Below are 144,179 nucleotides of genomic sequence, written 5' to 3' on the forward strand. Positions count from 1 at the left end.
GTGTTTTCAAACCAGGGAGCCAGCTCACCTCAGGCCCTTGGGGTTTCAAGACACAGAACAAAGCACAGTTTTCTTCAAGCAGGGGGGCCCGAAGCCTCCAAGCACAGCCCCAACAGCCTCTTCCTTAGTTAGAACAGCAAACTGCAGACCAGCCCGAGATCATGAAGCATGGATTGGTCTATCCACAGCCGTCCCTTCAGATGCTCCTTCTTTAGCAGAGATTCCTCTTGACCACAGAATGGGTCCATGCCTTTTAAGTCTCAATCCATATCTGTTTCATTCCAACATTCAGTGGTTTCAGCTCTCATAGTTATACCCCTTAATGTCTTTGAAGTTTGTATGTGCTCAAGTGTCCCTGTCCCCTCCTAAATCAGTTCTGGGTGTCTCCCTCCCAGTGTCACCTCTCTCCCTTTGATACTGGGAGGGAGCTGAGCCTGAGCTCCGGACCACCACCTCCTCCCAGGCCTTCAAAAGGGACCTCAAAGTTCTCCTCCTCCAGAGACACCTCCAATAGTAATTCACGTCCTCTTGCTATTTGGAGGAAGGCTTCCCACTACTGATATTTACTACTTTCCATGACCATGGGAGTGCCTTCCCAGTGTTCTCCTGTGATGGGAGTGTCTGCCTTTTTGCAGTATTCTCCATGTACTTGTGTTCGGTGCCCTTTTGTAACATGCACACAACACTTTGCCCTTGTAACACACGGTTGCTACCTCTCACATGTTTTTACCTGTGATACTTGCACAAGTGCCACCTTGCCTACGTAACGCCTGTTCTTGTGCCGAGCACTTATTGCAGTATTATACCTCAAATTATACTCTGTTTTCTCTTCTAACTGCACACTTGTCACTTTTCCTCTTGTGCACTTTTGACTACCTCATGTATTTTTGGTTGTTCATCATTTTTTACTACCTCAAGTATTTTGTTTGCTCACAATTGTCACTATTACCTTTACTACCTCATGTATTTTTGGTTGCTCACAATGTTTACTACCTCAAGTATTTTGTTTGCTCACAATTGTCATTATTACCCTTACTACCTCATGTATTTTTGGTTGCTCACAATTTTTACTACCTCATGTTTTTTGTTTGCTCACAATTGTCACTATTACCTTATGTAAGTAACGTATGTTTTAGCAATCTGCTCTTTTGTAATGTTTCTCATTATGTTTCATTTCTGTTCCGAATGTGAAGCGCTCTGACGCCTTCGGGTAAAGTCCGCGCTATATAAAAATGCATAAATAAATAAATAAATAAATAAATAAATAAATAAAACTGGGGGTCTGGCTCCTTAATCACTCAGCAGGAGATGGGTCAATTGGTTTATTGCGCCGGCCCAGGCCTTTTCACTTCCCAGGCTGCTCCTCCCCCTACTCTCCAGATGCAGGGCTGCCATCTCAACCCCTCCCAGGGTCAAGACCTCTCCCAGCTCCTCTCACCTTTCAGTTCCAGACAGACAATCCACATTTCAGAGACACACAGAAATGCTCAGAGAAAAAAACTCAGCCACTTTCTAAAAGAGTGGGTTATAAACACCCAGTGACAAAACCACCTTCACAGAAAGATGCATTATGACACCGTGAGTCCATACATACTACACTTCACCTCTGCATTATAAACTGACAGGAAACTAGGCTAACAAACACAACACCCAGCCTCCTTCTTTCTGTCCTATGGGCAGAATGGTCTTTCAGCAGTGAAAACGAAATGGAGAGTTTTTCACTGTCAGAACATAACACACACACAGTTTATGTTCTGCCTTTTACCTACACTGCACCCTGCCCAGGGGTTACCTGGTATCTACCACAAGGGTGCACCATGTGTATATAAATGGCAAATTCAGGCCTAACAAGTGGTTGCACTTGTCGAGACTACATGCTAACTTAGCATTCTGTGCGCAGGCCCTACACTGAAGGCCTTAGTTCCCTTCTCTGCGTGCCCTTGTATTACTAGCCCTTGCACACACAGTGCACATAACTAGGGACTTTTACTAGTAAGGCAACATACCAATCATGGCCAACCAATCACCATTACATTTTACATAGGGAACTCCTGTACTTTGTCACTGATAAGCAGTGGCAAAGTACCCAAAGCATCTAAAAACGGTTTAAGGGGAAAGCAAAATGTTTAGGGAACTTTAACCAAAAGGCCAAGTCCTACACGCCCCCCACCCCTCTAGGAGCCCTCCATGGCCCTGGGGACCGTCACCCACCAGGGCCGGCTCCAGCAATGTACGAGGGTACCCCTGGGACAATGCAGTTTGCAATGGCATGGCGTGAGCACTGCTCCCGCCATGCCATAGCAAACACTGCTTCGCTTCATGGAAGCGAGAGCATTGAAAATGCTCTTGCTTCAATGAAGCGAAGCAGAATTGCTTTTGGGCAAGAATTTCTCCTGTTAAAAAGCAATGCCGGTTCACGCAGGAGGTGGGAAGCTGGCATGGACTACTGGGGCCTTGGGGCTCCCCCCCCGGTCCACGATGAAAGTCCAAGCCCCAGGGGATAGGGTTCTCCGGGTCCGAAAATGGCCCAGGAAGGGGCCCACTTGGCTCCCCTCAACTTTAAAAACATTTCTTTTTAACGTCTGGGCCCCGGGGACCCCAGGGCTGTAATCGATCTTGGGAGGGGGCATGCGGCCCCCCTCCTTTAAAATAAATGAAAGAAAAAATAAAAGGAAATGGCCAAGCCAACCCAGGGCAGAATATGGCCTGGGGGAGGTGGCCGCTTGGCTCCCTCCCTTAAAAACATAAATACATACTGGCCGGACCTCAGGGGATGGGGTCCCCAGGGGCAAAATCGGCCTTGTGAGGGGGGCTGCCATTTCCCCTCCCTTTTTAATTAAATAAAAATAAAAAAGTAGGTCAGGCCCTGGGGGTTGAGGTCCCCGGGGCCAAAAAGCACCAAGGGAAGGGGGGGGGGGCGCCACAAAGCTGCCTTTCCCAAAAGTAAAAAATATAAACAAATTGACAACTTGCCAGTGGCCTGCCCCCTTTCTCCACTACTCTGCGAATGCACCTCCTGGCATGCTCTTGGTTGGAGGATGAAATCCCCGTTCATGCAGAGGGTCCTTAGGGGCCAATTAGCCCACCAGGTAGCACCAGTAAGCCCCACACAGTGGGATTGTTGAGAGGTGGCACGTTTGCAGAGTTGCGTAAAAAGGGGGCATGGCCCCTGACCACCTCTCAGCAATCCAGCTGTGTGGGGCTTACTGGAGGTAACAGGAGGGCTAGTTGGCCCCCAGGGACCCTCAAGAGGCAATGGGACTTCATCCCCCAACCAGGAGTGCATCAAGAGGCGTGTTTGCAGAGTGGTGGAGAAAAAGGGTGTGGCCTGTGACCACCTCTCAGCAATCCCACTATGTGGGGCTTACTGCAGATTACAGGTAAGCTAGTTGGCCCCTAAGGATCCCCAGCATCGAATGGGACTTCAACCAAGAGCCCGCCAGAGATGCGTTTGTCAGGTGCAGCAGGCTTAGGCGCCTACCACATTGTCACGGACAAACTCAGAACTACAATTCCCTTGATGCCCGGCTGGGTGCATGGGTATGTCTGTCAGGAACTGCACGCATCCGGTGTGCGTAATTATTTCTGGTTCAGGATCCAGCACCCGACTCTGCTGTTACATGTATGCTGTTTTTTTCTCTGTTAGACGTCCAAGAGATCAATTCCCCCAGGTACCTCATCTGTTCTTTCCACGTGTGAGCAGGGCTGTGGGCGCGCACACAGGGTGAGGACAGGAGTCTTCCCGTTTATGCACCGTTTTGATCACCTCGAGGTCTTGGATGTGAGGTAATCGTTTTGCGGGTTCGTGACTTTTCCGTAGGCTGCTTGCTGCTGAGTTCTAATGCAGACTTCTTTTGTTTATAACATTTTGGAACTTCATAGGAAGGATTCTCCATATTTAATCTCCTGTAAGGTGATGTAACCTTAGTGGGGAGTTATTGCTTTAACGTTTGCCTTTGGCGTTGGTGACTTTCTCCCTGCCTTTCTTTTGTGAACCAAATTGGATTAGCGTTCAGTGCTATATTGGATCTAGGCAAAGGTCAAGTTGTGCGAGACATTGCTATTTATCAGCGCTGAACTCACCCTAGGATCTTGTTTTCTTCTAGTCGCTTCATTCCTGCTTGTGATATTTTAAATGGGTGTATATCTTTCCGGCTTGACAGTTGACGTTTTGGGTATGCATGTATGAGACAAAATAAAGAGTTGATCCTGTATGTTCTTGTTTTAGCAGAAACAACCAGGCAAAAACAGATGGATGATTTTTGTCCAGATGGATGCTGTTCTATATAGAAGGTGTTTATACATTTAAAGGTAAACAACAATCCTTGTTCTTAGCGAGACTAATGAGTGTAGACTGCTTTATATCTATGTAATAATGTGTTGTTTTCTTTCACAGCTTCCAATTCCCTGTAGTTCCCTTTCCTATTCCCTATCCTTCGCTTGACCACTTCACTACTCTATGTATATATAGATATCCATAGAGTTAGAGATGTCAGGCGGTGGACCATTTTCAGCAGAATTCTGGTTCTGGGTGTGCACATTCGCTATATCCTGACAGCGTTTGCAGTGGTGGACAAAGGGGGCATGACCGGGTATCAGAACTCAGCAATCCTGCTGTGTAAGACTTACTGGAGGTAATAGGCGGGGTAGTTGGCCCTCAAAGATGTCCTTGGGGGCCAACTACCTCTCCTGTTACCTCCAGAATGTCCCACACAGTGGGATTGCAAAGAGGTTTTCAGAGACCACGCCACTTTCTCCTCTACTCTGCAAACACGCCTCCTGGCACACTACTGGTTGGGGGATGTAGTTGACTTTACTCCTGAGGGACCTGGGGGACAAGAAGCCCTCATAGTACCTCCTGTAATTCCTACACAGTGTTATTCCTGAGAGCTGGATGGAGGCCCAACCCCCTTTCTCCACCACTCTGCAAATGTGATTGCGAGTAAAAAAAACATAGAAATTCACTGAAAAAAACACAGGTTTCCGGGACTTTATAGTTAGAAATTAGCATTTAAAAAACCTTACAAATTCAAGAGAAAAAAATATAGGTTAGATGGACGTTATAGTTAGTCTGACATTTCACTCGCACATAACCAGAGAAATTCAGCCTTTATAGTTATCTGAGGTAACTATAACTCCACTTCACAATGCACTGCTTATGAACTAAATGTAAAAAAAATGTAAATTGATACTTGTATAGCGCACTACTCACCCGCAAGGGTCTCAAGGCGCTTGTACGAATACCGCTGTGGAACCCATCCTGGCTTTCCCTGTGAGGCGTCCACTCCTGAGCACCCCCAAGGTGGAGGCCAGGCATCCTTAGCGTTGTGGGGGCCGTTGTGGAGATTAAGCAAGCTATTGCCCAGAGTTGCAGAGTGGGACTACATGATTGGAATAGGCACCGAGGCGAGGATTATCAGGTCCGTGGAATTTTGAGCCCAAGACCCGCCAAGGCGGGGAATTGAACCCTGGTCCCGGGCTAGACCTCTGCATCAGGGTCTGCCGCTCTAATCATTGAGCCACACTTCTCCACTTCTCACATATTACATCACTCTTGACATGGTCAGTGACATCACTGATGACATCTCAAATGACATAATCCACAGCATCTTTGAGGCATCCATTCACACCACTGTAGAATCTTTTATACACCCACTACCACTCCCACACAACCATTCACAAACCCATTCACAGAGCCATACAAGTACTTACACACCAACTCACTAATTCATTGATCTATGCACACATCCACTCGCTCACCCATACTGCCACCCATAGACGCACTCACTCACTAATACAGCCATTGACCTATCCGCTCATACAGGCATACAGGTGCTGATAAACTGAGTGAGTCACCCATGGAACTATTCACACACCTAAACACTCACCCATACAGTCAATCATATAGCCACCTATGCACCCAAACAGTTACACACCCACCGACTTACTTACTCATACAAATAAGAACACATATTCACTCAGCTATACAGTCACTGACGGAAGCATACACTCTTCTATATAACCACTCTCACATTCACTCACTCACGCGTACAGTCACTCATATACCCCGACTTTCACGTATATACTGCCTTTCAGATACTCAGTCACTCACCCATATTGACACATGCAGTCAATCACCGACACAGACATACAGATACTCACACACTCATACAACCTTTCACACACGCAGCAGTACACCATACAGCCACTGACTCACCCACTCACTGATTTATACAGGCAGTCACAGACCTCCTCACCCACAAACACAGACACCCAGACAACCATAGACGTAGTCAGACAACCAATCAATCACCCATATAGCCATTCACGTAACCACTAAAACACTCGTACACCCACTTAGACATTAACTGACAGACAGATACACACATTCACACAACCAGTCATTCACCCATAAATTCACTGAGACATCTAATCCCTCATTTACACAGTGAGTCAAGTACTCACTGAGTCATCTATACACTCACTCATAAACCCACTGATTCACCAATACACCATGGTGCAGATATATTTAACACTCATAAACTTTGAAAAAACACTCACAGTCACTGGATGATGTCATCAGTGATGTCATTTGAGATGTCAACAGTGATATCATCAGTGATGTCACTGACCATGTCATGAGTAATGTAATATGTGAAGTCAGAAGCAGGGCATTGCGGGGACGCGAGTTATAGTTACCTCAGTTAACTATAATAGCTGAATTTCTATGGTTCTGTAGGAGTGAAATATCAGAATAACTATAACATCCCTCTAACCTTTGGTTTTTCCATGTATATATATATTCCCTGCTAGCGGTCATCAGTTGGTAGTTATAGTTAGCACCATGTTTCCATAGGAAAACAGCTTTTTGACTTGCCTATATCTTTGCCACCGTTTGCGGAATCTCCTCGAAATTTTCTCAAAAAGTGGGCTGGTGATTCTAGTTGTTCGTGCAAAGTTTTGTGGTGAAACGTCGAGTGGGGGTTGAGAAAAAGGGAGAAAAAAAGAGTACATTTACCATGTTGATTACCATAGGGACTTTAAAGATGACTATAGCCTGAACTGCTAGACGGAATGACACCAAAATTGGCAGAAATCTAGCTCTTGGTCTAGAACAGAGGTCTTCAATCTGTGGGGGGGATTCAAGGAAAGGGAGTAGCACATTTCCAGGCCTCAGGTCTGCCTGAAATCCAAAATGTGCTTTTTATTTGGAAAAAGACAACCGTCTGGGACGCTTCTTTCTGATTGGTAAAATGCTTCTGCTGAAGTTAATTGCTGAAGTTAATTGAGTCTCCTGTGCTGTGAGAAAAAGAGGCTGGGCAAACAGGTAAAAGAATCCTTCGCACCAGGGTGGCTGCTGGGCTGAATGAAATGCAAATGCAGCTATGAGTTAATTCGCAAACATAACGGGTGCTTGGGAGCGGTAATCACTCCAAGCATTGTGAGTGCAAAGATTTGGTGTTTTTTCATTGGTAGTAGGAAGAGTTAATACATGGGTTGTAAAGTTGTGCTTTTCAGTGTAACTGTATTTACACAGCACTTAGAACCCCTGAGGAGGGTTGAAGGGACAGGTATGCAAAAATATAATTGCATTACTTATGTACTGGTATTACTAAAATCTACATTTTGGAAGCTCAATTTTATCCTAAAATATTATAAAATAATGACTTACGCATTCACAGTGCTTTCTGTCACAGGCTGTGATCTCGTAGCACAAAAAATTACACATGTCACTATTTTCCACTGCACCAATCAAATATAAATCTGTGGCTCTCTGGTTACAGACACAGACCTCTGCAGTGCATTATATAATAGAGGTTTCATATTGTACTACAGTGCATTTCCCACTGAGTAACATCTTTTTAAAATGTATTTTCAATTTAAGCTACCCAATATTTTATATTTAGCTACCTAATTGTGAAAGTTCTAAAAAACGAGCAAAATATTTTGGGGTTTATTTATGAGGTACTCGTGCCGCTGGAGCGTTCCTGTTTTCGAAGATCTAGCAGCGCAAGCGTCTCCATTATATGTATGTGGCGATGGAAAGTCATATGCGTGGCTTTACATGGGAGTAAGACAAAGCAGTGAAAGTCGCTGCGTTGCCTTACTCTGGGTCAAGTAGGCATTCCATGGGCATTGCGGTGGGTGTTCCCATGCAACGCCCATTGATTTTGTGCTGCCCCAGATTTACAAAACCATGTAGACCTGTGGCTGCGCCAAACCCTTACGCCTCCACACAGCAGCGAGAATGCAGCACACATAGAAAGAGGAAAACCCCTCTCTGGAATGTTTTTGTGCAGGAAGGTGCACCTTCCTGCACAAAACAATCCTGCCTATGTAGGCACTAGACAGCAGTTTGTGCGCTAACACAGGGGAAAAGGACAGGAATGTCCCATATTTCATAATTAAGGTGCATTCCTGCCCTTTCACATTGGAATAGGGCAGCGCAGCAAGAAGACTTGCAGCGCTGCCCTACGCCAATTCCTCATAAATGAGGCCCTTTGTTTTTAGCCACACCTTTGACCATGCCTCCACGATCACTGACCTTTGATTTGCTAAACACTGTTTAATATTATTTCCTCAATGTAAAAATTATTTTTTGGCGGGAATTGGGGGCATTTATGGTTGTAGATAGTTGTCATTGATGGGGAGTACCAAGTTCTAGAAATGTTTGTCAGGAGGGGGTCATTATGCCGAAAAGATTTTGACAGGGCGATCTTGGCATCAACAAGTTTGAAGACCTCTGGTCTAGAGTGATTTTTGATGTTAAAGAAAAAACTAATTTTGATATCTAGGGATGTGACATCCGATTGGCTGCCAGCACTTCACATATGAAGTTTCAACATCCATCTTGGTTAAACAGAAGAGAAAAGGATGCAGGGTAGGAATACCATGACCCCTTAGCTCTGGTGCTCGGGTCCCAGGATGTTTTTTAAAGATTTTTACTGAAAATCACAGCGGAACCCTGACTCCGACCTCTGCGCTTGTTTTGGAATAAGCCCCTGGGTGGGCCATGGCCCAAAAAAGGAAGGGGGGCACTCAAGGCCCCCTCCTGAGTCTCTTAGAGCCCCAGGAACCACCACCTCCCTGGCACCTTATTTTTTTAAAAAGGAGGGTGGTGCATTGGTGCCCTCCTCCAGGCCTGGGCGATGAACTCCGCTCCATTCATGGAGTTTGCGAAGTTTTCTACACTCCGTGGGGCATGTGGAGTTCCCAAAAACTCAGCTCCACAAAGCGGAGTAGATTTTTTTCCTCGCTTGCACTCGCCAACGTTAAGGGGTCGATTACGATGGCGTCTGTAAAGACTCCGAACAGGATTCCGATTTGGCGAATCCGTTTAGGAACCTATGTTTCCGACCGAATCAGACACCTTTCCAGATGACCAATTGCGATTCAAGGAAACCGTTTGGGCTGTCTATATCGTTTACGAACTGCATTCAGACAGCCCGAGTCATTTGGAGCCAATTCGTACCGCTCTATGGATACGGTTTCCAAAACAGCAATTATGATGACCAATTCAGACAGCCGTTCTGATTTTTGTCAGCCCGACATCTAACGTTGTCAGACTCTGACTTCGGGGACCCGTAGCAGGCCCCCTTCACCCATAGGCCTCCAAATGGGACCCCTCTTACAAAACATACACAGTGTGGAAGGCACCATGAGTGCAAGGTTTTCCCCAACCACTTCTTTTTTCAATGGGAGCCTGTGTTTATGTTCTGAACACATGCTTCCATTGAAGTCAATGCAAGCCTGACCAAACGATGTTGGGAGGCATTGTAATCGGTAGGTCGGACCCGCAGAACCAAGTCGGTCGGAAACAATTCTGAAACCGATGCGGTTGGAAGAGTTTCCGAACAACATCATAATCAACCCCTACGTTGGCAAGCATGAGTGAGGTAATTCCATGCTAGACCACCTTCCAGCGAGATTTCTCAATACAGGCGGTCACGGATGTTCCCGACCGCTCGCATTGAGAAACCATCCGTTTGTGTTGAGGAAGCTGCAGCTTGAGTAGAAAATCTACTCGAAGGCGGAATGAAGCAGCGCCCTCTTGCAACATACGGCTCTGGGGACCACGACCTCCCTGGGGCTGGCCCTGAAAAGTAATGAGGGGGGCCTGGAGCCATTAATGGCCCTGGGGACCACCACCCCCACATGGTTGGCCACTGCTACACATAGCTGTTTGCTTTTGCTTGGCAGGAAGCAAAAGCAAACACTCGTATTCCAGCAGGCGAAAGCTGTAAAAGTGCTCCTGCTTGCTGGAAGAGGAAGTTTCATCTCTTTCCCTCCCGCAGGAGGCGGACCCCACTGGGAGCACAGGGGCTTTGAGGCTCCCCCTGCAATCCCAGGACAAAAGAGCAGAAAGAGGCAAAAGAAAGGTCAGAAAGAGGCAGAATAAAGGTCAGAAATGAGCAGAAAGAGGTAGAATAAAGGACAGCAATGAGCAGATAGAAGCAAAATGAAGGTGAGAAATGGACAGGAAGAGGTGGAATAGAGGGTAGAAATAAGCGGAACAGACATAATAGACGTTGGAAATAAGCAGCAAGAAGCAGAATAAAGGATATAAATTTGTAGAAAGAGGCAGAAAAAAGGTTAGAAATAGGCACAACAAAGATGAGAAACAAGCAGACGAGGCAGAATAAAGGTCAGAAATTAGCAGAAAGAGGCAAAGTAGAGGTCAGAAACGAGCAGCAAGAGGCAGAATAAAGGGCAGACATGAGCAGAAAAAGGCAGAATAAAGGTCAGAAAAGAGCAGAAACAGGCAAAATAGAGGTGAGAAACGAGCAGAAACAAGCAAAATTGAGATCAGAAACCAGCAGGAAGCTGCAGAATAGAGGTCAGGAGCAAGCAGAAAAAGCTAAATAACAGGCAGAACAAGCTGAAACAGACAACAAAGGGGGCAGGAGCAAGCAGAGAAGAGGCATTAACAAATGAGCAGAAAATGAGCAGAGGAGGCACAAAACTGTAGGCAGCAGAGGACAGCGAACTGCAGGCAAGATGGGCAAGAGGACCATCACAGGGGTAGGCGGTACGAAGACCTGCTCCTGTATGCCCTATTTTTTTTTACCATGCATCCACTGGCACTGACTGACCCAATAATACACTCAGTCAGACATTCATAGACCTACTCACATACTCATGCACCCACTAACAGATCCACTCAGGGACTCTCCCACCCACTGACAGACACACTCACTCATGTACCCATTCATTCAAGCACTCATTCACCCTCTCACAAACCCTCTGAGAGACACACACCCACTCATATACCCACTCAGAGATGTATTCAGAGACTCACCTACTCACAGATCCACCCAGATACTTACTGAGCAACTCATAGATCCTCTATGAGACACACACCCACTGACCCTATCAGACATTAACACACCCACTCACTCACCCACTCAGAGACTCACCCACCCACTTCCCTACCTAGGCAGTCACTCGCATACCCACTCTCAAAGGTTACAGCTTACAGTTAGGAAATAAAATGTAAAAAACAATTGAAATTCACTGAAAAAACGAAGGTTACAGGGATGTTATAGTTAGGAAATCGAATTTAAAAAAACATAGAAGTACCCTAAAAAAAATCCAAAGGTTACAGAGATGTTATATTTAGGCTCCAATTTCACTGGTGCAAAACCAGTGAAATTCAACAGTTATAGTTACCTAAGCTAACTATAACTTACACCCCTGCTTATGACCTCACATATTGTACCAAAAGGGGATGGAATACTCTTACTAGAAATTTGTGTTTCTCTAATATCGACCCTGCCAAAAAGAGATGGTATGCTCTAACTCAAATGTATGTGCACTTAATTTTGGCCTTGGCAGAGCACACATGGTTGGATGCAAGTCTTGCATTTTCTTAATGTAGAAGAGAATCAGTTTCCTCTTACATATTTTACATATGTTCTTGTTGTAGGTATCTACATGATTAAAGACATACCATTTTATGAGGATTATACAACTAGGAAAATTATTTAAAAGTAAGTAGCATTATATGCACTTTAAAACAGCGATTCTCACTTTGAAAGGATATATGTCATGTATCTACAATTATTTTATTTTAGATGTGGCGTCCCCTCCACACCACCAACGAAAAATAAGTCGACCTTAGAGACAGTTATAAGCCCTCCTCTGCCGGGCTCTGTCCCTTTGTATACAGTTCAGGTAAAAAGGTTTTTTCTTTGGTAGGCATATAGTTTAATATGTGCTAGGATGTTATCAGGGTTGAACAGCAACTTTCGTTATTGTTATAGGTTCCTAAAAAAACAGCTGCCTTATCCATTAATAAAAAAGGAATATAAATCTGGCCTGGTGAACATCTACGTATCTCCAGGTAATTATGAGTGTCCATGCTTGTATAGTATACAGTAAAATGTAAGGTTCTGTATACAAGCTGAAAGATTAAAATAATTTCCATGCTTTCCCTGCATTAGATCGGGCTTAAGTGTTTGGAAACGAGTAGAAACACCCCTAAATGCCTGTACGTGTCCTAGAAAGGTACATACTGAAGAGGTTCCTTCTTTGTGCTAGATGATATGTATATCAACTGCATTATAAAAATAAAAATAAAAATAAATTGCTCTTTCGCTTGTGTTGTTGGATATCACACTGTGGCTTATGGGTTATAAGGTTACGTTTGTTAGTGTCAAGTTGGATGAACTTTTAAGTATGTACAATGGTCCATTCTGTTGTCTCAAATGTGATTTAAAACAGACTATGTATTGTAGGGCATATTAGTAAATTACTTCTTTCTTGTGCATATCGTTCCAGATCTGCACCCCAGGTTGAGAGATCCTATACCATACTGTCTGTTTGGTCCTGATGAAGGTGGTCCCTTATGCGGCATTTCCACCGAAACGCGTCGACCTTTCTTCTCCTGTTGAAATCTAAATGACTTTGGTCATTTACTGGACTACAGTCTCAATGTTATAGGAAATCTCCTTTTTTGCTGTCTTTGTGATGGAATGGATGTTTAGGAGGATGTCTGTGGTGTGTGCGTGGCTCTTTACCTGGTGTGCTTATTTAATTGATTTCATGTTTTGTATAAATTTGAAGAAATAAGGACAATTTGATTGTGTTGTAAAATGTTTTTTTGTAGCTATTGTGTAAAATGTATATATTTTTTATAACTGATGAATTTTGAAAAATATGATATAAAAAAGGAGTAATAAAAAAAAAAAAAAAAAAAAAAAAAAAAAAAAAAAAAGAGGAGAAAAAAAATGACTTTTTAAACTGCTAAAATGAAATAAAATGAAAAAAACTTTTCATCTTGTGTAGACATTGTTGGTATATGCCCTATGTTTGAGAGGTTACTCCTATAGTTTAAGTAGTTATAGGTCAAGAGGGAGTTCTTTTCTTGTTCTTGTTATTGCCTTCCCCTCTACTCCCTGACCTGAAAGCAATTCCCAGAGGGGGTCCCCTTTCCTTACTTATTATGACCTCACATATAACATCACTCATGACATGGTTAGTGACATCACTGATCTCAAATGACGTAACTGATGACGTCACTGACAACATCATTTAAAGAACTACTCACACACGCATTCATACCCCTGTACAACCTCACATACAGATACTCCCTCTCCCAAGCAGCAATTCACAAACCCATGTAGACTCATACAAGCACTCACATACCCACTCACTGATTCACAGTGTCGCTCACACATCCACTCACTCATACAGCCAGTCACATAAAAACAAACTCACCCATACAGTCACTCATGTACTCACTCACCAATATAGCCGCTCACACAATCAGCCATACAGACATACAGATGCTAACACACCCTCTCATACACCTATACAGCCATTCACATAATGAGTCTGTCACCTGTACAACTACTTACACAACAACTCATTCTCCAATACAGTCACTCATAATTCAACTCATTCAATCATACTGTTTCTCACAAACTCACACACATACTTATACAGATATTAACACATTACTCACTCACCTATACAGTCACTGACATAAGCACACACTCATCCATACAGAATGTCACATACCCACTTACTCACCCATATAACACTGACACACCCACTCACTTACCTATACTGCCTCTCACATACTAATTCACTCATGCAACACTGACACACCGACTCACTCAGCCACACACACTGGCACACCCATAGAGCAACTCAGGCATCTACTCACTCACACACGGACACACACAGTCACACAGCCACTCGCATAATGTGTGTTACAAATAGTATTACTATGCTTATTTAAGTTTTGTAGTATCCTAGTATATATCTTTAACATTCAAAAATGTTTTAGCACTCACACTCACTGGATGATGTCATATGTGATGTAATTTGAGATGTCATCAGTAATGTCATTAGTGATGTCACTGACCATGTTATGAGTGATGTTATATTTGATGTTATAAGCAGTACATTGTAAGACCATAAGTTATAGTTAGCTCAGGTAACTATAACTACTGAATTTCACTGCTTTTCTATGAGTGAAATGTGAGCCTACGTATAACATCCCTGTCACCTTTTTCAGTGAATTTCTATGGTTTGTTTAAATTATATTTCCTAACTAGAACATCCCTATAACCTTCGTTTTTTTCAGTGAATTTCTAAAGTTTTTTTAAATTCCATTGCCTAACTATAAAGTCCCTGTAACCTTTGTTTTTTCAGTGAATATATATGTACATATTTATGTATATTAGTATACTAGTGCTCAAATATTTAATACCCAATAGTACTCACACCTCTAGCACTCACAGCTCTAAGAATATTCTCACCAATAGCAGCACTCTTGACACACTGGGGATGAAAAGTGGTGACACTGACTGCCATTCGTCCAATACATCCATCAACTTTACACAAATGAGATGCTGAGAAGGGAGGCTTCTCCTGGGGTGCCCTCTGGAAGTGTGCATGCCAACTATCCACAGTCTCTTTCCACCTTCGATGCATATCATTGACCCTAACTGTTCCAGTCTCCCAAGAAGCACTTCTGATAACACCGACACAGACCCCCGTGGGAGTTGTGGTCCCTAGAAGAAGCACCTGTAATAGAAGCAGCTGCTGGCAAAGTGTTGCCTCTCGCAGAGCGCAAAAATTAGACTGGCACCAGTGGGAGCTTAAGGGAGGGACTAAACATGTGGCACCTATCCTGGGAGTGGAGACAGCGATACGCCATCTACCCTGAGGCACTTCACTGTCCACAGCGCCAAAGGCTTCTTTTAACAGCCCATCATTTATTCAGTCAAAGTATATTCAAAAACAAAACCCGAGAGTGATAGATTGTCATAATACTGAATTAAAGTGTCAGAGTTCTCTATCATATATATTATCAACAAAGACAAACCTATCTTATAAGAAAACGTGTTCTAATGCCAAATTGATTCATATTTAATTGAACTCACAGTTTTGAGATGCTCTGCTGCAGGTAACATTTGTTGATATTGTAGATATGTTTCTCATAAAATGTACAAATTATTATGCACTATCGGCAGATTTTATCACAGAATCCCTAGATATGCGGAACCTGTGGTATGCAAATTCTCACAAGGGTCTTCCAAATTTTCTCTTCAAAGATTCCAAGCCAAATGTTACCAACTTGTCTTTCTAAAATGTGCTGCAACTGCAGATGCATGTCATCCTGTTTGAGCATGGTTTGTGTTTTGTGGTTAATAGTCTTAGAGCAATTAAGCAAGATGGTTGGATTGAGTTCAAAGGATATGCCAAAAAACCTCCATGCACTCCTATTTTACTACAAGCTTGTGTCATCTGTGACAAACCCCTAACAGCCAAAAAGATTGAGAAGCATCTGTTCTTGTCAAACAAATACTGTTACGAAGAAATTAAAGCTGCCTTTGGAATTTTGTACTGTAGCACATTGCATAATTGTTTGTATGTACTGGCAGGTAAAAAATTCAATAAACATTTACAGATTTGGGAACTGAGGCCAATGGATTTGACTTAATTTACCAGGGCTCATGCAAGATAATCTAGCTGAGGTGAAGCAAAGAAGACCTAATTTTTAAGGGAGAGAGCATATTGGCCTGTATAGTTGTGTATGAGTGACATGCCTCCATTAACTAAGTAGGCATTGGCAAAGCCAATTGATCTCACATTTTTAAGATCTAGTGGCTTTGTCACGTTGTTTTTATACATGTTGTACAGCAGCTATAGATAGGAGAAGGGTGGTGATGGGTGTCATGGAGCAAACAAACACCAAAGGAGAGTGTGACAGAGGAAGGACAAGAATGTTATAAGCAACAGCGGGCAAACAACAAAGGGGTAACAAAGACGCAGGACGGGATGAATCAATACTTAGTGCATCCTCCATGGAAGGAGGAAACAAACAATGAGAAAGTGAAACAAGCATACACTGACCAGTCAGAAACAATCAAATAAGAGTTACAATTAAACCAACAAATGGTAAGGAGTGGGCGGACTCCAAGCCTCCTTTCAGTTAAGAGAATGTCATGCAAGGAAAGGCGCATACACTGTTTCAGGCTGACGTAAAGACCCAACTCCATTCCAAGTAGGCCGTAACTCCGTTTTTAAATATGCCTTGAGTCCGTTTTCTGTATTTCTGCAAAATCATCAACATGCCTGCTTTTAATGCAGATGTTGTCTGCCGCTATCTTTCCAAGATTCGTGAAAGTGTCAAGTCATTTAGATATAGATTTAAAAAAATAACAGATGAAACATCAGTCTGGAACAAATGCCTTGTTATCTAAATTTCAAGGTCAAACAAAGAACAATAACCAAAACAGTGTAGCCTTGAAATGTCATATGTTCACCTTATAACTATGAAGGAATGCGCCTAAAATAGCATTTTGATGTTTATTGATTACATCATGTAACAACCTCCTCATGCACACTCTGTGGATTAGTCGGGCTCACAGCGCTCATATTGTGTTACCCCTGTGGTGTTTAAATGCACGCTATGATACCATGACTGATTATTATTATTATTGGGAATTTATAGAGCACATGGCTGCCCTGAGGCTTCCCAGCGCCATACAATTAGTAACTGATTAAGTACCGGTAACTTAGAGATTTTGCTTAAACAGCTAGGTCTTGATTTGCTTTTTGAATTGTGGTTCACTGTATATCCTTCTACAAGGTATTCAACCATTACCACGCATCTTTTACCACGAAATACTGTTACAACGAAACTATTACAACGCAAGTGTATTTACAACGCATGTATTTACAACGCATTACACTACAACGCAGATACTATTACAACGCATACCATTACAATGTAACTATAGGTATGTTTATCTTTTTTTAAAAACATTTATTAGGGGTATTGGGTTATGGGGTACAGGGATATTTTAGGGTTCAGGGCTGGGTTTGGGTTATGGGGTACAGGGGTATTTTTAGGGTTCAGGGCTGGGTTTGGGTTATGGGGTACAAGGGTATTTTGAGGTTTCAGGGCTAGGTTTGGGTTATGGGGTACAGGGGTATTTTTAGGTTTCAGGGCTAGGTTTGGGTTATGGGGTACAGGGGTATTTTTAGGGTTCAGGGCTAGGTTTGGGTTATGGATACAGGGGTATTTTTAGGGTTCAGGGCTGGGTTTAGGTTATGGGGTAGGGGTATTTTTAGCATTTAGGGCTGGGTTTGGGTTATGGGGACAGGGGTATTTTTAGGGTTCAGGGCTAGGTTTGGGTTATGGGGTACAGGGGTGTTTTTAGGGTCCAGGGCTAGGTTTGGGTTAAGGGGTACAGGGGTATTTTTAGGGTTCAGGGCTGGGTTTGGGTTATGGGGTACAGGGGTATTTTTAGGGTTCAGGGCTGGGTTTGGGTTATGGGGTACAGGGGTATTTTTAGGGTTCAGGGCTAGGTTTGGGTTATGGGGTACAGGGGTATTTTTAGGGTTCAGGGCTAGGTTTGGGTTATGGGGTACAGGGGTATTTTTAGGGTTCAGGGCTGGGTTTGGGTTTTGGGTACAGGGGTATTTTTAGGGTTCAGGGCTGGGTTTGGGTTATGGGGTACAGGGTATTTTTAGGGTTCAGGGCTAGGTTTGGGTTTTGGGGTACAGGGGTATTTTTAGGGTTCAGGGCTGGGTTTGGGTTTTGGGGTACAGGGGTATTTTTAGGGTTCAGGGCTGGGTTTGGGTTTTGGGGTACAGGGGTATTTTTAGGGTTCAGGGCTGGGTGTGGGTTATGGGGTACATGGGTATTTTTAGGGTTCAGGGCTAGGTTTGGGATTTGGGGTATAGGGGTATTTGTAACATATATATTTACAAATTTTTAAATAAAAATTAATATAATTAATTAAAATATTTAAATAATTATGTGTTACATTATTTTAAAATATTATATACTTACCTATACTTACATTGTAATGGTATGCGTTGTTATAGTATCTGCATTGTAGTGGAATGCGTTGTAAAGGCATTCGTTGTAAAGGGTCCTGTGTTGTAAAAAATGCGTGGTAATGGTATGCGTGGTAAATGTATGCGTGCTAACGTCATACATCCCTTCTACAATCCACCAGGATACTGTTACACAGCTTAGGAGCCAAATGGGAAAAAGCTCTTCCACCCCATCTTTCCCTCCTGGCCTTTGTTTGTGTTAAACGACCTTCCTTATTGGACCATAGCCATCTGTTTGGAATGTAGGGGGATATTAACTATTAACTGATGCTCCCCAAAGCCTGTGATTCCATTGCACTTAAGTTCCTGCAAGTATCCCCAAGAACCTGAGAACCGATAGAGTACCTTTTCACATGCTGTTACTAGAGCTTTGGTGTGGATTTCCATTCAGTCTCTGCAAGCTTCTCCCAGAATCCAGTGAACCAATAGAGTACCTTGCACCCGCTGTTACTAGGGCCACTTGGTGTTGTTTTCCATTATGCACTTTAGAGCAAAAAGAATACATTTATTTCCTGGTTACAACGTCAAGTTGCACCTGCCCTTCCTTTACGGTCAAAGCAAGTGTACTAACACATGTTTCTTTTAATGGTCATTACAAATTTTCCAGACTGCCATGTGCTCCATGTGCCACACATGAACTAGCTACATCCGTTGAGCTTTCCAGAGGGTATATAAACTATGCCCAAGCATGAGTTATGGACTACAGACTTTTCCTCCATGCCCTCGCCATGCTTTCCTCCAGCGCTTCTTCTGTGTCCATGCTCTGGACCCTTCTTGCAACCTTTTCATGTGAACTGTGGTTGCGCAAGAACAAAAGTCTTTAGCTCTGTGTTTCTCTGATGAACAGTAGTGCTAGGAGGAAGCACTCTAGAGCATTTAATATATGAATGTACCTTGTACAGAGATCTGTCTTCTGAGTTGATCCTTTGGAGTGCCAGTAGCTCCAATTTGTATTCTGAGTTTAATTCTTGAAAGTATCTCAAACACCAATCTGTGATTTTGGAAATTCTACACTCACACCGTGCTGCTGATGAAACCTGTAAGTGTATGTCACTTATGTCAATATCTGGTGATTGTATATAGAAGCCTATTAGTGTACTGATGGTAACTGCCTTCTCTTGTTATTTCCAGTGTATTACATCATTGTAAAACCAGACGTTTGAGGCCGGTGCATTTCTGCCTTCCAGGCACAGAAGGCCAGGAGCAACAAATCCTGATATGCAGTGTTGCACAGCCACTGAGCAGATCCAGTGCCGCAAGTTTCTCTTTTCTTATTTTATCCCAACTTCCCTTCCTCCAAGGGCAGCACTTAGTTTAAGGAGTTTCTGAGGAGGAGAGGAGGTCCAGCATTGGCTCCAGTGTCATCTCTGTGGTTAGGACCAGGTGAGTGCATGACAGAAGGCTAAGCCTTGCATATTTCTACCACTCTGACAATATGGATGACCAAATACACATTCAGGACCTGGCCCAGGCCCTGTCCGAAGACATCCCAAGTGTTTTAAATCTAGCAATGGCTTTAGGGGATATACAACATAAAGTTGATTCCTTGCAAGGATGAACTGGTCCGATGTCACCTTCGCCACCGTCCTGTTTATCTGATGGGGTGGGGCGGTACCCAAGGGTATACATCCTATTCTGCAACATTCACAATTTGGTGATTTGGGAAATCAAACAAAGATCACAGGTACCACTCCAGCCCCAGTGCTGTTGGCCCCACCCGAACGATTTTGTAGGGATAGTCATACGTTTGATGCATTCTGGAGTCAGTGCTAGTTGCAGTTCTTTGCAACCCAGAGCCTTTCCCTCTTATCATATTCTATCTCGAAGGAACAGCTGCTAATTGTACTGTTCCACTCAATGAAAATAATGACTCAATTTTACATGATTTTGGAATGATTAGAGAGACTTTGCACCATCTGTTTCCTAAGCACACTTGTTCTGGCCAGGAATAATGAGTTGTTAAACCTACGTGAGGGCAATAGGTATCTCATTACCTACATTACGGCCTTCGAAAAACTAGTTATGGAAACCCAATATCCAGAGGAAAAAAGAACGTCCCTATTTTATAAAGGGTTAAGGGATGACTTAAAGGATCCCTGGTGCACATTGTAGGTTTACCATCAGAATGTTCGACTTTATTTACTTAGTTGTCAGGATTAACCATAGGCTAAATGAACAAAAGGGGGAATGCCTCAGAGGGGAAACCCAGACAGCTAGTTGTGCGGTCTGAGTGGAAAGAGACAGAGTGCCTGATTTAGATCTTGACGGGACTCCCATCGTACCATTGCGGCAGAGTTTCCAAATACTCCTCCAAGCTGACAGAATCCTGCTCACTGTATTTAGATGTGTGCTGGCTGGATCGCCGTCCGTGTTGATAGAGTGTTTTACAACTCGTAAACAGTTCACCACTGTCAACACAGCAGACTTCACCATTGGCTAACACTACTCCATAGTCATCAGAGTGGCGGGAATATGCGGAGCTTATTTAGATATTACTGTTGTGCTGGTGGTGTCCTGGCTTCGGATTGACGATGGAATGTTTCAGTCGCATGACACGGTTAACATTGAACTATTGCTGTGGCTGTAGGATGGATGCTTGTATCACACACCTGATGTGCTTTGGCTAATTGTGTTCATCTGCATACCACACTATCAACACACACCATTTCAGACTATGATATTTTGCCATTCCACTGCACCACAACATTTTCAAGCAGAACTGTTGCCAGTTAAGTCAGAATTTTTTTGGGGGGGTGTTAGAACTGGGGGTCTCTAGTTGGCAGAGGTAGGTACCACTGTCCAAATAGAGACCCTTGCTTCTAGTCAGGGCATGGAGATAACCCTCTGAGATAACCCCTGCTCACCCACTAGGTAGCTTGGTACGAGCAGTCTAGGCTAACAGAGGCAATGCGTAAAGTATTTGTACCAACACTCACAGCAACACAGTGAAAACACCACAAACTGACTCCACAACAGGTTAGAAAAATAAAGGTATTTAATCTAAACTATACAAGACCAAAACGACAAAAATCCAACATACACAGTTCAAGAATATGGTTTCAAAAGAGTTCTTAAGGTTTGCGATAAAATTCTTTAGGTTGCGATAGAATAATCCACAGATGTGTGAAAAGTTCACAGTTGCGTCACGTTTACTCACATTACCTTTTAGTTGCAACAAAGTTCCAAAAGCAGAAGCTGGTGCGGTGGAAAACAAGCGATGCGTTGCTCCTGAGACCCTGGGGAGGCGATGCGACAGCCCCGCTGCAGCAGCGGGCGTGTTGCGGCGAATCCGGTCTGTATGGGGAGGAAGGCCACTTGTATGGATTCCGGTGCGTAGGTTCCTTAGGAAGTTTGTTCTTGCAAAGGCACGATGCAACGATCTTTGGAGTTGCGACGATCTCCGGGGCGATGATGCGCGGACCAGCGGTGATCTCCTCTCTCGCAGCTCCTTGATGCGATGGTTTCTGCGACGACACTCACAGCGACGTGATGCGATCCGCAAGCAAGCAGTGCAGCGATCTCACCCAGCGACGACAGGCTCTGCGACGACACTCGCAGCGATGTTCGATTTTCCCGCACCGATCGGGTGCGTCCCGCAAACGAAGGATGCGACGGCTCTGACAGCGGCAACAGGCGCTGCAACGATCTCGACCTTCGTAGCGGCGGGAAACTTCTCGCACTGTCGGGGATGCGCTCCGCAGCGAGCGATGCAATACTTTTCAATTGCAAAAGTCTCTCAAGCTTAGATTCAAGCTTCCCAGCACAGGTACAACTTCCAGAGGCCCCACAACTGGATCAAGCACTCTAGGAAGGACAGAACTCTCTCAGCAGAGTTCAGGGAAGTTGGGGGTGAAGTCCTTTTGTTCCTGGGACTTCAGAACAGGGAGCCAGCTCTTCTCAGGCCCTTGGATATTCCTTCAAGACAGGGGACACAGTACAACAGCAAAGTCCTTCCCCTCTCCTTGGCAGCAAAGCAACAGGTCAGTCCAGCATAGCAACAGCAGGACAGTCTTCCTTCTTCAGATTCAGCTTCTCCTTGGCAGAGGTTCCTTCTTGATTCCAGGATGATCTAATTTTCTGTTGTCAGGGGTCCTGTTCTTATACCCCTAAAAGACTTTGTTCTCTTTGTGCAAGTGAGCCCTGAGCCCAGTCTGAACCAGTTCTGGGTGTCTCCTGAGTACTTTGTTTTCCTGGCTGCTCCGTTCCTTTCAGAGTGAGGGGCAGGGTCGTCAACCGCCCAGCAGGAGGTGGAGCCAGCATTGTGGAAGGCAGGCACAGCCCTATTCAGGCCCAGGTGCTAACTCCTCCCACCACTCCAGTTGCAAATGCAGTCATTCAGCCTAGGACTGACTCAGCCAGCCTCCTGTGGAATCCCCAGCTCCTGTCACTCTCAAACCAGACAGTCAATCCACAAACAGGCCAACGCACACAGAAGGGTCAGACAAGAGAACAGCAACTTTCTAAAAGTGCTGTTCTCAAACACATGATTTAAAAACATCCTTTCCTAAAAGATGTGTTATTAAATTCAGGGATACTAGATACTTATGTCCTATCTTGTTCCTATGAGATGAAATGCTGGAAGCCACTGTAGACAGCATCCCCCATGTTAATCTATGGAGCAAGATAGCCTTACAGTAGTGAAAAACGAAAATGGCTGTACTTCACTACCAGAGCTTGTCACCTGCACCAGTACATGCTTTACCTTTCACATACACTGCACCCTGCCCAGGGGGGTACCTTGGGCCTTCCATAGGAGTGACTGATGTGCACAAAAAGGGAAGGGTTAGGCCTGGTCAGTGGGGACACTTACCAGGAGGACATTGCAGTTTCTAAACTGTCCACAGGCACGGCAGTGGCAGGCCTGAGACACTATTTTAGAGCTACTCCTGTGGGTGGCACAACCAGTGCTGCAGGCCCACTAGTAGCATTTGTCATCACCAGCCCTGGCACACCCGGTGCACTTTACTAGGGACTTCATGGTGATACAAATATGCCAAACATGTATATACAATCAGAATAGCAATTTACATAGGGAGCACTTACACTCTGGCACTGATCAGCAGTGGCAGAGTGTCCAAAGCATCTAAACCAGCAAAAACGAAATCCAGCACAGCATGAAAAATACAGGAGACAGAGGCAAAAAAGATAGGGGAAAACCACGCCAAAGATGCCAGGTCTAACAGGGGGGTATTTTGTTTCTTGGCCCTTATTTCTCCTCACATTTTTTTTTTCAGTCATAACATTTATTTAATTTTTGTTTGTTTGATAATGGCAGGGAGGAGAAATCCCCATTTTACAGAGGGAGAATTGTCAGTCATGGTGGATGTAATTCTTGAAGTAGATCCACAATTGTTTGGAGCCCAAGTACAACTACAGCCATATCTCAGAAAAGGCAAATGTGGACAAGAATAGTTGACAGGGAGAATGCTGTAGTAAACAACCTGCTCACACAGGAGGAAATTAGGAAGAGGTGAAATGACCTGCAGGGAAGAGTGCATTCCCTAGTGTTTAAGAGTCCCCTGGAGGCTGAGAGGACTATTGGTGTTTCTCCCAGCCCCCCTTTCAACTATTTCCCTGGAAGGAGAAGGACTTGCAGCTCTTACATCCTGAAGGCATGACAAAAATCCCTGGTGGAGAGGAGACAGGTAAGTTAAACTTTTGAATGTGTCACTAAACCTAAATCTTGTTTTTGGTTTTCAGTTAGGTGTTTCTTATATGGTTTGTACCTTTTGAAAATATACAAACATACATATATTTGTATCACTTCTTTTGTTGTCTTATTTGTTTGTTTGTATTTTGTTGAATTTAAGGTGATTCTTGTTATGCTTATAACATTTCTGTTGGACTTGGCCCTTTTTGGCAGGTTCACCCCTGAACTTTTTGCCTTAAGCTCTGACATGGTGGTAGTGATTTCAGGCCTCTGGGCACTTTTTGAAGTTAGCAATTCTGTGTACTGTGTGTCTGCCTGCCTGCCTGCCTGCCTGCCTGATGTGAATTGCCTGTCTGGCTTGTTATTGACAGGAGCTGAGAAGTGTGGGTGGCTCCAGGTGCCAGGGAGAGTCAGCCCATTGGTGAATAGAGAGACCAGCATCAAGATGAGAGTAGTTGCACCTGGGACCTGAATAGGGCTGTGCCTTCCCTCTACAATGCTGGCTCCACCCCCTGTGGTGTGTCTGATCACTGAGCCCCCACCTGACGAAGGGGAGAGGAGCTGAGCAAAACAAAGTGCTCCAGATCCCCTCTAAACCAGTTTTGACTGGTATCCCCAAGCCCTGTGCTGTGACACAATGGGATTTTGTAGTATAAATATAGGGGCTGTGACCCATGAAAATGTTCACTCCTTGTTCCTGACGGAGGGGGCTTGCTGCTGCTGGGGCCCAGGAGGAACCGTCATGGGGGCAGCCTCCCTGCTGGAAGGCCCTGTGTGCTTGCCTCCCTGGGCCCAGCTATGCCCCTGCATCTCTATGACTTACTCTGTTTTTCCAGGCAGGATCTTAGCATCTAGCGCCTGGGAGCGCTTTATTTTACTTTCCCCCTGGAGAAAGAGCATGGGCTGCGCAACGCGGCCCGTCCCCAGAGGGGGAATCCCCCACCGGAGGGATTCCCCCAGCAATGCCAGAAATGGCAGGTGCCCACCCCGCATTCTTGTGGAGCTTTGCAGGTGCTCACCCCACTTATTTCTTTATTTAGAGGGTGGGTGCCCACCCTACATTCCTGTGGAGCTTTGCGAGTGCCCCCCCACTTATTTCTTTATTTAGAGAGCGGGTGCGCACTCCGCATTCCCCGTGAAGCCAAGAGGAGACCGGAGCAGCACAGCAGGAAGAGTCCGAAGTCCTGGGTCCCAGGAGGGGGCCCGGGTGAAGTACAAAGAGACCTGGAGCAGCGCCAGTGAGCCGGTGAGTGGGGCTCGAGTTATGTAGTGCCTGGGAGAAGCACACAGTCAGAGCGGCCCCGTCTGGCAGCGGGCCGCTTCAATGCTTGGCAGAAGTTTTTGCAATGGCTAGGAGAGCCCCCGTGGGCCCCAAAGTCTAGGGGGCAGATCTAGGTGCATTGTCGGCATCTGGGTGGTCCTGCAAGAGAGCGGGCCCCCCCAACGAAGAGGGCATGGTTTATTGTTCAAAAGCCCCCGAGCAGGGCTCAGGCCATTTTTCCCCGCTGCCCCGCCTGATAGAGGACAGCGGCCACGTTTGGCGCAGAATGATTCAGGAGTCCCTGAGAGGGGTGGAGAATCAAGATGCTGCCACGAAAACATCAAGATTAAGACCTGGACGCTGGCCATATAAAGCTGCACTATAATTCTACCGAACCCCCTTCATGACTTACCATTTGCAGCGAGACGATTTTGACCCCCTCGCGGTGGCCAAAGAGCTTTTGTCAGCTGTGCTGGTTGCAGCCCAAGCCGGGCTGAGAGAGCTTCAGAGCTTCATGCTGGAAACGAGACGGAGAGGAGGGGCTGGGGACGCCAAGGCCAAAAAGCCTGCTGAGGCCGAGCGGCTCGCAACGTTGCAGTGCACCAAATCAACAGGGGCAGTCAGAATGCCTCCAAAGGCGACTCGAGGCGGGCGGGTAAAGGCTCCCGAACTGAAGGTAACTGGAGAACATGGGGATAATGCTGAGACGGTACCATTGAAGGGAACTAGATCGGTGGCTCTTGGGGATCCGAGCAGCAATATTCAGAAAAAAGACACTGGGACTCACGACGTTACAAGAAAAGGTGAAAACACTGAGACGCTTAAGAGGGGCAAAGGTATAAACAATGCTATGCGGGGTAAAGGACCAAAATATGGTCTAATAGACCTGGTGAGATGCCAAACTATGGTAGACTATTTACGTACTGCACCACCAGTCTCTAAAATTGACTTGTCCACTCAAGGGAAAAATGATTCTTCTACAAAAATGAAAAGTGGGCAGAAGGAGAAACAGAAGCCTAAGCAAGGGCAAATACAGGATCACCCGATAGATCCAACTTGTGATGCACAGCCTTCAACTGTTCCCGGTATTGAGCCCCAAGATGACATTGTAGATAACGCTAGCCATAACAGCGAGAACTGTAGTAGAAAGCCTAGCTTTGAGCCAGGTACTGGTAGCAGGAGAGATACAGCAGGGTATAACCTCTGGCTTATCACCACCACTGGAAGAACCAAAAGGCACAGAGCAGCTGAACACTAGTATGTTAATACAGGGGGTTGTAGTTAACAGTTGCACAGAGGATACTCTAGATTTGGGGGACACATTTTTTGGGTGACAGATGGATCCAAATTTAGCCTTTCTGATGCAGAGGATAGTAGCAATATCCAGGCATCTAGCTCAACATCTAGCCCAGGTACACCACAGAAGGACACTGTTGTCAGAAAAAAGAAACTCTTGAGGAAGCAAAGAGATACCCATTCTTTGGAGAAAAGTGGAGAGGGGCATCGTAGAGGGAGCAGAGGTAACACAGACCCCACCCTAAAATGGGACTACTCAGCTACCAAGAGTGTATATCCTGATCATATTCGGCAGGAGGGTGCAGAGGAGGAGGAGGAGGCTGTACCCTCCTTAAAAATTATATTTGATTCAATCAAACAACTGATGGATGGGAAGAAGAACAGACCGGCTACAAAGAAACTCCAGGGTGCAGTCAGAAAAATGGCTAAGGCATATACAGATAGGAATGCTGGATTGACTCAGGTGGAAGACTGTACGAGTACTCTGGAAGATAACCAGGCAAGAGCCCACTACAGACGGAGACATTCGATAAACAGTTTACGGATCTACAATGGAAAATGGAGGATTTTGAAAATCGACAAAGGCGGAACAACCTCCGGATTCTTGGGATTGAAGAAGTCATAGAAGGGGAGGACGTGAGGGCATATATTCTGAGGTTGATGAAGGGAGCCTTCCTGGAGCTCCTCCACTGGAACTGGGAGGCAGAGATACAACACGTACAACGGTTTCCTATGATGCTAAGGAAGACCCCTCAATCGAGCAGAGACGGATCTGCAATGCCAAGAGCAATTTTAATTTATTTTGGAAACTTTTTGCTCCGCGAAGAGGTTTTTTCTAAGGCTCACCCGAATGCTAAACGGACTTTTGAGAATCAGGCCTTTTTTATGAAGCCAGACTACTGTCATGTCAATGTTGAAAGGCTCTGGCGTTTGATGGAGCTGATCCAGCCATGTCAAGCTATGGGCCTCCAAGCATACCTGATGAATCCAACGAGGCTAAAGATCATATATAAGAACACTCTTAGAGTCTTTACCTCAGAAATCCAGGCTAAGGGAAATATGGACTCCCTAAAATCTTAAAGAAAGGCATAATTTGGTGGTTTATATGTGTAGGCACAGGGAAGGACTAATAGATATTCACTGAGTCACTGATCTTTTTCTAAGAAAGGGGGGCTTATAGGTGGGTTTATAGGTGTTGAGGCATATAGTGATGAATAATGAAGCATCCAGTAAAATAGATGGGAAGGCAGCAAAGGGGGGTCGACTCTCAGGCTCCATCACAGAGACCTTAAGTCTGACAGCTTCACTTTATAGGTGGGGGGAGGAGGGCAGGGGGGTGTCGGGGACAGGGAGGGCAGGGGGGGAGCAAAAGGTGGGGGGGGAGGAAATGGGGGGAAAAAAATCTCCATCAGAAATAATGGAGGCTGGAATGAAGCAACAAGAGTTAGGCTACAAACATGATGATAATGTAGGCAAACCACACAAAGGATGTGGATAGCAACTATTAACATATGTGGGTTAAATGATGCTACCAAGCGAAGGATGGTGAAAGACTATCTTAAATCCCTGCGGGTGGATATTGTCTGCTTACAGGAGACGCATGTTGAGGGGTCTGGTAAGTTTCTCTTGGATCAGTTGGGGTTCCGATTAATAGCATGTACCTCACAAGGGACTAGGACCCGGGAAGTGGCGATACTTGCTCAAGGAAATACGATACTAGCGAAAAAATATCAATCGGATACTTATGGCCGATGGGTTATAGTGGAGTGCCAAGAACAAGGATTTCATTTTACGCTCTGCACAATTTATGGCCTGACGGTTGATGATCCGGAAATGCTTAAGTATGTAAACACGCAACTAGCTAAGTGGCCTCTTCCTATCATCATGTGTAGAGACTTTAATATTAATGGCCTAAATGGGCGGTGGAGGGGGGACCTGACCAAATTTGTAGGCCAGAAAAAGAAAAGTCATAGGGCTCTAACCCAAATGATGAACGATAATGGTCTCATAAATGTTTGGAGCAACAAAATCCACCGGGGTGGGCCGTACATATTACTCCGCACCTCATAGGGTTATAGCACGGCTAGATTATTTTTTTATTTCTTCATCTCTTCTTTCCACCTGCAAAATTAGAAAGCTTCCACAAGTGATCTCTGATCATAACCCCCTGGTGCTAGAGGTTCAAAACTTGGTTAATAAATCACAGGTAATGAGCTGGTCGTTTGAATGAGCACTACTGCTGGATGAAAAATATGTTGAACATATTAATAAATGGCTTGAAGATTTTCTTGAGACTAACAGGGGAAGCACTCAGTTTGGAGTAGTATGGGATGCCTTGAAGGCTGGTATTAGGGGAGAAACCATGAGCTACTCCATGAGACAGAATAAGCTGGAAAAATTGGAAATGGAGGCTATACAAAGATCAATTATGGATTCGGAGGAAGAACTGGTCCGAGCAATTGGCTTCAGCCCTAATATAGATGAGATTGTACAGAAACTCACACTAGCAAAAGCTGCGGCTGGGGACACCATGGCCGCCAAAGCACCAGGTAAATGTTTGGCCTGGAAACAAACTCAGCATGAGTTTAGTGAACAAGCAGGGCATATTCTAGCGGTAAAGACCAGACAGATTGCAAATAGGGGGGATACCTCAGAGGTTATATCAGACGCTGGGTTGGTTGCTACGGCTCCAAAAGATATCTGTAAAATATATCAAGGGTACTATCAAAACTTGTATAGAGAGGATAGTGTCAGGAATGCTTAAGAGATAGAGGATTACCTAGATTTGGCTACAGTCAAGAGATTCTCTCTAGATGATTCTACAGGTATGGAGGCTAGATTCTTGGATGATGAGATCCAGGGGGCAATTAAAGATCTGCCAGCCGGCAAGGCAGTTGGACCGGATTTAATCCTGGTAGAATTCTATAAGAATTTTTTTCTGCTTTTGAGGGAAGATCTGTGCTATGTAATGCGCCAAGTTCAGAGTGGACAAACTCCTCCACAGTCAGGGGGAGAAGCCACTATGATAATTTTTTTAAAGAAAGGAAAACCAACTAAAGACCCAGGCTCGTATAGGCCAATTAGCCTTATGAACAGTGATACAAAGATTTATTCTAAAATCCTAGCTAACAGCCTTAGTTCCATCAAAGGGAAGGTGATTTCGCCCAGACAACATGGGTTCATCCCGGGGAGGGGGACAGCAGAATACATCAGGAGAGGTTGTACTCTGTTCGATGGCATCTCAGTTACACGGGACCCTATGGCGCTTATACTGCTTGACGTGGAGAAAGGGTTCAATAGGGTCTCGTGGGGCTTTCTCTGGTCTGTGCTGGAAAATGTAAATATTGGCAAGGGGTGTTTAAAGGCAATACAGGCTTTGTATAGAAACACGAAGATTCGACTTTGGGCAATGTGAGAACAGAGCGGTCCAATAGATATTATGCAAGGAACTAGGCAGGGGTGCCCCTGTTCTCCTCTTCTCTTTGCCTTTTACATTGATCCCTTCATTAGGAAAATTGAGTTGAACAGAGGCATTCTTCCAACACGACTTAATGGCTTCGAAACGAATATCGTAGGCTATACAGATGATTTGGCAATTACATCTGCAAACCCTTCTATAGCTATCGATGAAATAGAACATGAGGCTGAACGCTTTGGGGCAGTCTCTGACTATAGGCTTAATTGCGGGAAAACACAAATTGTGGTTAATGATCATATTAATTTGGTAGATCCAAGGGTGACTGAAGCAGCCTTGTATTTAGGGGTTATTATTACCTCAGACTTAACTAAAATAGTCAAAAAGAATTTAGCCCCTGTAATCCAGAAATCAAAAAGAGATCTTGACAGGATGAATAACCTACATTTGACGATTGTGGGATGCTGAAATGTTATTAAAATGCCATTCCTCCCAAAAGTGCTATATTTGTTTAGGATGATTCCCCTGAAGGTTGGTAATAATTGGTTTAGAGAAATTGAGAAAGTTGTAAATCAGTTTATCTGGGCTCAAGGGAAGACGAGGAGGGCACTCAAATGTATGTCCATTCCTACGGACAGAGCGGGTTGGGCGGTACCAGACCTAAGGGCATATTACTGTGCTGCGGTCTTGCAATATATTCGCAGACTTTTGGGTGGAAAGATTACTGACCGATGGAGGGGCGGTGATGCTATACCAGATGTATATGAGCTACTTTTAAATTGTGAGGCCCATAACTGGCTTGTAAGGTTTAATGAGGCAAGTTATTACAAAAAAGTTAAATTTAAGACTCTGGGAGCTGCTATCACGGTCTGGTCTACTATACGGAAGAAGTTGAGATTAGGTAGAATGAACTATTACACACCTTTATTTAGGAATCCATCTTTACCTGAGGTTTTCCACGATGGAGTAATGAGGCTATGGGACAAGCTGGGAGTAAAAAAAAGTTGGGGATATTACGGATTCAGATGGTATAATTACCTTTGAAAGAGCACAACGTTTTTTAATTTGGAGCGCAGAGAATTTTTAAAATAATTACAGATCAGGTTGGCTTTGGTAAGGAAAAGAGGAAGGCTTAGAGCATTTGGGAGAGATGTGGTTATTGAGCGGCTGCAAGATCCGGAGGGGTGTTCAATCACACAGTTCTATGGTAAATTTACTCAATCCCAGAATGATGATTTGAAAAGGTTTTTTGAAAAGTGGCAAGGGAAGCTGAACATCGAAGGGAAAAGTTTCAAGCTTCGCTTAAGCTGGGGTGCACAATTCTAAAGGTGGCCAATCTTCAAGCCCAACATTTTAAAGCTATTTTTGAACTATATTTCACTCCAGCAAGAATAGCTCAGTAGGGCAAGACTAGTGGTATCTGCTGCCCGTGCTGCTACAATATAGAAGCTGACACGATACATATGTTTGCCTCGTGTCCTATGCTGAACCCTTTGAAGAAGGTGATAGAGCTTTTTATGGGACAGACTCTGGGGATCCAAATAAGTTTAACCAATGATTTAGTGGTTTTAGGGGTGGCCAGGGACGGAGTTCAAGTAGCCCATCGCGAGCTTATATTTCTTGCCATGGCCGTTGTTAGGATTTGTGTGGCATCCGCAAGGATTCTAATCCCTCCACTTTTCAACAATGGGTGTCACGTCTTTTAGCTATATATAGTTTGGAAAAGTTTGTATACGAGAAAAAATGATGGAAAGCAAGGAGGCTGGGGAAACTTATCTGGGCCCCAGTAACAGATTGGAAGATTAGATTAGAGGGATCCCAGCTATAATTATTGATCTTGAATCTAGCAGCTGCTTCAACTCGGCAGTACATATGCTATCTTCTCTATTTCCTACGAGTGGGAACCAGGATTAATAATATAAACTTAAGTGGACTGTTGGGTTTTTTTGTTTACTCCTTTTTTGTTTTTCTTTTTCTTCTCTTTTTTTTCTTCTTTTTCCTTCCCTTTTTCCTGCTCTCTCCCCTTAATGTTTAAGATGTATTTCGTATCTTTGCCAACTATATGTAATTAAGGAGACTTGTATGGAATTGTATGATTTTGTTTTTGTTTTTTCTCTTTTTTCTTTTCTGTGTAACGATGAGCTTTTTTTTAAAAGGAGTCCCTGAGAGGGACAGAAGCGGCACAGAGGTGCCAGGCCTTCACAATTCTTCACAGCTTCCCAGCAAGTAGTGGGCAGCTGCATCGCTTAGGCCACAGTGCTCCGGGTGGCATGTCTTTTGAAATTAGGAGTGAGATGCACTGCTTGGCCCCATATCTTTTTTCAGCTGCACAGCACTTAGTGACAGCTGCTACGTTTAGGCTTGCACAATGGCGCAATTGGATTCAGCTGCTAGGCAGCAGCCCTGACATTCTGGTCGTTGGAGCCCCATTGAGATTGCCAGGTGGCCAGGGGGACCGGGAGGTAAATAGGGCACCAGGCCCTAATGTAATTTATACCTCTACTATGGTCTTTTTAGGAGACTATGTGCTAATGTGATTTATGTGGTGCTAGGAAATGTGATTCATGTAGTATGATGTACGTACCCTGGTTTGATAACTCTAAATGTGGTTCTTTTGATTATGAGGTTGTTTTGCATATCCAGGTTTATGCTAGTGAGATTATGTTCCACTGTGAGATGTATGCTCCTAATGTGAGTTATGCTTAGGAGGTTAGGGTCAAATGCATTTATACTTGTGAGATGATTGCATAAGGAGTTTATGCTGGTGAGGTTGGCCCAGAATGTAATTCGCTCCTAATGTGATACTGTGCAAATTGTAGTTTATGTTACAGGCTGATGCTAAGTACAGTGATTACCAGTGGTTACTGGTTGTACGGTTATGGGATGTAATACTTCCACTAAGTGCGCTTTGTGATGGTTCTGACAGTGGTCCAGTGGGCCCTGTCAGGTGTAAATAATCCCTTGTAGATATGACCTAGTGCCAGGTGGCACCATGTATATTATGTGTTTACTATTCTAATGTGTTTTATGATAATACAAAGGCTATTTTTGATACAACCTTGTGTGGAGTTCCTTTTGTAGTGTGCCTGGGATGTTGTTGCTGTGTGGGTGCGCAAATGCTTAGCACATGGCCACCGGTATAAGCCTGACTGCTCGTGCCAAGCTACCAAGGGGGTGAGCAGGGGTTATCTTTGGTGTGTAACTCCCTTGCCCTGACTAGAGTGGTGGTCTCTGCCTGGCTTTGGCGCAAGCCTTAGCCAACCAGAGATCCCATTTCTAACAATTTCACATGATGTAATGTTGCTTTTAAGTGTTTTTACACCCAATAACAGATTGTATATATGTCTTTTAATATTGTTAGTGTCTCTAATTTTGAACAGTATATTTTCACTAGTTATGTTTAACTCACTGATCTGCAAGTTTTGTTAATGGGCCATCAGGAAATGATGGCCATAGCTGCCGAGCTGTACAGCTATCTTGTCATACTGCAGAAATTTCCCTTTCCCATGGACTATCCCCAGCTTGATGGGCAGTTGAGAGCCCAACAGTAGCATCACAAGGATAAGTTCTTTTTGGGTTTTTTCATGTTACATAACTATTTTTTTTTTACATCAGCTAATTATGGCATCAACATAAAGGTTGACACATGTCCAATGCACAAGAAGAGTTCTTGGGAGTGAAAGTTGTACACAAAGTGTGTGATGATGTGTTTTGTATACAAATTTGTGGAAGATGATGCTACTATATTTCTGTTCATTGCCAAAGGATTGTTATGAGCAGACTCATGCCTACCTGAACAACAAATACATGTGAGATTGTTATGTTTTATAAGGGACAGTTGTTCTAAACAGGCCACAAGTTATCATTGTATCAGGTGTGATGCTCCGTCAAATTTGTGAAGAATGTTACAGTAGCTCCATTACAGGTGACATCACATTAAATGCACTTATCCTACGGGGGAAGTTACAAACGTCACATTGGTGAGTTGTTATTATAAAAGTGAGCGTGTGAGTCAAAAAAACTAGAAACATTAGATAACATGCCTACATTTTTGTTTAAAAACATTTCACAAATGTTTACTATCAAAAAGACTATTTAGTTTATGTTAAAAGTGTCAGATTTGGTTGCTGTCTTACTCCTTCACAAATGTGCATGTAAGCCTGTCAATTTTTTGGAAAATATTTTTGATTGGCATACATTTTTTGAAAAAACAGACAAGAATATGTACACTTTGGTGAGTAAAACATATCCAAAAATGTGTTTTAAATGTCCTTTGTTATGTGCAGATGATGAATCTATGATGAACACAAAAGAGATATTTAATGGGACTTTTGCAGATGGAATGTTCCATCACATATATTTTGGGTTATCCCATCTTGAAAACTCAAAATTAGGCATAACTCATGACTCATTATGAGACTGTAGGAATGCATCAAAATTTAATAGGTTGCATATTGTGATTTGCATTTTACTTTTTGTATCAAAGATTGTATATGAGACAGAGTTATATTCCCGGGTTAGACCCATGTAAGGAAGCAACTTATTTCTTAAATTGTCCTCCCGAATGACATTTCCAAGCTGTGACCTTTTGCATATATTTGCATGCATGACAATGTTGGATTAGTTTCTCTGAAACTAAACTTATTTTTCATCTAGCTTCGCACAACATTATCGCAATGCCCTGTACATCATGTACAAGGTCTGGTTCCTTACTGTGTACAAATGTCATCAGTATCTTCATCCACGGGCGACAGGGCTATCTACATATCCACAACATCATTAATCTATGCATACATCGTAAGGCTGCTTTCTATTATAAAAGATGAGCATCACGAGGGTCCTTGCATGCTGAGAAATTGTCACGCAGCTACCTGATATCTCATGAGGGGTGTCCAGCTTGTGACCAAGATGGAGTCCTTTGCTCTTTCCCATGAGGTAATGGGGTTGGATCGTTCCTTTGGGGGATTCTTGGCTCTACACCTACACACTATAGGTACACTTAGAGTAGGGTTCGCATAGTTGGAGTACACTTGATTACTGCCTAATTTTATATGCCTACATTGTTTTAGCACCGTGATAGAACTCTGCCTACTATTTATGCTTTTGGTGCTTGTGGTCACATTTATCTGCTTTTGTTCTGCTTTTCCAGCACGCATATTTTGTGCAAGAATAATGCTGGTTCAATAAATGTTATTGAAAACATCCTACGGTGTATTCTCTGTATATTTCTTAGGAGAAATAAGTGAGCACAAGTGACTGAGCAAAAGGTTCTGTATGCTTTCCATGATCCCAGAGGGGATGGAGTTGTCATGTTCAGTGGTTGCCAGAAACCATTCAATCCCAGGTACAGTTACGGTGGCACTGTGAGCTAGCTGGTCTACAGGCCAACATATCCTGAGGTGGTGTCTGAAATCAGTCTTGAAATCAAGCCCCTAGTTTATGCTGTCCAAACAATGCACAGGTCTTACAGATGTATAGGAATTCCACAACATGGAGCCGCCAATGTTGGTTAGGCACTTATTTAATGGTCAAATCTGAGTAGTTCAGTCATGCTTTCTCAGAGACCCCATCTCACATGTTAACCGGAGACGTCCAAAGTGGGAATGGAAAAACAAATCCACCTTACCTTGGCTGTTGGTCAAATCAAGCTTGAAGGATTAGAAATTTCCAAAATTTTGTAAACTATCTCTATAAGCTTGTAACAAAATAATACCACTGTGACAATGACCGAACAAAATGATGACATTGGAGAACAGTTAGTTGGACTGAATATTTCAGAAACTGCAGACAAGCAGTTACTATGAAATTATTACAACATGGCCTCCCTGCGATGGCTGGAGAAGTTAGCTTCATGGTTAAAGCACACAAAGCATTTATAACAGAGGTATTTTATTCTTGGGTTAAATTCCCACCTTCAGATGCACACACAAGGTTATTTCATGAATATATTGAAGATGAACTTCCTGATGAATATTTTCTATACGTGGACTTAGAAGTCCCATTTAATTACCAAGAGCACCTTAATTGGTTTAAAGGTCTCCTACCCCACACCACAGAACACGTGAGACTCGGTGTGCTCAGCAGAGAAGGAGCAACAAGGCCAGTCTTAGCTTCGTACACACGGCATCCAGATGTTGCTGCCTTATCCTCAGCAGGAATACACAAAGTTTACTGAGATTTAGGGAAAAAATACAGAAATCTAACACAATATGTACACAATATGAGAACATTTACAGTACAACCTTTAGTGGCTGCTCAGGTTACATAGCCACACGTGACTACCACAGGTATTAGCCCACAAATACTGAATGCAATTATTGGAAAGGTTCCCTCCAGCCGGGAGAAAATCCTGTTCTGGATAGCTCAAAAATCAGCTTGAAGCAGATTTTTGCCCATACAGGCCTGCAGGACAAACACAGAATACTGTCAATTTCCGTGCCGATGGGGGTGGCTCCCCAGTTAGAAGATTGTGATACTTGGGGTACAGTCTTTGCAGCTGTTTACACCAGAATGCATGGTACCCCTAAATAGCAGTCATACCAGACATACTGAAACAGATTCAGAATGTTCAAAGTACATAGCCTACTTTAGATCTGGGAATGAAACTGATAGGCAATTTTGCCCAGGTATCAACGATTATGTTGAGTAACATAAAAGGGGAGGCAGCAGCGGTGGCTATATGCAAAAGCCTGAGGAAACTTAGGAGCGCAAATTACCTAAGATTATCGAAGAAACATATGCCTCTTTAGGCAGAGATGATCAATGAGCCAACCCTGGGAAACCAATAGTTAAGAGTAATTCTGAAAAGGATAACTCTGAGCAACTACCTGATTCTTCAAAGAAGAAATGGGATAATAAACTAAATCAAACAAAACAAAACACAGTCAAAAGGTGGGTCTCTTCAACAGGAACACACCAAACGAAAATATAATCTGAGAAACCGTGACAATATTAGAAAACCTACCAGGTATCAGGATACTGATACATGTTCACCTCGTTCTTTTTACCAAAACTTCTGAAAAGCATTTGGAGAGAGACGGGCGGTCAGAGTACAGATTGAAAGAGCGAGTCAAGCCGAAAAGGGAGACACATTGCACTATAGACTACATCATTAAACAAGAAGACAAAAACAAGACTTCAAAACCTCAGTTAAGAAGAAGGAGGTAGCTGGGAATAAAATTAGACAGGCCTAGGTTACTGAGGACTCTGCTTCTGAATGGGGAATGGACAGCGCTGCAGAATTCATCATAGCTCACCAGAACCTGAGGGACTTTCTAGCGGTAGTAGCACTGAGTGAGCATATCAAGGTGGAAACACCTGATTCAAGGGCATGTGTTTCACAGCATTTATCCAAAATAACGTTCCAAATGGAGGGGGACATACCCAGGAAAGTAAAGGGTCTCTTTTGGGAGAACCTGACCTATGGTTACAACATTCTTTTGGCCGAAAAGTATTGTCCACCTGAGTTCGTAATGGATTGCCTAATGGGAGAAGAAATTATTTTACCTGCTTTTTCCGACCCCGTACCAGAATCAGTTAAAAGTTCATACACGCAGGAGTGGGCTGCAGTACTTGCTCCTGCACTCTAACGCAATCCTGTTGGGTGGGATGATAGGTCACTTCATCATGAAATCCCATTAAAATCAATTCCTCAACACCAGAGACAATACCTGAATAAACATGAGGCTAAGAAACAAGTCAGGGAGATATTAGATCAACTTGAGTACCAAGCGGTGATTGAAAATTGCACCTCTCCTATGAATAATCCCAAGTTTCCCGCAATGAAACCTGATAATTTATATAATTTAGGCCTAGATTACAGACATTTCAATATATCCACAGGCACATTTGCAGTACAGAATGCACATAGTGCCGGCCTAATGAATAACATCATGCAGTAAAAATACAAAACAACACTAGGTATCTCCAATGGATTTTTTCCGCCAAAATATAGTACCTGGGAGCAGATATGTGTCAGCATTCCCGGTGCTATGCTCTCAACACCAATTTTGTTGATTACCCCGAGAATATCAGAACAGCCCAGGGTTGTTTTCAGCCAGGGTAACAGAATTAAATGAGTAGGCATTGTCCTATGTAGATGATATATATCTGAAGGACAATGAATTAATGGAACACCTGTCTAGGGTGAACAACATAATTCTTGGTGTCGCCCACCGAGGATATAAATGACATTTCAAGAAATCAAATATTGCCCACCTCAGTGTTCTATTTTAAGGATACAAATTGTCAAATGAAGGGAAAACCCTTGCGGCAGAATTTAAAAAGAAATGTGCTCTGGTCCAACCTCCAACGACTCTGAAAAAGTACAATTCATTTTAGGAGTTCTAAATTTTGACAGAACACATATTTTAGATTACGCAGAAAGGGTAAAAGCTTTCTATGACTTAATTTGACCTGATTTTTCAGTGCATCATTGGACAGAGGAACATACTGATATCTTACTTTCCGTACAAGCTAACATGATCGCTTTCCAATAGAAATAAGAAATCCATCCGCATCTCAACCAGCTCAGACGTCAATCTCGCCAACACTGAACACCTTCACTTCCAGATCCACATCGACCCCAAGACCACACTCAGAGGCACCCTCCTTTACAGGCCACCAGGACCCCGCGCACAATTTAGTGAGGACATCACGGACTTCATCACTCCACACGCGCTCCCCTCCGAGGACTACATCCTTTTGGGAGACCTCAACTTTCACCTTGATAGGAACAACGACCGCAACACTACCACCCTGTTGGATAACCTCGCAAACCTTGGACTTAAACAACTTGTCACTACCCCCACCCACATCGCAGGTCACACACTCGACCCTATCTTCACCTCCAACAAGCATGTCTCCTTCAGCCACACCACTGCTCTCCTTTGGACTGACCACAGCTGCGTTCACTTCACCTACAACAAGCCCACATCCAACAACCACCCCCAACCCACTCTGCAAAGAAACTGGAACAAAATCACCATCGACCAGATCTCCTCATCGCTTCTTCAAAAGCCCCCCTCCCACTCCTCAAACCCAGACCAAGCAGCCACCAACCTCACCCAATGGTTATCCAACAGCGCCGACATCCTAGCACCACTGAAAAAACGACAAATCAAACTAGGCAGCAAGAAGGCCTCCTGGTTCAACGATGATCTTAAGAAATCCAAGAAACTCTGTCGCTCCCTCGAGAAGGCCTGGAAAAAAGACCCAACCACCAGCATCAAGGACGCCTTCAAAAACGCCACCCGCATTCACCACCAACTAATCCGAAATGCCAAGAAAGCAGCCTTCAAGGACCATCTAGATAACAACGCCCACAACAGCAAGGAACTATTCAACATCGTCAAGGAATTTACCAACCCCTGAGCCAACTCCAACGACATCACCCCCTCTCAAGCCCTCTGCAACTCCCTAGCCTCATTCTTCCACAACAAAATTGCAGACATCCACAACAGCTTCGACAACCAACCAGAAGACCAAGCCTTCCTATCCCCTGCAGATCCCCCACCCCCCCGAACATCCTCAATGACTGGAAACCAATTTCCACTGAGGACACCATCCGTCTGATGAACTCTATCCACTCAGAATCCCCCACAGACCCCTGCCCTCACCACATCTTTAACAAAGCAGACTCCTTTATTGCACCGCACCTCCGAGACGTCATCAACTGCTCCCTCAACTCCGCAACCTTCCCGGAAAGCTGGAAACATGCCGAACTCAGTGCCCTCCTGAAGAAACCCACAGCTGACCCCACCGAACTCAAAAACTATCGCCCTATCTCACTCCTTCCATTCCCGGCCAAAGTCATCGAGAAAGCTGTCAACAACCAGCTCGCCGCCTTCCTCGAATCCAACAAATCCCTTGACTCCTCACAGTCCGGCTTCCGAGCCAAACACAGCACCGAAACCGCCCTCATCGCAGCAACAGACGACATTCGAACTCTACTGGACAATGGAGACACAGTCGCCCTCATCCTCCTCGACCTCTCCGCAGCCTTCGACACAGTCTGCCATAGCACCCTTCTACAGCGCCTCAAAAACATCGGAATCCAAGGAAAAGCACTGGAATGGATCACCTCGTTCCTCTCCGGAAGAACCCAGAGAGTCCACCTCCCACCATTCAAGTCAGAGGCCACTGAAGTCATCTGCGGCGTACCCCAAGGGTCCTCACTCAGTCCCACCCTCTTCAACACTTACATGAGCCCCCTCGCGGCCATCGCACGCCAACACAACCTCAACATCATCTCCTACGCCGACGACACTCAACTGATCCTATCACTCACCAGAGACCCTAACACGGCCAAAACCAACCTACACGAAGGAATGAAAGAAGTAGCCGAATGGATGAAGCACAGCCGTCTGAAACTGAACTCAGACAAAACAGAAGTCCTCATCTTAGGTACCTCCCCCTCCGCCTGGGACGACTCTTGGTGGCCAGAGGCCCTTGGAAAAGCACCCATCCCGACGGACCACGCACGGAATCTGGGCGTCATCCTTGATTCCTCACTCTCGATGAACAGACAAGTCAACGCCGTTTCTTCATCTTGCTTCAACATTCTTCGCATGCTCAAAAAAACATTTCGCTGGATCCCTACCGAAACTAGAAAAACAGTCACCCACGCTCTGGTCACGAGCCGACTGGACTACGGAAACACCCTCAAAAAACTACAACGCATCCAGAACGCCTCAGCCAGGCTCATACTAGACATCCCGCGTAAAGAACACATCTCTGATCACCTGAAAAACCTCCACTGGCTCCCCGTCAATAAGAGGATCACTTTCCGACTCCTAACCCACGCGCACAAAGCACTCTACGAAATCGGACCCGAATGCCTCAACACACGACTATCCTTCTACACCCCCTCCCACCAGGTACGATCCTCCAACCAAGCCCTTGCTAATGTACCTCGCATCAACAAAACCACCATGGGAGGTAGATCCTTCTCCTACCTAGCAGCTAAAACTTGGAACTCACTTCCCACTCACCTTCGCCTTACTCAGAACCACCTAGCATTCAGAAAGCAACTCAAAACGTGGATATTCGACAAGTAACTCCCCACCCTTCTACAAGCGCCTTGAGACCCTCTGGGTATGTAGCGCGCTATACAAATCTTTTGACTTGACTTGACTTGACTTCTAAACATTTACACATGTGTTAACACAGCTTGGTGCTCTACGTGGTCGCTGGACCTACCAGATACACATACATTACTTTCAATGAAGGTGATGCAGTACCTATTGCGTACAAATCACATTTGTACACAATTGCTGAAATGCAATTTGCACCAACAGAAAAAATACTCATGGCAGTACAGACTGCTGTAGTAAGAGAGTGAGAGAGAGCACTGGCTCAGGGGAAACACATAATTGTTGTAACCCCGGTACCAACCCTAGAGGCTGTTACAAAAGCAAGCATCCCAAATGCCAAAGAGTTGCATCCACAATGGATTCAATGGGCTAACGCTCTCACTGCAACAGATGTAGATTACAGATTTGATTCTACATTACAAACACAAGTATTTTTGCAGTACGAACAAGAATATACTAAACCAAATGAAAAAATGCCTCTAGATCAATATGAATGTTTCATTTATACCGATGTATCTGCCCAGCTAGCCGTAGGAATCAAACAGCAATATTCTTTGGCATGCACTTTTGTAAAAGGGCACATGCGGGATGGAAAGTTCCTTCCCAATAAAACACACACTCAGTCTCTAGGAGACTGTTCGGCACAGCTGGTGAAACTAAAAGTCCTGATACTGGCCCTACAGAATATGGATCGTGAATTCCCCACATTCATAGTGTGTGATTAATTCTATTGTGTCCAGTCCTACAATGAATATTTACATTTTTGGGGCCAGAATGGATTTAGGGATTCAAAAGTTTGCAAAGTAAAGGACAAGTTGCTTTGGGAACAAGTGCGAAGCTGAAAGAAGGCCTGCCACAGGCTCATGTTAGTCATACATTGAGTCATTAATGCGTTGGCATTCACATTGGAGGATATTCAATGGCAGATGATGCAGCCAAGGCAGCAGTACTCACTGCTGTCATTGCTGCAGTCACTCGCTCTAGCACGGGTATAGACAGCGCAAATATGATAGCTGTCAATGCCATGCGCAATAGCTCAGCCCTCCCGAAAGGCTTTTCACTCAAGTACTCCTTCAAGTTAGATGCACAAAATATTCTGTATGCTCAAATTCCAGGAGTAGGGGATAGAGTAATACCAAACACTGATCACAGATTGGGATTAATATAAGCTCTTACACGAGAGTCTGGGTTCAGCTCATGCAGGGATCCCTGCAACAGTCTCTTTACTGCAGCATCACTATTGGTGGCCAGGTCTTACTAAACAGACCAAGGACTTTGGCTGTAAATGTGATACCTTCCAGCAGAAGAAGGGCTCCACCGTAGTGATAGAATAGAAAAATATGCTTTTGAATTGCTTATGTAAAGTTAGCATTCACTGCACCATTTGGTGTACGCCCGCCATTTTGAATCGTAATCGTAACTAATACTTTACCATTTCTGAGAAACGGCCTTCTTTTTTTTTTTCATTTCAATCTTTATTTCGATCAATTTTAGATCATAAAAGATATACAAAAACATGTTCAGTTTAAAATAGCGATGGTATCCACCCAGCATTATTAAAAAACGCTTAAAAATAGTATAAAAAACATTTGCTGTATATTACAGTTGCCTATCATCAAGACATTTCATTTATACAGAGTCTTGCTCAAGTTTTAAAAAACGGTTGCGGATGTGCCATATCGCAGTTAGAAATTTTGCTACCCCAAAAACAATGATAGGTGAAAGGTCCGTTTTTAGAATCCTGTAAGCTGGGAGGTATCGAGTAAAGCCCAGTTTTTTAAGGAGGGGGACAAGCCAATATTTCCTCGGTCTTTGGTAGGCCTTGCAGAAAAATATATAAAATGTAGATCGTCTTCTAGATGGTGTAGGCAGGACGGGCAGTGCTCTCTTGATGGGGACTGGGCCCAGTGTTTCGTAAACGCCCTTATGGGAAGTGTGCCATATCTCCATTGCAAAAAAAAAATTCTTGTGATGACGGGGGAAATGTCATCTAGCACACGTTCAAGTAAGTACACTTCTTTAAACTTGAAAAAAAATTCTGTCAAAGACCCCTCCCGTAGATTCCCCATTGAGGCTGTGAGCTTCATCTGGCGAAAATCTCTCACTAGGAGTTTGCGTGGGATCCTAGAGCATGTGTTAGCTGGGTCTAGCCATAATTCTGGTCTACCTAATTTCTCACACGTATGTTTGATGTAATTTAACCATGGGATTTGTCTTGATTTGGGTAGACAGAGAATCTCTTGGAGCTGACTCCTATAGCTCATAAGTTCTGGCGTGCTCCAAATGCGGCGCCAGAAGATGATTGGTTTTAATCCCCGTTCCTCCACAATAGGTCTCAGACCTAGGTCTAATCTCAACGGGAGGAGCAGGGTACTAGCGGGTAGTGCCGCCAACTGCCTAATGAAATTGTTTTCAGTGATCTGAAGGTTTTTAGTGGGACAGTGGCCCCACAATTCCCCTCCATATAAAACTGCCCCTCTGGCCTGCATTTTGTAAATTTTGAGGGCAGCGCTAAAAGGTTTGTAGGTAGACCTACTTGTCATCCTGGAAATACCTCCCGTTAATTGGACCAATTTCATGTGAGCCTTTGCCCGGTGCTTGTCCCACGTCATATCCAGGTTAATGGTTACACCCAGGTATTCAAAGGTAAAAACCCTCTCTAATCTTGTTGAACCTATAGTGGGGTTAGGGCGTGTTGAAGGGGGGGGGTTGAGAATCATGAATTTGGTTTTTAACGCGTTGATCTCAAGCCCCCGCTCCGCGCAGAATGCTGAAAACCCATCAAGGACTCTTTGTATTCCCATTGGAGATTTGGACAGCAGCAGGGTGTCGTCCGCAAACATAATAGCGGGCACCCTGTTGCAGTTCAACTTAGGAGCATCAATGTCGTTGATCCTGGTCAGGTGGGTAATTAATCCGTTGACAAAGAGGCAGAACAGGGTCGGTGCGAGCACACAACCCTGTCTCATCCCCCTGTCAACGGAGAACCTATCTGAGAGTGCTCCATTTCTACCGCACCTGACACGTGCAAAATTTCCCTGGTGCAGCCTTATCAGGATAGTCAGGATGTCAACCGGGATGCCCAGCTCGGACAATACAGTCCAGAGTCTATCTCTGGGTACTAAGTCGAAGGCGGCTCGCAAGTCCACGAAAACCGTGTACAAGCTGCCAACCTCGCCGTGTACAAGCTGCCACCCTCGACCGTGTACAAGCTGCCACCCTCGTAACTGAAACGGCGTTCTATTAGTTATGTTTCTTTGGAGCTCAGTTTCATTACACTAATGAATGCACTGTTCTTATTAGCGCATACCTTGCTTGTGAGATGTAAGCCTTCTCCCACTTGTCTAGCGGTAGCCATAGGCAGAATGACCTTAAATAGCAGATAATGTGTGCCCGGCCTCAGAATCAAAACTTCGCCAACAATTCAAATCGGATTTTGTGCGAAATCTGATTCGAATTGTTGGCGAGCCGAAAGACTGGGCGTCCTATGGGGGCCGTCTGAGAAACACTTGTTTATATTAGAGTGTTGAATATCACAGCGTACACTCACACTTCCAGTGGAACGTCGGCAGTGGAATGACAATGTAAATATAAAAGAAATACTGTGCCGACTTTTGTGAATCATATTTTGTCTACTGCACGTCCCCCCCCCTGCTTTGGAAGTACTGGATACCTCTAGTAATAAGCCTATATCTTTGTTCATTTACTCCAGAAAAACACCGCTACCCCGGTCAGCCAGAGTATTTGCCTTGAGGAAGCCCAAATCGGGTGAAACGCATTGGCTGTCTGTTTGATCATCTCCTACCAAGAATACTCTAAAGGATACATTATAAAGGATTTTTTTACATCATTGAAGGACATTTGTTTTGTTTCGGTGTATTGCAGCACTGTACAACTACTCTTACTGTTGCCTCTCTATTTGCTTGTTGTTTGTTTGAATGTTCATGGTTCTGTGGCAGTGGATTAGAGAGGTGAGCAGGATTTGTAGAGTAACCCATTGTGATTTACGTGTATAGTGAGGTGGTGCAACTAGTAATTCCTTACTGCCATTTTGCTGTTTTTGTTAAATTTCAGTATTGTCGCTGCCGGTTTATATACTGAGGGTGATTGGTTGAGCGAGGGCACCTGGAGGATGGAAGGAATGGTGGAAAGACTTGAGTTTGCCGAGTCATGATCGCGCTCAGGTGAGTGCCGGTTGCTTCGCGTTGGTGCGCGGTGTAGTGGGCGATGTCTGCACATGCGCGGTGCGGTTGACTCATCCGGCGCATGCGCGGTGGATTAGGTGTGCCGCGCATGCCTGTAATTGGAGCGCTACCTATGGGGTCCTATCGGTATGCGCTGGCGTTTAGCGCATCTGTTATTTTTACACGCGTTAGGCTACTGGGCACGAGTGATTGGCGCATCAGTAAGTTGACTAACCATTTCATCACCCACTACCACACACCCAATGACTTTACCTGGACAGTCATTGAGCAAATCCCTGAAAGCCCCATCAATAATGACAAGAAACTACTTAGCAAAGAGCAGAGATGGATATACCGTCTCTCTACTGCTACACATGGTCTGAACGATGCCATCCCCTGGAACTCTTTGACCAACCTGTGAGTCCAGGGCTCCACTACCTGTCCCCTGTTAATTGAATAACCCCCTGAGCCTCTTAGTTCTAAATGTTGGGTCGCCTTGCCCATAAGGTTTATCATGAACTGTGTCCCCAAGGCACCATCAGCCTTCACGATAATGTCCGGCTTCCCCCTTTATACCACTTGCCTGGGTAGTGGGTAACTTTTGCCCTTTAGCGCAATTACCCCTATTAGACCACCCACCAGCACCATGTGCGCTTTACCCCAAGGGCTCATGCACAGGAGCCAGCACGTGCACATACAACTGAAGCGCCAATCACTCGTGCCCAGTAGCCTAACACGTGTAAAAATAACAGATGCGCTAAACGCCAGCGCATACCGATAGGATCCCATAGGTAGCGCTCCAATTACACGCATGCGCGGCAGACCTAATCCACCGCGCATGCGCCGGATGAGTCAACCACACCGCGCATGTGCAGACATCGCCCACTACACCACGCACCAACGCGAAGCAACCGGCACTCACCTGAGAGCGATCATGACTCGGCAAACTCGAGTCTTTCCACCATTCCTTCCATCCTCCAGGTGCCCTCGCTCAACCAATCAGCCTCAGTATATAAACCAGCAGCGCAGGCCATAACTTACCGGTTCTGCGAAGGAGGCACAACAGGTCCAAAGCCGGCGCTGGCCAGAAATCCTGTGAGTATGCTGAACTACCACCTCTACTATGGGTAAGCGCCACCACTCTTTTCTCCCTACAGGTCTCCTAACCCCAGTGGTCCTACCTTTGTCTTCCACATAGGGTCAACCCCTTGCCACTTCAATAACCTTGAAGAGAAAACAACTTAAAACTAGCGTAAGAAATAGCCCTTACGCCTCATTTTTTCACCTCTCTCACCACTGTTGTAAATATCGTTTTTTTAAACCACTTCACTAACGAAGTTCTAGTGCGATCTTTCACCATAATGGTACCACCAGTACCATTACACTTGAGCCGCTTATAGCCTGCACCCCACCGCTATTAAGCCGGCTGTCATAACTTATGATCAATATCTCCTAGTGACTCTTTTTCCTTTGTATGTTTTGTCCTTGTCCTTTATGTTATATGTACAGGTGATCTTGAGAAGGGAATCCCCCCTCTCACAGTTAGATACACTTTAGGGCGTGTAGACACATAGCCTGCACTACACACCCACTAGTTTTAATTACACACACCCTTTTTAACAGTCCTGAAGAAAGCCAGCATATTGATAAGGCACTGGCTGAAACATGTTGACACTCTAAAGGACGTGGGAGGTCGTAACTCGCCTCTAACGTCCCACAGCCTTATTTTTAACCGCTGACGGAGGCCCAGATAATAAAGCGTCTTTACCCTCCGGGTACTGTGACCCCCACCAAGCCGTTTTAAACTCACAATCTTATCACCCTTCACCACACACACAGTGACATACCTGCTCCGCTGTAATCAGGCGTCGTAGCACACCCGGGACACGCTAGGTGTCACTGGGTGGGCCCGATGATGAAGCATGCCACCAACTAGGTTGGTGGGTGAGGGCTTTCTAAAGACACCCAGCAGGTGCCACCACCAATTGACAAAACTAAACTGAGTCACCATGATCTTTATAATATAAATATCATACCAACCCCTTTCTTAGCTAGTCTCTTTTTGATTAATTGACATATAAACCGGGGATCTGGACTAGCTATCTGGTCCTCTCTCTCCCTCTTGATACACGTACTTCTTGTTTTAAATTACCAGATGGCACTACAACTGCTGAATATGCTATTACCAGGCTGCGTACAGTAGTTGAGACACCCCGAATCTCTTATCAGTCAGGCCAAGCTGCCAAGCTTGTTGCCTTGATACAAGCTTGTGAATTGAGTGAGGGACTGGTTGTCAATATTTATACTGACAGCCAGTACGCCTTCGGAGTTGCGCATAGGTTTGGGTGACTCTGGGCTGAGAGAGGGTTTCTTACTTTGCATGGCACAAAGATCCAGCATGGGCATCTTATATTGAGGCCGATGTCTGCTTTGACATTCCCTAAGCACTTGGCAATAGTGAAGTGTAATGCTCACCGAAAAGTTACTGATGACGTGGGTAGGGGTAATGTGTTTGCAGATCAGACAGCTAAGGAAACAGCCTGGACTAAAATGAAAAGAATGTTTGTAGCAGGTCCCGCTAGGTGGATGCCTGAAGTTACCATGTTTAAAGACACACTTCAGAATATGAAAGAGATACATAGAGAAGCCACAATGGAAGAGCTAGCAGTGTGGCAGGAAAGCACAGCACAATTGAACACTGAGGGATGTTGGATTTATAAGTCAGGAAAACAGAGATGGATGTTGCCAGATGCATATGTTCTTCATGTAGTCACAATGGCTCAATGCCCAGCCCATATTATTGCTAAGGGTATTTGCAAATTGTTACCCTCCATATGGCAGCATGATAACATTTAGAAAACGGCTGCGCATTTAGTGAAGTATTGCATGATATGCATGATGCACAATTCTGGTAAAGGTACCCCTACACCACCTGGCAATTTTGCACCACCCACTTTTCCTTTTGAGGTCCTCCAGATTGATTATATAAAACTGGATAGGTGCAATAATTTGAGGTATGTTTTGGTTGTTGTTTGTGCAATCAGTAAATGGATGGAGTCTTATCCTACCAAAGATAATAAAGCCATTACGACTGCAAAGGTACTCCTGAAGGAGTTTTTTCCTTGCTTCGGCTTGCCTCGTTTGATCTGGAGTGATAACGGAAGTCATTTCAATGCTAAGATGATTCAATTGGTTTGTGATGGGATATGCATTAAGCAGAAGTTTCATACTGCCAATCATCTGCAGTCAGCATGTTTGGTTGAGAAGTACAATGTTTTTGATGGACAATAGGAGCCTGTACCAGTTAGGCTCTGATGGATACTGGCCACTTATATAACACCTTGCTGGCATTTTCTTCCCCCTTGTCTCACCATTTTCCATGCACCCCTTTGGCAGAATGGTTTCTGATGAAGAGCAGTCAGTGATCCCCTCTCTTCACACACGTTTATTCTGGTCTACCAAGAAAAAAATATTATGTGTTCTTTTTGTAATTTTACTGCGATTGATTCTGTGTGGGATTCATGGATTTTGGAAAGTGATCAGTATGCACCATAATGTACTAAGAATAAGGTTGTTTCCAAAGTCCACACAAAAAGGACAGTACTGAGAAATGTGTTTTTAGACACACATAAAAGATTTTCTGGAGAAGGTACTTCTCGCAATGCTACTGAGTCTGTTGGTAGTTTATAGGCAGCATATCCATTATCAATTGTTAATTACACTTACACTCAACCCCTTGATTTTTTAGAAGTGCAAGGAGTATTTGGGTTTGGCTATCCAGGTCCTTGTCTGTATCATAGAAAGCCACGAGGCATGGGTTATCCAGGGTGTGATAATAACACCTATTGTAACATTTTCTAAATGGAACAGAAGAACAAAATATTGGTAGGATGGCATTATAGAGAATTGACTGTTCCTTGAGAAGCTGGTTTTACACTGCATGTTCGCCAATTGTCAATTTTACTGACCTAATGTTATATGTCAATTGTTCAAGAATAATATTGTCTATGGGCACACACTCCTTAGTACATACAATGGGACCAAAGTACCTTTTGGAGCAATTCTTGATATTCTGCTGTAGATTATGATAGACTGATTTATGCACACCCAGGGTTTTTTGTTGTGCAATAGAACATATTCAAATGTCCATAATGGTACACGTGATGTGGCCCTTGGGATGGTGTTACCTTTAGGTGTGCCTTGTAAACACGCTAAGCCCAAGGTAAGATGGGTTAAAAGAACGCTTACAAAGGAATTCTGCGAAGCAGTGACAGACCTGGAGGTCATCAATTATAGTAATGGTATCACATTTGGTTATATTCTTACCTCTATTATGACTTTTGGTGGTACTGCAATGGCCAGAGGTGAAAGAGCTAGAGAATATTTTGGATGTAAGTTGCAGATACTGTCTAATTCCACAGTAGCGGCTTTGCGTGATATCACCACACTATTGGAAAGTATGCAGATATATTCCGAGCAGACCACATATGCGGTTGATTTTATTTTAGCTAAAAGTGATGGTGTGTGCGTAGTAGTTGGAGACCAGTGTGTAGTTGGGATCACTAATATGGAAAGGAATATGACCCAACACATTTTAGATATCCTAGAAAATGTTAAAGGGATGGAAAATGGGAATTGGAGTTGGTCACCGTTTGGTAGTTGGGGTTGGATCCTCAAAAAGGTGATTTATTCATTGTGATTTTGGTCTCTTGCTGTGTTCTGGTCCAGTGGCTTACCTTTCTTATTGCACCATCCTTCTCACTCCTAAGAAGATATCAATTCATGATGCAACGATTTTGATACAAAAAGAAGTGGATGACCTCATGCACATAGATGAGGGTATTTTCGAGACTTCTTCCCTCCTTACTGTTTCTCTTCCTGAGGCTGAAGACATGAAGTGTTCTTAAAATGGTTCATTTATGTTTTTTTACGTTATATGCATTCTGCAATTTTACAAAAATGATTAGCTCATGCTAAAAGGAGGGTTCTGTTAGAATAAAAAAAATGCATTAGTATTGTTTATGAAAAGTTAACATTTGCTGCACCATTTTCTGTATGTCCGCCATTTTGAATCGTAATCGAAACTGATCCTTTGCCATTTCTGAGAAATGGCCTTCTCTTATTTATGTTTCTTTGGATCTGAGTTTTGTTACTCTAATGAATGCACTGTTCTTATTAGCTCATACATTTCTTGTTAGATGTAGGCCTTCTCCCACTTGTCTAGCAGTGGGCACAGGCAGAAAGACCTTGAATAGCAGATAATGTGTGCCTGGTCTCAGAATCAAAACTTACTCATTTGTAATTTACTGCCCAGCCACGCCTGCTTGGAAAATTCCAAGGTGGGCGTCCTTTCATTGGTTTCGAAGTATATATAATGTATTGTTAAGCTTACTGATGTCAGTCCCTATGCAGCACTTCTAAGTGACTGGACAGGCTGGGTTCTACTCTGCGTGCATCTGAATAAACAAGTATTGGTTTGTATTCTCTACTGTCTGACCGACTCTTCAATTCGTATAGAAGGCTGAGAGGTGGTCGTGAGTGACCCGGGTGACCTTATTTGGGCCATCTCCTTCAGTAGCATGTCCACCACAAACACAATTACTGATCGCAGACAAACCAGTTGCATGTGTCTATTTGGATCACTGTATCCCCTTACACTCAGACGGGGCTTACAAGTACATCTTGGTGGCAGTAGGTTCTTGAACTAGATTCCTGTGGGTTTGGCCCAAGCGTTCGGTTGACGCTTATAAAGGATTTGCGAGTCTTCATTGGGACATATGCAATTGGGACACTACTTTCCGACCAGGGCCTGGGGTTTCGCTCTTGGGCTTACAAAGAAGCCTTGGGAAGTTTGGTTGTGTGCTTGTGGTACTCCTCCCCTCTATCATCCTAAAAGAAATGTGGTGGTTGTGAGGAAAAACCATGACTTAAAGCAATTCTTAACAGCAAGGGTTTCTAGGCTTAGGAGGCAGTTGAATCAATCACCTATAAAGGTTCCAGAGGGCCCTTAACAACATCCCAAGAAAATCCCTAGGAGGCTGTACACCTTATGAGCCACTGATTGGGGTAAATATGTGGGTACCCGATCTCGGTAGTGTCAGAACAGTGGGAGCTGACACTCCATTTGAACTCAATGATCGTTTGGATCTTTTATAGGACCTTAAAGAATACCAAGCTTTACAAAGCAACATCCCCCCTGGGTCCCGAAGATTGGTCAGAGAGAAAGTTGCAGACAAGAAAGAATTTGGACCATCTTACAGTGCGCCTGTACCAGTCCTAGCTGTCAAAGGAACAAGAACTGTCCCTCTTCCGCCCCTTGCTGGCCATCAAGACAAAAGATTTGCCTCAATTGATTTGATCAAACCACACTATGTGGCCGATTCTCAACAGTAGGCCACGTGAGATCCTGGATAGCTATCACACTCCTCTCGCTGCTGTACAAGAAGTTCAGATGGAAGCTTTAATAACAAGTGAAAACGCCACTTTTCAAAGAGAACCCACAAACAACAATGAAATTATGCTTCTTCTAGTTGAGACTACAACAGTACAGTCAACAAGTACAGAATTTTCAATTCGGAAAATTGGCAAAGTTTATGTCAACATGCCATAGTCATCCACCAGTTCTACAAAATGTGCTGAGCTGCCAAGAATAGATCGGACTGGATATTTCTTGCATTATGATGACTTCTCATCAGATCCAAGTTAACCTGAGCTGTCAACTCTGCCTCATCCTTTCAAGCTTCGAGTTTACGCTTCCTATCTTTGGTTGAAAAAGACTTACTTTGTTGTTCCCTGGATACATCTGTGGATTATAATTGGATTACTTTTCCTGGTACTTTGGATTGGTATGGTAACTGTATTTTTCCTACTTCTGAATGGATACTTTCTCCCAGAACGCTCTGCAGTATCACTTGTGAACTTGGTCCTTAAACCTCATACATCATCACATTGTGTACTAAGAGACTTGTCCCTGATGAACATTACAACGGTTCCAGTACCTTAAGGAATTCTATGGTAATGGGTATCGTATGATGTAAATGGTCCTACTGAACTTTTGAAAATTCAATATTTGTTTAAAGGAAATCATCATCTCTAGTACTTTCTGATGATTGGGACATTGAAACTGTGCATAATTTGCTTTCACATTTAAAGCAATCAGCTGCATTTTCTAATGATTAATTGTATGATGGCGCTAGTAATTTTAAAAACATGTTCTGTTACCAGCACTATGGTCACCATTTTTTACACAAAGCAAGTATCCCACATGCTGTTTATAATTACACACAATGGGAACACTGTCCGAGACCACCGAAAGGCACTTCAAAGTTGTTTGCAGAAAAATTTGCTTATTTTTCAGCTTTTCAAACATCAGACACTGCCTCATATTACTATAGGCTTGCACCTACACCTGCAAATAAAAATAGGCTAATGAACACCAAGCTGATAAACTCTGCTTCTTGTAGTGCCCAACTGTCTATACAGGGTTTTTACTTTTGGTAAGACACCATACGTACAAAATGTATTTGGGGGATGTAAAATTGTCAGGGCCATGGAATGGAGGCCATATTTAGGGCATGCCTCATACCACATCAATCAAGGGCTTTTAAAGTGTGCTACTCACCTGTAAGTGTCCCAAGGTGCTAGGGGGTAGGGTGCAGCTCTGGGTCAGCCGAATAACCAGGTCTTGAGGCTCTGCCTGAAGGTGTGCAGGGTAAGGGAACGTCTGATGTTGACTGGGAGCTTGTTCCAGGCTTTTGGCTGCGATGTAGGAGAAGGCTTTTCTACCTGTTCTGGTTCTGCGGATGCGCGAGGTCTCTGTTAGGGCGAGGTCTGTGGAGCAGAGGTTTCTTTTGGGTACATGGAAAGAGATTCTTTTGTTGCGGTATTTGAGTCCGATGTTGTGGAGGGATTTGTAAGTGTGGGTGAGTAGCTTTTAGGTTACTCGCTTCTCGATGGGGAGCCAGTGGAGGACTTGCAGGTGTTAGGTCATGTACCTGTTTCATGGGGTGCTGAGGACAAATCTGGCTGTGGTGTTCTGGATGGTATGGAGTTTGTGCAGCAGGTGTATGTTGATTCCTGCGTAGAGGGTGTTTCCGTAGTCCAGTCTGCTAGTTATGTGTGCATGGGTAATGGTCGTTCTGGCTTTGGAGGGCTTAACTTAAAGGTCTTGCGGAGGATGCGGAGGTAGTTGAAACAGGTGCAGGCAGCTGCGTTGATTTGGCGAGTTATGGTAAGGGAGGAGTCTAGAATGATGCCAAGGTTCCAGCCGTGGTCCGTCGGGTTGGCTGTGTTTCTGAGGGCGGAGGGCCACCAGGAGTTGTCCTAATCCGTAGGGCTGGGTCCCAGGACTAGGACCTCAGTCTTCTCTAAGTTGAACTTTAGGCAGCTGTTCCTCATCCAGGCTGCGATGAGACTGAAATGATTTTCCTGAATAAGACAGAGCAGCAAACCTATTGTCGGGGTATAGCAAAGCAAATGATCTAAACACACTGCATATTCCTGTATTCTCACATTTTGAAAACTGGCAGCATTTTACACACTTTAGTGAGAATACATTAGACACCATAATACGTAATGGTTCTTTCAGAACCCCAATTGGAAGGGTTGGTTGGTTTGGCCTGTGGACGCAACCAGGTGTCAGTCTAGATGACTGGGTAAAACCAAAGTGTTTAGAATCAATAAGCCTGATCAACGATATGTACAAAAAAAGCACTCGGTGGTGATGCCATATAGTGTTGGGAAGTTATGCCTCGAATGGCTAAAGACCTCAACACTCTCCCAGGTGAAACAACACTTCTCCCTTCTTTCTGATGCCATGGATCGGAGGGCTTTTTTGCTAGGTCCCCGGAACTCACATCAAAAACACTTTTTGTATGGGCTAGACAACGAGTTCTGGAAGATTTCTCAACAGGAAGCTGCTGAGAGATTGTGCAAGATTGATAGGGTTAACCTAGAAAAGGCTTTGGCTGTGGTTGACCAATTTATAATGCAGTATTTATTCGCTGGTCAACATAGTGTCTTCCGCAACTGACATTATACAGCAAGACATGTCTATATTACAATATACAATTCCTCGTTCTGTGGTTTAGTAGGGTAATGGCGCTCCTAGGCAGGACGCATACCGTGCTGTACTGTTTCAACCCACTAATATTATCTAAAACTAGCATCTGGGACTATTATATACATTGCAAGACCTACAAATGAGGAACTGATTCATTACCACTATCTGAAGGGTGCATAGACACATGAATGAGGAGTGTCACAATTTAGGCACCAGGGACTTAATGCATAGTCCCTATGCCTTAGGACAATTTCTACTTCTGAATCCCTTTCGAGACGGAAGTACAACCGGAATTAAAGTTCAGCATGAAGAGAGTATAGCCCTGAAGAAGTCACACGCTCACATCAGTCGAATGCGACAAAACACATGCTGGCTAAGGCTTTGAATACGTTTGACCGCGAGGGGAACCATAAATTTTGCTTGAACAAGAAACGGATCAAGAATGTTTTTACATTATAACTAATGTGTTTTATATACTCCTAGTGTGTGTAGGGGTTTCTTGTGTTGTGCTGTCTATATTATAACTTGGATCGTCACAATTACGGTCAATAATAATATTGAGCTAGACGTTGTAAGCGTTACTTTCAGGTCACATACCATGGTGTTACATCAACAGTACAAATCTGTTTTCGGCATACAATCTCACTGAAAGACAGATGACAATGGCACATAGAGATGCGAAATATACCATGTTGCACATTAAAAAATTAGACCAATTAGCTTTTACCGTGGCTGAGACGCCATCCACTGACTGGATAATCCATGGTTACATTACCTTACCGTTCATGACCTTTCAATTCCAATATTGTCTCCAATACCAACAAGAAGGAAAATATAAAGCGTTTTGGAAGGATATGTGCACGAGTATTGGGAATTACTGTTCAGGTTTAGATGCAGGAATGGGGACATGGAAGTGCTTCTTAGTGGCTACGACTGTGAGGGTGCTTTAAGTGGCTCCTTGGTTTGCAAGGACATTTCTCACCATGGGATATGCAGTGCTTCAATGGTGAACTTGTCTTTTTATCTGAAGGATTATCCAGTTGCCATGATTCATCCTGTATTCAGGCTGCTCTCAAATGGGAGCTATTTGATTTTGAATGATCAAGCTTGCTGCAGAATGGAACCGGGCATCGCTTATCTGGTGACGGTTAATTCAATAGTCACTTGTTTCCACCTGCCTGCACAGTTAGGGGGGCAGAGCTATGCCCTTCAATAGATGTTTCCGACATTAAATGTAATTCCCTGAGCAAACTGAAAGCCATGCTTTTACAAAAGGATTTGACCTTAGCTTCAGCTAAATAGACATTTGATCTCCAGGTTGCAATGTCTTCCTCTGTGAAACAGACACTTCTCCATACTAACTTCCCACTGCATTTTGGGGAGATTGTCCTTCTTATCTTTAACATGTCTCATAGGAAGGGAATAGTGCACTTTTTTGAATGTACCATCTTTTTTGGAGTTCCGCCATCTTTTATGCACTGGGTGTTGGGAAGCATTTTTGGAGGGCTTCGGCTTGTCCTGCTACTTGCGGCGGGGACCCTGGTTTTATTTTTACTGCTCCGCAATGGACGTCCGAGTTCAACCCGGGATGGAGACAGCACTGCTAGTGCCCCCCCACATCATCCAAACTTACGATCTCCTGTGATTCCAGGTTTCCACGGGAAACCTGTCCTCCTGCTTCACAGTTGATCGATACATGGGATCCGCTTAACATCACGACTCTTTCTGATATTATCAGCAAAATTAAATCCGGTTCCCCACTAGACCCTCTTCCCCCCTAAATACTAAAAAGGTTGGACAATTCTTCCCTTGCACTCATAATGGATCTTTTCAATGCCTCCCTTAGAGAAGCTACAGTACCCTCTGCATGGAAACATGCAATGATAGTGCCTCTGCTAAAAAAGGCAAATGCTGACCCTAGCATCCCATCTAATTTCCGCCCAATTTCACTTCTTCCGGTTTTCTAAAAAATCATGGAAAAGCACATCAATTCCCAACTGTCAACCCATGTTGAAGCGAGTGGAATTTTACATCCATCTCAATCCGGTTTTAGATCTGGTTTCTCGACAGAATCTACACTGTTAGGGGTCTCTGAAAACATCCGATGCCGAGTAGATAGGCGGGAAACCGTGGCACTCATTTTGCTTGATTTGAGTGCCGCATTTGATACGGTTTCCCACCCCATTCTTATCAATGCCCATAGATCATCTGGCATCACCGGCACAGCTCTCAACTGGTTTGTTAGCTTTCTTTCAGATCGCACCTTTCAGGTTTTCTCTTCTTCATCCGCTTCTCAAACATTTACATCGGCGTACAGTGTTCTGCAGGGTTCCATCTTGAGCCCCTTGCTCTTCAATTTGTATGTCAGACCTTTGGCTACTATTGCGGAGCAAGCTGGGCTCACTATTTACTCGTACACCGATGATACCGAGGTAATCTACTCTCTTTCCTCTGATTCTCACTCTCCTTCCTCTTCCCTCTGTACAGGACTGAGCAACATCGCAGCTTGGATGTTATACAACAAACTGAAACTGAACGGGGGTAAAACAGAACTTCTTCTGTTTGGTCATAACACCACCCTATGGGGACCCCAACACTGGCCCCCTCAAATGGGCACTTTACCCACCCCGTCTAAAACAGCACGCAAACTCTGCGTCATTTTGATGACCAACTATCCATGAAGAACCACATGGTCAAAACTTCCTCCACTTGCATCACTATCATTAAGTGGTTGCGTAAGATCATATGGATGCTTCCCCTGGACACTCAGAAAACCATGGTCCAGGCCTTAATCACCTCTAGACTGCACTACAGGGACATCCTTCTCCTGGGAGCCTGTAAAGAGGTGATTCGTAAATTGCAGACAGTCCAGAACATGGCAGCTCGACTACTCTGCAAATTACCCAATACATCCCCTAACTCCAACTCCCTACGCACTCTGCATTGGCTTCGTATTGAAAACCAGACAAAATTCAAGGCCCTCTGTATCATGCACAGAATAAATACTGGCCTAGCTCCACCTTACCTTAATTCCTTGGTACAACAATACTGTCCCCCTCGCAATCTGCGATCATCTAGCCAACACTTATTTTCAGTTCCCAGAATTAAAAAAGCCAGAATGGGTGGCCGCTCTTTCGCCTGGCTTCCCCCCTCACTCTGGAATTCTCTCCCCCTCCAGTTACGAACTGAACCCAACTACCTTAGGTTTCCCAGACAGGTAAAAACTTGGTTATTCAACATCTAACAGTTTTCTTCTGACTCTCCCCTCTCATCTTTTTGGTTTTAGCGCCCGGAAACCTACGGGTAGCTGACCACTTTACAAACTTAACTATAATAATAATAACTATAATAATAATTGCCATAAGCGCATGATACACTATGTTGGCACACCTCGGCTTCAAGAACTGAATGAGGACTTTTTCTTGTTGTTCAGGCCAGTCTGGCTTGACTGTATATAACATGTCTTCTGCTGGCTGCTATGCAGCCAAGAATGCATCCTGGATATTTTTCTCGGATCTGAATTAGTTGCACCACCGGACATTGATTATACTGATGGACCGCTTGTAGGAATTAGAACATGTAGCAAGCTATTATTACCTGTTTGAGTGGAGTCAATATTAAACTTACTTATTGTTTTGTTAAATTTATCATTATTGTAGAGAATAAACTAAAAGTAGTAGAACGGGTAAATAACTGTATTGCGATATAAAATACTTAAGAAACATAAGTTAGGATTCATTGGAGGAAATGTGTTAAGCTAGCTTAAGGGACTATGAGTATAATTTAATATAGGCGCGCACATTGCACTTTATTACCGCTTGTAAATGAAAAACAGCTGAAAATTTGTATTTGTTATTCCAACTGTTAACATAAGTCACTTTAGGTAAATGCTGCTATAATAGTTCTTGGTGCAAATTATAAGGCATTTTAGTAAGTTTTATGTAGTTTAATTATCGTGAAATGTTTTAATGTTTTTTATGGAATGGTCATCTATTATCGCATTATTGGTGGATCATTTTAAGATGTTAATAACTTTGTGTCTAGTATATGCTTGTTTTTCTTGGTGGCTCTTATTTTTTTCTTGCTTGTAATGATTTTAATTAATCAACAAATAAAATGTTTACTTACATACTTACTGATGGACCCCTTGATGGCCCATGTGTAAGGCTGTCCTCAGCATATTCCATGTGGGAATGATTTGGTCTCTTTTTTAATAAAATGTACCAAAACAGCTTTTTTTAGGCACCATGGCTTTCCGAGTGCTTTGGATCTCAAATAATATATTGACTTATGAAACATTTTATATATTTAATTGGGAAATCCACTTTTAGATGCTTTTAAACAACAGTTTTTAAAGTTTAAAAAATAAATGTCAGCTGGCTTTTTAGACAGCTTTTTAGATATCAACCCTTATTATGAAGAGTGGGTGCTATATTCACGGGTTAGGCCCATGTAGTAAAGCAACTAATTTCTTACATTGTCCTCACAAATAACATTTCCAAGCTGCAACCTTTTGCATACATTTGCACGCACTACAATGTTGAATTAGTTTCTCTGAAACTAACGTTATTTTACATCTAGCTTCGCACATTATCGCAAAGCCCTGAACAGCATGTACAAAGTCTAATTTCTTATATCTCACAAATGTCATCACTATCTTCATCCACAGGGCGACAGGGCTATCTACATATCCACAACATCGCTATTATATGTGTACAATGCAAGGCTGCTTATAAATGACGAGCATCCTGATAGATTAGTAGAGGAGGTACTTCCGCTGACACAGAGAGTCCTTGCATGCTGAGAAATCACCATGCAGCTACCTGACATCTCGTGAGTGGTATCCAGCTCGTGAATAAGATTGGCTTCTTTACTCTTTCCCATCAGATAGATGGGTTGGATCGTCCCTTGTGGGGATTCTTTGCTCTACACCTACACACACTCTAGGTAGACTTAGAGTAGGGTTCGCATAGTAGGAGTATGCTTGATTGCTGCCTTATTTTATATACCTACATATATTCATTGTTTAGCACGATGGTAGACCTCTACCTACTATTTACACTTTTGCTTCTGTCTCCTAATCATTGCAGCACACGTATTTTATGCAATGTTAGACTTGGCATCTTTTGGCGTGTTTCCTCAGAGTTTTTGCTTTCTGACCTCCCGGTTTTAACTCTGTTTTTGCTGGAGTAATGTTTCTGCACACTAATCTCACTGCTGATCAGTAGTACAGTGCAAGTGCTCTTGTGGCAAATTGTGTTATGGATTGATGTTTCCATGATTGGATATTTGATTTACCTTTTAGTCCCTAGTAAAGTGCACTAAGTGTGCCAGGGCCTGTGAATCAAATGCTACTAGTGGGTTTGTAGCACTGATTGTGCCACCCACTTGAGTAGCCCTGAATAGGTAACTCATACCTCGGGGATGGCTTAGCTATCTGCAAGATGGCCGCATTCTAAGTGGGCTCTGCTGGCCAAGCCCATCATCCACCAGAATCCTGCAGACTGCCTCTCTAAAACCGCCTGGCTCCTGGTCATCTGGACTCACCTCGTCCCGGGGCACCGCTTGATACCACTTTTGGCCCCCCACGCTGCTCCTGGACTGAGTTTCGTCTCTGTGCCTGCTCCTCGTTACCGGGCCTCTCTGCTGATGCGGCCCGGCCTTCCTAGCTCTCCTCTTCTGCAGCATACCGTTCCCGGAGCGCCAACCTGTGGTCTGCCTTCCTCTGCTGCCTGTAGGTGCCGATGAGTGTTGCGGCTGGCTTCTCGCTGCGTGACTGGAGGCATGCAAGCCACACCATCTGGCCTGGACCGCACGGGCACTGCTTTCCCGCGACAGCCACGGCGGCCCACTTCCATCGGGTTGGGTGACGTGGGTGGCAGGCCCCCATGACTTCTTTGCTGCTTGTCCCCTCCTGGTACTGTGGTCCCCGGCTCCCGGCCTTCCCGACAGGCCCCTGGCGTGCACTTGACCAAGCCTTTATGCTACCAGCATGCTTTCGCCGCTCTGCGGCCGGCCCTCCAAGGCTGCTCGTCGGCCTTAAATGCTGCCTCCACTCCAGCATTGCGATGCTGGTCCCCCCTTACCTCCTCGTACTTGGGGACCGCATCAGGACATTGTTTCAGCCCTCTGCAAGTGGACTTGACCCCACACTGGAGGCTGCATGCCCTCTGTGCCTTCCAGCTGCCCCACCCTGCGTCCTGTGCTCTCCTTCGCACCACCTCACCTTGACTAACACTGCTGCAGCTGCCTCCCGCTTGGTTACACCAGGATTTGCGGACCTCCTGCTATCCTTTGTTCGGATTTGAGCTGCTCTCCTCGACACTCTCCTGATTGACCCCAAGGTCCTCACTGGAACCCGAAGTGGCAAGCTGTTGGTTGAGGCGCGGCCCACTATTCCTCTCTGGCACTCTGTGACTTACCTGGCCGCCGCCACTGCCCCGCAGGCATCCGCCACAGCCTCATTGCACTGCCTGCTTGCTCCATCCATCTACAACCTGGGATGCCCCCATCATGCCCACTGGCACTGCTACCTTGCCTCCAAGCTGCGTTTTTCTCCCGCTCCTTTGGCCATTCTTCTCTACTGGCTTCGCCCACCATTGGTAAGACTGACCCCAAAAAACCTAAAACCACATTTGACTAGCATCGACAGATGCACCAGGATGGCGCGGTCACGGACAGGGGAGACTCAGCTACCCCCACAGAGATGGCTTCCTCTCGGGAGGACAATCTCAAGTTCATCATGCTGGAGGTCCAGTCTACGTTTTCGGGCATAGCAGCCCAGCTTGAAAAGTTGTTGTCTCGTCTGGACGTGGCCAAATCTCGGGTGGACTCGCATTATATTCGCTTGCTGCACGTCAAGACAATGGTTTCTGATGGCTAGGACGCCACCACTCAGGATCGACAAAAACTTCTTCAAATGGACAAAATACCAGACTTGATACGCAACAAAAATGAGGATTTGGAGGCGTGTTCCAGCAGGAGCAACCTCCGCATCGGGTTTGCCCGAATTCAGCAAAATCTCGCAACGGAGGACTTGGTGGAACAACTTGTACGTAAACTATTTGGCAACATCCTTTCTTTAGTCTTCATTGTTGAGCGGGCCCAGCGCTCCCTCGGTCATCGCCTTGGCCCCAGACTGCCAGCTCACACCATCATCACCAAAATCCTTAATTTCAGGAACTGTGATGCAATACTCCGAGCGGCCAGGGAGAAAGGTGAGATCTGCCACCAGGGGAACTACTTGTCATTCTACCCGTATTACACCATGGTGGTAGAGGCTGCCCACCACGTGTTTCTGCCTGTGGAACGACTCCTCCAGAAACATGAGGTCTCATACTCCCTGGCATATCCGGCCAAGCTATGAGTCAGGCAAGGCTCCAAAACACTCATCTTCCCGGATCCCAAGGACGCCCTGGCCTTTGCCAAGAAATTAGATCGCTTGCATCGATCCACTCCTGTGAACTCTCAAAAATCTGTCAACTGAAACTTGAGTGACAATGACTGACCACGCAGCATTCCATAACATCACTAGTTGGTTCTCTTTCTAGCTGCTCGCTCACCGGATTAGACTTGGCCCACCTTGTACCTTCCAACTCCATGGTGGCTCATCCTCTCACAGCAAAACTCAGGGACTAGGCAACTTTGAATCTCTGTCACTCTCCCTCCTGCTGCCTGCCATGGCACCAGGCTTGGCCACCCTACCTCTTCGGCAGGGGTGTATGCCAAGCAACGCCATGTCTCCACAGGCCAATTTTTTCTGTCCTACATCAAATTAACCCTGCACTTCCTGCAGTGGCCGCTCTGCTTGACGACACCAAAACTTTCGACACCTTGGAGTGGCCCTTCCTTTTTTATCTTCTTCCTCGTTTGGGCTTCAGCACGGTCTTCATCCGCAAAATATGACTTCTTTACACCCTCCCCACTGCTCGTCTCTGGATTAATGGTCAAATATCTGAGTCTATCTCCTTCGGGCGAGGCACCCGGCAGGGGTGACCTGTATCACCCAAGCTTTTTGCCATCACTATGGAACCCCTTGCAGCCAGACTTCAACAACACCAACCCCACGAGGCATCGGTTCCGCCGCTCGCGTGCTATTAGTCTCGATGTACGCGGACGATGTTACTCTTTAGGCCCGTAATCCCCAGGAAAATCTCAGCCCTCTAGTCAATGAGGTGATACGGTTCGGGGGCTACTCTGGAATCCAAGTGAACTGGAATAAATCTGTGCTGTTCCCCCTCACTGATGCCACAGCACCTTTCACTTCAGATTACCCCTTCGTGTGGGCATCGGGCCCTACTAAGTATTTAGGCATCTGGCTGAGCAGGGACTGGGACGAACTTTGGAGAGCTAACTTTGGCTGCGCCATGGACTGGTTTGAATCTCTGGAACTATCTACCTTTATCTTTGGCCGGTCGCATAGCCATCACTAACATGGTGGTGCTCCCTAAGATTTTGTATTTGTTCTTGACCATCCCCATTCCTTTCACTGCTCACTTTTTCCACAAAATCTGCTCGTTGCTCATCACCTTGGTTTGGGCTGGACGACAGCCTAGGATTGCATATAACATCCTTACCCTCCCGATGTCGCCTTGGCACCCCTGATTTAAAACTCTACACCCATAGTGCCGAAGCCTGTTTTCTTCATTTTTGGCTCCATTTAAATCCCTTTCAGCCGCATGTGGCCATGGAGGCCGACCTTGCTGCCCTGTGGCCACTCTCGACCGCCTTGTTTGCCCCCGCAAAACTCTCACACACTGAGATTGATTCGGTCAAGACTCTGCGCTGGGCCTGGGAGGGACTCCGCAAATTTTCAGGCTCCAATGCGCTCTCAGGGCATAAGGTGCCAATCGCTCATCATCCAGCTTTCACCCCCTCTTCAAACTTCTGGGATGGTTAAGCACACCAATCGCTTAGGGCTCTCTACAGTGTCGGATCTCTACCCTGGGGGCACTTTTTCTCTCTTGCTGCTGACTCCGGTCCCATGGACATTCTACTCTACTACCAACTCAGAGCCCTCTGCAGGGAACTTCACACCTCGTTCCCTCAGTCCTCTCCCTCAATGGCCGCTCTTGACTTCCTCTATAAGTCCCCTTCCCTTCGAAAATTTATGCCCTCATGCTGGCAGCGTCCTCCATTTCAACTGACCGAGCTCGTGTGGCGTGGGGTGAGGCTTTGGGTATCAATATCTCTCAAGCTTACTGGCTCTACTGCTGTAACAAGATTAAACACCTGTCCCAGAATTATACCAGACTCCTGCTCAGCTGCACAAGATGGGACCCATTCCTAACGACAGATGCTTGCGTTGCTCTCCTCCTGCGGCTGACTTTTCACTCCTCGCCTGGCTGTGCCCTCAGGTGTCCTCGTATTGGCGCAAGGTCTGCGCTGCCATTTCTGAGATCACCTCGTCACTGGTCTAGCCCGATCCTCCACTTTGCCTTCTAGGCTTTATCAAATACTGCCCGAATGCCTCCCGCCGCTTGATTGCCATGCTACTTGTCTTTGCGCGGCACAGGGTTTCCATGTGTTGGTGCTGTAAGCCCACACCTAAGGCTGTAGGACCTAACGCTGCCAGACTCTCTCGTCTGAATTCTGGGACCTCATGCCTGCTAGATCCCGCCCAATTGACAGATGGGGCCCACTTACATCCTACCTCCTTAGTCGCGATTCCCAGTGCTCGGTGACCTCTTCTGCGCTCCCCGCCGGTGACCTTCCCGCGGCGGCCGCCGGTGATGGTCAATAAGTTGCTTGCTTCCTGCTTTCCCTCCCCTTTGTTCAACGACCCTCTCTCTCTCACCTAAGGTGCTCTTTCTGTGGTCCACCCCATTGCATTGGTGCTCCTATTGATATTGCCTCTCTGTATTGTTTTCACTCGTTTGGTACTTGAGGTATTCTTCGCTGAAATACATTGCATGTCTGGAGAAGTGTGAAGAAGTGTGGCTCATCGGTTAGAGGCGGCAGACCCAGAAGCAGAGGTCGGCCCGGGACCAGGGTTCAATTCCCGACACGGCAGGGTTCGGATCCAATGTCAGCGGGCTCAATAAATCTCGCCTCGGTGCCTCTCTAACCATGGGTCCCACGCTGCAACTCTGGGCAATAGCTTGCTTAATCTCCACAACGGCCCCCTCGCTGCCGGGGATGCCTGGCTTCAACTTGGGGATGCCCAATAGGGACCATCTCACAGGGAAAGCCAGGACCGGTTCCCCAGTGGTACACAGTGCCAAGAAACCCCAGGGTGAACGTGCGCTCTACAAATTCATAGTAACATAACATAACATTATACGATGCTTTGATATGGTGTAATCATGTAACTTTGCAATGCAATTTGGTTCAATAAAGATTTTTGAAAAATCAAAAAAAGAAAAGGTAACTCATACCCACCATTGCGGAGTCTGCGCACAGTTGTAATTGCCATGTTGACTAGGGCAGAGCACACACTTGCCAGTCCATCACCTTCCCTTTTCTTACATGCCTGCCACCCCTAAGGTAGGCCAGAGGTACCCCTGTGGACCGGGTGCAGTGTATGTGAAAGGTAGGACATGCCCTGGTGTGTGTGGCATGTCCTGATAGCGAAATACGGTCAATTTTGTTTTTTCACTATTGCAAGGATACCTGTTCCCCATAGGACAGAATGGGGCTTTTGTTTATAAGATCTTATAAACATAAGTGGTCCGGGGAATTAGGTAGGAAAATAAAGTTTAGTGTGCCTGAACTCAGAATCTAAAGATGCATCTTTGAGTGAAGGTGATTTTTACATTCTGAGTTTGAAAATACCACTTTTAGAAAGTAGGTATTTTCTTGCTCAGTCTTCCTGTGTGCCTCTGCTGGAATGAGGTTTGCCTGTCTGGGTTTTGGATGACAGAAGGCTAGGGAGCAGGAGTGGCTCAATTTAGTCTAGCTGGGTCAGGAAAGCGCTGAATAGACCTGTGCTGCAATTGGGGAAGGGGGTGGAGATTTCCTTGCACCTCAAAGCGCCTGGTCTGCCTCTGTCCATGCCGTCTCCACCTTCTGCCAGAAAGTCACACCAGAGAATGCAGAACTGGTTCTGGCTGGGCACAGACACTCTCTGCCTAAGAGATCAAAGGATTTTGGGATATAAATATTGGGGTCCAGACCCCTGAACTTTAGAGATCTTTTGGATCAAGAAGACTGCCAAGAAGAAGAGTTGGAGAAGCTGTGAGGAGGAACTACCATTTTTTATGTGTGCTTTCTGTCTTGGGAAGTGAAAGGACTGGACTGAACTTTCTGTGATCTACTTTTGTGAGTTTCTCCAAGGGCTTGAGGTAGAGCTAGGCCCCTGTTCAAGAAGTCTCGGGAACAGCAAATACTCCAAGCTCTTCTGACCTCAGCACTGGGAACTGTGTGCTTTGTGCTGCAACAGAGGAAAAAGCAACCCGACACCGGCTACGACACCGCTGCCAACTCCCTGTCCTGAAGGCACCACAGAGGGCACTGCCGCAATGCTGCACCATGACCCTGGTCTCACCAACAACGCCTGCTGATGCTGCCACTGAGCCGCTGCTCCCACCAAAACCTGTGGGCACCGCACTCTGCACCACCTCGCTTCAAGTTGATGCCTTGGCCTTCCCGACAACGCCGCTCCACGCCAAAATCAACACCACTACTTGCACCGTGGTTCAAGGGCACCGCTCATAAAGTTACATGATGCACAGCATTCATCCCGCCCCACAGCCTTGGCCTACTGACGCCGGCGCCATCGGCTCCAGACGACAGCGCTCCAGCAATGACGGCGACGCTGCTTGCACCGCAACCTGCCAGCACCGTGACGAGCACCGCATTCACTTCGCACCATGACCCTGGTCTCACCAATGACGCCCTCTGATGCCCCCACCAAGCCGCTACTTGCACCGCGACCTAAGGGCACCGCACACCGCACTGCTGCACTTTGCCCTGCAGCACCAACAACTGCCGACAACTGCAGACACCAGCGCTCCTGACTTCAACAGAGAGGAGTTCAATCTGCAACGCGTGTGACTTTGAGGGCCCCGACGACTATTGCAACGACCTCTGGAAATGATGCCTGCGGACGCATGCTATCGGAAGCTCAACAAGAGGTCGTTGATGCCCTGTTTTTCTAAAAGGTACTGTTTGCAGATCTTCCCGACGCCGTAGCTGGCCTATGACTCCTCGGTCAGCCAGAACTGTTTGGATTTGTTTGTTCACGACGCAGTGATAGCCCCTGACAGAGCTATCGACTTCAAGGAACTGTTTTTCAAGATTATTTTATAACTTTATCATTTTTGGTCTTGTCTTAAGTATGTAAAAATATTAGATATTTTTCTAAACTGGGGTCTTTTTTTAGTGCTTACACTGTATTACTATGTGCAAATGCTTTACACACTGTGTCTAAGATAAGCCTGACATGCTCGTGCCAAGCTACCAAGGGGGTGAGCAGGGGTTCTTTTAAGAGGGTAATTCCCTTATCCTGACTAGAGTGGTGGTTTCTGCCTGGCTTTGGCACATGCCCTAGCCTACCAAAACTCCCATTTCTAACATGCAACAATAACGTTGGTTCAATAAATATTGTTGAAAACATCCCACTGTGTATTCTCTGTATATTTCTCTGAGAAATAAGTGAGCATGAGCGACTAATCGAAAGGTTCTGTACTGTTTCCACGATACCTGCAGGGACGGTGTTGTCATGTTCAGTGGTTGCCAGAAACCATTCACTCCCTGGTACAGTTAGGTGTGGCTTACGTGGCACTGTGAGCTGGCTGGTCTATAGGCCAACATATCCTGCGGTGGTGTCTGGAATCGGTCTTGGCACCAGGCTCCTAGTTTATGTTGTCCAAACAATGCAAAGGTCCCACGGATTGGTAGGAACTACACAACATCAGTGTATGAAATATTTACTATGATGTTGTGACAATTTTTCTTTGAATATTTTCACAATGGTAAAACAAACTGGAAATACTGTAAGATATTTTAGATTCAAATATAAAAATCTCTTTGCTCTGTACTAAAGTGGATTAGAAATGTATCAAGCACTATGTATTTACTTATGCTGAAGAAGGCATTTGTAAATCCCCAAAATGTATTTCTTAATTTCTTCTACAGCATAAGTAAATAGATAGTGTGTGATACATTAATAAGCAACTTCATTGCTGAATCCATTCAATATTTTAAACATTTGAAAAATACTTAAGTTACTTGCAGTAAGCGTTCCCATTGTGAAATGCCCAAACAACAGGGAATAGGCATTTTAGATTCTATAAATATTGGTACAACATTGCTGTAATTGTTAACACACATTGATTCATATTTGACATTCATTCTTTAAAATACATATTTTCAATTTTTCTAGCCTTGTACACATACTGTGCAAAGGACCTTTTCATTTATATAATTTTTTGTGACATAAGTTCACTATTCTAAACAACTAATCAGAGGTGTTAAACAGTTGCTGGAGTGTATTTACAATGTTTAAGAGGCAAGACCATAAATGATATAGGAGCAATAATGGGAATTTACAAACATTTGACCAAATGGTTTCTGAAGATGGTCCCTACATGCATGAGATAATGTTGATAATGCACCAAAGTTAGAAAGTTTAGAAGCAGGTGAAATCTGAAAATGTGGGAAATGTTTTGAGAACATAGTTTATCAATTCTATTGACACAGATGCAATAAAACTATTCTATATGTCTTTTCAGCCTCTTCAGGAGCAGGCGTAGGGGACAGTGGCCATGAAGGCAGGGAAGCAGCTGGCCATTGTGTTTTGGGTGATGAGACTATGGACACCAATTGATACAGGGGTACAGCGGTGAAGTGATTGGAACAGAGGCCACCAGCTGATGAACATCTTCGGAGGCCTTCTCAAGTAACCAGTCCATAGGGCTGGCGGACCCTACAGGAACTGTACCACCTGCATCCGTGTCTGTTACCCACATTACCGTCTTCACCGTCCCTCTTGCTACACCTCCAGTTGGCCTAACCACCTCTCTAAAAGGGCTGGGGTCTACTTCCCGACTCACCCTCGTCCCATGTCTTCCCAGATAACCTGAGTGAGGATGCTATTGACCTCTAACGCAGCATCTCTGTAGGCCAGAATGCCTTCCTGAATGCCATCCAGGGCCTTAGTTGCCAAATGCAATACATCGCAGCATACCTGGAAGCCATTCATAGTGCTATGTCTGGCCTGCAGGGATCTTTTGCAGCACTAGCCTACTCCCTGACCACAGTCTTACAGCCAGCCCATCCTTGTGCTCCAACTCAGCTCCTCTTCCTCATCCCTTTGCAAAGTCCCAGGCCTATCCCAAGCACACTCACTTCTTTGCAGTACCTACTCCAACACACACAAGCAGCACACACACACATAAACACAAACGCAAGCAAACACACAAACAGCATACATAATCAATTGATACAATACCCACAAGCACCACAACCACCACCACACCCACAACCACCAACACACTCACAAGGAAAACTACCACCACCTTACCCACAAGCACCACAACTAACAGTACACCCACAAACACCACAACCACCAGCAGACCCACAACCACACCCACAAGCACCACAACAGCCACCTCAATGGCAAACTCATCCAAACACACACCTACACCCAAACCAACACCAACCTAACACAAATGCACACCCTCACCCTAATACAAAACACCAGAGAATCCACACACATCCAAACATGCACCAGACCCACATGCAACTGCAATGTATACACCCACAGGCACCACAACCACATCAACCACCTCAACAGTAGACTCATCCAAATACACACCTACATGCAAAGCATCACCCACCAAACACAAATGCACACACTCATCCAAAGACAAAACATCAGAGAAACCACACATATCCAAACACACAAGACCCACACGCAACGGAAAAACATACACCCACAGATACTGCAACCACACCAACCATCTCAACATCACACTCATCCCAACCCACTACTTCACACACAGCAACACCCCTACATGCAAACCAACATCCACCAAACACAAATGCAGACACTCACCTGAACAACATACACCTGCCAAGAAACATAAATGCAACATATACAACATACAACAAACCCACATGCAACTCCAAAACCAACAGACACACGCACATCACACCCTCCAGCCCCCTCCATTTCCCAAACCCAGTCTTCTCCCACTGCTCCCACAAGTACTCCTCCTCCTGAAATCATGTCTTACCGGGCCATAACTCCTGTCAAAACACAAACCTAACTCCCCTAGAAATATTCTTCAGTTGCCTGCTCTATGCCCACTAGATGCCCCTTCCTGAGGCGGTTCCCCTTTGTCAATCTGTTTAGGAGGCATGTTTGGGCAGCACTCCATTATGTCTTGGTGACATTTACTCTGTTTTATTGTTTTATGTTTTTAAATAAATCCAGGGATTTGAGAGAATTTCTTTCTGAAACATATTTTAATTTCACCAAGTTTGTCATGACATTATTTTTCATTTACTATTCTTTGAATCCTAAAATTGTTAATGATTAACTGGCAGATGCATCAAAGTAATGTTTTGCGAGTCCTTAATAGCGAATTTTAAGGAATCGCTATTAAAGACTCGCAAAACGGGATGCATGTAGGAATCGCAATGTTATTAGCGATTCCTTAAGATTCCTTATTAGCGATTCGGTAATAGCTAATCGCTAATAAGGAATGGCTTCCCCATTCATTCCTATGGGCCTAAAGGCCCATAGGAATGAATGGGAAAGCCATTCCTTATTAGCGATTAGCTATTACCGAATCGCTAATGTTCCGCTATTTCAAGGGTGCCAGGGTGTCCAAAGGACACCCTGTTGCACCCCTGAAATGGACTTGTGCACAAATATTACACACACACATGCCCTAAGGGCATGTGTGCGTGCAACATGTAACTTTGAAAAATGCACAAAAGTGCATCTTTCAAAGTTTTAGCAAATTACCACGAAGTTCAACTTCATGGTAATTTGCTCCCCCTATTAGCGAAATCGCTATTTTTTGGGGTTTCATGCATTGCATTTAAGGAATCTCATTTTGGGATTCCTTAAATGCAAGAGCAATTTAAGGAATCTCTATTTAGAGATTCCTTAAATTGCGATTTCTGCATTTGGGATGATGCATCCCAAATGCAAAAATACCGGTAGCAAACGGGCAGATTCTGAGAATCTGCCCATTTGCTCCCGGTATTTTCTTTGATGCATCTGCCTGAGAATGATTAAAATATGAATGACATGTTTTAACGTAAAAGTATGACAGAAAATGCAACAGTTTTTTTGATTGTCTAATTTGTTAGGTCCATACACTAGCAACAGTATTATGTGATGGACATTTTAAATTTAGTGCTGGCATTCATCATGATGAAGGACACTTACTGGCTTTGTCATATTTGTTAAGTTTTAATACAGATATTTTTATTTGTACTTGATAAGTGATGAAAATAAACACATATGCATTGCACCTTAAAATAATAATGACACAAATAACATTTAGTAAAATATAGATAATGCACTAGACAAAGGTAAATGCTAAATTGATAAATATTTTAATTTATACAGGTTTGGAGCTAATATTGATTTTACAGTTATTTTAAACAAATGTTTCACCTTGTCAAGTGCAATTTCTACATTATAATACTTTTCAATCATTCCAATAATGCGTAATGCATATGTTTACGAGTTCATAATTTTAGAATATTAAATTAACACACCTGTATGCTCAGTTTTTGATTCTTGGATTGATATCTATTTTTATGTAAGTGTCCATTATCATGAAGGCTCATTTAAAATTACAATAAAATGATACAGGTGTGTTTCTTTACATTTCTTAAATGACAACATTACACACATATGCCTTACACATTTTCATCTTATTGTTTGTAAGAGAGATTTCAACATGCCTGAGTCCAGATCAAATGTCAACAGACAAGTCAAAAGATAACAAGTTACAATAGAAGCTTACCTTCAATCCCAGTGATGACGGTCTTGATTTGCCATGTGGTCAAGTAACAGCAGCAAAAACAGTACTTGGATGATTAGTAGGTAATTTTTGACCTTGTAACCTTATAACCGTTCTAATTCACCAACTCAGTTGTGGAGATTTCCCCTTCCACAGTTAAGTTGATGACAAGGCACAACAAGGCAAGGTTGGTCTGGCGTACAAACTGGCTGTACTCCCTCAGACAGCCGCTTTTGCCTATGTCACCGTTGACGCGGGTTAAAAAATCTGGCAGAGACGGCTGCACTCTGACAGTATATCGTACATTGACACACAGCATCTAAATAGAGCGGGTAGACTGCCTAGTAGACGGGCGGGGAATCTGACGGAAAAATGACTGTCAGCCCGATTTCCCCAATTTCTAAATCAGGCCCAGAGTCTAAGAATCAGGACATTTCAGAACCCATGCAGATTGGGGGGTTGTACGGTACTCTGACCCCCCGGGAAAAGAAGAGAAGAAAAAAATTAAACTTGTGTTTATATTGCGGTAAAGTAGGGCATTTTGCACAGGAATGCTCTGCCAAACTGAAGGGAATTCATAAGGCTAGCGCCTTGACATCTGACCAGGTGCAGGTAAACTAGAGAGCACAGCTAGCATAAGGGTCAATCACTAAGGTGTGGTTCTTGAACCGACCCCCTATTACCTCTCTAATACTTCATATAAGGTTGCACAACATTTAATGATACTGGTCATCCCTATATTTTCCCCCCAACAGAGCCAGGTTCTGGAAAAGCTGCTCCAGGAAACTTCTTAGATCTAGCCTTGGCCAGTTCTTTACATATCCCACAGGTTAGGAAAGATGAGTCAGAGCATGTTAGAGCAGTGAATGTCTCTGAGTTCTCATCTGGGATGATTGTATATCAAACAATTCCATTATCTTTAGTATGTGGGAATGGGCATAATGAGACTTTGACCTCATAGACACACCTACCTTTGGTGCTATTTTTCAACTCCACAACCCTGTCATTGACTGGTCACTTCAGCTTGTCACGTTGGGATCCCATTACTGTCAAACACATTGCTATAACACACAGGGAGCTCGGTCTCCTTGACTTGTATAGCCTTAAAATTTGAACCAGCTTTCAGTAGAATACCAGGACTATCAAGACATTTTTGATGACCAGAGAGCTAAGCAACTACCTCCACAAAGGGAATTTGATTACTGTATAGACTTAATTCCAGGTGCTGCACTACCCTGTAGTGATGTTTATGCTCTCGTGTAGCCAGAGATGGAACATTTAAAAAAAAAATTAGATTACATCCTAGCCCTAGGGTTTATATGGCATTCACCTCTCCTGCATCATCAGCATTCATCTTCATTTTGAAGAGGGACAGAGATTTGCTGACGTGCGTAAACTTCAGAGCATTGAACAAAATTACCATAAAGAAAAGATATCCATTGCCATTAATCCCAGACTTGTTAGATCAGGTTTGGAAATCCACTGTGTATACCAAACTGTACTTGCGTTGTGCAAACCACCTTGTTCGTGTAAAAGAGGGTGACTAATGAAAGGCCCCCTTTCCAACTAAGTTTGGACTTTTTGAAGACACACTTATGACATTTGTGTTGTATAATGCCCCAGTGGCATTCCAGTACTTCATCAATGAGGTTCTACAAGATTTGCTGGACATTTGCGTTATTGTATTCATCAACAACATCCTGATCTATTCACAAAACATGAATGAACACAGAGTCCATAATACAGAGGCAATGTCAGGATTGTCTTGCAACGACTCCGAGAACATGACTTTTTGCCAAGTTGCAGGGGGGTGGATGTCGTGACCCTCCCATGCACCCTCCATGTAGTGAGGCCAGCCTGCAGGGCTCATATTGTATTAGCCCTGTGGCAATTAAATGAATGCTATTATACGATGACTGATGATCCCAAAAGCCCATGATTCCATTGCTCTTGAGTCTCTGCAAGCATCTCCCAGAACTTGTGAAACAATAGAATACCTTGCACCCGCTGTTACTAGAGCCTTGGTGTGGTTTTCCATTCAGTCTCTGCATGCTTTCCTCAGAATCCCGCAAACCAATAGAGTACCTTACATCCGCTGTTACTAGAGCCATGATGTTGTTTTCTATTATGCACGTTTGAGCAAAAACGATATATGTGTTTCCTGGTTAATTGGTTCTAACCGTCAAGGTGCTCCTGCCCTTCTTGTAAGGTCCAAGCAAGTGTACTAACGTGTTCCCTTGTTGAAACCTTCCAGACTGCCATGTGCCACACGTGCCACACATGAACTAGCTACATCTGTGGACCGTTCAAGAGGGTATTTACACCACGCCCAACCCTGAGGCTTAGCTTATCCTTGATCCTTGCAGAACAAGCTTCACCCTTCCCACTCACCTGAAGAATACAGCTGGAACCGAGAACCGCTCTAATCTCCTTCAAGTCCAAGTCGAACCGGTAGTTCCTGTGGCTCCTGTGGCTCCAGGTCCCTTGACGCCTCCTTCATCTTTCCTCCTACACAGCCTTTCCTGTTCCCCCGTGACTTCCTGAGTCAAAGCATTGAGATCTTCTTTAAACGTCAGACAAATGGAAGAACAAGGCTAAGCACTTGATATCAGGTTAGTACACACTAATCCTTCTATAGTAGTAAGCAGGACAGAGTATCTCCATTTTCAAAGGTATAGACTTTTTCTCCATGCCCTCTCCATGATTTCCTTCAGCGGTTCTTGTGTGCTCATGCTCCATACCCTTTTGCAACCATGGCGCTTCAACTGTGATTGCACAAGAACTATAGACTTTAGCTCCATGTTTCTCTGATGAACAGTAGTGCCAAGAGAAAGCACTTCTGAGCCTTTGATATATAGGTATGAACCTCATACCAAAATCTGTATTCTGAGTAAATCCTTGGGAGTTGCAGTAACTCCAATCTGTATTCTGAGTTTAATTCTTGGGAGTGTCCCACACTACAATCTGTGATTTTGGTTATTCTGCTCTCATGCACTGCTGCTGATGAAACCTGTAAGTGTATGTCACTGAGGTCCATGCATGGTCATTGTATATAGAGGCCTGTTGGTGTACTGATGATAATTGCCTCCTCTTGTTATTTCCAGTGTATTGCATCAATTCAAATCCAGAGGTTCTGTTCCAGTGCATTTCTACTTTGCAGACACAAATGGTCTCAGGAGTGACAAATCCTGTTATCAGTGACGTACAGCCACTTAGCAGATCCTGTAACGCAAGTTTCGCTTATCTTATTTTATCCCAACCTTTCTACCCCTGAGCGCAGCGCTTGGTTTGAGCAGTTTCTTTTCCTTGAACGGGCTCGGCCCTGAGGGGGATAGGCACCAGCATCAGTGCCAGTATTCTCTCTGTGGTTGGGACCAGGTGAGTGCATGACACATCAAAGATTTCAAAAGTAACATTGCAAATTTCATCTCAGATAAGGTACAGTATATAAGGACTGGTGCTTAACTACCTGTCAGGAGAGGTCCTTCTCCCATGTTACTGCCAGACCAGAAGACGATCTTGCCTACCAGAAATGTTACCGCTGCATCATAATTTTTACTGCAAGCTGATATAGAGCCACATTGTCTTGGCAGAGAACATGGCCTTCCTGACTCCCAATAATTACAGAGTTTGGTGAAAATAAGTTTTGCAGTTCCTTCATCCTTCCTAAGAAAATCTAGTTACAAGTTAATCAACTTTTCATGTTCTCCTAGCATAGCGCAAAGAAGTAGGTTTTTGGGTTTTGTTGTTTAGATGACATTTTAAATCATGTTAGAAATTTTTATTCTATTCTCTGTGGTAATTTTAGATCTGTTGAGCAACAGGATCTAACTGTTGAAATAAAGACACTCTTTATGGAAAGTGTCTTTTTCGTAGAGCATCTTGTGTGTGTATGTTTTAGAAGAATGGAAAAGGTTTGTTTCTGATCAACACAGTGCCCAAAAACATTGATCCCACTTCAACTATGTATTGAGTGGAGTTCGGTGCGGCTACAAAAACCTGTCTTTCACACTCAGCATTGGTGATTTGAAATAAGATCACATGTGTCACCCATGGATTGGAAAGCAAACCTTATATAGCTTAGCCAGAGACTCAGTTTATGTAACAAGATAAGACCTAAAAGCTAAAGCAACAGTAACAGAACAGAAGTTACCAGGCCCATCAGCATTATACATTGCTGTTTCTCACATAGCAGTTATGGTTCCTCAAAGCAGCCGAAACCTCTGTGTGAAGGACTAGTAGAAAACATAGGTGAATAGGCAAACAAAGTTTCAAAATATTCCCAAATATCTTGTAATCATGTCATTTTCTTAACCCTAAAATTACTGTGACTTACTGTAACAGTATTTCCAGGGTGGGATAATAATGGTGCTCATTCTAAAGTACTCGAAACAGAGGCCAAAGATGAGAAAACTATAGATTAGTTTGTATCCCGAGCCAATACTATCTTCTCTTTTTAGTATCGTTTTGTCCAACCCTCAACCTTTGCATATCAGTCAAGAAGAATATTTATTGCAATTCTTGCTGGAGCTAGTATTAAACCTCAACTGTCTTGCCCCCAATGGGGTAAAACTAATGTCATTATAATGCATTACCTGTCCCTTAGATTAACTCTTACTCTGTAGTAAATAAGAACTCGTAGAAAGTTCTTGGGTGGTGGTAGGCGGGTTAACTGGTGTGAAACTGGCCTTTTTGTTTCTGTGAGTTATTTGTAAAGCACAGGCGGTGAAATATCAGTAACACTGCTATTTTACAACTAGATCATCAGTTGTGCCCCGTATTGCTTCTGTAAATGTATGTGGTGAGAGATGTTGGCTTCGTTCAATAAAGGCTGTTTAAATAAAACATTTGGCATGTTTTTATCATCATTGTCAGTTTATGTTCTTGTCAGGCGCTTGGGGGCATATTAGCAAGAACCTTGTTAAAATTATTGCCGTTTTAGCGGCAGGAAACTGCCGCTAAAACGGCGATAATGGGCTTGCTAATATGCATTATAGAATTCCAATAGAAGCTCAGCTTAGATGTCCTGCCCTTCTAGCGGCAGTTTCATGCCGCTAAAACGGCGATAATTTTAACAAGGTTCTTGCTAATATGCCCCTTGGTCTTTTGTACTGAGTAATTGCAGGCATGATTCTCCAGTAATTTGTGTCCATAACTGTGTGAAGTACAATTGAGTACTTTTTATGTAATAATAGTCCTAAATCTGAACTATAGCTGTAAATCTCAAAGCAAATCTACGTTTGGAAAATGATGCACAAGCATGTGTAACCACGTTGCACACATTTCTGAGCAATGTTAACAAATAATAAGCCTATAACCATCTACATTTCAGCTTATGTGTGATCAATGCAAATAAGGAAGAGTGTAGGCCAGCTGCATTCCGTGCTGGTAAGAGCGGTGGGGGTGGTGGGGCCGGGTAGAGGGGGATTCCGATGGATGATAACAAGATAAAATTAATTATTTATTTAATTTTCCCTCTCCATCGTTCGTCGGAATCCCTCTCAACCTGACTTTACCGCCCCACTGCTGTTACCTACATGGACCGCAACTGGTGGAGGCACGTGCCTAAAATTACGAATTTGAAGCTGGTGCTTACCTCCACCTACGTCTGTAAAATTAATGATATGCAGTCTAAACATATGCTTTATATCAATTGTGAAGGGAAAACGAGTACATTCGCTACACCATACACCAGGCAGCAATAACATTCTGAAGCACATAAATGCAGACTATATTCAGAGACCTGCCCTCTTCCCTTTGTGCTGTGTATCATTTTGGAGCCAGGCTTAATGAACATCACTGGAGGTGTCATTCATATCACTCAAGAGGAATAGGAACTTCGCTTAGGAGGAGGCAAGCATTGGGGTCTACCTATAAATAATCTCAGTTGAGCTGAGTAGGCCAAAGTGATAGGACATTGCTTCGAGTGGGGTTTACATGGGTGGAGCATGGGCATTCCCATGTGTCCACACATTTAATTTAATTTAATTTAATTTAATTGTTGGTTTATATAGCGCTAGAATCGACTCCCGGAGGAGTATCTCCGCGCTTCGACCGCTGGGGAACCCGTCCTGGCTCACCCTGAGAGATGGTCCCTAATGGGTATCTCTAAGGTGCGACCAAGCATCCCCGGCCGTCTGGGGGGGCCGTTGTGAAGATGAGGCAAGCTAATGCCCAGAGTTGCCTAGTGTGGTCCCTGACTGGAGTAGGCACCGAGGCGAGAATTATCGAGCCCGCTGACCCTGGTCTACGACCCTGCCGCGTTGGGAATCGAACCCTGGTCCCGGGCCGTCCTCTGCTTACGGGTCTGCCTCCTCTAACCAGTGAGCCACACCACACATGCAGTTGTGGATCCTCTGTGGGAGCGGAGGAGCGTCATCCCCCAACATTGCTTGGCAAAAAGTGGCAAAAAGGAAATGGTAATAAAATGATTTTATTACCATTTTATTTTTGACACTCTGCTAGCAAACGGAGTACCAGGGGAGGGCGGGCCAGTGCGTCACTGCTGCCAATGATTGGCAGAAGTGAGGAGTGGCCACTTAAGTTTGCATGGCGCATGTTGGATTGACCGGCTACTTTGCTACAGCCAAAGTGATATGCGCAATTCATACTTTTCCAACCCGGCTGCATTGGACAGCTAGTTGGAGAGCAGGCACAGGCCTAGAGTGCCTTATGGAGGTGGGTCCAACCCACTCCAGCCAATCAAGACGCTTTAGAACAGCGCCTTGATTGGATGAGAGTTGGCTGTGGGCTTTGCGCTCAGAGAACGTGCTGCCTACAGAACAACCAGGAAGTAATGCAGAACATGCAGCAGTGTAAGGTAAGTGGTTGATTTTTTTAACTTCTATATTTATGTTAATGTGGATATTATTGTGTATTTGGTATGTATATTATGTGTATTTGCTATGTATATATGTGTATGTGTATATATGTGAATATATTCTATGTGTATGTCTTTGCGCACCTCCAGTGTGATTTGCCACCAACCGCCCATGCACTCATGTATATTGGTGTGTAAGGAGGACGGAGTGGGGTCGGACTGGAAGTGGAGTAAGGCTGCGACGCCGCAACCTGGACCGGAAGACAGCAGTGGTCTAGCAGCGGCCCAGGAGACCAGGGAGTAGACTGTGATGAAGGCGGAAGTAGGCGGCACAAAAGACGCAGAGGAACAGGAGTCGGAGAGAGTCACCGGACAAAAGGAGATGGAGAGAGTGGAGGACGGCGACAGAAGAGTGGAGTTTATAACGCAACCATATCCAGTGGGCTACAGGAAGAAGAAGACACCCCGGGTCCAGCCGCCACGGTCCTAGGGACGGGCCGTGGCCCAAGGCAAGTATCCCTACAGGGATCATTCTGGTGGTGAAGGTGGGGAGGTATGGGGAGGTAGGGTACTGGAGTAGTGGTAATCTCTTTTGATAAAAACCCACACAATCTTTCCCTGCACAGACATATTGGTGACGGTAGCACAAGGACAACCCTATCTGGGAGTACAATTACTGACCCTCGACCTGTATTTTCTTTTCTTTCCCGCCCCACCGAATGTGTCCAAGCAGGAGTGCATGAAACAGGAGGACCCCGGCATACCTTACCACAACTTCCTGGAGCCAAGAACTAAGAAAAGAGAAGCTGTCTCATACCTCCTTTTTGTGGGGAAACACCCTTTCCAACGCAACTTTTACCATGCAGTGCCTTAATGACGCAACTTTTACAACGCAAACCATTGCAACGCATTGCGCTGGGGGGCGCTCTAGGATAGGGAATAGGTTTAATTTACTGTCCAACACCTTCCCTACTATCCACAGGGACTGGAGTTGGAATAGTAAATTAAACTATTCACTATCCAGCGCCCCAAAGCACTATGTGTTGTAATGGTATGCATTGTAAAAACCGCGTTGTAAAAGCATGCAATGTAAAAGCATGCATTGTAATGTCATACATCCCTTTTTGTGTTGTTCTTTTGACTGACCAGTATGCCCACAACTCCTTGCAATCCCGACCCACCTATACCTGAGAAAGGAAAATAAAAGAAGAGTTACGCAAAGCATAATACGGTGTCCTGTGATCCATCCCAACTCGGTAACAGTAGCGACCCGTTACATTGTGCAAAAGCAGATTTACAAAGACTTGTAAATCTGGGTTTGCACCAAAATGGTTTTCCATTCTGACAGAGGCTTAATGAGAAGAAATATGTTTATTCATCTTGTTACTTCCTCTTTCCATGTGTGCTACATCATGCCACACATATAGAAAGGAGAACATGCCTCTTTGGATTGTTTCTGTGCAGGGAGGTGTATCTTACTGCAGAACAACAACCCTGCCAGTAATGCAGGCACCCTTAAAGTATAGCTCAAACGTACCTGCATTGTCCCTTGGCAGCAGACAATACGCCAGTGCAAGGAGAGGACATAAATGCTCAATATTGTTGTAAATATAGAGCATTTCTGCTCTATCACTTTGCTGCAAAGCAGCACAGAAAGTCTCTTGCCGCGCCATGCGTTGGCTAAAGACAAAAGGGGCATGTGCAGGATAGGTTTCACAAGACAGACACATAAGCTATTGCCTTTGGTACCCAACCCACGTTAGTCCTCTGACTCACCACACTAGAGTACCTGACTCACCTCTACACTCTACTTCTCCACCAGCTGCATGCCCTACCAGTCAGGAGACCAAAATGGTCAGTCTAACTATGGTCACTCACAAGCCAGGTACCAACATATATCACACCCGGCAAATGCATCCATGCCCACAATCATCATGTATGTCTATCACACACACAGGCTCAAGTGCCACACATAAAGCACAACACAAACATACTAAAGCCAAAGTTGTAGCACACCTGACTTATAGCCCACATCTTCACACAGAGGGAGGAAATTTACCTGTCAGTAATTTTCTTCTTTTTGACTTCCTAGACTCAGTGCCATTCAGATCAATTCAACCTCCATGTTTTGTTTTTTTGAAGTGCACCATTATAAGGACCAGTAGCAGCAGTTACCCGCTGTGTGACAAGGGCAGAGTCTTGCCCCACAGCTTAAACATATGTGCCATAAGACTGCTTGCTTGGCAACATAGCATGCATAATAATATTTATTCGGCATTGGTCGCAGCCATAAAAGAGACAACGTTATAATGAAATAAGACATTAGCAACAGGATCCTTTGTTCACAGCATAACACCATGTGCAAAATTCGCAAATTAACAATCTAAACCTTAATCACTTCCACCATAAATTAAGAACCCAGATACAATACAGGAACACAAGCCGCTCTGGTTGTTGGCACAAAAAAGAACACATGGTTAAAATTCTGGACATATTCATCAGAGCCAGCTTGTCACATAGAGTGTGCAAAATCAGTCACCCTACATATATATAGTCACCTCTAGAATGTCTAGACTTTAGTGCAGCTCTTAAAAAGTTAAAAATACAAGAAAGCATATGAGCATTAGTCAGAAGCTGTAGATACAGTAAAGCTACACGGGCATGCCGAAAACTCATTTCCTTTCCAAGTCATTTAAGAAACAGTCGTCTTGGGTGCGTAAAATATTTAAATAGAAAAACAAAGTGTAGGGTATCTTGTGGAGACCTATTGTCACAGCCACAGGGACCTCTGTCTTCAACATGCACAACAAAGCCAGGAGGTGAGGCCAATAAATGATGCAACAGGTTCAATCTAAAACGGGTAATTAAAAATCTATCATAAGCATTTTTTTAAATCAATAAGGGCCCGATGTAGGTGAAATAGATTTACCGATTTTCAATTACCGAATTTTACCGATTCGGTAATTAAAAATCGGTAAATCTATGGGGTGGACATGTAGGTATTCCAGATGTGCTGGAATACCGAATCGGTTGATTTCGGTATTTACCGATTCGGTAAATACCGAATCGGTAATGCCCATTCATTCCTATGGGCTCTGAAGCCCATAGGAATGAATGGCCATTACCGATTCGGTATTTACCGAATCGGTAAATACCGATTTTGACAAGGGTGCAGGGGGTGTCACTTTGACACCCTCTAGCACCCCCAAAAAAGATTCGGGGGCCATGTGGCAGGCATACCTGCCCTAAGGGCAGGTCTGCCTGTCATATGGCACAGGTGTGCGTGCACACATGTGCATGCACACCGGAATCGGTATTTTACCATGAAGTTGGATTTCATGGTAAAATACCGATTCTGTAAGGCTTGTGGGACTCAGAAGAGTCCCACCTACATCTCATTGTTACCGAATCGGTAAAAATACTGATTCGGTATTTTACAGATTCGGTAAATTTACCGATCGGTAAATTTACTGAATCTGTAAAATATGTGGCCCTACATACCATTTTGTGAATCTCGGTCGGTAACGGCCGAAAATACCGATTTTCGGCCGTTACCGACCGACCTACATCCGGCCCTAAATGTCTCCATTACCAACACTGATTTTACTATGGGATTTCTAAGCTTCTTTTCCTCCCTGGAAGCCATAGCAAACTCGAAAATTAATTATTTCACTATGTGCTTATCCTGTGATTTCCCTGTGTCATGTCTGTGAAGACATCTGCTCTGCCTAGAGCCATAAGGGTATCCTGAACATATCTTAGCTATGGGATTTTTAAACCCTGATCGAGTGAGAGACAATCCTCACTCACTAATTGATTAAAACCCACCTCCTGGCTAGTCCAAATCTTCACCCAACATAACAGCGGTTTTACAGCCGCCCAGTCTAGTATATACTTTATTCCTAATTCTTCGTGTACTGTGTACGCGTCAATACCCTTGGGCACTTTCAAAATTCTTCTGAGATGTTTATTTTCTATGGTTTGAAGCATGTTAGTCACTACATAACCCCATACCTTATTTCAATATAGCGCCTTAGAAATGCAGAAAGAAATGTACAATTTTACTATTACCCCTGGTGACCATCCCCTAGATGCATCAACGTTGTCATTTGCGATTCCTTAATTGCGAAAAATAAGGAATCGCAATTAAGGATTCGCAAATGGCAATGCATCATTAAATTCGCAATTTTATTGGAATTCGGTAAAAATCGCAATTTTTACCGAATTCCAATAAAATTGCGAGTTCCAAATAGCGAATCCGATATTCCCATTCATTCCTATGGGCTGAAATGCCCATAGGAATGAATGGGAATTGCGAATTCGCAATTTCAATTCGGAATGCATCAAAGCCTTTCAAGGGTGGAGAGGGGGGTCCAAAGGACCCCCCCCTGCACTCATGAAATGGACATTTACATGTGAGTTACATACACACATGTCCTAAGGACATGTGTGCCTGTAACGTACACGTTTAAAAAATGCATTTTCATGCGTTTTTAAACATTTTTACAAATTACCACGAAGTTCAACTTCGTGGTAATTTGCATTTGCAATTTTGGAAATCGCAAATGTTTTGGGGATGATGCATTGCTGTTAAGGAATCGCAAATGTGTGATTCCTTAACAGCAATCGCATTTTTTGGAACTCGCAAAAAAAGCGATTTCCAAAAAATGCTTGATGCATCCCAGTAACCAATTTAGGAAGTGCAAAAGGCCGATTTATGCGAATCGCACCGTTTGCACTTCCTAAAAAGGTTGATGCATCTGGGCAAAAGTGCCTAGTCTATGTGCATAATTTACGATTGCTCCCACTGATTTTCTCATCTCAATTGTCTTCCCCTCCAGCAAAAGTTTAAAATTAATGCTCATCATCAAATAAAATACCTAAATATGAGAAGGAAGGGACCTTCACTACCCTATGAGTACCTACTTTATGGGTATTATTTCTAGTGGTCTGCCTACCGAATTCCATTATATACGATTTTGACAAATTCGGTGAGAGGTCCATCCCACTCATGAAGTCCATGAATCCATCCAATAAAACCTGCAAGCCTCTAGGAGTTTGTGCTGACAATAACACTTCATCTGCATACAACATAGCCTGTATATATGTCCACTGTCAAGACTAGGACTCCCAACCAGTCATATCTGTCTTTGGAGACCTTACACTGTCACACTATTGAACAAGCGCCAAAAAGACATCTGCACATAGAATTCCATAATATATGTTTATTTCACAAATGCAGCATGTGTTTTGCCAGTTCCTCAGCAACATGCCACTCAGACTAAACGGTTGACAGAGCCTGAAAAGTGCCTTTCTGCATGTACAATAATATTGCACTGTATTTCTAATGTGGTACACAGTTATCTACATGTACACCTAAATACTGTTTTATAAACCCTTCTCATATGCAAAGTATTTTATGTTCTCTCAACTTTAATGTTTACATGTTCCTTTCTCCCCCACAATCTTGCTATGACCACCACTGGTGTTACTATCCCATAGCAGTGCAAATAGCAAATCTGGGTGTATGTCAAGATATTAGCAAAGTGTTACTAGCAACACTAAAAACTAGTGTTAGGTCGATTGATGTCCATTTTATACCACATGCATTGTTCTGTGAATATATGTTGGCTATAAATGATCAACAAGTGTGTGTCTGCCATGGCATGTGATGTTACTGCACTTGTTATTGTACTCCAGAGTGTCATGTCAACATAAGTGCCCCTGTGATAGCAAGCTAACAAATACAAGAAATGGCCTTATTGCCACATTATAATTCAGGCAGTACATCATATTGTAAAGGTGTATGGCCTAGCTACTTGAACAGATTTTGCTTTCATCTGCAGCATCTTCCAGTTATCGTTCACATGTCCCAGTATCTCCTGGTCACACCCCTTCTACATACCTAGCAGGTTATGTTAAGGGCCTTCTGGAAGCAGGGCATCATCCTTATATAATCAGTCAGGTAAGTATATCTGTAGCCACAAGGCTTCAACAGCACTATAAGAGTTCATTTGTAAACTGACCACAACACATGTATCCTTCTCATATTTACTGGGAAATACTTTGGCAATAACATCATCCCTGTTGCAGGACCCATTCATCTGCAGCTAATGTGGTCTTGAGGTATCAAGAAGCTTCTTGAGCAACCCTTATCAACTTGGATTTTGTTTTCTCCTTCATCAATATTGTGATTGGGATAGCCACATGAAAATAGTTCTAATTAATCTGAGACACTTCTTTAACTTTGCATGTCTTGATCACAGGCCAAGTTGGGCCAATTGTTTTTTAGCTTCTGTCTTCAATCTTCAAGAAGATATTTTACAAGACAATGGAATCCCTACAGAGAAGAAAAGGTGTGTGGTGTTCAGTTCAGACAGACTCACGGAAACCACAATGTGTTTGGAAGTGCTAACAATGCATTAAGACACTTGTTTTTTTCTACATTTTTAGCAGTAGAATTACAGTATACATTTGATCAAACTATGAAGGATGGTTATCCAGCCCTGGAAGTGTTGTCACTTCCGTAGCTGGGACTTCTGAGGCCATGCTCTGGAGGAGACATCACTTCTGGGTCCCATTGCAATATTGGTCATGGGACTGTCTGGGGGCCATGTGACTAGAATTGTGATGCCATTGACAAACTTTGACCCCAGAGGAACTTTTGAACAGGGTTGTGATGTCACCCAGAACTCTAACCTCTGAAGATCATGTGAACAGTATGTGATGTATAAGAGTACACTCCATTTTGGTGTAGTGACTAAATTCTTCAGAGCTGGCACCAAAGCCCAGAGCTCCAACTGGAAAGAGATCCTAATATTGTTATGAATAGATACAACTACATCGCCATAAAAACATTCTGGTGATTTGAAAAGGTACGATTGAAGAACTTAAGCAATACCATAAATACCTTAACACAATGATTACAATGTTACCTTAAACCTTTAATACAGTAAAGAGCCCATCTGTGTTTTATACTCTATGCTCTAGTTCTATGTCGCTGGAAACACTTTGGCTTCAAAGATCTTCAGGAAGCCAACAGCAGTGAATTCAGTTCTGCAAGCTAGATCTGGACATTCAAACAGGCAAAAATAAAAATATTCCCTTTTGTGAGGTTGTATATAAAAATAAAAATTGAAGTATGGCCACTGAATATCAGAAAGAAGAAATTAACATAACAAAAACATTTTTGCAAAGAGTTAATGACTCTCAGATTCTTGATACTGCAAATGAAAGAGTTAAGAAAATCAACAGAGAAGTATTAATGAAAGACAAATTTATAAGAAATTTATAAATGTGGTTATGTAACAATATGAAACGTGAAGATGAGAAGTATACATGTGAGAAGACTGAGTCTTATGATACACCTCTTTCTGTTATATATAATATGAATCTCCTTAGATCTACATTTGGGGAGACAAATAATTCTTTGGTGACTGATCTTATTGACGGTTGAGATTATATGCAAATTATAAAAGTGTTTTTGTAACCACTATGTTTTATCTGGACTTTAAGTTGTTACAACATACTAAGGCAATCTTTATGGACATAAAAAACAACAATGTCTTAAATATTTATTGTTCCAGCCTTGAAAAAGTCTGCGGGTAGACGAAACACATGTTGGCATATTGGCAGATTTCATGCTGGATATATGAAGTAAAAGAATAAAATCACCAAATTAAAGAATTTTTTACTCTTGTGGACTCTGTATGCTGTCGGATTGTTATAACTAACATAATTTGCTGAAGAAGTATACATGTGACATTGGACATTAATAATCATTTGACTTATCTAGTACCCTAGTGGATTGTTAACATTTAAGGGTGTGGTCATAGTGCTCTATGGTTTCAGATAAAAAATTTGTGTTGCCGCAAGTGAGATTGGGCATGCTTACTGTTAGGAGAGCACAAGCACTTTAAATTAGTGAAGACACTTAGTAGGAACAGACAGAACGTGGGGGAGTCCATTTTAGGACAGTTTCCTGGTGTAGAGGTATTAGAAATAATTATACAGTAGAAAAGATGAGGGAAAAACCAAAATGCATTTAAGCATGGACTCAATCACTTACAAAGAAATTGTCTTTTAATATGTTATGGCATTTCTGAAAACAATTTTTAAATAATGAATATTTATGTATTTATTTATTCACATTATTTAAATTTACAATATGAGATCTATATTCTTTATGGTATTGTATCTTTAATACTGTTCAAATATTTCATGATCTATTTATTTATTTATCTATATATTCATATGGGTACAAGAACATTGGTTCTTACTGAAATGCTATATGTATTTAACATTTAATATATATTATTTGATATTGAAAGCATTTGTAATGAAAGTGTGAAAAAAACCTTACTGTATTATATCCAAATATCACCAGAAAGTATGTCTTTTATGTCAATTACCTACTACCAATCGCATTACGCATGAGTCACTTTCAAAGTGGTGTAAAAAAGCATTGGCGTTGCCATGTGATCAATGCCCGGCTAGACCGAAACGCGTTATGGCCGATAGAAATAAAGAATAACTGAAGCACTTACTTTGTGGTGTGCGCCTGCATTAGCTGACGAAAGCTGACAAAGAAAGAGGTAAACTTGGAAGGGGATCCTTTTGTTAACCCGCGCTCACCTGTGTGGGATATCTGCTGGTTGAACGCTGTGCCTTTCCCAACTTCTCGCGGCACCTGCTATGCGGGTGCCGCTTCGTAGCGCTAAGTTTCCTGGAGCTGCTGGGAGCCGTTGTCGCTTGCTGCTCTGGACGCCTGGGGGCCGTGGTGGCTGTTTGTGGACGTTGAGGAGGCCCTTTGGTGTGGCACTGCAGGGACTTGCTCTACCAGGAGTCCCTGTTCGGCAGTCTACCTGGTCCGCGCTGCCTGCCTGCCCCGCCCACAAGTCGCATATTGAACGGTAACCCCACTGTGCGGGAGCACGCGCGGGTGCGCCGGGCTAAGCCTGGACAAAGGGCGGGCCCTCTGTGGCCCTCAGAGGCTAGAGGAGGCCGGGCTGGGCCTATACTCTGACACCCCGGCCAGGGCAGCTTGTGCTATATTCTAGTAAGTTGACATACATCACTGTCTGGTCAAAAGCATTCTATAAACACTGTCTGCCCTCGTTCATGGTTGACATTACTCCTATGCTTATGTTTAAGTGTGTTTCACATTGCCCTCTGGAACCATGGCCTCGAGTCTTATTAAAGGAACATCTATGTTGGCAGGAGGAGTAAATAGAGGAACACTTGACAATTATCTTATTAGGGGCTCTGTGGAAAAGGATAGGGAAAGTATACTTGCTGAGCGACGGGCTGAGCGACGTCGCTCAATTGAGTTTATGAAAAACAATCGCTCGTCCTTGGGCCTGTTACAGCAAGTTACCTCTCCACACACGAGTCTTCACATTGAAAATGAGGACATTGAGATAACTTGTAATGACAGCATCCCAATGCTCCTCCGAGACACAACTCCCTCATCCGATATGACTAATGAACTGCTTATAAATGTTTCAGACTCCCTTAGTAACACAATACCAGAGGTTGAAGTACTAGCTGAGTCGTCCTCTCCAGTTGTAGAGGTTATCCAAAAAAAGGCTAAAAAATCAAAGCCACCTCGAGTACAAGCTTCACCACCAAGAAAAAGGAGAAAGAGGGGGAGTGGATTACAGAGAAATAAGACTAGTCATACCGACTTTGGTAAATCCCCTAAAGCCCCCTCATCTACTGCAGTTACAACACCAGACTCAGTTACCTTACCACATTGTCCGTTACAAGAAACATCGAGTACCGAATTAATCGGAAGTATGGAACAACTATTTAGATCCCTTATATTACCGTTAATAGAGAGACTAAAAAGAATAGAGCATCGGCTGGGGAATCTAGAGCAGGCAATTGGTACAAATACAGGGCTAATCAAGGACCTAGCAAAGCCTGTACTGGCGCCCCCAGCCATCGTACCACCTGTAAATCTTATTGGCCATAAGGAAGCAAAAATGAATAAGCTTACAAACTCAAAATCCCTGAGGCCTACATCTCCCAAATTAACACAGCAATTGGTACAAAATATTGATAGAGAGGCACAGGTAGGAGAGAAATTACTTCCCCCAGGAAATGCACGAAACAATAAGGGCAGTAAAAGTCCTGTTAGGGTAATGAAGCCGAAGAGACATCAGGATAGAGGGTCAATTGATAGCACCCACAAAACAAATCCACCCTCTAAATTAAAATCCAATATTGCAAATTCGGATAGAGTCAGCCCTCTTGAGAAAAATAGCAACAAAACCCACCAACACATAGATTTACCCCCCGATTCAGCCCCTTTTGTAATCGTCCTCATGGGGGTCCCTAAACTCATGGAAGGTAAGAGGGAAGGCAGTCTAGACTGAAAGAATAAGGTAGTCTATTGGCTTAGAAACAAGAGGCCACTGCTCCCTCACCTAGATGGAGAGATAGTGAACGTGAGAAGGTTTGACCTGGGTGGGACAGAGGCCTAAAGATCTACCTGGGGATGTAGTTGTTATCAATTTTAGAGACCACAGGGTGGTTACCCATATCTCTGACTGGTATGAGGCCCGGGGATCAAACGGCATCTCAACGAGAGATCTGAGTTCTTTCTACCCTCAGCCACTGGTTTCTTCTTGGAGCGGTGGAGATACATTTAATAATTCCTTACACCGTGCCCGCGTCCCTTGTTTATTCAATATAAACCCAATTATTAGGAGACCTACGTGGCACAATCCTAGTCCCACTAACAGGCTACCCAGGTTTTGGGGGGGGAACGCAGATCCTGTTCCTCTCCCCCCATATGCACCATTCTGGAAAATTCCTTTAAATAATAGATATAATGTTTTGTCGGGCCTCGAAGATTTGGATTGACAGGCAAAACCCTCTGTGGGCAAGGGTACATTTGCTCCAATAAAGACGCTAACTATAGAGCACCATGATACTCCACAGGTAGAGATGCTGGTTAACATTAATAGCACCGCGGACCAATCTAACCTAAATTCATACGTATTGATTAAGCCTAATGATGGCCCGCTTGCTGACCCCCCAGAAGAACTAGGCTCCTGTAACCGGAACACTTTCCCTAGTGTAATATCCCCAATGTTAATTGCTACGCAGGTCATCCCTGATTGCACTCTCCCAATAACTACAAATATAAATATCAGTGATGGCCCCCTCCCAAAGAACACTAGTGAGATACTCCATACCCTGCTTTCTTGGAACGTAGCGGGGTTAGCCAATAAGGTTTCCCTGCAAACTTGGCTAGACGTTGTCAAGAAACATAGTATAATATGTTTACAAGAAACATGGTTGATGGAGGAACAGCACATTAGTGGATATCAAACATTTCATTCACCTGCCCTCCCTAGTACCCAGGGTCGAAACAAAGTAGGCCTTTGCATATACGTAGCAACGACAGGGGATGTTAAAGTACGTAAGTTTCTTTCCACTTTGCATTACCAAATTTTGGTGTTTAGATGGGGCCTTACACACAATATTATCTTAGTTAACTTTTATAACAACGTGTCCAGTAACATGATAGAGCCCACTCTTTGTACTCTCATGACTAGCCTAATCTCGCTCGAAGAAGAAAAGAAGAAATAGCAGGTGAAAAGGTGATCATTTGGGTTTGTGACTTCAATTGTACCATCTGTCCCCACCATGCAACAGGTTTGTGCGGCCTAGCAGAATATGGGGTAGACAGTCCCACACATCTTACCCACACAAAGATAGGTAATCTATTTAACAATATTGCCTTTCACTTTGATTTGTCTTTTGCAAATGAGTTATGCTCACCGCCTGTCCCTTTTCAACCATCCTTTAACGGTCGTGGCAGTAACTCTATCATAGATTTTGTCCTAATGGCCTCCATGCCCGCAAGGTTCGTAAACAACTGGGAAATAGGAAAAGTGTTACTTTAGTGATCATTATCCTATAACACTTACTGTAAAATTCAGGGGGACATCAAGTAGAGAATCGGGCACTTGTTCCTATAATCCAAAGATCAATTTGACGGCAAGAAATGGTTATGTCATTAAATGGGAAAGGGTTGAACCCGCTGGGTTTCTGAAAAATGTAATATCATCTTCTTTTGGCGACATTTTGCAGTGCTTGGGAGATAACGAGGACCCTGATGTTGTATTGACCGCATTCTCGAAAATCCAACTAGCGATAAAGAACCTTCTGTTTAGAGCACCTAGACGCGGTCCTAACAAATCGCAAGGGTGGTTTGATAGCGACTGTACGAACGCTTTAAAAATCCATAAAAAGGCCCTGCTGGGTACACCTAAAAACCGAGACACAATCCGCCAAGCTAGAAGGTCATATAAATTGTCCATTAAGGCGAGAAAATCTGCTTTGAAAAAAGAGGCCTGGGCGTCCTTGATTGAGGCTTCTCACCTAAGAGACAATACCGCTTTCTGGAAAGTGGTCAAGTCCCCATTTCTGCAAAACACGGGCGAAAATACCATAGATGTTGCAATAACAGGTGATACATGGGTCACTCATTTCAGACAACTATACACAAATCCGATAGCTGGGGCGAACTTATCTACATCAAGTGTACCCACTGTCACCTCAAGTGATTCTATTTATTGCAATCCATTTCCCATGGATATAACATTCAGTCGTCATGAGGTACTCGTGGCCATTAAAGAAAGTGCATCAGGCAAGGCACCAGGCCCTGATTGCATCCCGATCGATGTTTATAAGGCAGAGTTGGATCTGTGGGCCCCTTTGCTTACGAACGTTTTAAATAAGGCTAACCAGCGAGGGTTCATTTCTACTTGGCCTGATGCCATCGTGATCCCAGTTTTCAAGAAAGGCAATAGAAATGACCCCACCTGTTACAGGCCAATCCCTCTTTTGGATGCCTTTATGAAAGTGGCCGGCAGCAAAATTCTGAACAGAATCCAATCCTGGGAGGAGGATCACCATGTTATTTCCAAGTTGCAATATGGGTTTAGAACAGGGAAAGGGACGATTGAACAATGTCTAAACCTGTCTCTACTCATCTCCAAATATATCCAGGCCAAATGCGGAAAACTTTATATCACTTTTGTTGATTTAGGTTCCGCATTTGACTGTGTCGACCACAGGCTCCTCTGGATAACACTTCGTGATATTGGCATCGATGATCAAATCATCACCTTTATAAAAAGAACTATATAAGGATGCAGGTGCAAGAGTGAGGTTCGGTCAACAAGGAGAATGCTCAGATACATTTTCCATACTGAGAGGGGTTAGACATGGTTGTATATTAGCACCGCTGTTATTTACCCTATATATCAATTCTATTGGGCAATATTTAACAGACTCATTATATGACTACCCCTCTGTAAACGGGTCCCCGGTGCCTATCCTACTATACGCCGACGATGCGGCATTAATGTCACAAACGAGGCTCGGATTACAGCGGGCAGTGAAAAAATTTACGAGCTTCATGAGGGACAGAGGCCTAAGGGTGAACATTTCTAAAACTTACACCATGCCCTGTGCATCAAAGTTAAGGAGGGTCCCCTGCACCATATTCTTAGAAGACCAAAGAATTGAAACAGCCGACAGTTTTTGTTATCTGGAAGTAATGTTCGATAGGCGGGGTGGCTGGCAGGCCGCATTAGCAGCTAGGAAATTGGCTTTTACCCGGACCATAGGTGCCCTAAGAAATTTTTCTGTAAAAATTGGCGCTAAACCCGTCAAAGAATTAATACACATATACAAGGCAAAGTGTGTATCTAAGGCCACGTATGGTGCAGGGTTATGGGGAATCGAGAGTGCCCAGACTTTACAATGTTGTGAAAACCAGTTTATTTGTTACTTACTGGGTGTATCAAAAACTACATCAGCTTACATGACACACATTGAAGTGGGCGTCACCTACATTAGTGATATCATCAGGATGTCCCCTATCCTGCTATGGCATAAGGTTTGGGTTACGAAAGAAACCACGCTGAATAGAGACCTAATCAGCGACTGTCTGGCATTGGAAGGGGTAGCTAACATCAGATGGCTATTTTACGTGAGAAACTTGTTCATTGAATTAGGCCATCCAGAGTTCTTTGACAAGCCTACCACCTTAGAAGGGATTACTAGATCCTCACTGAAAAAGATGGTGGCCACTCACCTCGATACCATCAGATGGAATGATGAAAAATCTAAAAACACTGTGCTCAGATTTCAGGAAATTACACCTTGCGAGGGATTACAACTTTACCTCGTCCTGGTCCAGAGCCCTTACTCCTGCATGATGTTGACACGCTTTAGATTGGGTACCTTTTTCCATATGGTCACTCTACCAACTTGTAACGATTGGTCTGCTGCCAAACTAATTTGCCCTTGTGATAACAGTTCACCCCAATCGAACATGCGTTATTTTGTAAATTTTATATGAATCCCAGAAAGCTGTTTTTGCTACCAATCCTTAAATCCTGGGGGATTTGTACATGTAGATCAGCAGTCGTGAAACTTCTACAACTAGGAGATGAACATGTTATTTATGCTGTGTCATGTTTTTTAAAAGCTGCCATAAAAGTCAGAAGTTCCCTGTAATTGGCTCTGCTTGATAATACATTATTAATGTAATTTCCTTGTTTTTAATGTTTTTTTATTAGATGATTAAAGATGTTTTTTTAGATATCAATCAAGCCTATTCTGTATAGTATGGATTGTATTCTGTCTATTTTTAAAATTTGTAAAAATGTGATTTTATGCTTTTATGATTTTATATCAAAAATCGAATAAAGCTTGTTTTGATTTGATTGATATATATATATATATATATATATATATATATATATATATATATATATATATATATATATATATATATATATATATATATATATATATATATATATATATATATATATATATATTACCTACTGGCGGTCGCCAGTAGGTAGTTATAGTTAGGATTTTTTTTAAATGCAAAATCTCAAAATTCTATTTGGAATAACTTTGGCGCCGGTTGACGAATCTGCCTGAAAATTTCCTCAAATTTGCCTCGCGGAGCTCCGGTCCTTCCTTGAAAGTTTGGGGGGGATTCGGCAAGCGGGGGCCGAGATAAAAGGGGGGTCCCAAAACGTGTTTTCCCCATGTTAATTTCCATAGGGCGGTCGAACTCACTTTTAGCCCGAACGGCTGAATGGATTTCCACCAAACTTGGTAAAATTGTAGGGACTGGTAGCCAGATGTGCCTTTGCTATGTCTCAAGATATGTGCTCCAGTGGATTTTGAGTAATTTAGGTTCAAAAAAAATATATATCTATAGGGCGCCCCGTTACGCACACCGGGGCGCGTACCGGGCGCGACACGCGACTTGCGCACGGACAGCTGATTGGCTCTCGGGTGTCTGTAAACATTCCAAACAGTCCGGAGCGGCCGCCATCTTGTGTCTCAGTAGGATCGAGACACAAGAGGTGGCAAAAACAAAGGGGGAATTGACCATAAGGGGGCAGAGTAGACCCCCCCCCTGACCCCCTAGGTTTGATGTGGGGGCCGTAAAAGGGCCCTGCGGGCCAAAAAAAAAAGTATTTTTTTTCCGATTTTCGCGGGGGGAGCGCCCGGTACGCGCACCGGTGAGCGCACCGGTGAGCGTACCATGGGGAAAAAGAATGACAGTTTTTAAAAAAAGTAGCTGTTTCAAAAAAAAATGTTCTTTTTGTTGTTTTTTTTAAATTTTATTTAAGTACCTACATGTAGGTACCAATCCAGAGTCTTAAATTTAATGTACACCGTCTCCTCTGTAGATATCTTGCATGTTGTTCTAGAAGTTATTGTGGTATATGGAATTCATACCATAGTGTGTCAGGAAGGCAGAAACAGATATTTTAAGCAATCCCTGAGAAGTCCTAGGGGATCATGGGTAATCTGTCCTGTTCCCTTATGATGAAAAAGAGATGTCAAATACACATTGGAGATAATATAGTGGGAGAAAGGAAGTAACTATGAGCAAACTTATTATGCAACACAAAAAAATTGCACAGTATACTATATGTCTCACTTTATATTATAATCATTTTGGTACTATTTCATGAATTACATATAATAATGAATAATGTCTCAAACAATTTTTAATTATTAAATATAAATGTATTGTTGTGATTTTTCAAAATTTAAAAGAACTTCTAACATTAGATCATCTGGAATGTCCTCATTTTGATTCAATGATTCTATTGTTTCAACACTGTCAAGTAATTTTTGGGCCAGAGACTGATCCATAAAGTCCAAGTCCTCCATATCTTCCTCAGGGTTGTTTTCAACAACAACTTCGAAAGAAATATTAATTTTGTCTTGTTTTCCTTCCATTTTCTTGCTGTAAATTGCATAAAAAATAACTATATCAGTAGAGTTAGGGCACTGTTGGGTTTAAGTTCAGACAGGTACTTTTGAGTTTTTAACAGTGAAGTTATCTTTGGGCAGTGTATGGTTTCAGGCAGGAAGTAGAATTATTAAAAAGTGCATGTGATGAAGCCTAAGTAAATTCATAATTATACCAGAGAAGCCTAACTCAATCCATAACTATAACAGAGAAGCCTATCTCAATCTATAACTATTACAGAGGGACAGTATATAACTATCAGAAAACGTTTTCCCAAATTAACTTAAAGTGCACAACATAGTTCCCCTTCCAAATTAACAACTTACCTTTGTGAAAGCAGTTGACGTTTTCACTGAAAATCCTTTTCAAATGTACCTCAGGTGGTACTAGTCAAAATGGCTATGTTTCCCTCTAATTTTTCATATATATTCAGGTACTTAACCAATCAAATGTCAGCACATAAAAGTACAAAATGTAAGTAACATTTTAATTGGTTGAAAATTCTAACAGTTTCATATGTGTTTTTGTCATGTAATTTACCTCAGAATATTTAGACAGGGCTACAGCCCAAATGGCTCAATGGAATTCCACCAAATTTGGGTGAATGGTAGGGACTGCTATGTAGTAGGGCCTATTCTATATTTGGTGTAAGTGTCTCCAGTGGTTTTTAAGAAAATTACTTCCCCACATTTTTTTAGGGAGCGCCTACCGGTGCGCGCCCCGGTACACGTACCGGGAGCGCTACGGGAGTTCGCCATTTTGTGTTTCGGTCGAATTGAGACACAAGATGGAGGACAAACAACATTGGGAATGGGTAAAAAGGGGCACAGTAGACACCCCTGACCCTCTAGGTTTTCTGAGGGGAGTTTAGGAGGGGCATTTATGCCCAAAAAAATTGTAAAATTTTGCGGGGGGAGCGCCCGTTACGCGCACCGGGGAGCGTACCGGGGAGCGTACTCTGGTGAAAAATAGTGAAAAAAGTTAGAGAAAGATAATCATTTTGAGTGATCAGAGGTAGGGTAGCTCTGAAAAGAGCTTTTGGGTTCTGTGGCTGATTTAGTTACCTACAAGTAGGTTCCAATGCACAGTCTTAAATTCAGGAGGAATATTCTATTCCCCGCATCTGAGAAGTGCACACCATCTCCTCTGTAGATATCTTGCATGTTGAAACGCAAGTTATTGTTGTATATTGAACCCATTCCATAGTCTCTCGTGTAAGCAGAAACAGATTTATTCACATGTTTCCGTGCTTTCTCAAATTGTGGACAAAATTGGTTGGACCAGTTCCATTTCTGTCTTTGGCATATATTGGAATATACCAAGGCAGTTTTTGGAAAAAGTGTCATCAATTGATCAAAGGTGTCCTTTAAAAGCATTTCCAGACCAACCCCAGTCAAAGTGCCCAAGTCATTTCCACCACAGTGCACTATTAAGAGGTCAGGGTTTGGCAGATGCAAAAAGGTTTTCACCAATGGTATCAATTGGTGACATCTCAATCCTCTCTGGCCAATCCACTTGATTTCCACATTTGATAAATCAAGGTTGTGAAAATTTCTGCTAGCTGCATACCTTTGAGCCCAGTGGATGTAGCTATATCCAATAATCCACACAGAATACATGATGAGAGAAGGTTCTGGTGCAGTCAGATGAAGTGTGGGAATGAAATGGCAGTTGGAACAGTAGGAGTTTACAAAAAAATAATTGTGGAGTTTCCCTGCTCTTGAATCACAAGCAATGATTGGTGGATTCAGATAGTTAAAAACTGAAAGTTAGGGTGCATATCTTACCCTTATTCACTTTTATCCACTCTCTTTCACTTCTCTTTACTTACACTCACTGCTCTTTTCTTTCCCTCCATTACCGCTGTTCCTTTTCTCTGGTTCCGTCACTACCCGTCATTCCCCATCCTTTACTTTCCTTCCTTTTACTTTCATCACCCATTCACATTCTCCCAGAACCTCTGCTTTAGTCTTCTTCTTCCTTCTTCTCTTCTTTTGCTCCCTTATTCATTTTCCTTTTCTCAGTTACTTCCACTTATACCTTTTCTCTGTTTTACCATCTATTACACAGTCCCTCTGTGTTCTTCCTTCTAGCTCTCTTTCTCCTTACACCACTATCTCTGTCCCCTTTGCTCATGCTGACTCCTTCATTACTTTTTTTTTCTTTTTTTTTTTTGGTACGCTCCCGGGACGCGCCCCGGTACGCGCCCCGGTACGCGCACCGGGCCACGCACCGGGAGCGCTCCAGGATGAAACATTAAAAAAAATGAATATACTTTAAAAAAAAGGTATTATATTAATATACATATATATTCACTGAAAAAAACATAGGTTTCACACTAGTTATAGTTAGGGATTAGCATTTAAAAAACCTTTGAAGTTCACTGAAAAAACCATAGGTTTCACACCAGTTATAGGTAGGAATTAGCATTTAAAAAACCTATTAAATTCACTGAAAAAACCATAGGTTTCACACCAGTTATAGTTAGCTGGAAATTTTACTGACATAAAACCATTGAAACTCCACGTTATAGTTAGTTGGACTCACTATAACTTGCGCGTGTAATGCACTGCTGATGAAGTCACATATTACATCACTCATGACATGGTCAGTGACATCACTCATGACATCACTGATGACACCATCCAGTGAATGTGTGCCTTTCTGAAAAATAAATATGTTTTATATATGTATATGTAAAATTCGATGGAAGAATAAATGTTTAAATAAGTGTCTTAATGGATGTTTTTTAGAGGGTTCGGCAGGATTTCTTTGAGTCTTTGAGGGTGTCGGTGAACCATGTGGTTTTCCTGTTGCTGGTCTTGCCTGGGGGTTCTTCAGTGGAGCGAGGTTGTCGGCGCAGTTGGTGATCCACTGTGTGAGATTTCGAGCTGCGTCGTTGGTGTCGGTGGTGTAGGCTGGTGGGTTGTGGCTCAGTGATGTGGTAAGCTGGTCTGTGGTGACTTTGCTCCAGCATCTGCGTAGGATCTGTAGCGTGCAGTGGTGTGGTGTAGTCTTCTTGTAGGTGAAGTGGATGCAGCTGTGGTCGGTCCAGTGTAGTCCGGTGGAGTGGCTGAAGGAGACGTGGTTGCTGGAGGAGAAGATGGGGTCCAGCATGTGGCCGGCATAGTGGGTGGGGGTGTTCACCAGTTGCTTGAGTCTGAGGTTGGCGAGGTTGGCGAGCAGGGTGGTGGTGTTGTTGTCGTTGTTGTTCTCCAGGTGGAAGTTCAGGTCCCCTAGGAGGATGTATTCTGGCGAGGTTAGTGCATGCGGGCTGAAGTCGGCGATGGTTTCGCTGAATTGTTTGTGTGGGCCCGGGGGTCTGTAGTCGAGGGTTCCTCTGAGTGTGGTTTTGGGGACGGTGCGGATCTGGAAGTGTAGGTGTTCAGCGGTGGAGAGTGTGTCTTTGGCGTTGGTTGTGACACTGAAGGTGTTCCTGTAGACGACAGCGATTCCTCATCCGGTTTGGTTGACGCGGTCCTTCCGGGTGATCTTGTAGCCATCCAGGATGGCTATGGCGGGGGCCGAGGAGGAGTTCATCCAGGTTTCCGTGAGGAAAGCGACGTCCGGTGCTGTTGTGTTGAGGAGGTCCCAGAGTTCGATGGCGTGTTTGTGGACGGAGCGGGTGTTGAGGAGGATGCACTTGAGGTTGTTGTTGTTGTTGCTGGGTTCGATGGGCAGGGTGTAGGTTGGGAGGCAGGTGAATTTGCAGGCTTGGCAGGTGAAGGGTCCGTGGGTTCGTTTCGGGGTGACTTGGTAGCAGGCGGTTGGTCGTCCGGTGTTGAGTGCGTGGTGGTGGTATTGTATCTCAGTCGGGCGCCCTGGCTCCGGTGTGGGCCAGGGATTCTGGCGCTGGGCGCGTCCCAGGCGAGGACGGGGCGCAGACGGGCTTGCCTTTGGCGCGCCGAAGGCGCGCCAGCGTTGCGGCTGCTGCGCGGCCTCCATATGAGGGCCTGTGGGAGGGAAGAGCAGCTGGGAGGTGTGAGCGGGGCGGCAAATGGGACAGTGGGGGCGGGACTGCAGGGATGCAGCGGCGGGAAGGGACACAGAATGCAAAACGGGGCAAGGGGGCACAGAGGGCACAACAGTGGGGGTAAAAACAGTACAAAAAAAGGGCAAACAAGTGCAAACAGGGAAAGGAAACCAGAGGAGGCAAGGGCTCATGCAAGAGTCACAGGCAGAGGCAAGAGCGAGGCGACAGAATCAACGGGGGCAGGCATCACAGGAGGATCGTGTGGCGGCTGTGGGGGCAACCTGCCTGAGGACAGGGTCAACGGTCGCTGTATTTATACTCAATTCCAGTGTATTCCATCGGCTTTTTTGCCATAAGGTCTACACTGTAAATGTTACAAGGTCTCTTTAACAATTGTTTTTATAGGCTTTGGGCTTGGTGGAAAAGTACCTGTACACATTCTATAGTCTTCTCGAGTGTTTGTTTTTAAATCTACCAGTAACTTGGGCTTTCCTGTAACATAGTTAAAGGCCTCAACTAAAACCTTTGTGTTGCCAGGTGACAATTATTTCACTATAAGTGCTACCTGCTGTTCGTTATGTGGGTTTTTAAACAGCACGAGGCAAGAGGTATTGAGAGCTATAGAGCGGATGCTCTTACCTCTGTGAAACACGTTCTGTATAATGTGACATGTGCTTAAATTGCGTGGAGAACATTGCACTAAGGCTTTCTCTATCCCTATGTGTGATCCTCTCTTTTGCTCACAAGATAGTCTACAATCACCATGTTATACTGCCTGGGGATAGCTAAAACATGTCGGTGACAGTAGCTGATATTCCTTCTATATATTTTATGTGTATGAACTTTAGGGATAGTTCTGTATTAAGCTCTTGACAGCACATATAAAGCCAAACAATGCTGGTTGGTGGTTGTGTTAGAATATTAAGAACATTTTCTAAAGTTTCTTCGTATAATAGCTTTTACCTCAGTTTGAAGAAAGGCTGCAATGCATGAAAACGGGTGCTGCAGTTTGGTATCCATAGCTAGGTCAAGGCGTGTATTCCCATCAATATCGGCATAGCAGCGTTTTGTGGTCTTAAACCAACACCTTTTTAACAGGCACGACAAACCTGTTTTAATGCAAAGGGTGGTTCCAATTTCCCACCGCTTTTCAGACCTGAAAATGCTAGGCTTTCCTACCATATTAATTTTTGCATTTTCACTGTCAATTGCATCAAAATATTTGTTTGCCAGATCATTTAGGCTTTAAAAAGTGATGTTGATGCTGCTGTTAACATTCAAGGTGATACCTTTGACTTTCATACTGATTACATTTTTGGATATTGGTACCAGGTAAGTTTTTGGACCAGCTGACACACATCGGTCTATGTGTTAATCGTGAATTAGCTCACTGGTCAATTCGCCCATATAACCCTCATGCTGAGAGTCTTCGTGACATGACCCATCAGGACCTGTGATGATTGTAGTGTTTGACAAGTGAGTTATTTACCCCATAGAGAATTGAAGCAAAGTTTAGTTAGCTGGTATCTGAACGGTTTAACTTCAATGCACTCAGGTCTCAATTGATTACCCTCATGTGTGTCATTTATATACTATTTTGGAAACCAAAATGCTTATCTCTCAGAAATTAGTGAATACACTCAGAAAACGATCAAGCTTAGCCCACCTAAAGTACCATATTTCCTGTATTTTTCAAAGCATGCAATCTTTCTCCATGACATCTTTCATCTCAGTGCTACATCATGTACCTTTGACTGACCGTTCCTCATTAGAGTGTCTGCCCTCTGTAGTTTGTTTGGTTTCTGTCAAAATGTGACACAAAGGGCTTTAACTTACCCTCGACTCTATGGGACATAACAGAGATATAGAGCAGCTTGGGAGAGTAGACTGGACATTTAATAGGACCAAAGTATTTGTTGAGGGCTTTAAAGACTTTATTTATGATGTGTGGGTGCCCTAGGAGGTATGGTTTCATCTTGTTTACATACGGATACAAAATTGCAAAATGATAGTAATGCAACCAGTACGCCCCCCAAATATTGGATTATAGAGTTTGAAATGTTTTGAATATGCCCTAGTCTTAATGAAGGAGCTACATACCTCATTTGGCTTTAACAGTGCTTTTAAAGGGATCACATAACAAACACCCAAGGTCTTAATATTTTGTCCCTCTACTACGATTCGCTGGTGTAGGTGCTCAAATTTGGTACCAAGCAGAATGTTAAACTCATGGCCCTTGTAGACTTGAGGATAACTGTGGTGAAATCAAATGTTGTATTCAAGGACTGTTGGCACACCATTAATTACAGCCTACCCGTGTAGTAAATATAGTCCCACTTAGTATTCACCAGCTTGCAAGGCTTGTTGAATAAATATGCTTTACTTGTCACAGATGTAAATTAGCAATTGAATAGAAGGTGTAGAATAATGCTTTTGTTTACCTTTATAGAGATATGGGACCGCCAGCGCTACGCTTTCAGACTGCAAATCCTGTGCTTGTAGATAGCCTACATATGGAAGCCAGCGTCACATATTGAAAAGGCTTGATGTACATGATATATTTAACCTTCTCATGGGTGTTGAGGTATAGAACCATTTCTTGTTTTGTTATCTGTATGATGGTGTCTCTCAATAGGATGCAAGCTTTTCGTAGGATAAATATACTTTTCTACAAGTAAGCTTTCTATTCGGCTTGAAAATCAAACATCTTTTTGGAGTTTTCACAATACCATTTTTAGAAAATCTCTTTTTTCATTGGGCATCATATACTCAACATCAGACCTGTCGGGCAGAGGAACAAGTCCAACATAATTTTGTATTGCCCAGATGTTAAAAAAATGTGAAAAAGTAATCCAACTTACTAAATTTCATGGGTAGAAAATGTATAGTGTCTATGAAACTTATATGTACAGGAACAGTGGTGGGCAGTATCAGGTTGGAACCCTGAGTGATGAGTCCTACAAGCACATTTTCACTAATCCTTTTTTGCTGAATGAAGACTGAGTGATATGGTTTGCAGTTGTTAGTCATCAGCTTAACACCTTGAGTTTTTTGCAGGAAGTTGTACGGAAATCATTCAGGCAGGAAGGTCCTGAAAACTCACAGGGGCTGATTCACAAAGGTATCTTACTCCTTTGGCTAATTTACACTTTGGGGTATGTATCCTACTATTTAACATTCACAAACCCGAGTGTATATTTATTAGAACAGTGTAAGTTGCATGTCTCTTCCCCTGGATTACAACAATTGGCTTACTGTTGTGTTGCGCGTGGTTTCACTCCCGAAACACTCCTCACCCTTTCCTTAAACCATGTTACTCCTTCATAATCCAATCCCCTTTTGGATAAAGTCTGACTCATTTCCTACCTACTCCCCCTAGTCCCACCCGCATTTGCTACTAAAATGTATACTTGTGTGTACAGATATAATGCAGTCAGGGTAAAGAACTCCACATACATATGTATGAATAGAAATTTGTAGCCCTTTTTTAACACTCAAAACATACTGTACAGTTTGTGAATCAGGCCACCAATTTTTATAAGCTCATGGGCTCATGTACAATATTTACTTCAGTACATTCTGTATCAAACATATTATAGTTTTCTGTTTTAGGTCTTAATTCATGTAGCACGTGTTCTTTTCCTGGAAGAAAATTCATTTTACATCTGAGACATTTCATACCTTCTCAGTCGTGGTCAATGGCGGTGTAGGGCTGCCTTCCAAGCAATCTAATTTCGGGGGCACTGAATCAGACCCTAGCCTTCCATTTGTTGGTGTATTATTAAGTAGTTGTATGAGCAATAGAATAGATTGAAGCACCAACATTTCACTTTCTGGCCCGGATATATAATGCACACGTCCCTCTCACACATTTTTCAAAGCATTTTGCACTGATAAATCGACTTTGTGTTCTAGGCATCTTTAAGCACGTACTCCGCAAAATCTACTCCTGAAGTGGGGCTAGTTGGCGAATACGTGTGTGGAGGTGTGGGAGGGAGGAAACATATGACTGCTGTTCAATATGGGAGGTTTTCAAATATTCAAAATCTATAGCGAGTTCTGAATCATAGGGATTGAGAGTTGCAGGTGGGTGCTACATGGAAATTCAAAATTTCATGGGGTGATGCTGAAAGGAAAGGCTCAGAAATTCAGATTTTTAGGGGGATGATGCTATAGGGAGTGGCTCAGAAAGCTGTTGCACCCCAATTGGATCACTGAGGAAACCTGTGTCTATAGACAAACACTCTGCTGCCTCAGGTTGTTTATAAACATTTGCTTTAGCTCCCTAGGCCAGGGGACACATTCAGGCGTGGTTTTGGGCACCCTTTGGCTTGTACAGCAGAACTTAGGTTCTCAGTTATGGAGTGATATTAAAGAGGATCAATTTTCTTAGATTTGATGCGTGAACATCTTCTTCTTGGTTTAAGATTGTGCATACCGCCTCAACCGCTGCGTCAAAGAACAGATTGATCTGGTATCCTGTAAAAATATGGAAACAAAAGAACGCTTTTAAACGCCTGTGATGTGCTAACAAAGTGGCTTCTAAACTCAACTTTTCTAGTCATATTTACTTAATAATTTATGTTAAAATATGTTCCATACACACTCTTGTACACATGCAAGCAACTAGATGACGAGAAAAAACAGGAGTAAAGCAGTGATAAAGGGAGAAAGCAAGATTGAACTGTAACATTCAAGAGTGAGATAAAGAGCAGCGAGTCCAAGATGGTGTAAGAATGAGGCATGCACTGGAATCAAAACTAGGCATCCTTGATATATGGAGTAACCCAGGACCTTGTAACTAAGCAGCAACTTCCTGATCGTCCCATGAGTTGTGCGTTGTATGCTGCACACGCAAACAATAAACAGATCTGGTTAAAAGATATTAGACTTATATGTACCATGCTGCAGTTTTTTTAAAACCTTTTCAAAAGGTGATTTGGCAAGTGCATTTGAATCTATGCAACGCATAACAGAAGCTTATTGTTGCAAAACTCCACGGTATTCATTTATCGACCTCTGTGGAATGAAGAAGCTGATTGGCTCACCTGGGCTTTGAACCCGAGAATTCGAGGTCAAGCAAAGACGCAATTGTCTGATGTGTTAGGCCTCATTACCAGCACAGATTCCCTCAACATATCAATTTGCATTTGTAACCTACATTTTCAACAGTAGTCGGGCTGTGTTTAGCATCTGTATTTACCTCCAAATTGTGAAGCCTCAGCGTAAAAGTGGCCTGCAGGCCCTTTTCATCAACTAGATATGAGTAGATTCCTTCCCCCAATTAAAGAAGCTCCACTAATACAAAGACACAGTGATAAAGTAACCCCTCTCCCTCTCCCCCCCTCCTCCACCAACCCCCTGTAGCTCACACAGTGCGAAAATCCTATTAACTAATATTTTGCATTTCTTTATGAATATGACAAACTCCGACACAGGAATAGTTAAGATGCACTATAGAGCTACTAGTTCCTATTGTTTAAAACCATTTCAGCAGAGGCATCATGTGTGCCAAATGTCAGAATCGTAAACTCACAATTGAAATTAAACAGCTTTGCATAAAATGTACAACGGAAGTGACGCAATGGCGGCGCAAAAGTTGCGTACGGGGCTTGTAAATCTGCCCCAGAGCATTTTGAACTTTTTTTTAAATTTCTTCACCACATTTGCGGTTTATAAACAAGCGTCTTATTTAAGCTATGCTACTAAGAAGGTATATTTAAAGCAAGCTAAGTGCATTAAAACCAAAAGCAAACACCTTGAGATGAAGTAATCTTTTAAAAACTGCCACATTCCCTAACAAGCGTCTCTAACAAAGAAATAGTCAAACAAAACAGGTCTTAACAGTTTCTAAATATGCACCTGACGGTATATGTGCATTCCAATTTCATAAAGTCACACATCAAACATCTAGCTTGTAACAGTATATTAACATGAAATTTGTAGCGTACATTCCATCATAAAGGTGTTAAATCATTATATTTTACTGAAAATCCCTTAAACCAGTATAACACAATAGCCCCAGAGGCATCTGACTCTTTACATTCTTTTCAGAACTATGCAGTTTGAAGATAGCAACAGTCTAAGCCTCTCTAGAGTCAGACTATCAATAATGGGATCCTTCGCCTCATAAGAAATCCCCTCCCAATCAAAGAAAACAAACAATCCAAGCACATTAAAAGCATATTGATGGCGCCTAGAAACACAATAATCTTTTCAAAACTGCAGCATTTCTTTAGAAGCATAAACTCTAATACAGAAATAGTCAAACAAAACAGACCTTGAAATCTTGCGTGCAGCATCAAACAATGCTTTCCCTAAGAACAAAAGCTTCTTAGAATACATTATCAGCACTCCATCATGTCCCCTCAATGAACTAAAACATATTGATCTCTCAAGGAAAAATAAAAAAACAGATTATTTTACAATACGCAATGAACACCTTATTGCAATGTTTTTTTAGGTCTAACCTTGAGTCAGCGTGCATGCACTGCTCTGCCGGGCATGCTGTATTCGGTATGAGCAGTATGGCCATGACCATCACTTTTAATTGGTTCCTTCCTGTACCTTCCCAAAAGCTTTTATTTTCTGTGGTGAATAGTGTCATTTGTCCCTCCTTTGGGTGTATTTGTCACGCCCATGGCGACTGGCCCCCTTACTTGGGTCATTTCGCTTCAGGCCATTTCCTACTCACGGCGCACTCTTATTTAACATGTGTTTTTATGAGGGAACACTAGCGCTCTTGTTTGGAGTCATTGCGCGCCTGTTTGCTGTAGGAAAACACCCTCCAGCAGAACTGCGAGCAGCCAAGCATGAGCACCTCGGCAGCTCCAGCCCTCGCAGGGGCGGCTCTAGGCTCATGGTGGCCCTGGGCAGGGAGCGTAGGTAGGGGGCCCCGGAAGAGGGGGTCCGGTGGGGCAGGAGCTCAGGAAGGTGTTTGGAAGTGGAACAGAACATGTGCAAGCTGTGCACCTGCACAGGGCCACCAAATCCCTGCCAGGGGCCACCACGCAAATATGTATCCATCCTCAGAGGATTATTATACTAAGGATATATATTGGTGTGGTGGCCCCTGGGGTTTGGTGGCCCTGTGCAGGTGCACAGCTTGCACATGCCTAAGGCCGGCCCTGGCCCTCGGGAACATCCAGCTCATAAATATGGTAACATTTCCCCAAGACCACACTGTCTCCGCAAGGCAGTGCAGAACAGAAACGGTTCACAGCAGCGGTGAACAACAGGGTGTGAACACCGCCCGCAACACTCCAACTGCCGTCGACCTGGCAATAATATGAAATGCGTTTTGTGCTTTTTAAACACTTATTTTAACCGAGCACAGGAAAGCTCAGGCTCTGTCCACATGTCTCCTCTCCCTGTGCACTCCCTCCCCATGTCCAGGCTCTCGCATTCGTGCTCCAAGACCTCCACACCCCTATCTCATCTCTCCTCCCCCTGCGTGCCGCGTGCCCACTTGGCAGCAGGGTTACCAAATTATGCTACATTGCGCACAATTTGACAATATTTTGTCCAATTGTGCAAGGAAAAATCAATTAGTGTGGGCAAATTTTGGCTAGAATCCTCGCAGTGTGCAGCGGATTCACATAATATTGTGTCTCAGCCATATACCAGCCTGGGGTTGCTTTGCCATCCCCCTCTTGCAGTGCCCGGAGATCCTGCAGAGTCCAATTGGTTTAGTGACCTACATGAACACAACAAAATGTGACAAAAAAGGAATGTTCTTTTTTGTTCGGAAAAGGAGATTGTGTCCGGAAACTGAAATTGTGTCCAAGGGAGTGGAGTAATTGAGCATGGGGTCAGGGAAACACTTTCTCTTTCTGCCACTTTGGGCTGGATTTGTTTATCTACTGCCTACCTTCACCTAATTCCATTAGCCAAGTGCTGGCTTTCTGTAGAATAATGCAGTGGTTTTATTTACTTTGCCAGCCATATTTTGTAAGATCTCTCCATGCTGAGATTAATGCGTCTGATTTGAAAATACAGCTTTGATTGCTTTTAAAAACGTATTTCATGAGTTTAAGTGCTAGGCCTTCTTACACAGCCCCACCCCATCAGTGATTCAATAAAAGATGTATTTCATTACAAGACCGGTGGCTACATTATGCATTATACTTTTAATACAGTCCCAAGCACCCGCATACATCACAGGTTCCAGAATAGAATAGAGGCAACACATAAAAGGCATGAGCCAACAACAATCTGCCTCTTTTAAATGCTGCTCCAAGCGGATAGGTTGACTTTCACTTATTTCTTATAACTGTTTTATTATTTGATATTAATCCCTTGTTTTTACAGGGTGTTGGTGGCGTGGCATAACTGCACCCCCATGCCCTCCTACCCCACCTCTACAAATCTCCAATTTATGGAGATTTCCTCCTCTCCTCTCCCCACTTTAACACTGTGTGGGTATAACTCTTCCTCCCTTTCAATCTCACCTGAATGCCCGAAATTTATTATAATGAATGCCTTTTCATTTTCGTTCCTACGCTGCTATTCGCAGAGTTGTACTCCATTCTGTGACCCTTGATTGTGCGCCACTAACCACCACCTGATTGCGCTGTGTTTACGTCTCAACCAGAGTGCTTGTCTCTCGGCCGAAACACATCTTGTGTCCTCATAATTATCCCGCTTACAGCTCGTTTTGTTGCTGGCTCCAACGCGGCTCTAGGCCAAGCGAGGGAGCCGAGAAAAGTACCATGGCAAACGGAGTGTGAGTCCTCCCATTGCCAAGTATCACTCCTATTCTTTCCCCTCTGGCTTCCAGATGATCGTAGAGCTGATCACACTCGAGGCCGGTGGTTGTCATGGCAGCAGCTGGCGTGTAATCACAGCTGATCGCTCAAGCACGTTTTATTGTTGCTTGAGGTCGGCTGTAGCTACGATTACCGGAAGTCTCCTGATTTAACAAAATCTGATATTCCTGCATAAAAAAAGGGGAAAACAGGAAAGGGTTTGGTATCATCTTTTTTACGTCAACTTGAAGTTGAAGTTGAAGTTGAAAGTATTTGTAAAGCGCACTGTGGCCAAGCGGCTTCCTGGCGCTGGGTGATTGACAGTGGCAGATGGAGGGAGCACCAGGGGATCACTGAGTAGAGAAGGCTTGAGCGAACAGGTGAGTTTTGAGCGCCTTATGGAAGTGCAGATAGACAGTGATGGACCTGATGGACAAAGGGAGGCTGTTCCAGAAGCGGGGGCGAGGGTGGAGAACCTAGTGCCACCTGCTCTGGACTTGCGGAAACGGGGAACACTGAGAAGTGCCTGGCTAGAGGAACGGAGATTGCGGCAGGGAAGGTAATGGGTGATCATAGAATTTATGAAAATAGGAGCTGTACGGGCGCGGGCCATGAAGACTATGCATCCCATCTTGAAGAGGGTTCTTTGCAGGATGGGAAGCCAATGGAGGGTCTTGAGTAGAGGGGTGATGTGGTGAAACTTAGAAAGCCGGTGGATAAGGCGAGCGGCCTGATTCTGGATGGTCTGGAGGTGCCGCAGCTCGTAGGCAGGAATGCCCACGTACAAGCAAAGGTCCTGGCTGATTTTGATTCCCAGGGTGCTAACTGAGGCAGAGGGAACCGGGGGAGGACCAAAGATGGAAGGCCAGAAGGCAGAATTCCAAGGGCTGGTGGAACCACCAGTCAGGACCAACTCCGTTTTGTCCAGGTTGAGCTTGAGGTGGTTTTGGTTCATCCAATCAGAAATAAAAATAAGTGTGGTTTGAAATTTAAGAAGAGAGTCAGGAGAGGGGGAGAGATCAAAAACAAGCTGAAGGTCATCAGCGTAATTGTACACGGAGACCTCCATGTTGAGCAGAGAAATAATAAGAGGATAGATATAAAGATTAAAAAGAAGAGGGGAGAGGGAAGAACCTTGGGGAACCCCGCAGGACACCGAACGGGGGGGGGGGCAGAAAAGCCGGAGAGACGTACAGCCTGCGTCCGGCCTTGGAGAAATGAAGCGAGCCAGGAAAGAGTGGTGCCCTGGATGCCCGCTGCCCTGACACGGTCGAGAAGGATGGAGTGGTCAACCGTGTCAAAGGCAGCAGACAAATCAAGAAGCACCAAGGCTTGAGGAGAGTTGGAGTGCGCCTTGCTCTTCAGCTCATCCAGGACGGAGAGGACCACAGATTCGGTCGAGTGGACCGGGCGAAAGCCCGCTGATGAGAGGCCAAAAGATGGTTGTCCTCAATATAGGCCGACAGGCAGGAAGTAATATGGCTCTCCAGGATCTTGCCTAAGTAAGGAAGCAGGGAAATGGGCCTGAAATTAGCAGGAAGAGTAGGGTCAGAGCCAGGTTTTTTTAAAATAGGAATGACTATGGCCGATTTAAAGGGGGACGAAACTATGCCCTGAGAGATGGATGCATTAAGAAGGAATAGGGGGGGTCGGGGCAACCTGAAAACAACTCCCTTAAGATGTGAGCCAGTCCACAGTTAGCAGGGGAGCCTGACTTGACTTTCCTGAGCAGGGCAAGAAAGGATTCCTTCGAGATGGGTGAAAAGTGATTAAGCGAGGAGGACAGAGGGGGGAGGGAAGGGGAGGGGAGAGGAGAAGATCGCAAGGAGATGTTCCGTTTGATGTTAGCAATCTTCTCAAGAAAAAATCATTCAAGGACAGGCAGAGGGCTTGGGAAGGGACAGGCTTGGGATTGACTCTGTCAGATGCGGCTAGATTGTGAACGATGGAGAAGATCTCCTTGGATTTGTTAGCCGCTAGTAAAATTTTACCAGAGAAGTAGTCTAATTTGGCTGAGAGAATAGCTCTCTTGTAGTTGTTTAGGAGAGACCTATATCGATCCCTCAGGAGGGGGCAGTAATTGCGCCTCCACTGACGCTCTGACTGTCTGAGAGCCAATTTAAGGGCTTTAAGATACTAGAAAACCATTTGTTGGCTTCGTGGGGGCGACAAGCCTTGACCCTCCTGCGGGGAGCGACCAGGTCAGAGGAAGTGAACAGCCAGGTGTTAACGGCATTGACTTGAAGGTCAAGGGGAAGATCAGATAAGTTGGGGAGGGAGGTCGCCAAGGAAGAACTGAGAATGTTAAGGTCCACCCGGTTCCAATTCCGTGCTAGGACGTTCTTGGGCAGGGGAGGTTTGTCAGTGACTGCAAGATCAATGGAAAAGGAGATGAGCGAGTGGTCCAACCAAGTACAAGGAAGGATGGTGATGGGAGAAATAGCCCGACTGGCTGACCATATCTGGTCAAGAGTGTGACCATGAACGTGGGTGGGGTCATGAATGTGAGAAGTGAATTTGAAGCAGCGAAGAGTGTCGGAGAAGTCTTTAGAGGTCTGATCTTCCCTGGGGTCACCAGGCCAATAGTTGAAGTCACCCAGTAAAAGAACTGACGAATTGTTGATCACAAGGGTGGCCAGCAGTTCTTGTAGGGCAGGCACAAAGTGAGACATGGTTTGGGGAGGGCGGTATAAAAGAACTACAGTAAGGGGAACCAAAAGGTTCACCGAGCGGGCGACTAAGAGGTCTACATTATGTGAAAGTTGAAGAAATTGATGTACATAGACAGCATTCATTCCCCTTCTTCTCCCACTCCTCTCCCTGTGAGCACCATGAATACCGTAAACTATTGACCGTATCACTCTGCCAGTAAAAGCCCCTACCCCTGTGCATATGTACAGCCAGTTTAGGCACCATGGCCTTTTTACCCATTAGGATCTCTGGTTTCCCTCCTGCGCGTATCTTAACCCCCCCCCCTCTCTCATGCATAGACCATGAAGCCCTCTCCCTCTGCGCGACCCCGCTGTGAAAGGCAACTCTCCCACTTGACTCGCACAAAACCCCCCATCCCTTCTTGGAGAGGCATCCTTCGCCTTAGCTGACGTTGCCCTCCCCAGCTGCACCTGACTGCCCCCGCTCTCTCATGTACGGATCATAAGATCTCTCTCTCTCTCTCTGTGTGACCCTGTCCCTGTGTCCACCCTGGCTACCCCTCCCTTCTCCTCACGTGGGCAAGTCATAAACCTTTTTCTCTTGCAAGACCCTGTCCTTGAGAGTCACGGCCGCGCCTGACCAACGCCTCCTTCCCTTCCATGAATGCCCCTCTGTTGACAAACCTTCCCTCCGCGCTCGACTGTCCACGCGGCATGAATACCACTCCTTTGATAACCCCTTCCCCCGAGTCCGGCTGACCACACATGTCCGAGGCCATCGCCTGAGTCAGGAGATACCATTTACTGCCCTTATTGTATGCCACTATTGATCCTAGCCACCCCACCCCCTGGGCTATGATCAGGCGTACACATCCTAAACAGTTGACGGAACACTCAGCTGCGTGATTGCCCTCCCCTCTTATCAGCAGGTCAAGGGTCCCCATTGTGAATGTATATGGGTAGGATCACCACGAGGATTATAGGATCACCACGAGGATTATAGGGATGTCTTTCTTATGCGTCATACAGTCCTGATTGTGTTCTCGAGTGTTCTGTAAGGTATAAAACCAAGAGTCTCAGCTCACTTGTTAGAGCACCTCCCGAAAGACACTGTGTTTCGTGTCCGAAATGACTGGCTCTCCTCATGAGTAATAAAACTCTGTTCTTGATTCCTGCTCCCAACGCCCGTCTCTTTATTTTGGTAACTATTCAACATGGGAACTAAGAGGCGGTTTGCGCCAGCGGCCTGGGCATCGATAGGATTCTGGGCTCGTTTTCTACAATTGGCGTCCCAACGCGGGGTCCATCAGTGACATGGGGTACGGTAAGAGAGATCCAGACGAAGAAGTGAACATCTAAATGATCGGAGCATGCCTGCCTTGAGAGGGCCCTCGCCCGGCTGCCGATCGACAGAACTTCACCAATTCTGAACTGACCTCTCTTGAGTGACCTATTGTCCTGACTGGAATCCCACAGGAATGCTACATGGAGTAAGAGAACGATCGGGCGCTGGAGGAGGAAGTCAAAGAACTGTCCGTATGGTCCGGTCCGGGTAAGATTAAGTAGGGTGTTTTTACGCCTGATTGGTAGGGTGGTTCTATCCACCTGATTGATTGATTGTTTGTATTGAAAATCGGTATTTGTATACCGAAATTGTTGGTATTGGTTCATTTAGCTTTGAGGGCTACTTGATATATTGGTTCTCTTCTGAGAACGAGACATTCTCTGTTTTCAAACAGCGGCGAATAGGAACGTCGTCCCTCTTTGCAGATAGAGAAGGGTAGGTAATACAGACTTTTGTCCCCGGTATTAATCCGTCATGCCTACTTTTCTCCCCACTGGATTGTTTGAAATCGATTAATAATCGATTGTTGCTCTTTGAGATCTTCCCTGTCTACAAACTGAGACGAGTAGAAATATTCTGTCTTCCTTTCTGGATAGCGAAGGGCAGGTAATGCAGACGTTTGTCCCCGTTGTAATCCGTCATGCCTGTTTTTCTCCCCACTGATTGGTTGGTTGCCTGGACATTGTTGTTCCAGGAATTGTTTCGTTTGAGGTATTTTCTGCCTGCAAACAACGTGGAGTTGAAATATTCTATCTAGTCTTTGCAAGCAGTAAAGGGTAGGTTATGCCCCTTTGTGAATTCGTCAGTCCTACCCACTCCCCACTGTTTGGGGGGTAGCTCGCATGGTCCGCCCAGGAGACTACCCTTATGGAGGACATATGCTCCCCGCTCATGGGCCATTTAATGGAAGTAGACCATCTGGTCCGTCCAGGAGGCTACCCTAGTAAGTGGAAGTACATCGCTCGGTCTGTCCAGGATGATACCCTAATGAAGGAATATATGTTCCCCTTTTGATCGATAATCTCGTTCCACCCCGGACCATTTATTGGAGGGAACTCGTCTGGTCCGTCCAGAAGTACCCCCTAGTGAAAAGGACACATAAAAATATGAAGTGATCACCGTTCCCTACTAACAGAAAGCTTTAGCTCGAAACACGCTAAGGAAGAGAAAGAAAAATAGAAAAAGAAATCAGGCTAAGTCAGTAACCCCCTGATGAGCTTTTGACTTCACTAAAAATAAGAAACATTAGAAATAGTTCGTAACAAGAAATATAAGATGGTGAAAAGTTTGAAGGAATAGCCACGAGGTAGCTAGGCTTCACTACCTGTTCCTGCTCCCAACATGCCTGCCTCATTGCCCGCCACGCCCAAATAACGGTCACATGAAATAGAAACAATCCAATAGGTACCTACCCCCATTCCGGAAGCTCCCAAAGTGCAACAGGTCCGCGGTTACGCCCATCCGGAAGGTGAGGCCTCGAGGCACGAGGGACTCGCCTGACCACGGTCGGGAGGAGATGATGTTGGGCAGGCGGTCCAAAGAATGGCAGAGTCCTCTCCTTCTCTCCTCTTCCGCTGCCCTGCAGGCCACGGGGGGGGGGCTGTCTTGCCTCAGCCACCGACCACCCCCCCCCCTTCTGTCTCTCGCCTGGTCCGACCCACGAAGAAGGCCGAAGCCGAAGGCGAGAATGGCGGCAAATCAAGTAGTCCCGCCACATGTCAAATTCCTGGATAGTTACAGGTAGTGCCGCCACATGTCGACGCCTGGACAGTTCCAGGTAGTCCCGCCACATGTCAAGAGAAAAGGGGGGGCTGTCTTGCCTCAGCCGCCGACCACCCCCCCCATCTTCAATAGCCAGCACGGCCAATATCGAAGCGACGGAGCCGAGTAACGGCGCGGGGTCGCTGGAAGGGGGAGGTGACGCGAACGAGCCTCCCCCACCTCCCTCCAGGTGGAGGCTTCCAGCGGCACCCCAATGCTCTTCCTTAAAGAGGGTCAACATCAAAAAGCGGTCTTCTGCCCCGGACGGGCACACGCCCCATGTCTGTTCTTCTCCTCAACCTTGAAGATTCTATAAGAGCCGGGGGGCACCCCGATCCCTCCGCATGGGCGCCCCCGCCCCCTTCACTGGGAACCACGACACCGGTGCAACTCCTGCCGGCACCAGCCTCGGATTAGAAATGGCTAAAATGAAGCCGCGGCACGGACTTGTTCAGTTCCGGAGGAACGCCAGGATGACCCGGTAGGAAAATTGTTGCCGCCCTTCCCACTCTTTTGACTTATGGTCCATATTTGCTAAACTGTTAACCACATAGCACAAAACTTTTTGAACTACCAACGGAAAGTTCTGGGCCAACCACGCGAGACTAGAGACTTTCTGACTGTGCTGGAACTTGCCTGACCCCACCTAAAATGGCGCCGCCACAAAATGAAACGTATTTAAATAAACTTTGTTGCACCCTGACTGCGCAGCTTGTTGCCCCGAGATCTATGTGCGGTTTTTGGATAATGAAAGTAGATATGAAGGGCGTTGAGTATGTGCTTGAATAATGAATTGACTTAGGGTGGGTACTGATTATGATTTGGAAAATGAATTGGTGTAACTTAGATAGCGAATGAGTATTGGATAAATGAATTTCTGAATTAATTAAAAATGGATTCTTGACATGCATCATGCTTGCTCTGTAAGGAAATTTTAATACGATTTTATTTGCACTGCTGCACTTTATGCCATGAACTGCCACCAATTTTGTTTATTAAAAGTATTTTGAAGAAGAAAGCATGGTCGTAGCAGTTGCATTAATGAGTTTTGGATGCCTTACTACTGTGAGCGAAGAGTAAGTATGATGAAGGATGTAGATCAAAAGGGATAAGATATTTAGCAGCTACCTTATGTGCCACAAGCAGCCGGAAAAGTGTTTCAGATACCCTTAAAATGACACCACAGAAAATGCCACCTGACCGTCACCCTTGCACCCGATAAAAAGGGTTACGACCAAGTAGCTCATGTAGATACTCAGATCGTCAATGATTATCTATCTGACACCACTGGTCCCTCTGGGCTGAAATGCCGAGATGGCAAGGGAATGCAGTACGAGGAGATAGGGCGAGTATATGGTAGGTAAAAAATTTTTCGAACTACTGCATGATGATGTGCTTTGAATGCTGCCCCCCACCCCTTCTTTTCCTCCCTTCTGCAGGTCACGTCAGAACGTCGACTGAAGTATGGAAGAGCGACGGTTGGACCACCGACGAAAAAGGGAAAGGGGGAATATGTGTTTAGTCGTTATAACGATAAGTTTTTAAAAGACGTAGGCTTAACATGACTGTTCCTCCTTAGGACATAGCGACTGAGAGGATAGACTGACATAGAAACTGGACAGGTACTGAATGACGAAAAATTGACTAGAAATGACGTGTTAAATAATGTAACTGGACGTTTGACTAGGTAGGGAAAGGACAAGGAAAAATTATACGGGTAAGGGTTGCCACGGCACCACCCGTCTAGGAAGTTAGAAATGTTGCTGATGTTCAAAATACACTGCCCCCTTTCTCACACTCTTATAGATATGGCCAAGCTGTCCGACTGTTCTCCCGATCAATACTTGCCGTTGCCTCAGCTTGGAGAACTTCCCACCAAAGGAGGGAACAGAAAAATGGCTTAAGATCCAACCATGGGTAACTAGCACAACCAGGTTAATTACTGATCGACCAGCCGAGGTGTGAGTATTGGTAATTGGGAACGCTCGCAGGCGTGACAAGCGAGAAGGGAAGGGGGGGAGGGTAGAAGGAGCTAAGCACGTAGATAAAACAGGATAGTAAAGATACGTAGGATATACATATAAAAGCAGATCTTGTAGGCTAGCAATTGTTTCCTGTCTTGTCATGAATGTCTTGTATATGTGTAATACATGTGCCGTCTTCCCTGTCTGAGTTTGTGTGTGTGTAATGTACGAATTTATGTCTTCCATCTGTCTGTATCTGTGTGTTACCTGACCTTTGCTGTTCCGTGTCGTGAGCGCACTAAATGATCTATTTTTGTACACGTCTCTCTCTCTCTCTTTCTCTCTCTCTCTCTCTCTCTCTCTCTCTCTCCCTCTTTCTCCCTACATGTCATACGTGTACTGAATGGCTCGTTTAGATTGCGGACGACTCTCACTCTCTATGAGAGTCTCCCTATTCTCTCTCCCTCATTGGTAAAATTGTGCCCCACCGGCACCAGTCTGATTTGATACATATTGAACGCGAAGGTGTTCAGCGAAATTGACCGAAACTAAAATGATCGTATCTCGCCATATTACTGCCTCTCCTTTCTGCAAAATGAATGAACTTGAATTGGCTGAGAAGGAAAGGACAGGTAAGACGACTAAAGTCCCCCAAATCTGGCCATTTATAGGGGAACTGTATGTCAATGGCACCTTATGTCTGTTCTTCAGAGACGAACGCCAACGTCCAGATTGAACCCCAACGCCCGGATTGCCCCGCCCCCTTTTGCACCCAAGCGCAAGCGCCCGAAGCATCCCCGCCCCATTTTTGATAAACCCCAATTGCTGTCCCGAATATAAACATGATGCCCATGAGTAGCTGTTGACCCCCGAGAAGACCCTGTTTTGCCTGACTCTCGATAATGGCACCCCCGCCCTGTTCGAAAAGGTTAGCCAGTCCTGATGGGAAATGCTCTGTAATGCTGAATATGATGTAATGCACAGTTGATGGGAACCTTATTTACCTCACTTGATTTATAAATAAGACGATGAATAGACCTGCCATGAACCCAGTAGGAATACTGACACATGCACTGCTTGGTAATGGACCTCTGACTGTGACCAATGAGCGTATCTCCCAAATGCGTAGAATTGAGGGAGGAATTCACATGCGTAGATATCTTCTTTTGCCATTTCACTGAAACCTTGTCTTGTACCTATTCAAAGATTCTCGATCACCGAAGGAGATGGGTCAGAAGTGACGTACAGCCTGGCTGCGGATCTTGGGACTCGTGTGACCTCGACCAAAGGTGGAGCCGCAGAGCAACAGGATACGGGACGAGACCGCAATTTCAACGTGGAAAATGAAAAACGGTGGGCCGCCTCGAAGCCCCCGCCTGCTAACCCACGTGTGCCTGGAGTCTCCGCCCCCCTTCCTTGAGCCCGATGGATGGGCCTGCCTGCTTGTTATCCTTTGCTCCCTTGGTCCCTTTTGTGTGTCCCAGGAACTCTGACCCAACTCCGCCCTCTCCCCTATCGACTATTTGGACCACACTCACCCTCTTTTCCACGTGACTTTTTGCCAAGGGAAAGAACAGCATCCCACTGGGAATAGGGTGCTGCCATAGAACTGTGGGTGCCGAGCATAAGGCGCCACCAACCGGATTGTTTAGGGAACAGGACTGTGGTCTGACAGCAGAGGACTGACCGCACCCTGCAACGCGTAAAGATAAGAACCGAGCTGGACCTATAGCTCCACCGCCGGTGCTCAACAGCGCCAACGAAAGTACTCGGACTAGAGCCTACCAGTGATGGCTCACTGACAAAAAGACACTGGGACGAAGAAATATTGTGTATTGAACTGAATTCCGCTCTCAATTACCTGGTCAAAACTGTTCATTGGTCACATTTTTTAAGTCAGAAAGATTTTTGCTATGTAGTGCGTTTAAATTGTTAGGAACTCAATGAAATGTAATTTTCTATGTACTGCATTCTGCCCATCACCTTAACTGTCTATGATTGTACGCCAAATGTTAGTATCGACAAAATGCTAATTCATCAACGATGCCTGTCTACCTGTAAACTCATCAATTGCAAATATGACTGCTGCTATGTAAAAAGGGGCGACTGTGAAAGTTGAAGAAATTGATGTACATAGACAGCATTCATTCCCCTTCTTCTCCCACTCCTCTCCCTGTGAGCACCATGAATACCGTAAACTATTGACCGTATCACTCTGCCAGTAAAAGCCCCTACCCCTGTGCATATGTACAGCCAGTTTAGGCACCATGGCCTTTTTACCCATTAGGATCTCTGGTTTCCCTCCTGCGCGTATCTTAACCCCCCCCCCTCTCTCATGCATAGACCATGAAGCCCTCTCCCTCTGTGCGACCCCGCTGTGAAAGGCAACTCTCCCACTTGACTCGCACAAAACCCCCCATCCCTTCTTGGAGAGGCATCCTTCGCCTTAGCTGACGTTGCCCTCCCCAGCTGCACCTGACTGCCCCCGCTCTCTCATGTACGGATCATAAGATCTCTCTCTCTCTCTCTGTGTGACCCTGTCCCTGTGTCCACCCTGGCTACCCCTCCCTTCTCCTCACGTGGGCAAGTCATAAACCTTTTTCTCTTGCAAGACCCTGTCCTTGAGAGTCACGGCCGCGCCTGACCAACGCCTCCTTCCCTTCCATGAATGCCCCTCTGTTGACAAACCTTCCCTCCGCGCTCGACTGTCCACGCGGCATGAATACCACTCCTTTGATAACCCCTTCCCCCGAGTCCGGCTGACCACACATGTCCGAGGCCATCGCCTGAGTCAGGAGATACCATTTACTGCCCTTATTGTATGCCACTATTGATCCTAGCCACCCCACCCCCTGGGCTATGATCAGGCGTACACATCCTAAACAGTTGACGGAACACTCAGCTGCGTGATTGCCCTCCCCTCTTATCAGCAGGTCAAGGGTCCCCATTGTGAATGTATATGGGTAGGATCACCACGAGGATTATAGGATCACCACGAGGATTATAGGGATGTCTTTCTTATGCGTCATACAGTCCTGATTGTGTTCTCGAGTGTTCTGTAAGGTATAAAACCAAGAGTCTCAGCTCACTTGTTAGAGCACCTCCCGAAAGACACTGTGTTTCGTGTCCGAAATGACTGGCTCTCCTCATGAGTAATAAAACTCTGTTCTTGATTCCTGCTCCCAGCGCCCGTCTCTTTATTTTGGTAACTATTCATCATGGGAACTAAGAGGCGGTTTGCGCCAGCGGCCTGGGCATCGATAGGATTCTGGGCTCGTTTTCTACAATTAGGTATTAGAGGATAGGACAGGGGTTGGAACTGAAGATTGGACCGGATGATCATGGCCACGCCCCCACCGACTTTCCTGTCTGGACGATCGGCCCGAAGGGCATAGTTGGAATCGGGAAGCGCAGATAAGATATCGGGCAGAGAATCTGCAGAAAACCAGGTTTCCGTCAGAAACAGGAGATCAGGAGACTCAGTGTCCAGAAGATTAAAAAGTTCCAACTGGTGCCTGCCCACCGAACGGGTATTAAGGAGTTAGGCGGAAGCCACAGTAGGTGGGCAGGAGGAGGAAAGGGGAGAGCACACTGGAAGGGCGGCAGACTGGGGCCTAAGCAAGGGAACAGCAGGGGAGGGGGGGAAAAGAGGAGCAAATGCAGAGGGCAAGAATTAGTTCGAACGTAAGAGGGCAATTGCCTTGATGGGCAAGGAGGTACACAGAAGTGTACATTAAAAAAGGAGCAGGGTTTGTGGCCCCGGGTCCCGGCTGGTCGCGGACGAGCGCAGACGGGCTCGCCTTTGGCAAGCCTTCGGCACGCCATCGGCGCGCCCGCTGCGCTTCCGAACCAGGAGAGCCATTTTATGCCTGTGGGGGCAGGAGGGGCCGAGCACTAGACCGCTCGCCTGCTCCTCACCTCACTCAAGATGGCGCCTGAAGTGATGGACCCCAAGCAGCACCTAATCGTCTGCAATGGGGGAGATCACCCTTCAAGGGGAGCAGTTAAGGTTTCAAGCAGGTAAATGCAAGGACGGGGAGCGCGATAGTCCAATTTTAAAATTTTAGCAAAGTAAAGCTAAAACAAACGCATGTGCAAGTGCAAATTAAAATCTCAGTGAAAAAGTCACCGTCTCAACACACGCTCACATACGGTCCCGGCTTCCGCCTCAGGACATTCACATTCAGCTGTCAATCCTTAGATGTTGGCTTTTTAAAAAAAATATATCAAGGAGGATATATTCTCTTGGCACCCCTTTATATAAATCTTCTTACCTCCTTTCACTAAGGGCCATATTCTATCATAAGTTAATTTTCTATATAAACTAACTCTTCAAACACCATGTTTGACTCCGACTCTGATGAGGCTTCTGCTCCTTCCCCTAACTTAGACAACAAAACCCTAAAGAAAATGCTTCATAAGGAAATGAAGTCATGCATGATGGAGAGCTGAAGTCAGATAATGTCCTCTAAAAGATCACTCCCCGAAGAGGGCGAATTTACAGAATTTTAAAACCCTATTCTCAAGACGCCTCAGGATTAGGGGGCAAAAGACTAAGGAAAAATAAAAACATTGATAAGAGCAATATGGGAGGTCCTAGCACCTCATCAAATCGGGGAGGTCCTAGCACCTCAACAAATAATGGAGGTCCCGCACCTCAAACTAACTAGGTGTCCCTAGCGGCACAACTCATCTGGGTGTCCCTGGCAGTACAAAACATCTGGGTGTCCTTGGCGGCACAAAATATCACACAGCTCTTTACAACATGGGAGATGACGAATCTATTGAATCTTCAGACATACCTTATGAGTATGTCCTCGACCTTAATGATGATGACCAAGAATTTGACAACTTGGAAGAGGAACTCCCTTCATCCTCTAAGGATATTATCATTAACACCTTGGGTGAGGAAATGTTCTCCCCATTAAATCTTAAACATTCAAGAAGTTCAGAGTGGTACCCTCAGGACCACGTTGCGAAGTTTATAAAAAAGTGGGTAAGAAACCTCTTAGAGAGAGAAACCCGTAATATACTTAGAGCTGAATGCTCTAGACCCTCTATTGAAGACAAGACTTGCTATACCCCTAATCTGGACCCAAAGCTAACTAAGTTCCTTTTCAAACTTGGGCGCGACCCAAGAAAAGGGATGAAAAGATCCCTTAATGGGTGCCCAGTTCATTTTCTGGACGTACTGGGTCCACTAGCAAGAATTCTGGACTCCACCAAAGATAGCCACATCAACGGCAATGGTACTCCCCTCAATACCGATCTGATCAGGGGTTAGAGCCAAAGGGCAATCATCCTTCTAGGCAACACCAATGCAAGCATGAACGTAGAAAGACATAGAATCGTCCTAACAAAAATAAACCCAAAATTAAGCGATATGGCAGATAAAGAACCCTCACAGAGCCCCAAAGGGTTGCTCTTTGGCGAAGACCTCACCAAATCTCTGAGGAAATATATATCCACGTTTACCGCCTTAGATAAAGCACAACAAAGCATGCGCAAGATGTTTAACCCCAACCTTTTTGGACGGACCGGAAGACGGGGCCTCTCTTCCGGCTGCTTTAGTCAAAGGCCCAACTCAAGAGGCTGTGGTTACGGGAGAGGATACTAACAATACAATGTACCAAGTTCTACCCTCAACGAGGTAGAGGACAATACAGCGGAGGATTTATATCCAGCGGAACTCCTAACTCCAACATCCCTACAAGCGAGTACTCTCCCTTCCCCTTCTTTACCCCTAAAAGGAGCGGCAGACTCCAACACTTTTCACACAACTGGAAGCTGATTACTCAAGACCCTTGGGTCTTAAACACTGTAAAGGGTTTTATGACAGACTTTACTCATTCACCCAATCAGACCTCGTTCCCGAGAAACTTTCCTCTCTCCTTGAATCAACATGAAATTGTCGAGGAAGACATCTCCTCCATGCTTCAGAAAGGAGCGATAATAGATGTCCCCCTAGAAGCTTTAAGATTCTTAAGCACTTACCGGTGAAAAAGTAGGACAAGGGTTGGAGACCTGTCATAAATGTAAGAGAACTAAACAAATATTTGGTTTACAGACACTTCAAGATGGAGGGCATCCATCTTTTGAGGGACCTACTTCTAGAGGGAGACTGGCTTGTCAAACTAGACCTGAAGGATGACTACTTTACCATTCCTGTGTCCGAAATCCACCAACCCTCCCTCCACTGTATGTGGAAAAACCACTTATACCAATTTTAGGCACTCCCCTTTGGACTCTCTTCTGCCCCATGGTGCTTCACCAAGGTCATGAGGTGTGCCACCTCATCACTGAGAGTCAGGGAATTTGTCTTATCATATACTTAGACGACATTCTCATAATGTGTCAAGATCCCTCACAATTAGTTAAAGAACTGAAGAATGTGATAGATCTCCTAGAAAGTTTAGGATTCATCATAAACAAAGAGAAGTAAATTTTGACTCCTTCCAGAACCCTGGAATTCCAAGGTTTCACAGTAGACATATTACGATGTCTCCTTCTACTCCCCTCCCAAAAAATTACAAAAATCAAGAAGGAAATAAGACACATCCTGAAACAACAAGATTTATGTCTGAGATAGCTTGCCGGACTCCTGGGCCTCCTCTCCTCCTCCATCCAAGCCATCTTTCCCGGTCCCCTCAATTATCGGTCCCTCCAAAGAGTGAAAGCGAGAGCCCTAAGATCTGGCCTCTGGTACGGAGATCGGATCTGCCTAGATCAAGAAGCCAAATCGAAACTAGCTTGGTGGCACGACAACCTAGACGTTTGGAACGGAAAAGCAAACTTTTGCCCAAAGCCAGAGTTTGTTTTAGAATCAGATGCGAGCCTAGATGTAGACCTAGATGGGACACATCGCCTTCGGGGCAATATTTTATTTAGCAGTTTATCTGCAAAGGGTTGACACAATATAGATATTCGCTGCATATTTACCTTTTATTAAACATTTTCACTATATTTGCACGCACCTTTAGCACCTTCACTGGACCCACACCCCACACACCCACATGCACCATCCGGCAGTCCTGAAAAGATCTCTGATAAAGAGACCCTTCGGGGGACCCGTAGGGGATTGCAGCGCCGGCCCTATGAGGAGCAACTGCCCGATGATGAAGCATGACACCTCTCGGGTGTGTGAGGGCAACACAGGACAACAAATGCTTGTCCCACTTTATTAGTGGGTCACACTTACCTGGGACATCCTTCCTTTTACTTCACCTTTCTACCTTTTGTGCACGGGTGACTATTTGCACCCCAAGGCGTGGGTGACTGTTTTCACCCCGTTTGTAGGAACAGTGTCCCCCCCCTTTGATATTAGGCACCTATTGTTGACATAGTTAACTTCCTTGTCAAACAATTTGAAAGATGCCTCAGTTATAGATCTAACAATTGCTATAGAACGACTATTTCTGCTGGTCATGTCCTCATCAACGGGAAAACGGTAGGTAAAAATGTCACTGTCTGCAGAGTCATGAAAAGCATTCGCTTAAGAAGACGTCCTAAACCTAAATATGAAAGCCTCTGGGATGTTAAACTAATCCTTGATCTCTTCAATAACTGGTCTGCTAATTCTCTCCTAAACAGGAAGAAACTTTCCATTAAGCTGGCTACTCTCCTATGCCTAATCTCTTGCAGAAGGGTCTCCCACATCAAAGCCCTGGAAATAACCAATAGATCTTATAGCATGTTTAGTGTCAAATTTGAGATTTATAAAAAAACTAAGACTATGCCTGACTCTATCTTTTATCCTGGTTTTGACTTATGCCCAAATCTTTGCGTTGTGGACTGCATGAAAGAGTACGATCGCAGAATGTTTGCTCTTCGTCTCCAGGGTGTGAATCAATCACTTATTTCCTTTGTTAAACCACACAAAGGTATAAGGTCATCCTCTGTTGCTAGATGGGTTAAGACTGCAATGAGCTTAGCAGGTATTGACTTGAAGAAATTTCAAGCTCACTCCCTTAGAGGTGCGATGGCCAGTAAATCTCTCTGGTCTGGAGGGAAGTTAGATGACATCCTCAAAGCGGCTGACTGGTCAAATGTCAGCACCTTTGCATGTCACTATTGCAAACCTATTGAACTTATGTCTGATGTTGTTTTACAAAGCTACCAACATGCATAATGTAGCCTCCGGCCTTGTAATGAAATTGTGATTCTCCTATTAACATGACTGAGAATCTGGATTTCATTAAAGACACGGAGGCTGATATTATCCCTCCCATCCCACCCCTTGGTGGTCTTACAATTAACTAATGTTGTTTATTACATTTAATTAACATTCTTTTATTAACTATGTACCTTTACTACCTCCTTTAGCTTGTTAAGTTCTTCACTTTTTGCTGTGTTCAGGTGGTACTCACTTCTCTCTCTTTTCAGGTAATCCTTAACTGCGGTTGTCTTACCTTTGGACTTATCTTCGTTCTTCCTTCTCCTTCATCTGCTTTATCAGAAGATTGTCTTGAAGTTTCAAGTTTCATGAACCTTTTTTCCTCCACATTTAAAAGAGGCAGATTGTTGTTGGCTCATGCCTTTTATATGTTGCCTTTATTCTGTTCTGATCCCTTTAATATTGTGCTGTATGCGTCTTATTTATTTGCAGCATGCAACAGGCAATTGCAAAAGTAACGCTCTGCACCTTTTGACATTGAATAATTAAGATAACATGCACATTTTCAAAACTACATCACTTCATTCAGAGGGCAACCAGTTTTTCAAACATAGTGCTTTCAAAATTCTGAAACTTGTCAGTTCAATACAACTTTATTTGCAAACATAATAAAGATATAATCTTTAAATGCTTTTTTTACATCCAGTAATTATGTTTGTGTGTGTCTTGAGAACCATCAGATTTCTCCATGGTTCTGGAGTCTCCCAAGAGCTAGTGTCTTAAACATATATTTGTTTGAGCGCAATAACTTTCAATGCCCATTGGAATAATTTGTACAAGTAGGTTTTACATTTTGTGGATTTTTTCATTTACAGTGTTTTCCTGCCCCTCTAAGTGTATTCCAACCATGGTCATGTGATCCAGAAGTGTTGTCATCTGTGAGGAGGGACCCCCTAATTTCTGGCTATGCAAGTGACATCACTTCCAGGGCAGGATAATTGTTACTTTTGAGTTTGATTGAAGGTATTCTTTATTCTATTTACATTACATTGATTTGCAATTTGTGGTACAGGAAGTTGCCTGATTTGCTCAAAATCTCTGTCTTTGATGATTAGCAACACATATTTTCTTCTTTCGTTCAGTGATGTGGCAATAAAATAGGCTGGTGGGTGAAAATGGTTGAAACCCCTTTTTTTTCAATTTGGATTGCCCACACTGGGGCTGTTGGTGACTTATGGCACGGGCTGTGATCAAACCAATACTTAGAAAGAGAAGTAGTATGGAGAAAAATAATGATAAACTAATAAGTCTCACCAGTGCCATCCCTGATGTCTTTTCCAAGGTTTTATGGTCTCAACTTAAAGGCTGTATTTCTGAAGAAAGTGTCTTACTATTAGAGAGTGGAGGCTTTTGGGAGGCCAGTCTAAAATTGATAATTGTTTTGTTCTTTGGGCAATATTGTGAACATTTATGGAAGTAAACCACTATGTGTTTGCATCATTGATTTCTGCGTAGCCTTTGATTTAGTGGATAGGAAGTCATCTGTAGAATACATAAGAGACTTACAAAATTTAACAAGGCTTATTTTCTCTAATTAGGAGTTTACACTGTTCCAGATAGGCTCAGGTAGAATTTGATTGATCGGGTATACTGTCAAAACAGATAGGAATAAATAATTTGTAATTTACCTTGAAGATCTATCTGGCAATGCACCTTGGGCGGATAGGCAAGCAGGTTAGTCCTGATCTTCTCCTGGTTCTCAGAGCACTTTTTGGCCAAATTCTGTCTACCTCCTCAGTCTTGGAAATTGGCCATCTGGACTAGACACATAACCAAGGGTCCCGGACTGTTGGGACACCTCTTAAGGGTACAGGACTCACTATGTCTGGTTCAGGTGCGGGTTAAAGGTGTTGGAATCATCTTATGTCCTTGTGGCTCTGAACAGGAGACCATCAAACTAGCCATTTGACTCACTTCTGGCAGCCCTGGGTGTAGGTGTAGATGCAGAGCTCAACAGCAAGGCTGGCCTCTGAGGGATCAAGGCAGGATCCAGGCAGCAAAGCAGACCTTTCAGGTACAGCAGCAGTCTGGAAGAGTTCACAGAAGTTCACAGCAGCAGGCAGTCCTCTGAGAGTCCTTCCGCAGTTTCAGTAGCGATCTGAAGAGTGTGTCTTAAGGTCCTATTTTTATACCCTCATGCCCATCTTCTGGAAGGTGGTAAAAGCTTCTGGATAGGTTTTTGAAGATACATGGGCTTTCCTGACTCCCCTGCCCTTGCTCCATGCTGGCTGAAGTAACAATAAAGGTTCATTAGGTCCTTTGTGTGAAAGCAGAGCACAGGCTCTTCAGTTGTAAGTTGGAATGTGCTGAGTTCTGTCCCCTCCATCCTGCCAGCAGATAGTCAATCCAAATCCTCTATTGTGTGACTGTCTAGGAGGAATTCACAATGTCTAACTGTCAGTTACACCCAGTCATGTGACCCAGGCCAGGGATAGGCACAACAGGGCTAAGTGCAGAAAAAATGCAACTTTCTAAAAGTGGGATTTTATAATTGTGATAAAAAACTGACTTGACCATTAAATAGGGTACTTTATCTTAAGTCAAGACACCAAACATGACATAGCTACCAGCTTCCAATTGGAAATTACAACTTAATAAATGTGATAAGGAATCCTCAGTGTTAATCTATGAGAGGGATAGGCCTCACAATTGTGAAAAAGAATGTAGGAGTTTTTCTCTACCAGGACATGTAAAACTTAAAAAGTACATGTCCAGCCTTTTTATTACACAGCACCCTGCCCTATTGGCTACCTAAGGCTTACCGGAGGGGTGACTTATATGTAATATGTGGGGAGTTTAAGACTTTTCAGTTTTTTAATGCCAAGTCATCATGGCAGTGCAGCATTACTTTTAGGCTGCAATGGCAGGCATGGATCATGTCTTAAGGTGCGTTTTAAATGGGTAGCACAATAAGTGCTGCAGGCTCTCTGGTAGCATTTTATTTACAGCCTCGAGGTATATGGTATACCACTCTACAAGGGACTTGCAAGTAAATTAAATATCCTGATCAGGTATAAGCCAATCAAACCAATTTTAGGGGCGAGAGTTAGCAGTAGAAAAATGCACAGACTTGACGCCAACATATTCAAATTCAGCAAAAAGTAGGGGGCGAAAACAGGCAAAAGGTTTGGGGATGACCCTACAGAGAGGGCCAGGTTCAAACGTTTCTAAATAATCTTAAGGTGGAGAATGTCAGGACTCACAGGTATTTGGGCATACTTTTTAATAGAACTCTTAAGTGGAAAGATCACCTATGTGCTTTAAAGGCAAGAGCTTTCTTAACATCAGTTTATCATAGATTTAGTAGGTTTTCGCTTGCTCCTCTAATGAAGTCTATATAAATGAACATACCACCTATGGTTCTTTATTGATCTCTAGTTACGAGAATGGATAGTAAAAAGGTGTGGGCAAAAATCGAAAGCGCATGTTGGAAAAGTATAGTTGAATTTTCAAAATGTTCAGTGATATAGCCCATCAGCCAAGAATTAAAGCTCAATTCCAGGGGTGAATTGCTGGAATGCATATCTTGAAATCATTTTATATACTCTCTTTTACTGAGCACGTTTTGACATTTTCCCATCTTTGTTGGGTGGAAGCCGTAGATAGGGAGAGGAAGTGGGCTTGATGTCTTGTCAGTGTACTAAAATGCATGAAGGGGACTGTCAAATTATGGGAAGGTTTTCCATCAAAGAAAGCTCTGAGACTTTCTGCACTTAAACTGTACTTTCTTTCAGAGTACAAATATCTATCAAATAAGAAATCAGGTGTAATTACTTTGCCGCCTTTAGGAATCTAAATTGTATATTCCTACATGTTCAGTTTACCTGACTCCCAGTTTAGATATGCGATATTAAAGTTAAGGATTAGTTGTAACCCACTTTTCTCAAAGCGGAAGTTTTAATGCACTGGGTGAAGAGAAAAATGGACTCTGTTTATGTAATCTTAACACAAAATACACTTCATGTCATTTAATTATAGCTTGTCCAGTTTTCTCAATCTAAGGAAAACTATTGTAAAAGCAGTGTTTGTGAAATATGGGCTTCAGACAAGACATTAATCAGCTTTTAGCAAATATGATTTTATGCAATATTATTATAGGACTCTCTCGTTTTATGATCAGTGTAAAAGAAAATGCTTAAAGATTAGGACATAATTAGTACTTTTATGAAATTTTAAGTTTGTCTAATATGCTCCTTAATTGGTTTAATGTATCTCATATTCCAAGTTTAACAGGCAAATTTCCTAATAAACACATTCATATTTCTTGCCTACTCTGTGTCTTATTGAGTTGGTGTAAAACCTGTAGAACCTGTACTCTGCTGCTATGACCCTAAGAGGCCTAGGCTGTGGTTTTGTGCAATGCTTGGGGCCACTTTCCAGCCTAATGCTATTACAACTTGGGTTACATGGCCCATGACGGGTCACCTGACCATATTGATATCACAGTTGGTTGACATGACTGGCCTTGGTCAACTGACCTTGATGACATGACAACCCCATTCAGATGATACCAGACAGCCACATGACCAACCAAGTTCATGTGACCCAGAAATAATGTCGCCTCTTGGGATGGGACGCAGAAGTCCACTTCCAACGCGGGTAAACTGTTACTTTTGGGTTTGATTGAAGGTATCCTTTTATTCTACTTACTGTACATATATTTGCAATTAGTGGAACAGGGCGATTACAAATCTGCTTAAAAACTTGATCTGTTGTATAGCATTTTAGAACCCTAGTGTAATTTTCCCGATTCATGCTCTTATATAGGTATAAATCACCATGTCCTTATATAGGCATAGAAATCGTAACCATATTTAGACATAGCTCATGCAGTCCAAATATGGCATGGCTACTTCCACTAGTTCCGAAAATCCACAATGATTTCTTGGAAAACTCGGCTTCAGCAGTTAGGGACTTTCCCTTGCTTGAATATTGATTTGTCCAAGAACTCATGGAGTTTTCAAAGAACTGAGACTCTTTGATGATGTTTTTATGTTCACCTTTACGTCAAACTAGGCACCGTCAAGGTATAAATATGCCCACACTTGACCAAGCAAACACACAGTGGTTTGGAGCAGTTTGACTATCTACTTGCCTGACCCATCCTGCTACAGCAAGTGCCGAAGGAAGCCGACACTCCAGCAGACGCACTGAGAGAGAGGCTGTCTTTTCTCCTGCCGTGAAATCCAGCTCCAGTGTTTCCAAGCTCCCCTTGCGGGGTGTTGGGAAATCGAGTCCTGAGACAGAGAGATGCCAGACTTCCTTCATTCTAAACCAAGGTACGGAGCTGATTAGACCCTAAGAGAAATCTTGGATAGATTCTTGGCAAAAAGAATACTAAACTTATGCCACACCACACTTACTTCTTCCCTCATACTAGACTTAGGTTAGGTAGATCAGGGTAGGCGTATTTTAGAAGCACCAGTTGAGTACTTTTAGTCTTTATTTATTTATGTATGTAATCTATGGCTTAGAAACCATAGCATGCTTTTACAGTATTATTTTATAATACTCTTCTTGCTGTACACATTACACTTTACAGCCAGTATTACGATTGTAGCAGTTCATTTCTTCTGCATGCGAAAGAAGACTGTTCAATAAATACTTTTATTGAAAATGCCCGTCTCTCTATTTCTCTGCCCCTCTGGTGAAACGAAGAATGCACGATTGACTAAATAAAATATCTATCTATTGTTTCCACGACTCTGAAGATCAGTTTTATCCTGGGGAAAGAAAGTTGTCATGTTTATGCGGTTGTCAGAAACTAATCCCTTCTTGTGAATTCGAGAATGTTTCTAGTGACCTCTGAGCCAGCGGGCACTCACAATTAAGTCTAATATATTCGATAGAGACCTAGTAGACATAAGTCCTACGTCACATCTATAGTATATATTATTCCAATGAGCAGAGCCTATTGGGAATATAGGAACTACACTACAGATCTTTAAGTTAGATCACTTTTCCCCTAGACTGACTAGATGCTCCCAAAGGGCCCTAACTTATTTTCTATCTGCGCTTGGTCTCATGGATGAGTGGAACTTCCACAACCCTGCAACGACACAGTACACTTGGCTCTGGGAATTTCAGACCATTCTCCAGTATGGGCTATCTACTGTCTGCCAATTTTGGCACAAACACCACAATATAACACTCAACACCTGGTATCTCAAACTACTGCCTAAACAGGAGGGTCTCCATGAAACTACAGACAACTAATTTACCGAAAACTAGCCCTCAGTGAGCACGGCCAAAACGCTCTGGGAAGCTTATACAGCAGTCATAAAGGGACAGGGGTAATCATTGATTATGGGACACCTAAAAGGCAAGAGAGCTCAGCCGGAAGCATTAAAGTGGAAAATTGCATCTCTGAAGATTACACTCATTGCCCAAGCAGATCAGAGTCATTAGCATACAATGAAACTGAAACAACAGGAGTATAGTGATATAGCTTCCAATGCTGTTAAAACCAGCTACCGAGCAAGCCAGCATCGTATATACGAAATTGGAGACAGATCCGGAAAACTCCTTGCATGGCTTGAAAAGCATGATAGAGCGAACTGCTGGGTCCATGAAATACACACCCCCACTGGGAAGCAAGTGACCGATAGGCAGGAGATAACTGAAGACTTTCACACCTATTATGTAAAATTGTACTCTCTGGCTGTTGATGCCACAGCAGAGGACTGCAGGGAGGTACTGACTGACCTGTGGCTCCTGGGTTTCTCAAGGAGTAAGAAATAGTCCAGGCAATACGCGAATTGAACTCGGGCAAAGCTATGGGCCACAACAAGATTCCCTTTGAAATATATAAGCTAACGGCTGTAAAGATCGCCCCATGCTTGCTTCGAATGTTTAGAAAAAGATGCAACCTGAGATCCCTCAGTGGCCAATATTGTAGATAGTCCCAAAGACGGTAAACCACCTGGTGAGTGTGCCTCCTATAGGCCAATCTCATTATTGAACATGGAAGTCAAAATCTTAGATAAAGTCATGGCATCATACGAGTGATTGCAACGCTTATAAATGATGACCAGTCGGAATTTATGCCATAAAGGAACCTTTCTTGTAATCTGTGGTGCTTGCATGGAGGCCTGGGTCAATCCGCATACTTAAAAGAGGATGCTCTGGTGTCTTCCCTCGATGCTAGAATAGCTTTTGATACTATTGAATGGCCTTATATGTTTGAGGTACTAGACAGGCTAGGCTTCGGCTCACGATATGTGAACTGGGTGAGAATCCTAAATATATACAGACCCATTGGTACATAGTGTGGTCAGAGCAGCGATGTCCCCCACATTTCGACTTTAACGTGACACTCGTCAGGGGTGCCTCCATCATCACATATATTCGCTCCGTGTCTGCAGCCCCCTTATTGCCTTGATCCGACATGACCCCCTAATACAGGGGCTCCAATGGACGGATGAATGGGAAGATAGGATCTCCTTTTAATGCGGATGACATACTACTGTATGTCTCCAACCCGACCTTTTCTCTAAGCAGAATAATGCAAACACTTACACAATTCTGCACTCAACGTGGGCGAAAAATCCGTTCCGCTCGCGGATTTTGCGGATTTTCGGGAAATCCGCAATCCGCGAGATTTGCGGATTTCCCGCAAAATCCGCAAATTCGCACGCAGCGGATTTTTTTGGCGGCGCGCGGCGTTGGTGATACAATTTTTGCGGCGCGCGGCGTTTATCATCGTTTGCCGAGTTGTTTTTTTCGATAGTTTGCGAGTGCTGCGCCATTTTGGATCTTGCTGTGTGATCCCGCGGGAATTGGCGAGCGCGATTACGTCATCGCGGCTTGCCAGCGATAGTTTGTCAACGCGAGTACGGCGAGATCACGTCTCACGGTACTTCGCAATTGCGAGATTTGAGATGCGGCGAGCGAAAATATAAATTTGCAATTCTGCACAAGAAATCCACCAGCAAGCAGCATAAACCTTCTAGAAATGATGATTTTTATGTGAATAACTCCTTAGTTTGACATTTGCCTGCACTTTTTTAGCGAGGAGTCCATTTTGGGGAGGGGGGCAGGGGGGTGGGAGGAAGGAAGTGCCCCATAGTCTTCAACTTCCTGTTCCTGTTCAGCAGGCTCCTCCCAGTGCTTTGTCCATCTCCTGGTCACTTTTCATTTGGATGTGGACCTGGAAGGATTACTTTTTGTGGATGCTGCTGGATCTTTGGATTTGAGGCCTTTTTGACTTTCTTTGGATCACTGTTGGATTAGAAATTTTACAAGTAAGTTTGTTTGGGGCATTACAGTTGCTGCAACTAAAATTTTGGGATTTTCGATTTTTGGGCTGTTTTGGGGCCTTTTGGGTGGACTGATTCTTTCTGTGGGTTGTCTTGAACTTAAACATCATGGAGGCCATAGATGAATTGGGATTGTGCTGATTTTTCTGTGTTTTTCGATTTTTTTTTGTTGTAAAATTTTGTGTTTTTCGATTTTTGACCTGTTGTTGGGGCCTTGACCAGGGGTAGTGAGTGGTGCATGGGCCTAGTCTTTCTGTGGGCTGTCTTGAATTTAAACATCATGGAGGCCATGGATGGAATGGGATTGTGCTGATTTTGCAGTGTTTTGTCGATTTTTGGGCCTGTACTTGTGGCCTTTTCACCAGGGGTATTTGAGTCTAGCATGGGCCTAGTCTTTCTGTGGGCTGTCTTGAATTTAAACATCATGGAGGCCATGGATGGAATGGGATTGTGCTGATTTTGCAGTGTTTTTCGATTTTTGGGGGTGTTCATGGGGAGGGACATGCCATGTGGCTGGTGGCCATTTTGAGTGCAGCTACAGGCACTGGCCATGTGCTGGCAGGCAAGTGGCCATTTTGAATGCAGGCTTTGTTGTTAGGCCTCCAACCATTTTGCCTACTTTTCAACCTTTATTTATGCCCAGGGGTAGTGAGTCTTGCATGGGCCTAGTATTTCTGTGGGTTGTCTTGAATTTAAACATCATGGAGGCCATGGATTGAATGGGATTGTGCTGATTTTGCAGTGTTTTTCGATTTTTGGGCCTGTACTTGTGGCCTTTTCACCAGGGGTATTTGAGTCTAGCATGGGCCTAGTCTTTCTGTGGGCTGTCTTGAATTTAAACATCATGGAGGCCATGGATGGAATGGGATTGTGCTGATTTTGCAGTGTTTTTCGATTTTTGGGCCTGTACTTGTGGCCTTTTCACCAGGGGTATTTGAGTCTAGCATGGGCCTAGTCTTTCTGTGGGCTGTCTTGAATTTAAACATCATGGAGGCCATGGATGGAATGGGATTGTGCTGATTTTGCACTGTTTTTCGATTTTTGGGGGTGTTCATGGGGAGGGACATGCCATGTGGCTGGTGGCCATTTTGAGTGCAGCTACAGGCACTGGCCATGTGCTGGCAGGCAAGTGGCCATTTTGAATGCAGGCTTTGTTGTTAGGCCTCCAACCATTTTGCCTACTTTTCAACCTTTATTTATGCCCAGGGGTAGTGAGTCTTGCATGGGCCTAGTATTTCTGTGGGTTGTCTTGAATGTAAACATCATGGAGGCCATGGATTGAATGGGATTGTGCTGATTTTGCAGTGTTTTTCGATTTTTGGGGGTGTTCATGGGGAGGGACATGCCATGTGGCTGGTGGCCATTTTGAGTGCAGCTACAGGCACTGGCCATGTGCTGGCAGGCAAGTGGCCATTTTGAATGCAGGCTTTGTTGTTAGGCCTCCAACCATTTTGCCTACTTTTCAACCTTTATTTATGCCCAGGGGTAGTGAGTCTTGCATGGGCCTAGTATTTCTGTGGGTTGTCTTGAATTTAAACATCATGGAGGCCATGGATTGAATGGGATTGTGCTGATTTTGCAGTGTTTTTCGATTTTTGGGCCTGTACTTGTGGCCTTTTCACCAGGGGTATTTGAGTCTAGCATGGGCCTAGTCTTTCTGTGGGCTGTCTTGAATTTAAACATCATGGAGGCCATGGATGGAATGGGATTGTGCTGATTTTGCAGTGTTTTTCGATTTTTGGGCCTGTACTTGTGGCCTTTTCACCAGGGGTATTTGAGTCTAGCATGGGCCTAGTCTTTCTGTGGGCTGTCTTGAATGTAAACATCATGGAGGCCATGGATGGAATGGGATTGTGCTGATTTTGCAGTGTTTTTCGATTTTTGGGCCTGTACTTGTGGCCTTTTCACCAGGGGTATTTGAGTCTAGCATGGGCCTAGTCTTTCTGTGGGCTGTCTTGAATTTAAACATCATGGAGGCCATGGATGGAATGGGATTGTGCTGATTTTGCAGTGTTTTTCGATTTTTGGGGGTGTTCATGGGGAGGGACATGCCATGTGGCTGGTGGCCATTTTGAGTGCAGCTACAGGCACTGGCCATGTGCTGGCAGGCAAGTGGCCATTTTGAATGCAGGCTTTGTTGTTAGGCCTCCAACCATTTTGCCTACTTTTCAACCTTTATTTATGCCCAGGGGTAGTGAGTCTTGCATGGGCCTAGTATTTCTGTGGGTTGTCTTGAATTTAAACATCATGGAGGCCATGGATTGAATGGGATTGTGCTGATTTTGCAGTGTTTTTCGATTTTTGGGCCTGTACTTGTGGCCTTTTCACCAGGGGTATTTGAGTCTAGCATGGGCCTAGTCTTTCTGTGGGCTGTCTTGAATTTAAACATCATGGAGGCCATGGATGGAATGGGATTGTGCTGATTTTGCAGTGTTTTTCGATTTTTGGGCCTGTACTTGTGGCCTTTTCACCAGGGGTATTTGAGTCTAGCATGGGCCTAGTCTTTCTGTGGGCTGTCTTGAATTTAAACATCATGGAGGCCATGGATGGAATGGGATTGTGCTGATTTTGCAGTGTTTTTCGATTTTTGGGGGTGTTCATGGGGAGGGACATGCCATGTGGCTGGTGGCCATTTTGAGTGCAGCTACAGGCACTGGCCATGTGCTGGCAGGCAAGTGGCCATTTTGAATGCAGGCTTTGTTGTTAGGCCTCCAACCATTTTGCCTACTTTTCAACCTTTATTTATGCCCAGGGGTAGTGAGTCTTGCATGGGCCTAGTATTTCTGTGGGTTGTCTTGAATTTAAACATCATGGAGGCCATGGATTGAATGGGATTGTGCTGATTTTGCAGTGTTTTTCGATTTTTGGGGGTGTTCATGGGGAGGGACATGCCATGTGGCTGGTGGCCATTTTGAGTGCAGCTACAGGCACTGGCCATGTGCTGGCAGGCAAGTGGCCATTTTAAATGCAGGCTTTGTTGTTAGGCCTCCAACCATTTTGCCTACTTTTCAACCTTTATTTATGCCCAGGGGTAGTGAGTCTTGCATGGGCCTAGTCTTTCTGTGGGTTGTCTTGAATTTAAACATTATGGAGGGCATGGATGGATTGGGATTGTGCTGATTTTGCAGTGTTTTTCGATTTTTTTGTGCTCTATAACTGAACTGATGTTCCTCTGTCTTCCATTTTTTTTAGGTGCACAAGACTCAAGAGAACCACCAGTGCCAGGAAGAAGTCCTGCAGCGGTGTGTGTGTGCAGCATAACGTCACGCGACGTCACGTCTGGCCTCAGACAACTCTACAATTCGTGCAACTGCGGCCTGCTGTCTGACCTGCTCTGAAGAAGATGGCCCCGCCCCCAAAGAAAGTTCTCCGTAGCTCCTCTAGCAAGAAAGTTGCTAGTAAGGAGCAGAAGAAGCAAGTTACCAAGGAGGCTGGTGTGCCACCCGCCACTTTTTTTGGGAGCAAAAAAAAAAGTACGCCTGCAGCAGCAGGATCTGCTGGGGACCAAGCTGAGAGCAGCACCCCTGCTCCATTGGGTTCAGTGCCTCCACCACCACGCCAACTTAAGTCAAAGCCCTTGAGTGCTTCAGAGGCAGTCAGTGTACTTCTCCAATCACCATCGACCAGTGATGTTGGCTCATCGCAAGAAAGTAGCAGCAATGTCCCTGAATCAACACAGGTTGTTGTAACTCATCTGACAAGTGTTGAACAACCACAGCCGCAACAACAACACCATGTGCAAGTACACGCCCAAGTACATGTGGAAGGAGAGGCAGCAAAAGGAGATGCGCAAGCAAAGGTGCATGGAGGTTCACAAGTGCCCACAATAGTTGTTCCTCCCGAAGTAGGGGCACATTTGGAAATCGACAATGAAGCTGAGGTATCATTGGAAGCCACTCCTCCTGATGATCATTCATTGACTTCCACATCCCTAGCAAGGAAAAGATCAAGGGGGGTGTCTACATCTTCTTCAAGCCCACCTCGTTCTGATGCAAGTGATCTGTCTTGGGAACCACAACTGCGGTCTGACAGTGAGGCACACCATGATCTGACACCGGTACCTAAGCGTAAAAGGAAGGTCGTCCAAAAACTCAAACCTATGGAGTGTGATGAGGCTCAACAAGAAGTGACAGATACTGCTGGTGATGAAGCCTCTCACGATGACGACGAGCCAGTCATCACAAAGGTCACTGCAGCCCCACCGGGCATGCAGCAAAGAGACATTTTGACCCTATCCCGAGAAGCTGCTGAGCGTGATGATGATGTCGGCGAGGAGGCAATGGAAATGGAATCATTAGATTTGGAGTTAAGTAGTACACCAAAACCTACCGCTTCCATATTTCTTCGCAAGAAGGTACCCACCTCGTCCTCGACCTCAATTCGTGGTGGTGAAAGTGCAAAACGTACTGAAGTTCGGCAATCCACATCCTCCACTTCATCTGTCATTAGCAGCAGGACCACCACCACCAGTATCGCCGCCTCCTCCGGCCCCCGAAGACATTTCAAGTCTCCAGTTTGGGACTTCTTTAGTGTTTGCCCAAAAAAGGAAAACGTAGCCATTTGTAGCCTTTGTAAGCTTCGATTTAGTCGTGGTAAGCTTGGTTCTAACTATGGTACCGGAGGCCAGAGAGGTCATCTTGAGAGAAGGCACGCTGTCCAATGGTTTCCGCACCTAGAGGCGGTCAAGAAAGCCGGAATTGCACGTAATGAAAACGTTGATTTGTCATCTGCTGATGACGAGGAGGTAGAAGAAGACGATTCAAACACTTCACTTACACCCAGTTCCCATGTCAGCAGCACACCCCATGGGAGCCACACTAAGAGTGTGGGAGAGAGTGAGACATCAATGCGGGAAAGTTCATCAGCGAGCGTAACTGGGTCGAAGAGATCATCATCATCCCGTAAATCATTGGTCCAGGGCAACATTAAAAAGATGTTGTTTACAGAAGCGCAATATGAACGCAACCACCCAATGACCCGTCTGTATAACACTAAGCTGGCTAAAATGCTAGCTCTGGACCTTCTCCCTTTTTCTTTTGTAGAAGGGGTTGGTTTTCTAGAATTAGTGACAGCGCTCTGCCCTAAATGGAAGGTTCCTAGCCGGTTCTATTTTGCCCGAGTTGCGGTTCCAGCACTACATGAAGATGTTCTGAAGGTGATTGGGGCAGCTTTGCAGAAGAGTGCTGTTCACACTATACATCTGACAACAGACATGTGGACCAGTGGCGCAGGCGCTGATTACATGTGCATCACTGCACACTGGGTCTCTTTTTCAGGGGCTAAAGCAAAGCTAAACTCAGGTGTTGACACTAACATTGTTTTTAAAGGTGCTCGGAAACATGCAACACTAGCCATGTTTGGTTTGGAGAAACGTCACACAGCAGAAAACATTTTGGATGTCTTTAACACAAAGGTCCTTAACTGTCTGTCCCCACTAAAACGCAAGGTTGGCTATGTTTCCACGGACAATGGCTCCAATATAGTTAAGGCCATGAGGGACGGTTACTATTTCAGAGTGCCGTGTTTGGCGCACTGTATAAACCTGGTTGTCCAAAAATTCTTGGGTAATAAACGCAGTGCAGCGTACAGTGTATTGGAGAACTGCCGAAAAATTTGCAAGCATTTCAGGCATTCTTTTAAGGCCCGGAAGCAGCTGAGGAGCATGCTATATCAATGTCAAATGCCAGTGAAAGCACTCATCCAGGAGGTGGTAACACGTTGGAACTCAACCTTCTACATGCTTGAGCGTCTGTATGAGCAGTATACGCAACTCGATCAATATTTCTTGAAAGAGGGTATAGAGGAGCTGAGGATGGGTGGGCCGCAATGGAACATAGTTGAAAGCCTAACACGCATGCTTCGTCCTTTTGAGGTCTTCACGCGTGCAGTCAGCAAGGAGGACTCTAATTTGGGAAAAGCTATCCCATTGTTGTACATGCTGGAGGACCAACTGAAGGAGGTGTGTTCTGTGTTTGGAAAAGATGACAAAAAGAAAGACTCTTTGCTTCTGGCTGAGCAATTATTAGAGCTCCTACAAGGTGATGAACGTCTTAAAAAGATCCACTCAGAACAGCATTACATTTGTGCTACTATTCTGGATCCACGCTACAAAAAGGCGCTGGCAGGCAGAGCATTCTTTCCTTTTGGTGATGAAGATGTTACAAAGTACAAACGTTGGCTAGCCTTGTCAGCCAAGAAGTTTGAAACAGAACGGCTGGAAATTGAAGGAAATGGCAGTACATCAGCAGGCCATCCCCAGTCAAAACAATCCACTTCTGCACCTGTGGCTGTGGCACAAGTGACCTCTCAGCCGTTAAAGACACCGGCAACCGGATCATCTGCACGAAAGACAACAGAAACATTGGAGGCTGAAGAGGATTGGCTAGCTCTGCGTGGGTTTGGTTCTCAAAAGGTCAGAGGCACAGCAAGAGCTACGCAAAGTGGAGGAACCTTGGAGGAGGACCTTGAGTCGATGGTGAAGGACTATCTGAATGACTCCACAGAGGTCTATGTTAATTCTGACCCATTGGCGTATTGGCATGGGAAAAAAGAATTGTGGCCACAGCTCACCAACCTGGCTTTAAACTACTTGTCTTGCCCACTCGCAAGTGTGTCTTCTGAACGGGTTTTCAGTGCGGCTGGTGGGATTGTAACTCCCAAACGGAGCCGCCTCTCGCCCAAAAATGTGGAGAGGTTAACAATGATCAAGATGAATCAGCACCTCATACCACCAGATATAAGAGTACGAGAGAGCGTGCCGGATGAAGAGGAGGTGGCCAGCAACATAGATGAGGGAATTTCTACTCTGTCAGGTGGCACTGACCTCACCCTGGCTGAATTCGCAGAGTATGATGACGAAGCCTTATTCTTATTCCTGGACCGTGATACCGACTTCGAGCCCTGAAAATGAGACAACGAATCAATAACTTTCTTTTTCATCCTTATTCACTTTTATTCCTGTGTGTCTGTCTTTCTTTGTTGTGCACAGTTAATATAATTCAAACTTTAATCAGATAATCACAAAAACAAGCCCATCAGCAGAACTGTCTTCACTTGTTTGCTAATTTATTTGAAGGTGCCGCAGTCTGCATTCCTCAGGTTCACAAGTTCAGAAGAACATGCTCCTCTATCCTCCTCCTCCAGACTCCTATTTCCATCAAAGCAGAGGGCTGGTTTACGCCCAATGAAGAAAGACTCAGCACTTGTGGGGGTGTTGTTCTACCTCTTTGCAGGTGAGTTGACGGGTCTGGGGCCATTGCTGGGAAGCACTAAAAGTGGTTTGGACCAAATCCGAGGCGGAAAATTTTTTGTGTTTTTGATGACTTGCTTGCCTTTGAGGTGCTCTTAGGGGGGGTTCCGTCTGTTTGTGGGTGAGTTTCGTGGTCTGAGAGCATTGCTGGGACACTCTAATCTTGATTGCATTTGCTTTTCAGGAAATCCGTCGTGCCAACCCCGACTTATGGCCTAGCTACGCAGCGCGTTTGGACCGAAGGCCCAGAAATATTGCAAGTATGAGATTTTGCTTTTGGCCTGTTTGGGGGTGTTATGCTTCTTGGCGGGTGGGTTGCCGGGTCTTGGGGCATTCCTGGGAAGGTCTAATACCGGGTAGAAGTGGTTGGGACAAAATCCAGGCCGATTTTTTTTTGGGCTATTTCTGACATTTTGCTCTATGTAGCGTTTTCGGGGGCCTGTTTGGGGGGCTTCCTGGTGTTTGTGGGTGAGTTTCGTGGTCTGGGAGCACTGCTGGGACACTCTAATCTTGATTGCATTTGCTTTTCAGGAAATCCGTCGTGCCAACCCCGACTTATGGCCTAGCTACGCAGCGCGTTTGGACCGAAGGCCCAGAAATATTGCAAGTATGAGATTTTGCTTTTGGCCTGTTTGGGGGTGTTATGCTTCTTGGCGGGTGGGTTGCCGGGTCTTGGGGCATTCCTGGGAAGGTCTAATACCGGGTAGAAGTGGTTGGGACAAAATCCAGGCCGATTTTTTTTTGGGCTATTTCTGACATTTTGCTCTATGTAGCGTTTTCGGGGGCCTGTTTGGGGGGCTTCCTGGTGTTTGTGGGTGAGTTTCGTGGTCTGGGAGCACTGCTGGGACACTCTAATCTTGATTGCATTTGCTTTTCAGGAAATCCGTCGTGCCAACCCCGACTTATGGCCTAGCTACGCAGCGCGTTTGGACCGAAGGCCCAGAAATATTGCAAGTATGAGATTTTGCTTTTGGCCTGTTTGGGGGTGTTATGCTTCTTGGCGGGTGGGTTGCCGGGTCTTGGGGCATTCCTGGGAAGGTCTAATACCGGGTAGAAGTGGTTGGGACAAAATCCAGGCCGATTTTTTTTTGGGCTATTTCTGACATTTTGCTCTATGTAGCGTTTTCGGGGGCCTGTTTGGGGGGCTTCCTGGTGTTTGTGGGTGAGTTTCGTGGTCTGGGTGCACTGCTGGGACACTCTAATCTTGATTGCATTTGCTTTTCAGGAAATCCGTCGTGCCAACCCCGACTTATGGCCTAGCTACGCAGCGCGTTTGGACCGAAGGCCCAGAAATATTGCAAGTATGAGATTTTGCTTTTGGCCTGTTTGGGGGTGTTATGCTTCTTGGCGGGTGGGTTGCCGGGTCTTGGGGCATTCCTGGGAAGGTCTAATACCGGGTAGAAGTGGTTGGGACAAAATCCAGGCCGATTTTTTTTTGGGCTATTTCTGACATTTTGCTCTATGTAGCGTTTTCGGGGGCCTGTTTGGGGGGCTTCCTGGTGTTTGTGGGTGAGTTTCGTGGTCTGGGAGCACTGCTGGGACACTCTAATCTTGATTGCATTTGCTTTTCAGGAAATCCGTCGTGCCAACCCCGACTTATGGCCTAGCTACGCAGCGCGTTTGGACCGAAGGCCCAGAAATATTGCAAGTATGAGATTTTGCTTTTGGCCTGTTTGGGGGTGTTATGCTTCTTGGCGGGTGGGTTGACGAGTCTTGGGGCATTCCTGGGAAGGTCTAATACCGGGTAGAAGTGGTTGGGACAAAATCCAGGCCGATTTTTTTTTGGGCTATTTCTGACATTTTGCTCTATGTAGCGTTTTCGGGGGCCTGTTTGGGGGGCTTCCTGGTGTTTGCGGGTGAGTTTCGTGGTCTGGGAGCACTGCTGGGACACTCTAATCTTGATTGCATTTGCTTTTCAGGAAATCCGTCGTGCCTACCCCGACTTATGGCCTAGCTACGCAGCGCGTTTGGACCGAAGGCCCAGAAATATTGCAAGTATGAGATTTTGCTTTTGGCCTGTTTGGGGGTGTTATGCTTCTTGGCGGGTGGGTTGACGGGTCTTGGGGCATTCCTGGGAAGGTCTAATACCGGGTAGAAGTGGTTGGGACAAAATCCAGGCCGATTTTTTTTTGGGCTATTTCTGACATTTTGCTCTATGTAGCGTTTTCGGGGGCCTGTTTGGGGGGCTTCCTGGTGTTTGCGGGTGAGTTTCGTGGTCTGGGAGCACTGCTGGGACACTCTAATCTTGATTGCATTTGCTTTTCAGGAAATCCGTCGTGCCAACCCCGACTTATGGCCTAGCTACGCAGCACGTTTGGACCGAAGGCCCAGAAATATTGCAAGTATGAGATTTTGCTTTTGGCCTGTTTGGGGGTGTTATGCTTCTTGGCGGGTGGGTTGACGGGTCTTGGGGCATTCCTGGGAAGGTCTAATACCGGGTAGAAGTGGTTGGGACAAAATCCGCGCGGAAAAGCCTTTAGTTTTGGCACTTTTTGTAACTTAGGGTTCGTTAGGGTTAGCCCTAGCAGCAGGATTGCATGTGTTTCGGGGTGTTCTAGATTTTTCAAACTGAGTTCTGGGGTCTTAGAGCACTCGTGAGAATGTGTAATTTTGGTTGCAAGTCATTTGAAGAAAATCCATGGTGGGAAAGGGGGGATTTGGCATAGTTAAAGAAAGCCTTTGCCACTATTCTTAACTTAGGGTTCGTTAGGGTTAGCAGTATTTCTATTGCATGTGTTTGAGTGGGGGGGATTTCGAGTCTTGGAGCGATGCTGGCTATGGCTACTTTTGCTTGGTTGCTTGCAAGTGGTTTGAATGCAATCCACGGTGGGTAATGGGTAATTAGGGTACTTCGGCCTACTTTTACTTTCAAAGTAAGTTTTGTCACCAGTTTTCTGCTAGGCCTCGTTTTTTGAGATTTGATTGGGGGTCTTCTACATTTTTGCGACTGGCTTTAGTAAGGGTCTGGGTGGGAGCACTGCTAGGAAGATCTAATTTTGTTCTAAAACACAGTTTACAGTACACCTAGCTTGAGGGGCAAGATCCGCTACATTAATTTGCCCATACTTATTTATCCTTCAAAAGGTGACTCAGAGTACGCACTTTCAAAAACATTGTACTGTCTACTAGGAAAAACAAATTGTGACTTTTTGCACTCCACAGCCTACATACCTTATATTTATTTATCAGTGGTGTTGTAATATTATATCACTTCCTGTTTTTCGTTGAATAATTACAGGCCGGGTTTCAGTCTCTGCAATGGGGAAAAAAGGATGGAGTCAGGCTTCACAGTAGCGAGCCACAATTCAGCATCAGGCAGGCAGTGGACAGGGTGTCTTCTGGTGACCAACATCGGTGGACGAAGCGTCGGCTGCAATGGAGGAGTGCCGCTAATAGGAGGATTTTTTTTCTGCGGGCAACTTACTTACCACTTCCAACAGGACCACTACAACCACATAGATACAGTATCCCTTGCCTTTTTCTCTGACTGTGACTGCATTTCTTGGCTCTCTCTCGGCTTCTACATTGGTCCCTTAACACATCACTTAGTCCACTCCAGTATCTGCACCACACATAGTCATTTGTAAGTGCTCCTACGTAATTCGCAAGTCGCAGCACGCCCCAGGCCGTAGAGGACTGGGATGGCCCCAATGATGAAGCATGTCACCAAGGGGCAACCCTGGTGAGTGAGGGGACACCTAGAAAAAAAGCAATTTCTCCTTTTCTATCTACTATACCTTCTGTCAGGTTACGCAGCCCCTAAGCGCCTACCGTACTATGAAACTACATTTCCCATGAGTAGGCGGGAGACTTGCAGACTATTTAGTGAGACTATATGAGAGTACCCTTGTATGTTAGGACAGCACTTCACTGATGCCTGTCTTGTCTTCTGTTACAGGTATCCTTTCCCTGCTGACCCTACCTTTACCCATCCCACATTTTTTATTTTAGTTTGTTATTTTTCTCCCCCGCCTAATGCCTCGAACACCCTGTGTTTACACTTCTGGGTGTTGGTGACATTTGGAGGTGGAACCATATTTGCATCGACTGGATCACGGGGAGTAAACCTGACACCTTCCAGACCAACCCCATTGAGTGTTGTTGTGAATGGATTTATAGTGACCAGCAAGGCTCTCGGGTATCTGGCTACAGAGACCTTATGTTGAATATCGTTATCAATAATTCCACACAGGCCCTGTACTGTCGCATTCTTTCTTTCCACAGTTGTCGATGATATATTCTTACTCTGCTTGACAAAGAACCATTGCTAATGTGAAAGAACTTCAACCGAATTAGTAGTTATACTTTACCATTTGTTAGGCTACAATGTGGCACTGCTCTACTGTACTTCTGTCACCTGCTATATTCTCAGTTGTACCGTTGAATTGCTCAGGAGGACAAACCAGATTTCATTTTCTTTTTTTTCATAGGCATGCAACTGCCACTGTGTCACACCACTAGTACCACCGCTATGAGGAAATTTTATCCGACCAAGATTGCCAACGTTATTCGGTGTTTCCCGTGGAGCCAGCCCTGGGTCTAGCCCTACTTTCAAACACAAATTACAGGTAAGATAAGCGTTTGGGGGTATAATGGAGTATTAGTACGAGAGACGAGAGACTGAAGGTAGTACTACTAAAGTCCTAGGACTCTTGGATTCACTTCACTTAGTCTGTGAGAGGCACTTAGTGTTGAAAACATTTGGGCATTTACACTTAAAGGAAGAAAATGGAACTAAACTTTCAGGAAAACAGTCAACGTTAAACCCCCACCCACCAGGCAAGCAGTAAAAAACAGGTATGCTCAGATAAAGTTTGAAAAAGTATATTTATATCCCTAACAAAATAATCTCCCGCAAGACCCTCCCTAACCCCAACGATTGTCCTTCAAAAGTCCCCAAAAACCCAACTCCCAATTCCCACCCCCCAAAAGTCTCTAAAAAAGGGGCAAGGGACACTATGGGTGGATGCTGTTAACTTTTTGGGCCAGGGCATCATGCTCCTCGCGGAGCAAGGCGAGCTCCTGCTGAAGGCGGGACACCATCAGGGTAGTGCGGCGCAGGCGTGCCTTCACTGCCTTGCAGGTGCAAGGCCTGTGAGAGGCAGCTGTTGGCCTTGCTGCTCGGCGGTGGCGTTTGCCTTTGACTCAGTCTCGGTGGACCACTGTGCTGGGTGGCAGCCCGTGGGGCCACGGAGGCCGATGCAGACGACGTTGTTGTAGTTGTCGACTGCACACTTTCCACGTCCTCCAGGGTCACCAGCCGCCGATATTCCGCAACAGTGGCCTCGATCCTCCGTTGCCGGGCCGCTCTAGCCAGCTCCTTCCTCCTTGTTCGTTTGAAAGGAGAACCTATATGAAGAAAGAAAGACATAGTCTGTAACCAATGCTCTTTAAGATTAACTCAATCATTCAGCAGAAATTTGTGCTGCAGTACAACTAGCAACTTGCAAGCGCATTACATAACTATTGAGGCCAGTATCTATCTAACCTCACACTTCTTCATCCTTGCTCTAACATTAGTGGGAGTTTAAGGAACAAATTCTACGAGCACTGTGGACTTCCATTGGAGTCGACTATGAAAGTACACCAGTCTTATTCTTCTTCTTATCTCTTGTTTTGGAAAATTGGTACGTTATTTTCTGCAAGCCGGCATAACGCCAGCGCAGTAAACT

This window comes from Lissotriton vulgaris, chromosome 4_1 (assembly GCF_964263255.1).
Source record: "Lissotriton vulgaris chromosome 4_1, aLisVul1.2, whole genome shotgun sequence".
NCBI lineage: Eukaryota > Metazoa > Chordata > Amphibia > Caudata > Salamandridae > Lissotriton > Lissotriton vulgaris.